Source organism: Ursus arctos, unplaced genomic scaffold (assembly GCF_023065955.2).
Source record: "Ursus arctos isolate Adak ecotype North America unplaced genomic scaffold, UrsArc2.0 scaffold_23, whole genome shotgun sequence".
NCBI classification, from domain to species: domain Eukaryota; kingdom Metazoa; phylum Chordata; class Mammalia; order Carnivora; family Ursidae; genus Ursus; species Ursus arctos.
In genome coordinates, this window is record NW_026622908.1 from 22,834,395 (window position 1) to 22,978,573 (window position 144,179).

General features: G+C 43.7%; 1 protein-coding gene across 2 annotated transcripts; it reads left to right on the top strand.

Annotated features, from left to right (window-relative positions):
• Positions 1-2,493: 2,493 nt before the first annotated feature.
• Positions 2,494-111,046, top strand: TRIM44 (tripartite motif containing 44). Of its 2 annotated transcripts, XM_026512108.4 has the most exons (6): positions 2,494-3,420; positions 23,085-23,162; positions 45,513-45,752; positions 57,668-57,687; positions 92,051-92,079; positions 106,537-111,046. In XM_026512108.4, exons 1-6 carry the CDS (start codon positions 2,752-2,754, stop codon positions 106,614-106,616), a joined length of 1,116 nt encoding a protein of 371 aa, XP_026367893.2. In that variant the 5' UTR covers positions 2,494-2,751; the 3' UTR covers positions 106,617-111,046. The 2 variants fall into 2 exon arrangements, with proteins under 2 accessions (XP_026367893.2, XP_026367894.2); XM_026512109.4 differs by lacking the exon at positions 92,051-92,079 and having other exon boundaries at positions 2,497-3,420.
• Positions 111,047-144,179: the final 33,133 nt, after the last annotated feature.

Below are 144,179 nucleotides of genomic sequence, written 5' to 3' on the forward strand. Positions count from 1 at the left end.
GTGACTATAGCCCCAGGTAACATCTTCACTGAGATCTCTTAAAAGATCATGAGTTAGACCACCTACCTAAGCCACTCCCATATTTCCGGCTCACAGAAATTTTGTGAGATAATAAATGTTTATTGTTTTAAGCTGCTACTTTTTGAGGTAATTTTCTATGCAATAATAGGTTAAAATAACAACGTTTCTATCTCTGGCTGCCCCAAAGATTTCTGGCGAATCATACCATTCTGATTTCTGTGCAGAGAGGTACATAAGGTCTGTCTGAGTCTGCCACACCTCATTGCCAGAACTTTATGAAGTCACTTTTTAACAGTTCCATCAACTTCTGCCTCTAATATCCTCCTACTGTAGAGGGTTCAAATAAAGATTGTGAAATGTTAGATACTGAACGGCACAGTATGGTCTTTTCACTTTCTCTCAGATAAAATTAAGAACAAACAACACCAACAATCTAACAACAAAAAAGACATTCATCCCTCCCCACCAAACACCCTGGACACAAAAATGTTAAGACATTAAAAAATTGTTTTCATTTAAAAAATATTTTCTAAATGTGATAACGTTATATTTGTATAGGCTGTTATTTCCTTTTAAGCCTGGGGTGGTGGAAATAACCAAGCAAGAAACACTATTCACTGGGTATATTAATGTTGATATTTGAGTTGACATTTGTTGAATTTTTTTTCCAGAATGGTGCATCAATCCCTGTTTCAAATGCAGACATAGAAATCATTTCCAAAGAGATGAACTGGAGAAAATAGAAATGTATACGGAATTGGAACAAAACAAACCTTCTGATTCTACCCCCACTCCCCGCCCAACAGCCCAACATTCTATAGAATTGTTCTGAGGTTAAAAAAACAAAAGATTTCAAAAACATAAATCTTTGACAAAAGCTGCACACCGATTAAGCATACATTATATATGTGGAGACATTGAAAATTAGTTTAAATGATTTTTATCCCACCCCACGCTCTGGCATTTTTGCAAAAATCATATGGAAATTCTAGCTCAAAATTACTAAAGGGAAATCAATAGAAAACAAACACTACTCCATTCCCCTCCATTCTGCTCAACCATACCTCAGCCTCTCCCTGGGCTAGATCAAAATGCCCCTTTCCTCTCCTAAATACAAAACAAAAACTCCTAAATACAAAAACAAAAGATAAGGGGTGGATGTAGGGGTTGCTTATACACCAGCAGCCAGCCAAACATGACTAATGTGGTAAAAATATGTTTAAGGGTGCCTGGCTGGCTCAGGGGTGGAGCCTGCAACTCTTGATCTCCAGGTGGTGAGTCCAAACCCCACGCTGGGTGTAGGGATTACTTAAATAAATATAACTTTTAAAAAATGTTTAAAACTTCCTTCAAAGGGTCATTATATGCACTAAATATAATCTGTGCCAATAATAATAGTTAAAATCTAGTGAATACTTTCAGAAGACAGGCACCTTTACATTTCATCCACAAAGGAGCCCCATCAGGTAGATATTACCATTATTTCCATTTTACATATCTTTTTAAAAAGTGGAAAACGGAATGATCGATCAATGTCTCCACAGTCACAAAGCCAATTAAGTCGTTGTACCAGGATTTGGGAGCTCTCAACAGTGGATTTTCCAAAACCAGCTTTTAAAATGCCACAAAAAGATCTGGTCTGATTGTTGGCACTTCAGTATTGGTTAATAAATAACAGTCCCTTTCATTTCTCTCGGTACCCAATCTGGATCTAGGTGGTCCTTACATAAAGGAAAATGCCCATTGGAAATCTCACTGGACAAATCCTCTCTCCCCACCTACTTCACCCGACATCTCACAGGAACCCAAGGCAAGCTCTCAGAAAAAGGCATAGAGGTTGCCACCCTAGAGATTCCAAGCCCCTGAAGAAGCTGGAATGTAAATAGACTTTGCAAACAGAAAAAAATGTAGTATTGCTTTGGATCGAAAATGTCTGTTTGCAGAGCCTGACTCTGAAATTCCCTAAGCCTGGGAGAACAAACACAACCCTTTCCGTGGCCCTCTGAAAATCCCAAGCGATCAGGTTCAGTCTGGTAAAAAAACATTCAGTCCTGGCACCTTGCAGAACACCTGGCGGTGGGGACTGGGACGGGCGGCGACAAACTGGAAAGACAGAGACTGAAATGCACACGTACACCTGCCTAGCAGCCTTGAAAAGTCAAGTTGACACCTCCAGGACCGTGGGAGGCGGAGCCCGACTCCCGCCTCGGGAGCGAGTGGGAGACCTCCTCCATCCTCCCCCTCCTTCCGGGGCTGCCGAGTGCCCCCTTCCCCTCCCCACTCCCCCCCGGGGAACGCGGAAAAGGGCCCTTGTCACTTTAAATGACTCAGGAAGTGAAAGGAGGCCGCTGACAGGGAAAGGGAAAGCGGAACCGGGGCGGCGGGGCAAGCGGCTCGGCGATCTCGCCCGGGGCAGCGCGAAGCAGGGCGGCGCGCGTCGCGGGGGCCGACGGGGGCGCGGGGCCGCCGCGCCGGAAGTGCCCGCGCCGCCGGAGGAAGCGCAGCGGGCGCCGAGCGGTCGAGCCGGCGGGAAGGCCCCTCGCTCCTCGGCCCGGCAGGGGCTGGTGGGAGCAGGCGGCAGCGGCGCCGCGGCCCCAAGCCTGCCCCGAGACCTGGCGCGGCCAGTGCCCGGGACGGCACCCGGGCGGGGAGGAGGTCGGGAGGAGGCCGCGCGGAGGCCCAGCGGCGAGCTCCGAGACCCAGCGGCCTGGGCCGCGTCACCGCAGCCACATGGCCTCCGGAGTGGGCGCGGCCTTCGAGGAGCTGCCGCACGACGGCACGTGTGACGAGTGCGAGCCCGACGAGGCTCCGGGGGCCGAGGAAGTGTGCCGAGAGTGCGCCTTCTGCTACTGCCACCGCCACGCCGAGGCGCACAGGCAGAAGTTTCCCGGCCACCACCTGGCCCAGTATGTCCACGGCGCCGCCCAGGCCTGGACCTCCGGAACCCCGGCGCAGGGCGACGTCAAGGAAGAAGCCGAGGCCAAGGTGGAGAATGAGCGGGACCTAGAGAGCGAGGTGGGGGAGGAGAGCGAGTCCGAGGAAGACAGTGAATCCGAAGAAGAGAGCGAGACGGAGGAAGAGAGTGAGGATGAGAGCGATGAAGAGAGTGAAGAGGACAGTGAGGAAGAAATGGAGGATGAGCAAGAGAGTGAAGCAGAGGAAGACAACCAAGAAGGAGAATCTGAGGCTGAGGGAGAAACGGAGGCAGAAAGTGAATTTGACCCAGAAATAGAAATGGAAGCAGAGAGAGTGGCCAAGAGGAAGTGTCCGGACCATGGGCTCGATTTGAGCACCTATTGTCAGGAAGATAAGCAGCTCATCTGTGTCCTGTGCCCTGTCATTGGGACTCACCAGGGCCACCAGCTCTCCACCCTAGACGAAGCCTTCGAAGAACTAAGAGTAAGTATTGTGTATGCAGAGCATAGGCATAGAGGTCAGGACGCCTGTGTTTCAACTCAGGTGGCCTAGTTGTGGCCACAATCTCTTTCACCATGACCTTAAGAAGTTAGTCTGCTCAACTTATTGAGGGCAGTGCTTATAAACTCTTTGGTTGAACTCCTTTGAGAATCAGTTGAAAGTTCTGGACTCTGACCCGAGGGAAATACGTATACACACAAAGCCTAGTGTACGATAACTGGAAAATTGCAAACCTCTGGTCTTTGGGTCACAGTTAAAGCATTCCTTGGGAGTTTTGACCCCATGTAAGCCAATTCCCACAGCATCACCATTGTTGAGATTGGTGCCTTGCCTTGGTAAGGCAGTCTCTTTGCCTACTTGAGAATATGGGAAACCGTGCTTCAGCGAGGTGAACCCAAGCAGATGGTTCCTCTGTAGTGCAGAGCCCCCCTGAAGTGGTGGTTTCCGTATTAAGGTCATATGTGCCCCCAGTTTCTTTTAGGCTCTTCATGTGTGATAATTGTTTGGGAAGGAGGACGAGAGGTTAGAGACAAACTTGGAATGGGAGTTCCTGTGTCCTCCGTCTTTAGCAGGAGGGCAGGACCTTTATCTATCTTGGACCTTGCTGATTCCCTAGAACAGTGTTCGGAAAGTCATAGACATTAATGAATATTTTTTGAAAGACCGAATTTGTAAATGATTTGCCTTTTATTTATATTGTGGATGTTTTTAGTCAGAGAAATTGCTGGAGTTAACCAGGGAGGAAAGTTTGAGCAGAATGACCAGTTCATTAGTGAATGTTGTCATATTATGACGACTTTTGTTTCCCTAAGCAACTTTGCAATTCCTGGCACTGGGATAACAAATACTTTGTTACTGAAAATCTCCTGTGTTGAGATTTTCCCTTTATTTAATTGTAAAATGCACAAAGTGTATAAAACCATATGCACAGTCTAACCAAAACTTATAAGGCAAATTCTGATGTAACCTCTACCCAGATTAAGACATAGAATATTAATAGCAATATTGAAGACCTGTACCCTTTCCAATTATAACCAGTTCCCTTCCACATCGGTAACCATTTTCTGGACTTCTGTGGTGATATTTCTGTGTTTATCTTTATACTTTTACCACATATGTATGCATTCCTAAACTTACTTAAGCTTGACACAGTTGATGTCATATTGTGCATTCTTTTGGGTTTTGCTTCATTTTTTCAGCCTTGTGTTTGTGAAATTCATCCAGTGGGTAGCTGTGGTTTGTTCATTTTCATTGTTGTGTGGAATTCCATTTTATGACTATGCCACAAGTTACCTATTCTATCGGTGATGAACATTTGATTTCCAGATTCTGAGGTTTCTGCCTATTATAAACAATGTTGGTGTAGACATTCTTGTTCATGTCTCCTGGTGAACATCTACATATATTTAAATGGAATGTAAACTTGGGAGTGAGATTGTTGGGACACAGACTGCACATATCTTAAATAGCACCACATGTTGCCAACTATTTTCCAAAGTGGTTGTACCAGTTTGCATTGCCATGAAGAGTGTATGAGAGTTCCTGTTGTTCTGTTTCATCACCAGCACTTGCTATTAGAGAATTTAAAATTTTTGTCTATTTTGTAGATATGTATGGTTTCTTCTTGTGGTTTAAATTTGCATCCCTCTAGTTACTGAGGACTTTGTGTATTTTTTGTATCTCTTCTTTTGTGAAGTGCCCCATTCAGGGTTTTTTGTTCATTTTTCTATTAGGTTGTCTGTCTTTTTCGCATTAATTTATAGAAGTTTATTCCGACTTCTTTTTTGTTTCTATGGGTTGCAAATATCTTCTAGTCTGTTTTTTTAAATTGTGCCTGGAGTAGAAGCTCTTCATTTTAACGTAGTAGAATTTATCAATAATTGCTTTTATTGTTAGTGCTTTTATTGTCTTGTTCCACTTAGTATTGATTTTCCCATAGTGGAAGTGGGGGCTCAATTTCTTTTTTTCCTCATGTAGGTAGCCAGTTGCTCTAGCAGCATTTATTGAAAAGCCTGTCTTTCCTACATGGATCTGCTGTGCCACCTGTCCATATGCCTTTGAATGTGTTTCTTGGGTCTTCTATTCTGTACCATTGATCTGTTAGTGTATCTCTGTGTGAAAAACATGTTTTCTTAGTTACCATAGCTTCGTAATGTGTCTTTCTTAATATCTGGTAGAGCAAGTCCTTCCACTTTGTTCTTTTAGAAGAGTGTCTCAGCCAGTCTTGGCCTTTTATGTTTCTTAGAAGCATACTATAAAGTTGTATTAAGAAAGCCTGCAGAACGTTTTTTGTATTGTATTCGGTTTATAAACCAATATATAGAGAATTAATACCATTCCAAGATAACGTTTCATATATTTAGGTCTAAATTGCCTCATGATGAAGTTTTCCTGAAAGATCTTGTATATCATTTTGAAATTTATTCCTGGGTACTTAAAATCTTATAGTATCGTAAAAAAAAGATTAAAAATTTTTGTTTTTTAATGTTTGTATATAGGAATATGGTTAACCTTTATATATTTATTTTTGTGTTAAGATGTCTGCTAAATTCTCATAAATATTCTAATCATTAACGTCTACATACATGACCATATTATCTGCAGAGAGGGACAGTTTTTCTTTCCAATCCTTATATGTGTTGTTTTTTTTCTTGCCTTACTACTTTAGATAGGACCTCTAATGTTGAATAGAAGTGATAGTGGGTATTCTGGCCTTGTTTTAATTGATAAATAATTTATAACATTTTACACATACGTGTGATAGTAGTTTGTTTTTTTTCACAGACATATTTCATCAGATTAGGAAAATTCCCTTTTAATCCTAGCTTAAGAGTTTTTCTTAATATTGAGTGGCTACTGAATTTTGTCAAGTGGTTTTCCTGCATCTATTGGAGTGTTCATTTGATTTTACTCTTTTACTAGGTTAATTTGGTGAATTATGTTAATTGATTTTTTAAATTTAAAAATCAGTATTATGTTCACATGTCTCAAAAGTCTCTAGTTCACCTTTGTCCTTTTCACCTGGTTTCTTCCCCAAAAACTATTGGTAACCACTTTTATTAGTTTCTTGCTCATCTTTCAAATATTTCTTCTTATATTTGTGCACAAAAACACAGGGGTGTGCATATATATGGTCTTATTTCCATCCCTTCATGTCATTATATTTTACAATTAAAGCAGCTTTGCATTTCTGGGATAAATGCAACTTGGTCATAGTGAAGTATCTTCATGTTTTTAAATTTGGTTTATTGATAATTTATGTAGGATGTTTTTCCATTTATATTTACGGGAGAAATTACCTTTAAATTTTCTTCTTTGTACTGCCCTTATGATCTTTTCCTATCAAGGTTATGTTGGCTTCATAGTAGCAGTCACAGTGTATTGCTTCTCACATAGTTTCTCTGTTTTAATGCTCGGGAAGTGTTTGTATAAGATTGGTATGTTTCTTCCTAGAATGATTGGTAGAACTGACCATGGAAGCTGTCTGGACCTAAAAAGAGAAAGAGAGAGAATTTTGTTATTTTGTTTTCTATGGTATTTTTGATTATGAATTCAGTTTCTTTAATGGTTATAGGTCTGTTCAAGTTATCTATTTTTCCTTAGGTCAGTTTTGGTAAGTTACATTTTCCCAGAAGTTTGTCCATTTTGTTTAACTTTTCAAATGTACTAGCATAAATTTGTGAATCATATGCTCTTACTATCTTTCTTCATACTATTGCTGTCCTCTTTATTCCTGTAAGAACAGTAAGTATGTTAGTCATAATCTCTCTTTGATAATTCAGTATGTGAAGACTGTAGATCTCCTCTGCTGTTGTTTTTGATTGTATTTATCATGTTTCTTTATTTCCTTTTGTGTTACATTTGCACAACTCTTCATTGCCTTTGAAAAATTATTTGTGGGGATTTCCCAAGCCTTGGCATGAAGCTGTATTCTTCGAAAGAGGATAGCATTTGCTTGTGCTAAGGCCTGAGAGTACAATTTGTTTAGAACCCCCTTAAGTTAAACGAATTGCTTGAGATTCTTGGACCAAATTTTCAGAAGGTACCTGCCCAGGTTTACAACTTGTTAAAGACTTCATTTTCATCCAGTCCTACAGTTCCCCACCTCCTTCTGTTCAGCTCCAAGGCAACACTCCCACAGTCCCCTTCAGAGGGTGCGATAGTGGCAAGTTTAGTTTGTCTTTACTCAAGATTTTACTCTAGCTGGAGTGAGAGCATCCCAAGTCTATGTGGAAAGGGTCTCTTTTAAATGTCTCACTCTGGGGGCACCTGTCTGGTTCATTTGGTAGAGCGTCTGACTTTTGATCTTAAGGTTGTGAGTTTGAGCTGTACATTGGGTGTAGACATTACTTAAAAAACAAACAAATTAAAAAAAAAAGTCTCACTCTGAGCATCCCATCAGCTTTGCTTTCTCTTACCTTCTTTTCTACCTCACTTTGCACCCCCTATCAAATGCACTGCAGTTTCTCCAATCTCCAGTTTCTTGCAGATCAATAAATGTTCTCAGACCAAGAGCTGCTTCCTGTACTCTTCTTTTTTTTAAAAAATATTTTATTTACTTATTTTAAGAAAGAGTGTGCACAAGGGAGAGAGCACAAGCAGTGGGAGCAGCAGAGGGACAGGGAGAAGCAGACTCCCCACTGAGCAGGGAGTCTAATGTGGGGCTTGATCTCAGGACCCTGAGATCATGACCTGAGCTGCAGGTAGCCACTCAACCCACTGAGCCACCCAGGCACCCCTCCCATACTCTTCTTATGTTAACATTGGAACAGTATTGCTAACTAACCTGTGGACATTATTAGAATTTCACCAGTTTTTCCTCTAATGACTTTTGTATCAGGATCCTGTGGTCACTTACATTTTTTTTGGCTTTTGATGACCTTGGTAGTTTGGAGGAGTCAGGTGTTGTGTAGGATTTCTCTTAGTTTGGATTTGTCTGATGTTTTTCTCATGGTGAAACTGGAATTAATGGTGTTTGGGGCGATATAAATTCTCTTTTTTTGCTTTGCTTTTTTTAATTTAGCTGTATGTCTTGGAAATCACTCCACAGATATGACTATTTATTTATTTATCTATCTTTTTTTAACAGCTACAAATACTCCATTGTATGTCATTTGTTAAATTCCTAATTTATGATACTGTGTTTTTCAACTCTAGAATGCTTATTTGGTTATTTTTTAAAGCTCTATTTCTTTGAATCTTTTGGGGTCTGAATTTAAGTCACATTTTCATATTCTTCTCATGTCTCATAATTTTTCATCCAATACTAGACATTGTGTTTAAAAGAACTGTAGACACTGGGGTAGAATTTTCTTTTCTCTCCCTCAGAAAGGGTGTGCCATTTACTCTATTAGGCAGCTAGCATGAGGGGCTGATTATTTTGATCCAGTAAAGATTTGAGCTTGATCAGAGCTTCATTGCTGCTTTAATTAGTTTCATTTCACTCTGGTTCCAAATGTTTTGAGGCCAGTGTACATTTGCTTATTGGAAGAGAGTAAGGCTCTTGGAATATTAAAAGTAGCACAGCATGATGATGGTGAGGGAACAGGGTCTCTGTTACACTGCATTCATTCAGCAAGTATTTATGGAGTATTGGTCAAGGGCAGGAGCTTCTAAGCATTGGGGATATAGCAGCAGAATGGAAAAAGTCCCTAATTCTATTGGAGTTTACATTGTATTAGAAGGAAACAGAGAAAAACAAATTAGCAAATAAACATGTAGTAAGTGTTATGAAGAAAAAATGAAACAAGCAGGATTAAAGAGGGACAAAGTATCCCAGCTCTGCCACTTGCTTTTTGACATTGGGCAAGCTATGTAACAGTTTGGCCTTATTTCCATATCTCTAAAATGGGTATAAAGTTATGAAATAAAACAGGATTTTCATGTGAATAAAATGGTTTAGTTCATGAGAAGATACTTTAACAATGTTAAACACATTGTAAGTTCTCAGTAAATGATAGCTGCTGTTTTTATTATTAATATGAGGAGTCTGGTTAAACATACATGTTTTGATAGCTTCGTGCCTAACCAGGCTGTGAGTGGCTGGTATTGGTGGAGGAAGGCCAAATTCTTGCCAAGGGTTGCTGACACTTAACTGTAAAGCAAACTTCAGAAGGCAGAGAACCAAGGTGACTGTATGGCAAGAGGGACCTGAAGCCGAGGCCAAAAGAACTAAGGTGAACACTTTGAAGGGACAAGATTAACACTTAGTCCTTGGAGCGACTTTGAAAGTCCTGCCTCTCCTCCTCTGCTGTACTTATTTCCTCTTCACTCCAGAGGATTCTGTCTCCAAAGGATTTTGTGGGTCCAAATTTGAATTGAACGTGTGTTCCCGCTGTATCATAGAAATATAGTTACACAGCCCAAATTATGATGTAACCAGATATGCAGGTTTCTCTTACCATAATTTCTGGCTCTGAAAATGGGTCATTGGGTCTGACAAAGGAACTTGATCTGGCTTATGAACTTATTCATATGAAAATTCTTATATTGTCAAGGGGATTTGCATTCATAGCTATGTTAATTAATCATTTTTGTTGAACAATAAAAGTGCAATTAGATGTTCTCAGAACTCTAGACCAGTAGCTTAAAAAATTGAACATAACCTACAGTAGGGGAAGTGTATTTTACATTGTTACCTTGTTTACACACACACAAATACACTTTTAAATAACTCACATTGAATACTGTATGCCTTACCAGATATGATGTTTACTGTTTTTCTGTTCTGTTCTGTTCAAAAAAAATGTGGATTCTCACACTAAATTGATTATATTGCACTTTAGTGGGTGTGTCCTGTGATTTGAAAAGTACGTGTCTAGCACACTGTGGAGTTCTTAACATGGCTTTATTATGGACAGATCCAAAGGGTTTGAAGCCACACCCCTTGCGCTCAAGTGTGCCCTTAAGATGGGTATTTGGGGAGAAGAATGTTTGATTTAAGTGACATTGGGAACAACTGCAGAGAAGAGCTGGTGAGGGAGCACTAATAGCAGGATGGTTAGAAGGATATAGGCATATGCTCAGAACAGCTGTGGCTCTAGGGGGGCTGGAGATGGAGGTATGTCAGTGCTGTCTCCCATAATGGTCCATGACTCTGGCTCTTTAGTCAGCTCATAAGAAGCAGCTCTGGTAGGGAGGCAGGAAGGTTGAAGATCTGCCAAACACGTACCTATTTATATTATTCTTAATTATCCGAAAGGTTTGAGTTATCTTTTAATAAAACCGTGAGGCACTGGCTACAGAATATTTCAGTGTCTTATTTATTTGTTTAGAATAAGACAAACGAAGACTAAGGTAAAGGGAATGACTTCCTGTCAGTTGGAGCAGCCCCACATGGTTCTATGGAAAATTTATGAGAGAGGCCTGCAGTTCTGGGATTGCGCATCTGCGTCTCCCCTTCAAAGTGTACTTACTTAACCTGTAATAAGTCTTGGAGTTCATACAGTGAAGAGGACGGAAAGGGCCCTATCTTTCATGGAGTTTACCCTCTAGCTGGGGAGAAAGAGAGGTAATTTGGGATGATAGTATGTACTATGAAATCAGCAAGTTACAGTAGTGAAGGAGTGAGTGGCATGATAGCACAGGGTTACATTTTGATGAGGTAGTCATGGAAAGCATCTCTGAGCATATGACATTTGGGCAGAGAACTGAATTTATGAGATCTAGCAAAGATCTAGGAAAACCCTTCTTTTGTGTTACCAATTGAATACTACTCGTGCAAAATTCAGTGATTCGTAGCAGAGATGATTGCTTTGGTTCCTACAACTTTTCATAAAGGGATAGTTGGCTCTTGGAGTGAGAAGAAGAATTTAATTCTAGTAGTTGTAATGTTCTGTTAGCACAGGTGAAAATACTACCCTGTAGAGGGAGTATGAGCTTGTGGGGAGGGCCTGGAGGGCTTCTGCAGGGTTAAACTCAGGGGAAAAGCTGTCTCATTGTGTCCTGTTAAAGCACAGACTCTTTGTATAATCTTCATTATTAAAATAATAAAATTAAGAAAAAGCCTGGGAGAAGAGTGGTTAAGGTAGAAAGAATAGTGAATGCAAAGGTTTTAAGGTAGAGGTGAACTCGGGATATTGGAAGGACAACCAAAAGGTCATTATGAAGTAGAAGGGAGTGAAAGAAGAGTAGGAGGTGAGTTCCTCAAAGTAAACAGTGTATATCTCATCCTAGTGCTACATTTCTGAATCATCTGTGGAGGGTGATTCTTTAAAAAATACCTGTGATTGGCCCCATCCCTGCCAGTAAATCCAAATCTCCGGGATTTGTCAGGTATTTTGTAGGATGTCCTTTTGTTGGGATTCATCTTGTGTTCCTAGCATGATTAGACTGGAGTTAGTGGTTTTGGAGAGGAAGACCACAGAGTTAAGGGTGCATGCTAACAATATGACTTACCTTGGTTGGTGTCTGGGAGCCAGAATGGATTAATAGCTGGCACTTATTATATACTACTTATGTGCTAGGCACTGTTCTAAGCTCTTTATACATATTAATTTGATCCTCATAACAATCCTGGAGGTCCATTTTATTTATTGATTCTATTTATTTGAGAGAGAGAGTACGTGCGCAAGCACGAGCAGGAGTGGCAAAGGGAGAGCGAGAGAGGATCTCAAGCAGACTCTGCACTGAGTGCAGAGCCAATGCAGGGCTCAGTTTTACTATCATGACTTGAGCCGAAACCAAGAGTTGGACGCTTAACCAACTGCGCCACTAAGGTGCCCTGGGGTACATTTTATTATTATCTCTATTTTACAGAGGAAGGAAACTGAGGCATAGGGAGAAATGTCCAAGCTTTTCCTTCTCTCTCTCCCAGGAATCCAGTGTCGCTTTTTTCTCTTTCCTGACCTCTCGATCAGAATAGAATGGGTTAATGGGCATTATATGCTGTTCAATTATTGCTTTTCAGGGTAAGGTTGCTGATGCAGTAGTCTTATTATTCTTCAACCCCTCTGAGAATAAAGAACTGTGTGCCTGTGACACCAGCTTTTCTTGACTGCAGCCCATAATAAGGATGTCCTGTCTATTCACTGGTGTACCCACCCATGTCTTCCTCTCCCAAGACTGAGAAGCCAGAGGTGGGTCTGTGTCAGTGCTCAGTGTGTCTTCTGCTTGAACTTACAGTTCATTCTGAGATGACCAGCTCAGTTTCATATTCCTGTTCCAGTTGGTTCTTTTAATATCCAGAGCCACAGTCTAAACTTGTGTGGCAGGAAGGAGCACAGATGCTCATGGACCTCTCAGAAGAGGGGGCAAAGATGAGAATGGGGTAGGAAACACAGATCTCTGGCCCTGGTGGACTTAAATCCTTTGTATATGTGTTTTGTTTTTGTTTTGGGAGTTTGTTTTGTATGTGTATTTGTGTGTTTATCAGTGTCACAGGGATCAAGCCAACATGGCATCAGTGAAACAAATATTAATATTGATGTCCTTTTCAGATGTCCAAAATGAATGAAGAATTAAAAAACCAAAATCCTTCAAATATGCTAAAGGCTCAATCCATAATGTAGGCCAGATAACCATATTCTCGTTGAACATTTAATTATATAATAAATTCACTTCAGATGTGTTTAGCTACTTTTTGATCAGGTAGCAAACTAATCTGCTTTTAACTTCAATAGAGTATTAGAGAAAACATTCATTTTAATGTGTACAAGCTATAGCATATAGTTAGCATTGAAGACTGGTATTTTAAGCGATCTTATTTATCTGAATAATTTTTGAGCATTTATGGTGTGCTGTATGATGAATATTGAGAATAAAGAAAAGTTTTTAACATTAGGAAGCTTATAGTTTAATAGGAAAGATAGTCTTTTCAGGTGCTTATTTGTGTGTAAATAGAGGAGAGGTACAAACAGTATGCTATGGGGGCTCAGAGAAAAGAGAAATTAATTTCAGCTGAAAACATGGAATCAGGAAAGATTTCTTGGCAGGAATGGTATTCAAGATGGACAGGATGGATAGGATTTTACTAGGTAAATACAGACTAGACTATTAGGTAGCTCTCCTGTGTTCCCATAGCAACAGGCTATACACATCACTGTAGCATTAATTACAGTATACTCTATCAATGTTATTTCTTTCCATGTCCTATGTGGGTTATAAACTCTTCTAGGGCTACTACTATAAGTTATTTATCTTTGTGTTCCCAGTACCTAGCACAGTGCCTGTTGAGTAGTAGATGTACATGGAATATTCGGTGAATATATGATATGAAATATCTCATCTAGTTCTAGTTCTAGGGTGTTGATGAACTGAAAGAGACAGTATTGCATAATGATTTAGTGTTTCAGTGTTTACATTAGTTCAGCTGCATCTAATGTAATGAAATAATTTGGAAAAATCCAAAATAATAACAACTCAAGAGAGATATTTATTTCTCTCTGTGTAAACGAAGTGTGGACGTAAGCAGTCTAGGCTGGTGTGGAGGAACTGTGGTGTTATTAGGAATCTAGGCTCTTTCTAGCTCCGCTCTGCCACCCTGGGGTGGGGTTCTTGCCGTGGACCAAGCTGACTGCTGGAGTTGAGCTAGCACATGCAGGTTCCAGGGTAGCAGGCACAGGAAAGTGAGGAAGGGCACACCCCTCCAGAAGCTGCACACGTTGCTGTTTATGTTTCATTGGCTAGAATTCAATCCTGTGGCCTTTTCTAGTTGCAATGGAGGCTAGGAAACAGTCTTTTCTTCAGGCTACAGTGTAGTGTGTCAGCTAAAAACTGGGGTCTGTTACTAAGGAAAAATGGGAGAATGATTATGAAAGACCAAGTAGTCTTGGATTAGTAGGCTTTGCAATCTATGAATTTGCATATTTATTAGCTGCATCATGTTGGATAATTCACTCAGCCTCTCTGCGTCTTGGTTTCCTCATCTGTCACATCGGTATAATAATTGCTTCTCTTTATTGAGTTATAGTGAGGAACAAAGATCATACATGTAAAGAGCTTAACATAGTGCTTGGAAGATAATAAGCCCTCAGCCATTGGTGGCTCATTCTTATTACCATTATAAAGCCATCTAAGGTTCTATTCTGAGTTCAATTCCAAACCAGTTAGTCTGGCAGCTGCAGAAGTTCTGGACATCAAGTTTTTTTGGGTGAAAAGTGTTCAGCCCCCTCTCCTTCTGCTCCTTCTGCCTGCTTTATTCTGGTGGATAGATAGGCTGGTGAAAAACTTGTCTTCGAGAAGAGGCTCCTGTATGTTTCAGTGTCCTGCTGGTGCTTTATGCACTAGCTAACCAAAACACAGCTGGTAGGTCTAATTTTAGGTTCACAAGTCTTACTGGTTGTCCTCTTTAAATTCTGTTTTACATTCTGAACTGTGGGAAATTTTTATAGAAGCAGAGGGGAGGCAGGGGCAATACACTTTCTTTTCTGGTTAGGAAATAGCCTCCATTTTCTTTCCAGTAGGCAGTCATGGGAGAGATATTATAGGCACCCCTCTGTTCTCCTGTCTGTCCTTTGGGTCGATGTGAACCTGGTGGGGTGTAACCTGTGTTGAGTTGTAGACTCTGACTTCGTGTGCCTGAAGAATGAAAATACTAATCTTCAGCAGAGGTTATAAAACTAAGACAGTCCAGAAACTCTTTCTGCTGTTGAATTTTGAGGCTCTTTCCAGAGATGAGAATACAGTAATAATAGTTATTGAGTGATTTTAGGTGAGGTGCTTTTCATTCATTGTTTCAGTTGATCTCAGTACAACTCCCACAATAAGCGATGTTACTATGATTCTCATTTTACGGATGAGGAAACTGATACTCAAAGAGGTTGAGCTTTGTGGAAGGTCACCTAGCTAGTAAGTAGAAGGACTAGGGTTTGAACCCAGGTCGATGCCACAGTACATGTTCTTTCTACCACCCCATGTTGCCTCTGCTCCCCCATTTTAATTATTCCCACATACATCTAAACTTTAAAGTTGTGCCAACACAGTCTTCTAATGTCTACCTTCTGTATGAAAGTGTTTAATAGGTACTTTCTGGATATTCTAAAACTGTTCTCTCTTCTACCTGAAGCTTTCTTCCTAGGTATTTTACAAAGTATTTTGATTAATAACAGATTGTTTTGTCATTTTTTTCCTGTTCATCCCTTCTTTATCTCAGTACTTGGTACTTAGTAGTCCCTCAATAATAACAACAACAATGATAACTAAAACTTATTGAGAACTTAGTATGTGCCAGGTTCTGTACTATAAGCTTCCTACATATTATCTCATCTAATTTTTACCACAATTCTTTGAGGTGGAGTATTTATTAAGATATTTTTATATTGTGTTTGAAGTTAGTAGCATGATGATTTTTTCCTTTGATCTATTCATTCAATCAGAGTATTTGGGTAGGGAATTTAACAGTGAGTAATTCTAAGTCCCTTTTCTCATGGAGCTTATAAGGTGTGAGCAAAACAGACATAAGGAAGTTCAACAGTAAATTATATTTCAAATGACGATAAGATAAATACTAGGAATAACAAACTAGGGGAAGGAGGAGGAGAGCGACTGGGATGGGGGAAAGAGGGGGAGGCTATTTAAGGATGTGAGGAAGGAGTTGTTTGAGGTGGTGACTTGGGTAGAGTTAGAGCCAGTGATGGGAAGATCTGGGGTCATAGTGGCCCAGGTGGAGGGAAGAGCATGTGAAGAGGCTCTGAGGTGAAGTAAGCTTGCTGGGGGATAAAAAGGATGGCTGGAGAATAACTGAGTAAGGGTAGGGGATGAGGGAGTAGTAGTTGACGTCAGATTACCAAGTAGGTCGTGATGAGGACTTTGGATTTTATTCTGAGGAGCCATAGACTATTTAAGCAAGGGAGTGAGTGATGTGACTTCCATTCTTAGAACTTCACTGTGGTGTCTGTGTGGAGATGGATGGTAGGGTAGCAAGAACGCGAACAGTGCTGTTGCTTGGCCAGAGGAGTAGGACAGATGGTGAAGAGTAGTTGGAGGGGGCACGTGTTTTAGAGTTAGCTTTAGAAAGACCTGGTGATGGGTTTCTCAGAACCAAAAATGATTTTGGTAGTTGCCTGACGTAGGAGTGGACTTGGAGCTGGAAAATCAAGTAGTGTCGGTAAAGAATTTTTGTACACGGCATGGTGATAAAAAAAATTCAGTTTCATTTCGTTTTGACAAGGCCTTAGCTTTCTGATTTGGTTCCTTAGGAGGACTTGTTGTATATTCTATCTTTTGGTCCTTTTCCACTGTTTTCCCCCAAAAAAACCTTTTTGTAAAAATAACAGAAAATTGGGTTGATCTTTTTTTTTTTTTTGTAAAGCATGTTACCAACACAAGGAAATAAACCAAAACAACCAGCCAGTATTCTTTCTGAACTCAGCGTCTTCTGATTTTTTTGTAATACAGAATTCAATATCTAGGAGCCAGTTTAGGATGTTTAAGTGATTAACATTTACAGTTCTAAAGACAAATTACTGTTCTTTTGGTGCCCAGCTGGTTATTGGCATTAGACTAGACTCCCATAAAACTACAGAGATTCTTCTTGTCAAGAGACAAAAGTCAGGAGATACTTCTTCTGATGCCGCTTTCACCTACCATAATCCACCTTTGTTTCTGCCCCTCACACATTTTCAGAGGACGTTTACATGAAATTGAGCTCTATTACTTTTTTGTTTGGGGGGTAAATGGGTGGACATGTGTTTATGAGGTGTCCTCATCCCCTTTGAAGAGAGACATCCCAGGTTTTTGGTGTTCACATACAAGGACCCTTAGAGGTAGAAAACCTTCAGTGTTGCTTCCAGGGATAACAACTTCAGATGTCTTCAGGGACCAGAAAGGTAACGTAAATTCGAGAAGCAAATGCGAGAATCAAACCGGGGTAATAACCATGGCAGACTGGAGAGAGCTTCCCTGGTGTAAAGCAGATAGCTGCGGCTTAGCTTCAGCCAACTGCCGCCATGTGGGAATGAGAGCCCAGTACAATCAGATCTTTCAGATTTTCAAAAGAAGCTAGAAATCTTTATTGTTAGGTCGTATCTCCTGATTTTTAAATGCTGGCAACTAATTTAAAATTCCCAGTGTGCTGTGTGGGATAACACTGTAAAAGTCCCCCCAAAAAATGTTCTGTTGGCTGCAGGCTACACATTTGTAGATTCCGATTTGGTCCATTTTCTTTCTTCACAGATTAAGAAATAGAAATCCAAAGATATAAAATGACTTTTCTAGGCTCACGTAGGTAGTGGCAGAAGTAGGAATAGAACATGGGTCTTTTTTCTTTGTGTGAGGTTGTCTTAACATGGAAAGTTAAACTTTTTTGGTACTCTGAGGAAAGCTAATGTCTCTTTCCCTAGAAAAGTGCATGTACATTCCAAATTTTGTGTACAGTTTTAGGGGTTTTAAACTCCCGAAATCTGTACATAAACACCAGGTGAAGAACCCTCTCGTACCTGCTGGTTCATATGTTTGCGGTGTAAAGGGAACAGCGCCCCAGTATTTATTTTAGCAACCCATGTAGAGAGGCACTGAAGAAGCCGTAGGTCTGTCCTCCCGTCCTCAGTCCCATCTTTACGTATTCTAAATCTTAATTAGACAGTAGGCCTACCGTTAGCTAGTCTAAGACCCTTCCTACTACTGTCTGTAATACCAGTTCCTCCAATCGTTTCTTTCAGGTCTTTTACATACACATATAGCACTCATGGAGAGTAATCGGTTTTTTTTTTTTAATGATATTTATAGTATGTATCCTTTTGCAGATTTTTTAAAAAAATCATTATGTCTTGCCTTTATCCAGGCGTATAACAGATCTACCTCATTTTTATTTGCTATATTATATTCCACGTTCTGTTAATTCCAAAGCTTATTTAGCCCCCTACTGTTGATGGATGTTTAGAGTGTTTCCAGTTTGTTCAGTACTACAAACAGTGCTACCATAAATATTTCTGTGCAAGTCTCCTTGACACATGAGCTAGGTTTTCTTATGGGGATAAAGAGAGAAGTGGACTGGAGGGGTATGTGATTTCAAAGTAGCTTCATCATTTTTATATCCGCAACATATGAAAGTTTCTCCAAAGCCCCTCATCACTTGATATCGGATCAGAACTTTTTTTTCAATATGATGGATAGGAAATACCTTAATTGCTAGTAAATCTGAGCATCTTCTACATCTTTTCGTATGTATGTTAGCCATTCTGCATTTCTATTATGTTCATAGCCTTTGGATTTCTTTTGGGCTTATTTGACTTTTTCTTACTTGTAAGAATCCCTTTTGTATTTTCTTATGTATTGTTGACACCAACCTCTTCTGTTGTATATATTATAAATCTTTTTCATTTGTATCAGTCTGATCCTGGTTTTGCTGCTGACTGACTAGCTTTGTGATTTGGGGGGCATCGTTTCACTTCCACAGAACCATTTTTGACCATTGTAAAATGAGAATACACCACCTCTTAGTTACTGTGTAATTGTGAAATGCCAATGACAGAGTGTATGAGCCCTGTGGTTTTTATTTTTATTTTTTTTTAAGATTTATTTATTTGTTTATTAGACAGAGAGAGAGACAGCCAGCGAGAGAGGGAACACAAGCAGGGGGAGCAGGAGAGGAAGAAGCAGGCTCATAGTGGAGGAGCCTGATGTGGGGCTCGATCCCGGAACGCAAGGATCACGCCCTGAGCCGAAGGCAGACGCTTAACGACTGCGCCACCCAGGCGCCCCACGATTTTTAGGTTCCTCATTTGATTTCCACAAGCCATTTTCTCAGCTGTAAAGTGTGAATACACTAGTTTTCAGGTTTATCGTGAAATGCCAGTGAAAGAGCATATAAAAGTGCCTTGGAGAATAAAGAACAAGTTCAAGTGTAAGGCATTTTGTCCTTCCTTTGGCTTTGTTGTGACTCATCCTTAGGAGGTGGCTTTTGTAAAGCCTGCTGCATCTTCACAGAGTCATCAGACTCCGAGAGGTGGGTGTCACAACATACCACTTGTTTCTTTTTATTCTGCACTCTTTCAGGGCAGGAAAGAGGTGTGTAAACAAGATATGTTCACATTGCACTCCTGTGTTCTTCGAAGGTATTGGGTGGGATCTAGGTGGAGAGGAGTGATATCAGGAGACTCTTACTTCGCCACCTGTAGTGCTGGCTGCAAGGGCTGACACAGTAGACTCTGGACATTTTTGGAACCAAATGTCTATAAGGTTAGAATTAGCCTGTGCTTTGTTACTGTCGTGGTCTACCTCTCAATTAGAGCACAGGTTTCAGAGGCAATTGCTGTATTCCACCACAATAGGGAAGTATGAGGGTAGAATTTCCGATCCTGGTTACCTTTTGACTGATGACTGCCCTTTGCAAACAGATAATTCACTAAAACTTAACCACCCTTTGCTCTGGGGACATTCAGATACCACCTTAGACCCAGATAACCCTGTGCACCTCCCCTATGCTGCATGCTTTAGAGGGCCCTTCCTTTAGAGGACCATGCCCATCCCCTTCTTGACTACTCTCCGAGTACCCAGGACCCAAGAATTACCTGACAAAATGTCTTGAACCTGCCTTTGAGGCCTGCAGAGCCTCTTTCTGAGTCTGTCCTCCCAAAGGTGGATCAAGCCATTAGACTCTACCCCTGATGTGTGTGTTACTAGGTCCCAGATGTGGCCAAGGGTGACTGCTTAGTACACGCAGAGCTTGGGTGTACTAGCTTGAACCTCTGTATACAAGGCTTCTTGCGGTGCAGAAAGTGTGTGGGGAAAGAAAGGAGGTGAACCTGGGGCCAGAGTCTTCCACTTCTACTTCTGCTTCAGCCCTGCAGCCGTTGGAGGCAGGTCTGCCCAGTGGAGCCTCTCTGACCATCTGCTTATTTGATGGGAAAAAAAAAAAAAAAAGCCATTGAGGAATGTTTTCTTCACCACCCATTTAGAAACTGAGTATAGCTGACTCAATATAGACCCCAGTGAATCTTTGGGAATAATTCTTAAAGCAGGGGGAGGGATTGGAATGGGTGAATATCCTGAAGGGAGAATATCAGTGCATCTTCCTCTGTCTCTCCCCTGGGTAGGCAGTGCTGCTGATGCTTGGTGAAAAGGAGGAAGGATTCTGCTGACACACTGTATTTTTATGAAAGAAGGCTAAGGGTTCCCTTATCTCTCCACACAAGGCACATCTGCCTGCAAACGTGCTGTCTGCTTCTGAGGGATGCCGTCGTCGTTCTGTTTCTTTTCTGAATGTTTTAAGGCACAGTTTTGGTGCATTCCTTTCTGTTCTCTAGAGCCAGGGGGGAAGTCATAATGTATCAGGGCTCTTGCTGAAGAGCTTAAAATGGGCGCTGGCAGCTGGGATGTGGGGGAAGAGAGCTTTCCAGGGACAAGTGACCTGCTTGTTCAGCCAATGAGAAGCAGGTTACAGGAATGATATCACCAGACAGGCTTTATTGTCTGATCATCTCATAAAAGCAGGATTGTATCTGGCAACTTAACCCTTTTTTAGGTACTTCAGGTCTCACCCACTGTCTGGTATGTGACCTCCGGATTCTTTTTCCCAGCTGTCTGCTGTGAGATCACAGAGATTAAAGATTTAAATTGGTGATGAAATTTGGAGAGTTGTAAACCATCATTTTAAAACTACAAATTATTAAAATTTAGAACCCCAGCTAGAATGAGAATGTCAACTATGCTGTGTTTGGAGAGCATATCTAAATCAGATATCCATCTAGTCATGTTACACCAGGCTTTTGCTGGATAGACTTGGGAGAGAATGGGAGTTAGAGGGAAAGCAAGACTGAGCCTTTGGTCTATTTTAATCTACGTAAAAGGGTCTTAGTAAGAATTTCCTGTTTTAGAGGAATTGGAGTTGATTCTGCAAATTTGGAAAATATTACTGATTCTGAGACCAATTTTGAGTAACAGATATTTGTGGTGTTTTTTACATTGTAGCTCCTGATTATCCCTTCCCCCATAAAAAAATGGCAGTCGTTTGCTTCTTCGTGCTTCCTTTTCATCACTGGTAAGATGCAGGTGATGATCCTACCTGATCCCACACAGGAGTTGAGATAAGAAAATAAACTAATTTATGTGATTTTTGGAGTATGCTACACACATGTATTAAAATTAGGTCATTCACGTCTTCTGCATTTTCATTCATTTGTTCAGCAGACTTTTTCAAACCCTTCTTGATGCTGGGCACAGATACAGAGATAGAAGCTGTAGTTCTTACCCTTAAGGAGTTTAAAACATTGTGAGGCAGACAGACAATAATAAAAATGTCTCATGACTCTGTTGCATTTACCATGTTCCAGGCCCTTTTCTGAGCATCTTAACATATATTAGTTCATTTAATTTTGCTATAACACTGTGAAGTAAGTGCTGTCATTAGCTTCATATTACGGATAAAGAAATAGAAGCATAGAGAGGCTAAGTGACTTGCCTAAAGTCACACAGTTAGTGGTAGAGTCGGGACTTGAATCCAGGCTGCGTGGCTCTAGAGTTTATTCTCTAAATCTCTGTTGACCGGTACAGTAGTTTACTAGCTATGTATAGCTTTGGAGGACTTGAAATGTGGTTTGTCTAAATTGAATTGGACTGTATATGTGAAATACACATTAGATTTCAAAGACTCGGCATGGAAAAATGTATCTAATATCTCATGTTGAAATCACATGTTGCAGTGATAATATTTTGGATATACTGAGTTAAGTAAAATCTATTAGAATTAATTTCACTTTATTTTTGTCGCTACTAGAAAACTTAAAATCACATATGTGGCTTGCATTTGTGGCTTACATTTGTCTTGGACTGTGCTACTCTAAATTGTTATAATGCAGGGGCACCTGGGTAGCTCAGTTGGTTAAGCATCTGCCTTTGGCTCAGGTCATGATCCCAGGGTCCTTGGATCGAGCCCTGCATCAGGCTCCCTGCTCAGTGGGGAGTCTGCTTCTCCCTCTCCCTTGGCTGCTCCCCCTGCTTGTGCTCTCCCTCTCTCTGTCTGTCAAATAAATAAATAAAATCTTGAAAAAAAAAAACGTAAATTGTTATAATGCAGTAATAATAATAGGAGACATTTGTTGAATACTTACTATGTGCCATATACTAGGCAATACCTTGACACTGTTCCAGTTAAGCCTCAAAATAACCCTGTTTTTAATCCACGTTTTATAGAAGGGACAGGAGGTTTTGAGAAAGTCAGTAATTTACCCTAGGTTAGTCCACTAGTTAATGACAGACCCCAAATTTGAAACCTTGTATGTCTGACTCAAAAACCTGTACTCAACCAGTACACTGTAATACCATTTCCAGTTAAATCTTGGGGCATTTTCTTTGTTTTTATTTCTGTAAGAATATTTAGTACCGCATACTTCTGTATTTGGTATGTAGAAGTTCAAAATGAAAATCACTAGGTCATAAAATGGACATCCTAGATGAAAATCTCTTTTCAGAGCTCAGTGCTCAGTGAACACTGGCACAGCTGAACCCTAAGGTGAAGCGTTGAGGCAGCCTGTAAATTGCATTCAGTTTTCATTCCAGTAGTTCTCTCAGGTCACTGGGCAATTTATGTCCTCCCCTCTTTGTCCAATAGAGAGAGGAAGAGGGACAGTGCAGCTTTCCTTGGTCATTTAGTTCTCTTGGCTAATAAGAAGAAAAAATTGCTTTCCATTTCATTGTCCCATGAAATGCTGTTTGTGTTTGAGAGAGCAACAAAATGCTGTCTAATGACCCCTGACTTTTCTTTCTTTTAGAGCAAAGACTCAGGCGGACTGAAGGCGGCTATGATAGAGTTGGTGGAGAGGTTGAAGTTCAAGAGCTCAGATCCTAAAGTAAGTGTTGTTGGAATTGATTGGGTATTGTGTTTTGTTCTCCTTGAGCTAAGTACGAGGATGTTAACGATCATCTATCTGAACATCGCATCGAGATCTAATTAAGCCTGCCTATCGGAAGCAGTGGTTTAATATGCCTAGAGATAAGTCATCTGTTTTTTCCCTTCTCTGTTTTATGACTTACAACATATAATCATTAATTGTTTTCCCCGAACTGCAGACAAGTGCATTTTTCATCTTCCTTTAACGGGCCTTTGAGACTACTGTCCTCTGTGTCCATTAAACTCAGTCAAAGGCATCCAAGGTACTGATCATCTTAATGCTGGGGACTGGAGCAGGCTCCGGACCCACCCAGCTGGTGTTCAGCACTAGTGTCTTCTCTCTCTCTGACTTACAGGAATCAGCTGCCTCTGTGAATGCTTTTGTCCTCATGACCTGGAGTGTGGTCTGGGAAATGGTTTCAGCTTCCCAGCTTTCTTTGCAATATATTGGGAGCTATAAGATTGATATTCTGGGAGACTCCATACCAGGGTAGGGGTAGACTGGGAACTGAACATGCCGGAGGGAATATGACTAACACAGCCTCCCTTCTCCTACCCAGAGACTTACTGTGGCATTACTGGGTATTGGTCCCAGCTGGCTCTGCCTGAGAGTCAAAGCCTCTCACAATCAAATAGGGAAAGGAGCACAATTTTGTTTGACTTTTTGTTTCCCCACTCCTTTTTTTTTAAATTTAAAGTTCTTTATATGCGGAACAGGCTAGCATTTCTTGACTACCCACTGAGAGAGCCAGAACACTGAGCTAGGAGCCTTACGTATCTTTTTTAAAAATTGTGGTAAAATATACATAATGAAATTTACCACTTTAACCTTTTTTAAGTGTATAGTTCAGTGGCATTAAGTATTCGCATTGTTGTCCACCATCACCACCACTATCATCCATCTCCAGAACTTCTTCAGTCATTCCACACCAAAACTCTCTCTGCCCATTAAATACTAACTTCTTTTTCCCCCTCTGCTCTTACATACTTGTGATTTTAGAAACAACCGGGTAGAGTAGATTATTATTCCCATTTTATTGATAAGGACACTGAGGCTTAGAGAGGTAGGGCCATTTGCCCTGAATCTAGTATAATTTAGAGCTGGGATTCAAATGGACTCCACTGGGTGTGCACTTTCTTTTATGTCATGTTACAGACTAAGCACTGTGGTTCATCTCCTTTCTATCATCTAATCACCTTGTGCCCCTATTTTCTAAAACACTATCGAGGCAGAGCCACAGACAATGACAGGCTTTTCAAAAGGTGGTTGCAGTCTCCAATCTACAAAAGAACTTTCTCTTCATACAGCATTGAAAATATTGGGGCATTGGTAATATCTCTTGTCTTCTGGTGTAGTTAGGGCTCCAGATATAGAGGGTATCTTGATAGAAAAAAAATTGGTGTAACCTTTATCAATTTTCTTAACTCTTAGTAGAAAGACCCCTGGTATAAGTAGTTTTCCTTTAGTGTAGATGAACTAACTAATTATAAAGGATTACTGAAAGCTTTTTTTTTTACCGAGTTTTTCTGATTTCTGGGGCAACAGCTATCCTGAAGGAGACAACTGTATTTTCTGTTTCTGCCACACCCACATGCTTGTAGGCAGTGAAGAGCAAGAGGATGTATACAGATTACACTGAGTGGCTTCTGTGCATGGTGATAATACAGGTAAAGTGCTTCGGGGTCCTTTATGAGTGCATAGAGTGCTTCTAATAGGAAACTTGCCAGCGGTGAAAAAATTGAGCGGTCCCATGAGAGCAGCTCGTGGAAGCCTCAGGATTTTCCCATGGTGCATCATGAGCTGAAGGATATTTCTTAGGACCAGACTTGATCTTGGATATGTGCATACACACTCACCTCTTTTATCTTCTCTTTATCTTGTCCTGGATTATTTCCACCAATGTCCTTTATTTTCAGGCCCCATTCTGGTCTGCCATATGCATATACTCTATATACCTGGAGCCAGCGTGAAGAAGGACCAATGTAATTGCAGAATGACTGCCAGATCACAAATGGGGGGGTGGAAAATGGGACACTATATACATAATTTTTGCAACAAGTAGTTGTCTTCCAAGAGAAGTTTTTAGTCTGTTCTGCTTTCCCTCAGAACTCTACCATCCCTTTTTTAAGTTGGCCTATTTAAGAAGGGCAGAATCTCTCAGGCTTTATGACCTGTCATTTCCTGGCCCAGGAGCTTTTCATAGAAGCACTGATTTGAGTCATGGAGCACTGGGCACTATCTCTGCCTCACTTCCTCTAGAATTCCCTAAAGCATCACAAAACTTCATTAGTCCAGACACTGAAATCTACTGGGGATTGAGTTAATTTTTACCTCTGAGTTTTGTCAGAGAGGAGTGGAAGATGAGTAGATTAACCATTTTTTTAAATTATAAAATAATATATGCTTATAGATTAAAAAATACAGATATCCATAAAGGAAAAGTCAAATGAATTTCCCCCAAGCTAACCACTATTAACAATTTGGTATGTAACCTTCTAGACATTTTTCCTTGCGGAAATATATTTCTAAGATATTTTACAAGAATTATACTGCACCTATGGTTTTATTACACAGAATATTTTGTACATTCTTCTGTATCAATAACATAGACTTAATTTTTCTTAATAGAAGCCTCATTTTGTCCAAAATATTTGTCAGATGCCCTTTTTTCTTCCAGACCAGTTGTTCTTAACCGTCAATGTTCATAAAAATCACCTGGAGGACTTATAAACTACAGAGAGCTGGGCCCACCCCCACAGCTGCTGATTCAGTGGGTCAGGGGTGACTAGAGGCTATGCTGACCTTAGTGATTTTCCTTCTCTCATTTTGATTTTTTTTTCCATTCCTTTCAGCAGATGGCCAGAAGAGCCCTTGTAAATAAGTCTAAGTGATTTCAACTTCAAAAAAGTGAGATCCATAAAAATACAGGCTTATAAAGCAAACAAATTGAGCTGAGGTAGCAGAGGAGCGGGGGAGAGGAAAGGGAGGTGGCTGAGGCTGCCTGAGAGGACAGGGTTCCTGTAAAGCGCCATGTCCAGCAGAGAAACAGCAAGGCCGAGAGACGGAGAGGAGTTCTGGTAAGGATTTACAGGGATGATCAAGGCTCATGTCATGTGACAAGAGTGGCTTGAGTTCTAAGAGCAGAGGAACAGCGGGAGACACCAAATCCCAGCCACTAGGGGTGAGCCTGAGGACGGGAATCAGAGCCAGTGGTGGCTGGGAAATAAGGTACAGAACCAGATTAAGTTGGGTGCACGCAGGTTGCTATGGTGAGCCCTAATTTGAAGGACGCATATCTCCAGGGATCTAGAACTTTGTATATAATGGAGAGAGTATTTTTTAATAACAAACACTCTTTAGTTTGTTAGTTGAAAGTAGGCATCCCAGTGTGTTTGAGATGATCTAGTTCACAAACATATTTTTTTCAGTCATACTTTTTAGAAACATTTATTGCACAAAGTGCGATTTTTGTCTGTAGATTTCTTATATTTGTGCTAGACTTTAGGGAAATTAAAAGATGTAGTTAATCAGGGATGTGTATGTGCATGTCTGTGTCCATACCTGGATTTTTAAGAAATTGAAGGTATTCTGAGTTCTTTGCAACTCTCCTGTGAAGTGACTATGCAGTTATCTTTCATAGTATACCCAGAGGAAACTGAAGTTCAGAAAACACATTGATTCCCTTCCCTTCCTTCCCCCTGCCCAGGCTCTCAGAAAGCATTGAACCAAAAACGTAACATGCTAAACTCAATCCAACTAACATCTTATTATGCAGTTAATAACAGCCACTCTCTCTATTAGTATTGATTGATTTTCTTTCCATCTAACATGCACTGTTCCTTGTTTCCTGTGGCTGGTGTGTTTGAAACAGTTAAAAACACAGCTTTGTATCATGAAATCATGAAATCATACTAATCTTACAAGAAGTTATTCTCAAGAAAAGTGCCTTGAACTCAAGCCAAGTGGCTCACATTATTCTCTCAGGTTGGAGTGGGATTAAATATGGGACCTAGCCATATTAACACTGCCTAAAACATATCAGGTTTTTTTTCTGTGTTCAATCTCTTAAGGCGTTCTTACTAAAGTTTAAAACCAGAGAATTGTCTAGCAACATGAAATTAAATAGATCTGAGAATTGTTTTATTTTTATTTAGCATTTACATAGCATTTTATAATTGCAAGAGAACTTAACAGTCCATTTTAGTAGCTGATATCATTGACATGGAACATAGCCCAGTCCTTCACTCTCCTTTGCTAATCAGACTCTTGTTAAAATGATAGGTTTTGGGGCACCTGGGTGGCTCAGTCGGTTAAGCGTCTACCTTTGGTTTAGGGCATGACCCAGGGTCCTGGGATCAAGCCCTGTGTCAGGCTTCCCACTCACTCAGAGGGAGTCAGCTTCTCCCTCTGCCCCTCCCCCTGCTTGTGTTCTCTTTCTCTCCCTCTCTCTCAAATAAAATAAGGAAAACCTTAAATTAAAAAAAAAAAGACTCATTAAAAAAACGAGGGGTTTTGCATGTACAAAGAGTGATGGATATAAGCAAAACCTACTTGAATTCTTGTTGTTAGGGTCCTGTTATTTACCAGGGTCAATCCAGGCCTCATGCTAGTCCTTGCCCTGCCCCAAGACAGAAGCATTTGCTGGGGCAGTATTTATGCAGCCAACTGAAACAGAGAATTGAGCTGCCTCAGTTATCAAGTTGATTCATTCAAAAGTGTTCCTCTGGTCGGAAAGTTATTAGAATTATTGACCTAATTCTACACTTTCCATAAAAAAAAGAAGTTGTAGTAGTAATCTTGAAGGGCATGCATAGTGTTTTATCTCTGTACCCTCAAGCCCTAGCCTGGTAGGCGCTAGGTGATGTGATAGTAATAGATACGCATGGTAATAGATATGCGTTATCTATTACAATAACGCCATGAAAAGAAATATTATTTGTCCTGTTTTATGGAGGAACAATCCAAGGTTTAGGGGGGCTAAAGAGCTTGCTCGGAAGTGACAGGACTAAGACCTCACATTTGTCGTACTCCATGTTCTTCCCCTGCAAACAATTGTTGAACCCACAGATAAGTAAATATAAAGGTGTGTGCTGTCCTCCTTAGCAGTATGCCTCTTCAACTGACAGATTTTCCCTCACATTCCCCTTCTACCTGCCTTTACTGGATACTGCAGTCCACAACCCCAGGGTCCAGGACTGGAGAATGGCCTTTTCCAACAGAAAATATGGGGAGATGGAGAGGAGCTGTGACAGCCCAGAGCATTTAGCACTGGCTAAATGAAGAATGAGGCTGGTGCTTCAGTAGTTCCCTGTGAGTGATGGAGGCCACCGAATGGGAAAATACCTGTGTTGTCTCAGGCCCAAGCTAGGCTCTGAGGTGCAGAATCCACTGAGGAGCAAATGCGGCCCCTTTTTATCCTCTGTAGACACTTGGGTGGTAGAAAGAGGAGAAACAAGCTCTTTGCCCTCCTTCACCATCCCCCTGCCTTTATCAAAACAAAATGAAACAACTTCCCCTTTTCCCTGTCCCCCCAATTATAAAAGTAATACATGTAGAAAATTGTGGAAAAAACAGACAAGTATATAGAAGGAAAAAATTGTGGAAAAATTGTGGAAAAAACAGACAAGTATATAAAAGGAAAAAAATCTGCTACTTGCAGTCATTTGTAAACTTTGAGTACCTCTTTTTTCAATTTAATTTAATCTTATTTAAATTCAATTAATTAACATATGGTGTATTAGTAGTTTCAGAGGTAGAGTTCAGTGATTCATCAGTTGTGTATAGCACCCAGTGCTCATTGCATCACGTGCCCTCCTTAATGCCCATCACCCAGTTACCCCATCCCCCCACCCACCTCCCCTCCAGCAATCCTCAGTTGGTTTCCTATAATTAAGAGTCTCTTATGGTTTGTCTCCCTCTCTGATTTTGTCTTTTATTTTTCCCTCCCTTCCCTTATGATCCTCTGTTTTGTTTCTTAAATTCCACATATGAGTGAGATCATATGATAATTGTCTTTCTCTGACTTATTTCACTTAGCATAATACCTTCCAGTTCCATCCACATGGTTACCTCTTTTTTTAAATGCAGATTCTTGAGCCTCACCCAGAACATCTAATTTGGTGGTTCTGAGACTGCTTTTTTAATATACAGCCTGGATGATTCTGATGCACATGGTCAGTACATCACACTTTAAGACACACCTGTGAGAAAACTGGTTAATATCATGGTGCTTTGCCTTTCAAATAGAGAATTAGTATTTTCTCTCTAGATAACTATTACTCTATGTGTGTATAAGTATATATACAATTAGGTAACTATGTATTTTTGTGCGTATAGACATGCATACATATTTTGTATCCTCCTTTTTTCACCAGACATCATCCCTTATAAACATTTTTATCATTTGAATCCACTGTCTTTGAACTGCAGCTTGGAAAACTAAAATCCTGAAGGCCAGTCTGCCGTTATTGCCCAATGGAAGTCTTACCCAGTATGGCATATCTGTTTTCTTCCTAATAGTGTAAGCACGCTCTGTGAAGTTTGTTTGTTTGTTTGTTTCCCCAGACATGCCAGTCACAGTCTAAGATAATTCAGGCACAGTGGAAATTTAGTTAATGCAAAGTCAGACACACGGTCATGCAGTCAGCCCCAAGCTGTCCCTTTGATGGCATCTCCCCACAACCTCCCCCCCCCCCCCCAGGGTGTCTCCCAGGCTGGGACTAAACGAATACATGGAAGGCTCAGTGGGAAGTCTGAGGCCATCTCGCATTCCCTGCTTTACAGCAGAGGAAACTGAGGTGCGGGGGAGAGGAAGCGCTCCTGCCCGAGGTCACCCAGGCAGTAATAGCAGAGCCGGAGCAGGCTGATGGTTTTTAGGACTACGGTTCTGCAGTTTTCTCAATAAAGAGAAGTTTTCCATTTGGCAGGGATGTGGAAAAATTGCAAGTGGTACAGTCACTTTGGAAAACAGTCTGGCAGTTCCTCAGAAGGTTAAACATAGAGTTGCCATATGACCCAGCAATTCCATTCTTGGGTACATCCCTGAGAAATGAAAACACGTCCACACCAAAACTGCACCCCAGTGTTCATAGCAGCATTCTCCATACCACCCAGACTATGGAAGCAGCCCGGCAGATGACCGGGTGAGTAAATCTGGTGTATCCAGACAGCGGGACACTGGCAGCAAGGAAGTGCAGTGCTGGTACGTGCTGCAGTAAGGCTGACCCTCGAACACGGCGCTCAGTGGGAGAGGCCATTCCCCGAAGACCACGTACTAAGTGATTCCATTTGTGTGACATGTCCAGAATAGGGCAGATGTCTACAGCTGGGAAAGAGACTCGTTTCCCGGGGCTGAGGGAGATGGAGAAGTGGGGTGGGGCTGACTACTAAGGGCCATGGCGTTTCATTTTGGTGTGATGAAAATAAAATGTTCGAACTGATCATGGGATGATTGTACAACTCTGTGAATATACTAAAGACCACTGAATTGTATACCTTAAATGGGCGAATTGTATGATATGGGAATTATATCTCAATAAAGTCGTGAGAGACGGTAAGAGATTTCTGTCTGAATCACTTTTGTTAGCCCTTCACTTAAAGTTCCTCAGAAGGTTAGACTTAGAGTGGCCATATGACCCAGTAATTCCATTCATCAGTGAATAGTCTTTGTTTCTCCTTTCTTCTAGGCGGGGATGGGGGGCAGAAACCCGATGTTAGCCTGTCAGGGAGAGGCAGTATTCTACAGTTATTAACGGTGCGGGCGCAGGATCCGACTGCACCTGGTCAGATTACCTCCAGTGTTGACCACCAGTTCTACCTCAGGCAGATCCTGTGCCTAATCTCTTCATGTCTCAGGTTTTTCTTTTTTTTCAGCTCTGAAGGAGGGGATAATCATACATACTTCATAGGCTTGTTAGGAAGATTAAATGAGATAATCCATTTAAAGTGCTTAGTACAGCATCCTGTCCAGGGTGGCTGCTGCTAGCTTTCTCCCAGTCCTCGGATCCACCCCTGCTTCCAGCAGAAGGCCAGCAGTCTGTGGGAGCAGCAGTCCCACCCCCACAGTTCAGGAGGCCTTCAGATCCTTGCAGAGAAAAAAGAAGCCACATGTTTACAACTAACTAGATTCTATACTTTGATCAATTAACACTTCCCAGGATTAGTGACACTTTAAAGGGCCACTGCTACCTCTTTTGAGTGATAATAGCATTCAGATAAATTGAGTTAAATCTCCAGGGTTGGAGCCCCTTGGTCTCGTTGCCTGGCTGGGTGGCTGACTCTGGGCCTTGCCTGGCTGCCTTGCCTGGGGTTAGTTCAGTGTTGCTCCATTGCCCATTCAAGTTGAGGCAAATCTCTCTGCCTTGGGAGTGTGCAGCTGTGTGTCTATATATTCCCAATAGAAACAAGAAATCAATGCATAGAAGCAATTATGTTTATTGTTATGGAGCAAACTCTCTAGTTAGCAAAGCTGCCTGGTGCCCAATTAAAAGAAAAATAAAATAAGAGTCACAAAAGAAATTAAGTGTCACATTTAAGAGACACATTAGGAGATACGTCCTCACTTTAAACAACACTGAGATTCTTGTTTTCTTCCTACTTCCCCTTCCTGCTTCTCCTGCAGCTTTCCCCTTTGGCCGTCCTCTTTCTATTGGGGCACCAGAGCTCTTAATTGAAGTACTGTACAGATCAGCTCTAGGCATTTTGAAACTGGGGTAGGCATGGTTTCTGAGCTGCCTGTTGGGCTGGAGCATTGTTAGAAAGCAAAGGGAATGAGCTTTAAATGGCTTAATAAAATTAACACATTGTGATGTCCTTCTCCCCATGCTCTAGCTCCTGTCTGCACTGACAGGAGACTTGATAATATACTCTCTGCCAAAGCTTGAAGGGCTTATTACGTGACCAACATGGAGAGGGGAGTGGAGCTGTCAGGAGTCCCCCAAAGCAGCCACACTTCATGTTGCCAGTGCAGGATTGTATTTGACATTTAATTTAGGAGCCTGGGTGCCTAGATATAAAACTTTACTGTAATAATAGTATAAAAACCACCCAGACTTTTATTTAAGGGCCTCCTTCTCTCCTGTCTCCCTTCTTCCCCTTTTCCTGTTAGTCCAGCCTCTCATTCAGCTAGGAAATAAAACTCAGGTCTGCTCAAGGAAAAAGATGTTTTCTTTGATAACTTAAGGCTAAAGTTACAGAGTGCAACTCTCAGTCTACCTCAGGTCTGTATGTAGATGCTTGTGTGTATATATAAAAGGCAAAATTTGAGAATCACATCTCTCCTGACGGCGTTCAGCCGAAGGACAAAATCCATCTGTAGCTGTAGAGGATGTCCGTTCAACCCAATGATTTAGTTGACGACTATGCTTTGTTGAATGGCTTCTGTCTACTTCTGTGGCCAGTGAAATAGTGTCTTTGATGGCTCCTTAATTCCTAACTCAACCTGATTAGCTAGACATTATAATCCCCATTTTACAGATCAAGAAGCAAAGATTTAAGAGGTTTAACGACTTGTCTAAGGCTAATGATGCCAATAAATTGCCTTTCTATGATCGCTGTATAGAATTGTCAGTAGTTGTAGGAGGTTACTAACTTTTACCTATGGAAGATGGGTTGGGATAGTAATACCAATAGAGAGTTTGTTCAGACTTTCAGGGAAAAAAAACTATTGAGTATGACATGCTTTCTTTTACGTCTTTGGCAGAAGAGCACAGATGTTGGAGTCAGATGACCTGAGTCCTCTGGCACTTATTACCTGTCCCTCTTGATTTGTCTGAGCCTTTAGTGTCATCCGTAAGCTAGGACTAATCATATTACACTTTTATTACTGAGTACCCTGAGAATGGAAACCTCTGAGGAGGAGATGAGAAATAATGGAGGATCGGGCGCCTGGATGGCTCAATCGGTTAAGCGTCTGCCTTCAGCTCAGGTTATGATCCTGGGATGGAGTCCCATGTTGGGCTCCCTGTTCAGTGAAGAGCGGGCTTCTCCTTCTGCCCCTAACCCCACTCATGCTCTCTCTCTCTCTCTCAAAAAATAAAATCTTAAAAAGGAAAGAAGGGAGGGAGGGAGGGAGGGAGGGAGGGAGGGAGGGAGGGAGGGAGGGAGATGGTTAGCATGGCCTTGGGGGCCCAAAAAGTATTTTAGCAGTGGTAGTTAGTTAACAAGCCCTGTGGTTCTTAGGTAAGCAGATTGTTAGCTGCTCCAGGGGTGTAATAGGTTTTTAGTCTGCAGAGGAGAAACAATATGATAGAAGCAGGTTGTGAGGTTGAGTATACCTACAGACTGTGTGTGGGAACTGAGAGGCAGAATGTAACCTATCCTTCCTGCACTCTGTGCTTTGCCTCAATATCATTGAAGTAGACTGTATCTGATCATATAAAACTAGAAAGGGCAAACATTTCTCCTGGACAGCCTGTGGCCATTTACTAAAACTGAGGCAAGGAGCCTCTGATTGACATCCTTAGTCTTCATGCCTAGGGTGTATGAGAAAGACCTTCCTGTGTTCCTTTGGGAAATTAGAATCTGCACTCCCAAGGTTATAGACTCTTTCTCTAAGAAGACTAATTGGGGACTCTTTATCTGTGAAAGCTCAGTGGGTCCCGTATGAAAAGCACACAATAAATGTTCGTGGTTACTGTTATCTGGACCAGCAGAATAGTTCTGATGATGTTCCTATGTGCCCAGAGAATAGTAAATTCTTTTTATGTATTATTTTGTGTAAACTTCACAAAAATATCTGTGAGAATGATATTATTACCTCTATTTTACAAATAAAACTTTCATCTTTCAGAAGCATTGAGTTAGCAGAGTCTGTACTCACACCTCTTTCTCTACCACAGCAGACTCCATGAGCTTTACCATTTTGACAGCTGTAGCAAAGAAGACCGAGACCTCCATCTCAGTGCCCTTTCCTCAGTGTTCCCGGTGGTACGCAGTTGTTTGGTTCTGATAGCACACAAATGACTGTGGCTTTGCAGGGAAAGTGTTTGGATAGAGAAGTGGAATGAAGGTGGAGGGGTGAGTCTTGTTTTAAAATTGCTTTTATCTTTAGCAGATAATATAGGCGTGCTTTGTATATTCAAGTCTAAGAGGCTTAAAAATAGTATAATTTCTGTTTAGTTGCCCCTGAAACTTTCAGTGTCAATTTCCACCTCCCACTTCCTGCAGGGTAATTTCTGAAGCAGAAACTGTCTTTCTAGCTTATGCACAGGTTAAGATGGAAGAAAGACAAGAAAACAAGGTGAAATAGAAGTTCTCACTCTTATTCCTGTTATAGGTCCTGGGTGTCTCTGGGGATTCCTTCTTCCACTTTCACATTTCTACAGGAGGGTCACCCAGAATTATTTTTCTGTTCACTCAGGAAGAATGGTGCTCAGAAGTTTGTGATTGCTTTCTTTATTGCCACCCTGGGGTCAGGCAAGGAGAGAAACATCTAAAGAGCAAGCAATTGTATCAATTCAAAGGGAGCCTAGCATTCCTGTTGAACTTTTCTCTGGTGCATCCAGTTCAGTGCCACGACACTGGGTTCCACATCAAGTTGTCATGGCAATAGAGTCATAGCAGCTGACAGCATGAACAGGCAGCCCTGGGAGGAGGGATGCTTGGCAGTGATGCCACAGCCACAGTGGCTGCATCTCCATCTCTCGCAGTAAGGGCTGGTCCATAGTCTGCTGTGACCACGTCTCTCAGCTGGCTGGGGGTGCACAGTTGCTGTCTGCTTCATAGCTGATTAGCAGATTCAATTCAAGTGTTTGTTAGGATCTTTCCAATACAAAGCGTTTAGGAAACATAGTCCTGAGCCTCCAGTGCTGTGTGTGTGTGTGCACATGTGCATGTGTGCATATATTCCTATTTGTATTTGGGGGAGGGAAAACCATGAAGGGAGGCGATTCAGAAGAAGCATTCTACGGGTGCACATTCATGAAGCTGTTAAAGAACAAGAGTACTTGCCTAAGTACCAAGGACCAAAATTTATAGTCTCAGGAAGAAGCACTCTGGCAGAAATAGAGGCAGGCTGGAGTATTCTGACTGAAATACGGGGCTCCTACCTGAGTTGAAGGTACAAGCCAAACCGAAGATTGTATAAGACAAAGCTAAGGTCTAAACACCAAGGAGGAGATGGGCGGGGGGGGGGGGTCACCCGGAATCTCTTTGGGACTTGGGGTTTTATTCAGCAAGTTAGAGGTGCAAGTGAGAGTGGGAGTGGGCTAAAAGGCCCTGGGGCAAGGGGGCAGGTGGAGCAAAAATGGAGCATTTGGGTCTAGAGATTGAGTAGAGATATTAGTGGAGAGTAGTAGAATGGAATGCAAAGAAGGGCGTTTTCATAGATAAAAGGGCAGACTTCTTCAGCCAGTGTGGTGGAGAGGCAGATGTGGGATGGCTTCTGACATTTTATGTATTGACCACCATTTTGTGCAAGAGCCCAGCAAAGTGTCATCGTTTCTCCTCCAGATATTAAGTCAAGAGACCTGTTCCTGGTGGAGAAAAGAAAACTTAGCTCCAGAATTCAGAGCCTGGGTGATTTCCCAAACCGTGGTGGTGTTAAGGGGAAGGCAGGGACTAGGGCAAGGTCTGAAGGGAAGATATGAAAGAATAAGACTGTGGTTAAAGGGAAGCTTGTGTAGTCAAACTGTGTGGGTGCAGATTCCAGCTTTGCCACTTACTCTGTGTATGAATTTGGGCAGGTTTCTTACCCCCTCTGAACCTCAGTCTCTTCATTTGTAAAATTGATAGAATAATAATTGTCATCACTTGGTATCGTTGCGATGATTAATTGACATAACACACGTGAAATGATTGCAGTAGTACCTACTGTCTGGGCACTCAGGAAAGGCAGCAATGATAACAATGAGGAGGAGGGAGAGGACTCAGTTTGAGGCTTAATGGTTCAAGTAATAGAAAAGTATCCAGGCAGAGACACACATGAAAAGGAATTGTGAGTCTAAAGGCCTGGAGAGAAAATCCAGGTGTAGGAGCCATTTCTGTGGAGGGAGGAATTGAATTGCAAAAGTGGGATGAAATTACTAAGGTGGAAGGTGTGGAGAGGAAGTGGTTTGGGCCCCAGAGGACATCTGACAATGTCTGGAGGTGAGGGGTGATGCTACTATCACCTCCTGGGTAGAGGCCAGGGGTGTTGCTGCATATTTTACAAGGTACAGGACATTTCCCCTACACAAAAAGCTATCAGCTCTAAGTATCAATAGTGCTAAGGTTGAAAAAACCCCGGTTAGAGGAGTTTTTTCAATCAGAGTCACCTGGAGAGAGTGTGTAAAATTGTAGGAATGGAGCTGATAGAAAGCCAGGGAAGTCCAGGGTCACAGAAACCCTGGAAGGAAATTAAAGACTGAGGGGCATCAGTAGTGCTAAATGCTACAGACAGGTCAGTAATGAGGTTAAATAGGGTTGGTGACTAGTAGACTCTTTACTGGTGTTTATGACAGCAGGTTTTATATGACCTTCTAAATAAGCTTGGTCATGAAAGGTAGGAGAGAGGGTAATTGTGTGATAGGGCAGCATTGTCAAAGGAAAAAGGTTATTGTATTCTCTTTACACTTATTTTGTGTCACCTTTAGAATTTCTAAGGCAGATTTCTAGTCCCCCAAAACCCTTCTTGTTTTGGCAACGGTTGTGATTAGAGACAAATCCTGATTGGTGAAATATTGCTCCAAGAATGCAAAATGTATGCAGTTGTATCGAAATAAAAGGAAAACTGGCTCCTCATTTTTAGTAGTGCAAGAGCTTGAGGCCCTGAGAGATTGAGTGATCTGCCCTAAGTCACATAGCTAGTTGGTTCCAAAAGATAGGACTGACTAACACTCAGGGCCTCTGACTTCTCATCCTGAGGGCTCTCCTCTGTGCCGAGTTGCTTTCCAGTGGTCTAATTAATGCTGGTTCTCAGGGGCTCAGTTTCCTTTTCGGTAGCAGGGTGCTCTGTGGAGTGGTTGTCAGAGCACTGACCCGGAACAGGGCTGACCTGAGGTGAATCTTTGCTCCATAGCTTACCTGCTGCATTACACTGGCCAGGTAACTTAATCACTGTGGGCTTCAGTTTCCCTAACATTAAATGAAAATATCATTGCTACCTGAGAGTTAGATGAGAAACACATATGTAATAGCCCCTGGCACACTGCCTACACATGGTAGCTCTTTATGTTTTCATTATCATTATTCATAAGGCCCTGTCGTTGTCATGGATTAAAAGACAAGAGAACACCCACTGATGGAATCAGGCCAAAGCTAGGCATGCCTTCTCTTTTCACCCAGCATTGCTCCTAACTCCATCTCCCACCTTATTATATGAGCTGTATCATGAGGGTTAGTGCTACTATGGTTATATAAGGTCCTGAAGCAGATGTCCCTCTAGCATACTGTAAGGATGTCCATTTCTCATTGATGAGCCTGAAATTTCTCTAAAGTAAGTGGCTTCACACTTTGGTCAGTCATTGGATCACCTAATTAGATCTTTTTTTAGAGTTTTTCAAGACACTAAATCTGCTCTTCTGAGGAGCCTCAGGATGACTGAAGCTCCTATAGAAGGACCTTCAAATGACAGGAGCAGCCTGTGCTAAGTGCTTGGCTGTTATGGAAGCCATTATTTTGATGCGCTTAAGTTGAAAAGGGCTTTAAAAAAAAACTTTGGTTTATTATAGAAAAGGGAAGTCAGATTAGGAAGGAAGGGTCTAGTATTAACTAGAAAGGCAAAGAATGAAAATGTTGGCATGCTTGAGATGAAGGTTCAGGTCGAAGAACTGTCCTGCCTGGCCTTTTGGATGCTCATTCCACTGCCACATGCCCCCCGCCTTCTCTAGGCTCCATTTCAGTGGCTATTTAGTTTTCTTTTTTAATTGTATTAACTTTTTTAATAGGCTTTTTAAGAGCTTTTTATATTAAAAGTTGAGCAAAAAATACTGAGTTCCCATATACCTCCTGCCTCCACACACTTAGCCTCTTCCACTATCAACATCTCACACCAAAGAAGTAGATAAATTTGTTACAATCAATGAACCTGTATTGACTCATCATTATCACCGAAGCCCATAGTTTACATTAGGGTTCACTTTTGGTATTTTATATTCTGTGGATTTGGACAACTGTATAATATGTTATCTACCATGATAGTATCATACAGAGTATTTTCACTGTGCTAAAAAGTCCTCTGTGTTCACATAATTCATCTTTGTTTCCTCCTAGACTTCTGACATCTAGTGATCTTTTTGCTGTCTCCATAGCCTTTCCAGAGTGTCGTATAGTTGGAATCATACAATGTGTAGCCTTTTCACATTAAATTCTTTAATTTAGTAAGATGTGTTTAAGGTTCCTTCATGTCTTTTCATGGCTTGGTAGCTCATTTCTTTTTAGTGTTGAGTAATATTTCATTGTGTCCATGTATCACAGTTTATTCATCTGTTCACCTAACTTTAAGACTTGCTTTCAGGTTTTGGCAGTTATGAATAAAGCCGCTGTAATACCCATGTGCAGGTTTTTGTTTGGATACAAGTTTTAAGCTCCTTTGGGTAAATACCAAGGAGCATAATTCTGGATCATATGGTAAAAAAGTATGTTTAGTTTTATAAGAAATTACCTAACTATCTTCTAAAAGTGGCGGTGCCATTTGGCATTCTCATCAGCAATGAATGAGAATTCCTTGTGCTCTACATCCTTGTCAGCATTTGGTGTTGTCAGTGTTTGGAATTTGGCCATTCCAGCAAGTGTGTAGTGGTACTTCATTGTTGTTTTAATTTGCATTTCCCTAATGACATATGATGTTGAGCATCCTTCCTGTGCTTATTTGCCATCTGTATATCTTCTTTGGTGAGATGTCTGTTCAGGTTGTTGGCCCATTTTTTAATTGGATTCTTTGTTTTATTATATTTTAAGAGTTCTTTGTATATTTTGATAACAGTGCTTTATGAGATGTATCTTTTGCAAATATATCTGTGGCTAAGTCTGTGGCTTATCTTCTCGTTCTTTTAACAGTGCCTTTCATAGAGAAGTTTTTAATTTTAATGAAATCTAGTTTATTAAGTATTTCTTTCATGGATAGTGCCTTTGGAATTGTATTTAAAAAGTCATCACCATACCCAAGGTCATCTGGATTTTCTCCTGTGTTATCTTTTAGGAGTTTCATAGTTTTGCAGTTTACATTTAGGTCTGTGATCCATTTTGAGTTAACTTTGGTGAGCAGTGGAAGTTCTATGGCTAGATTAATTTTTTTGCACATAGGTGTCCAGTTGTAGCACTATTTGTTAAAAAGACTCTTTCTATTGTATTGCCTGTGCTCCTTTGTTCAAGATCAGTTGACTGCATTTATGTGGGTCTATTTCTAGGCTCTGTATTCTGTCCTATTGATATATTTGTTTGTTCTTTCCTCAGTTCCACACTGTCTTGATTACTGTAGCTTTATAGTAAGTCTTAAAGTCAGGTAGTGTCCTCCACCTTTGTTCTTCTCCTTTGATATTATGTTGACTATTCTGCATCTTTTGCCTCTCCATGTAAACTCGAGAAGCATTTTATCAATATCCACAAAATTACTTGCCGGGATTTTTATTGGAGTTGTATTGTACGTATGGATCAAGTTGAGAGAACTGACATCTGACAATATTTAGCATTCCTATTCATGAACATGGAATATCTTTGTATTTACTTAGTTCTCCTTTGATTTCTTTCATCAGAATTTTGTAGTTTCCCTCATAAATATTTTCTTAGGTTTATGCCTAAGTATTTCACTTTGGGGGTGCTAACGTAAATGGTATTGTGTTTTTATATTCAAATTCCACTTGTTCATTGCTGGTAAATAGGAAAGTGATTGACATTTGTATATGAACTCTGTATCTGGCAACCTTACTACAATGGCTTATTAGTTCCAGGAGGGGTTTTTTTTGTCAATTATTTCAGATTTTCTACATAGACAGCCATGTTATTTGTGAACAAAGACAGCTTTATTTCTACCTTCCCAGTTTGTAAACCTTTTATTTCCTTTTTTGCCTTATTGCACTAGCTAGGAGTTGCAGTATGGTGTTGGAGAGAATTTGTAAGAGGAGACATCCTTGCCTTGTTCCTGATCTTAGCAGGAACACTATAGATTTTCATTATTATTATTTTTAAAGATTTTTATTTTTAAGCAATCTCTGCACCCAACGTGGGGCTCGAACTCACAACTCCAAGATGAGGAGTCATATGCCTCATCAGCTGGGCCAGCCAGGCACCCGTATAGTTTTTCATTATTAAGTGTGATGTTAGCTGTAGATTGTTTGTAGATATTTTTCATGAAGTTAAGAAAGTTTCCCTCTAATCCTGGTTTTTGAGAGCTTTTATCATAAATGGATCTTAGAGTTTATCAAATGATTCTTCTGCATCTATTGATATGATGATGTGATTTTTCTTCTTTAGCCTGTTGACAGGATAGGTTATATGCACTGATTTTCAAATGTTGAATCAGCCTTGAATACCTGGGATAAATCCTGCTTGGTCATGGTGTATAATTTTTTTTTATATTTGTTGGATTCAATTAGTTATTATCACTCAGAGGTAAGCACTCTCCAACATTTTGGTGTATTTCTTACAGTCTTTTATAATAGAAATATTAATAACAGCAACAGTAAACATTATTGCTTCTTTGGGTGGATACAGAGGTAGAGACCCCATGGTGCTGTATTTACACAATGGGGTAATGAAAGGAGGTAAAGAGGATATACATGATTGCTTTTGGGAGTTGAGATGAAGATGAGAAAATTGGTTTAAGGAAGCAATTAAGTGCTCACTTTAGTAACCTTTTCTCTTCTCAACACCCCCATTGTAAAATCCAAGCAATTGAGGCTTCTAACCAGGTTGTCAGGAAAATATTTGACAGCACTCAGAATGTTAGTAATGGAATGTAGTTCATAGCTCGTGTCTGCTGTGTTTCTAGGTTGCTGGATAATTTTCCAAGTCTTAGGAATGACCATTGCTTTTATTCACAAATAGTGTCTTTTCTTCTCATACATGAAAGATACTGAAAAAGGACTTTGTCCTCCTTGTTGATGAAGCTCTTGCCTCACCTGCCCTCACTGGAGCCTGATAGAGATTTGGAAACTACTGTCATGGGGCAAAATGACAGAATAAATACTAGAGGCTGTACAGAAGCCTTAACTTTGAGATTCCCAACCTGAAAGTTTCCATGGACACTGTCATGCTGAGAAGGCACTGTGCTGGGGGGAGTGAAGACAGCTTGTAGCATCTGAAAAAAATTGCATTTCCTGCTTTTTTATTTTTTTATTTTTCTATTTGAGAATAGTGACCATTTAGAAGAGGAAAAGGGGAGTAAAAGTGGACTTCTTGACCTTTTGGGGAGGTATTTAGAGTCTTCACAAACTATTTCATATAGTTCACCTTTTTAAGGTCATTTCTGGAGTAGGCTCCTTTAAACTTACTTGCAGGGAATTTGGCTAGTAGAACCAAGTATTTCTGAACTCTTCAATGAGTGTAGACTCAGATGCTTTTCTTTTGTGTAGCTTACTGCTCCTGACCCTGTTCCATCTTTCTCAGTTCATGTCAACAACACTTTTCTGGAACAAATCTTTCTAAAGTTATGATGCTTTCTAGCTAGTATGCTTTTTTTTTTTTTTTTTTTTTTTTAATAATCTGCCTATAATAGAAAACTAAATAAAACCTTGGTTTCCTACAAGCCAGCTAGCTAGGAGTTAATGGATTGCAACCTATGTCAAGCATATTGAATGGTGGTGTTTTTAAGTACAAGCTCTTAATTCAAGGTTTTATGTGTTTAATTATGTATGTGTAAAGTGCCAGTCTGTACGCCTCTTGGGTGCAGCCCAGCTTGGAAATATTAACTACAAGAGCATATAGAAAGTAGCATGGGATGAAACTTAACTCTTCAGATATGCATCCTTTATCCCAAGATTTACTTGGGGGGGAAAACATCTCGTGGGGATAATAACAGAGCTGCCTATTGACCAAGGAAATATCTCAATTAAGAAGAAAGAAGTTTGAAGAACCTGAAGCAGGCAGAGCAGGCAGAAGGGCATCAGAACAGGCAATATATTGTAGCACGAAGTATGCTGGACTGGACCAAAGGAAAGCTGATTTCTAAGCTTGGACTTTATTACTGCACATGTGTTGTGTGTGTGTGTGTGTGTGTGTGTGTGTGTGTGACCTATAAAATGAGGAGGCTGGACTCAGCTCTAACGAGAACAGTCAGATCTTCACTAGTTAGTTAGGACTATTCACAAATAAGCCGCCCAGTTTTTCAAATTACAATGCTATGTTTAAGTAATTTTAGTAAAATTCTATGTTTAAGTAATAACATAGATTTTCACCCTAATGCAACAATAACAAAGATATATCAACTGGCTTGTTAGCCTAGGGCTTTAAAGTTTCAACAGCTTAGGGGCCGGTTGACCAAAGGGAGGAAACTCCTATTAGGGTTTCATTTGTGTAGAGGACCCAGGTACCGCAGGGGAGATTCTGCTGGAGACCACTACTGGTGCCCTAGAAATCACTTCGAGGAGGAGGGGGAGATTTTTCTTTTAACCAGAGTAGTTCTACTTTCGGTTCTGTTATGTTTTAGGGTTCTATATTAAAATTTTGTTTAAGGTAAGTGAAGTTCTGTGGCTTTAAAAAAGCTTAACAATGCCAGTTTCATTGTTCTGTGATACACCCAGCCTTCTCTTCTCTGCACATGAAGAATTTTCTTTTTATTAACACTATATGTAATACAGTGAGGAGTATGAGACTGTCACTCTCACCTTTGAGGTGAGGTAGGATAAAGGCTGAAGAAATTCTAAGAAACCAATGCAGAAATGATGTCAGTGGCTCTCAGGTAGCAGGGGCTGATGGAAAGGGTCTGCTGCTTTTGGAGAACTGTGCAGTTTGTAGCAGAATGGAGTTCTGATGGCAAGGAGGTGAAATGAAACTTGAAAGGGAATTTTGAAAGCCTTTTCACTCCTGTCATTGGTAGGGGTCCTTTCTCCACAGTACCCAGCCTACTGTATTGCCAGGTCCCCCAGGGAGTCTTTCCTTTGGCCTCTGAATTTGAATGGATACTATGACCCAGAAATTTGTTCTTAGCATTTTGAACTAGGTTGTGGAATACCTGTTTGTTGATTAGTAGAGAACTGGGGGGGGGGGGGGGGTGAAAATGATAAAGGTTTTATAGAGTAGATTACTCTGCCTTCGGTTCTTATTTGTGGCCTGATCTGTACAAAATAAAGGTTGAGAAACCTATGTAAAACCATGGAAAATAGAGAATTTGATTGTTTTTTGTTTTAAGCCCCATGATTTAGTCACCTAGTGCAGTCAGGCCACACCTTTCCTGACTGATGTCTGCTTCTGAGCTGAACCACAAGTGTATGTGAGGGCTAGTAAAATAAGTTGTGAGTCAGTTTTTATTGTGTTCTCCATTTTTAGTCACTTGTAACTGTTAAAGAGATTTTCTCAGGCATTCAGAAAAGTTTATCTCTTGGCTAAAACTTCCTAGGTTTAATCTCTAAGAGGTCTTAGGTCTTTATAAGACCTAATTTATTTCAAGGTTCGAGATCCATTCATAAAAGGTCATCATAAAGCATAACAGCCTTGAAATAAACACACTAAAAATAAAAAGGAATTACATAAATAAACACAAATCACAGTTCTCAATCTGATACAGAATTTGCAGGGACATTAATAACATTTAACACTCCCCCTCCCCTTCTCTTTCACACCAGGGAGAGTACCTGCAGAGAGTATAATGAATTCCTGAGGGCTTATGTCACTTAGTCACTTGATGTGTGAACAGAGCCGTGTCCTACAGGCCTTATTTTGTATGGACGTTCTTACGGCAGTGTTACAAAAGCTGCTGAAAGTATCAAGCCTCTTTCAGTTTTTAAGAGACTAATAAAAATGGACCCATCTTCCCCTCTTCTTTAGACTTTCTCTTCCTCAGTCTCCTTTTTAGGTTTTCCCACTTTGGCTTTCCTTCTCGGGGACTGTTCTAGTGAATAAAACACCAGACTGGGAGCAGGAAGATCGGTGTCCCCTGCATCTTCTGCAGGTGTCCTGCAGCTGTGGCTGTTCCCTTATCTGTCAAAGAAAGGGATTCACCTAGGTGACAGCTACTTTCTCCTTCAGCTCTAAAATTCTTGTTTGGCCTTTCTCCTCTGTCCACTGCTCTCTGTTTTCCCTTTACCATACCATTGTTATTCACTGTGCAGAATTGTTTGAAAATATCCCTAAAATGCACATAGTTGTGAGGAAGCATCAGTAAGTGTAGTTACTGGTAAGATACAGAATTTAGAAGTTCTTATTTTGGTAGTTTCTCACTTTGTTTCCCTTATGCCCCAGCCAAATATAGCCTGCAGGCATATTTTATTTGATCTGCCAGTGGTTGCTACAAAATATGTCAATAATATATTTTTACTCATCAGAGAATAAACAGGCTTGGCATGGTCTAATTAATTGGTGAAGGTATAAAGAAATGCCTACTTTCCCACATTGTTGTGGGAATGTAATTAGTATATCTTTTTTGGAGGGTAGTTTGGCTGTATTAGTCCATATTTTTGGAGTATATAATAAATTGACTCAGTGACTCCAAAAGTCTCTAAAAAAACTCATATGCAAATATTAAGAGATATATCCAAGGATGTTCATTACTGTGTTGTTTGTAATAGCAAAAATTTGGAAATATCCTGTATTTCCATTAAGAGGGGAAATATTTAATGGGTATGTTTATCTTTATATATATAAATATTCATATTTGTATATATCCACATCATACACACATTAAAAATAATATAATGAATGAAGTAGATCTGTATGTACTAACGTATTTTAAATAGAAAAGCAAGACCCAGAACCAAATGTTCACTATGACCCATTTATATAAAAACAACATAATTGTCTGTATACATATATGTGTGTAACTAGATAGAAAAATGGCTGGAAGGTAAATACCAAACTGTTAGTAGTAATTACCCTCCAAACAGAAAAATGGTATCCAGATGGAGAGAGAAGAGGAATTTCATTTTTTACGATTTACACTCACCTATTGTTAAAAAGTAATCAGGTATTGCTGGTGTAAAAATGAACAAAAGGAAGAGCAAAAAGGGAAGGATGAGGAATTACTTCCTAAAGACTAAAAAAGGCAAAAGGATTACTAAGAAATTCATCAACAATATTATGGGAACATTGTTTAGACAATATTCCCAAAATTTCAGGACCACATAGGAACCATGGTTGGTTTATATTTTGGCCAGGGCTGCAAAGCACTTACAGTAGCAGCTCTATCCTTCCATTCTTTGTATGTCCAACTTATTATTTTTACTTGTCTGTGTTCTGCAGGTAACCCGGGACCAGATGAAGGTGTTTATACAGCAGGAATTTAAGAAAGTTCAGAAAGTGATTGCTGATGAGGAGCAAAAGGCCCTTCATCTAGTGGACATCCAGGAAGCAATGGCCACCGCTCATGTGACTGAGATACTGGCAGACATCCAGTCCCACATGGACAGGTTGATGACTCAGATGGCCCAAGCCAAGGAACAACTTGATACCTCTAATGAATCAGCTGAGCCAAAGGCAGAGGTAAAGGAGAATGCCTACAATTATTAGTAGCTGGAGAAATAGGAGGAAATTGACTGCTGTGTACATTAGCTCTGGAAATTCTCTTTTGTGGTCCCTAAACATGAATGAGTTGAAAGCTTAGAGTATAGGTATTTATTTATTTATTTATTTTATTATTATTATTTTTTAAGATTTTATTTATTTATTTGATGGAGAGAGAGACAGCCAACGAGAGAGGGAACACAAGCAGGGGGAGTGGGAGAGGAAGAAGCAGGCTCCCACCAGAGCAGGGAGCCCGATGTGGGGCTTGATCCCAGAACACCGGGATCACTCCCTGAGCCGAAGGCAGACGCTTAATGACTGAGCCACCCAAGCGCCCCAGGGTATGGGTATTTAGACTGGTGTGTAAACCAGTGTGGAAGTATTGGCTTCGAGGGCCTGCACCCAGCAGTTGGGCCTGGCAGAATATTCGTCTACCATGACTTAAAGGAGTATGGTCAGTAGGACAAACACTAATCACAGCTAAGGAGGGAAGCCAGAAATCAGAGCCAGAGAAGAAGGTAATTGACAGATTCCAAGTTGTGAAATGAGCCTATAAATAAAGTCATCATAGGGATGAGAACAGGGTGAATGAGAATGTCAGGAAGTGGAGCATAAAGCAGGCCAGAATGAAAGGTTTTGGACTGATACTGTGAGTAGTGAAAAGGTGCCTCAGCCTGGCTTTTAGATGGAGCCAACTGCATAAATTGGGGGCATAACTCTTAGATTAAAGGAGGCATGTGTGGCACTGGAAGGATCAAAAAGGGTGTGAATGAATGACACAAGGTAAATGTTGAATCACTAAAAATGGGAGTCTTTGTATTCATTGTTATTTCATAACAGGAAAAAAGGTCTTAAGCATTTTACCAAACAACATATTCAGGCATTTAGAATATAATTCTAAAATAAAATTTAAGATAGCCATTTAAAAAAATATTCTAGAACTTATATTTCAGCCACTGGGGAAAGGCTTTTGTTCATAAGGTTTCATAGTGTTGTGTTGAAAATTCTGGTCAAGCTTATGCCAGAAGGATAGGCCTCTCTAGAAGAAAACCTAGGGGAGTCCTATGGACTCTCCAGGCCTGCTACCGACTCACTAAGCTTACTACTTAGCTAGCAGTCTTGCCTTGGCCCAGGAGAGCCTGGACACAGAATAACTGAGCAGATGGAAGAGCCAGGTTATCATTCAGGAGGCAGGTATTGTCCGAGCCATCCTGACAGAAAATGTCAGAGACCATTGGACAGTTATCTGCTTCACTCATCCAAGGTTCTTGATTAATTTTCATCAGTGTGTGAAAAGAATAGAATAAGTCTTGTTCTTTTCATTGTATCCTCTGCAGAATTAAAGTATGTGCCTAAATAAGTTTCTAGATAGGCAAGAGAGCACTTTATATTCATCATTTCATTTAACCCCTATATCAGCATTCATTATCTCTGTTTTACAGATGGGATATTGAGATGCAGAGAACTGCAGAGATGCTGAAGCAGCGTCACTTAGTTAGTAGAAAACGGAGCCAGGATTCAGACTGAAGTCTGTCCTATCCCAATGCCTGTGTGTTTTCCCTACTGTGTGCTGTATGCCAAGTGTCTCATTTGTATATGTGGGGAAAATGAAGAGAATCAGTGCCCTAGAGAGCTTTGCATTCCTAAGACCTTTTTTTTTTTTTTTTAAAGATTTTTCATTTATTTATCTTTGTGAGAAAGAGAGCACGAGAGAGCATGAATGAGGGGAGGAGCAGAGGGAGAAGCAGGGAGCCTGATGCAGGACCTGATCCCAGGACCCTGGGATCATGATCTGAGCCCAAGGCAGACACTTAACTGACTGAGCCACCCAGGTGCTCTCCTGAGACTTTTTATAGTGTGGAGGTGGTCACTTTGTGTCTTAAACAAAAAATTCAACCAGAGTTGACTTAAGGGATCCCACAGATCGAAACCCCACATTTATTCTGTGTGTTGATTGGGTTATTTTTCAAAAATAAAGATTTATTTTTGAGAGATAACCTCCTCCCTTTTATTTTCATTTCAAGTAATGATTTGAGTCCCTCCCCATTATTAACTGTCCTTTAACCACTTCAGCTGCTCAGCTGCGCTATGCTTGTTAACTCTGATGGAATTACTCCTGGGGATGCAAAAATAACAAGCCCTAAGGACCAGGCTGTGGACAAAATAAGCTATTAAAAACAAAAAGTAGCATTCAGCTGGCTAGAGCTTTTACAAAGAGCTGTTCTCATCTAATAGCCTCTCGTTCCAGCTAATCTGGTAACTTATTGATCAGAGCAGATCTCCAGTACTTCTCTTTCACTCAGCAGAGAAATTCTTTTCTTCCTTTTGCAGGTTATAGATTATTTTTAATCACCTGCATTTCAGTTTTGGCCAAAAGGTTCTTCCCCCCAACATTTTATTATGAAAATTTTTGAACATACAGCAAAATTGAAAAGATTTTACAGATTACACCCATATACTTCCACCTAGATTCTACCATTAACATTTTAATATACTTGAATCATGATTTATACATAGCCATCTTTCCAGCCTTCCAGTCTTCAATGCATCTTATTTTTTGATGCATTTAAAATCAGACTGCGGCTTCTGATTCTGAACAAGATGGAGTAAACATATTTCACTTTATTACTTCTAATCACAGCAAAAATTCCTGGATAAAATATTTGTTTGTTTGTTTTTAAAATATTTTCTTTATTTGAGAGAGAGGAAGAGCATGAGCAGGAGGAGGGGCAGAAGGAGAGGGAGAAGCAGACTCCCAACTGACCTGGAAGCCTGACGCAGGGTTCGATCCCAGGACCCTGATCGTTACCTGAGCTGAAGTCAGATGCTTAACCAGGGTGCCACCCAGGTGCCCCTGGACAAAATATTTAAATCACTTACTAGAAGACTCTCAAAAGTGAGAAAAGATGGTCCCGATCAGGGATCTTGGGATTTGAGGAACTACATGGCAATGAGTTCCCTGGGATTTTTCTTGCTTCCTATATATCCTGGCCTGGGTTCCTTGCAAACTGGAAACCATAATGAACACAGGCGGAAAGAAAATCTCCAAGAAAAGCCTGCTGTCTGTAGCCAAAGGACTAGGAAAAGGACAGTTCAGCTATAGAGAAACCTTTTGACCAATTCTGCCTATTCTGGAGACACACACCATGAATAAAGCTGTACCCCTTCCCAGCCCAGTTGGCACTGCAGTAGTGGAGCCAGTGGGGTGGAAACCTATTTTTTTGTCCTCTCCTGCAGTAATGAGTTATTATTCCTTTCCCCTGGAGCCTTTAGGTAAAAATCTGACTACTGCCATCACCCCTGACCCTCTCAGTAGTCAGTGGTGCCTATCTCCCCTGGAGCCTATAGGTAAAGCTCTTACTTCTACCCCTGCCCTGCAGTATCAGGAAGGAAATAGTATCCCTCCCCTTTGGAGACTGTAGATGGAGCTCTAACTCCTCCCTCCCACTCCTACATTAACTAGGCAATATACCTCCCCAACTGGGTCAGTGGGTAGAACCTTATCTTCCACTCTTATCCTATAGTAATGGATTGGTACCCCTCCTCCTCCCCAGCCAGCACTGTGGAGATGATAGCATGGAGTTTTGTCATCTGAGGGGGGGCAGATCAGAAGAGCACTGCAGAATCTTTTAAACTAAATTGATATTTGAACCACAGTCCACAAACCTGATCCAGGACATATGTTCTGTTTCTTTCTTCTTCTTCTTCTTTTTTTTTTAATCATAATTTGTATTTTTATTTTCATTTTATTTTATTTATTTTAAATTGACGTATAGCCGACACACAGTGTTCCATTAATGTAATAGAACATGTGTTCTGAATTTAAATAGGCTGACTTCCTGCTAGAATAGAAGATTTAAATAGGAACCAGATTCTTAAATACTCAAAATGTTTAGGATACAGTCCCAAATCAGTCATTATACCAAGAACCAATAAATCTCAACTCTAATGAGAAAAGACAATCTAACAAGAAAAGATGCCACCACCAAGATGACACAGAGTATAGAATTACCAGACAAGGATTTTAAAGCTACTGTTTTGAAAATGACTTAGTGAGCAATAACAAACTCTGGCAACAAATGAAAAATAAAAAGTCTCAGCAAAGAAATAGAAGATATAAAGAAGGACCCAATGAAAATTTTAGAACTGAAAAATACAATAACCGACATAAAAGATTTACTGGATTGGCTCAGTGGCATATTGGAGATAAGAGAAGAAAGAATTGGTGAATTTGTAGATACAGATCCAATCTGAACAACCAAGAAAAAAAGATTGAAAACTAATTAAAACTGAGTCTTAGGGACCTGTGGGACAATAAAGAAAGATCTAACGTACATGTCACCCATGTCCAGTAGGGGAAGAAAAGGATTGCTGTGCTGAAAAAATTGAAGAAATAATGGCTCAAAACTTCTAAAATTTGGTTGAAAGAAATAAACCTAGAGATTTAAGAAGTTGAGTGAACCCAAGCAAGATAAATTCTAAGAAATCCATACCTAGACACATCAAAATCAAAGTATGAAAAGGAAGGACAAAGAAAAAAATCTTGAAAGCAAAGTAGCCAGAGAAAAATGACACAATTAGCTATGGGGACAATAATTAGAATGAATATAGTATATATAAGATATTTGCTCTATATCTATTGAAATTATTATGTGGGTTTTTTTTCCATTATTTTATTGTAATGGCTGATTATATTGGTTAATTTTACAATACTAAATCAACCTTGCATTCTTGAGATAAACTCCCACTTCATCATTATATATAATCTGGTTCAATTCATTAATTTTTTATATTTTTAAAAAAGATTTATTTATTTGAGAGAGAGCAGAGAGACAGAGCACAAGGTGGGGGACAGGGAGAGGGAGAGGAAGAAGCAGACTCCCTGATGAGCAGGGTGCCCACTCCATCCCAGGACTCTGGGATCATGACCTGAGCCGAAGGTAGGTGCTTAACTGACTGAGCCACCCAGGTGCCCCTCGATTCCTTAAGTTTTTAAAAAGATTTTTGGGTCTGTGTTCAATGAGGGATATTCATCTGTAGTTTGATATTTTTATAACATCATTGTCAGGCTTTGGTATTAGGGTTAGCTGGCTCGGAAAATAAGCTGAGAAGTATTCCCTCCTTATCTGTTTTCTGAAAGTTTATATACAATTGGTGTTGTTTCTCCTTTAAATATTTGGTAGTACTTATCAACAAAATCGTCTGCCCTGAAGTTTCTTTATGTGAAGGTTTTTGGTAACCAATTTAATTTCTTTAGAGCTATTCAAATTTTGTTTGATCTTATGTTTATTTAAATTTTAATTTGTGTTGTATTTAAATTGTGTTATTTGTTTAAATTTGTGTTGTAATTTTCAAAGAATTTGTTTTCATTTAAGTTATACTTTTTAGTGTAAAGTTGTTCACACTGTTTTGTTGTGATTTTTAAACTGTAGCATCTGGAATGATAACCCATCTTTCATTTCTGATACTGAAAATTTGTGATTTTCTCCCTTTTTTCCTTGACAGTCTAATTACTATTTTATTATTTTTGTTATTCTTAAAGAACTTCTTGATTTGCTAATGTTATTCTTTGTTTTCCATTTTGCTTATATGTGCTCTTATTTCCTTTTTTCTGCTTATTTTGAGTTTACTTGTTCTTTTTTTCTAGTTTGTAGATCATTGATTTTACTACTTTTTTTATGTCTGCTTTCAAAGCCATACTTTTCTCTCTAAGCACTGCTTTAGTTGAATCCTGAACTTTGGTGATGTTTTATTTTCACTGTCATTTTCAGTTTGAAATATTATTCATTTGCTTTGTGATTTTTTTCTCTTTACTCATTGATTATTTATAAGTGTCTTGTTTAGTTTCCAAATATTAGGGGTTTTCCTACATGTCATACTGTTATTCATTTCTAATTTTTTCCATTGTGATCAGAGAACATGTTTTGAATGGTTTCAAGCCATAACATTTATTGAGATTTGTTTTATGGCCCAGCATATGGTCTATCTTGGTGAATGTGTATGTGCAGCTATTTTATAGTTTGAGGTGTTAGTGTTCTATTAAATATCAATTAGGTATTCAAATAACTTATGTTTTTAGTGATTTTTGTGTCTAGTTCTATCAACTGCTGAGAGGGGTTAAATTTCTAAGGATGATTAAGGAATTATTTATCTCTCCCTTTAATTCTGTCAACTTCAGATATCTTAAAAGTCTCTTAAAGCAAATATGTACTTATGATTGTTATGTCTTCCTGATGAACTGACCCTTTTATCATTATGAAAGTCCCTCTTTTTCTCTGATAATACTATTTGTCTTCATGTCTATTGTATCTAACGTTAGTAGAGCCAATCTAGTCTTATGCTTACTGTTCTCATGGTACGTCCCCCTCAATTTGTTTTTGGTCTATCTATTGTTAAAGTGTGTGTCTCCTAGGCAACATATGGCTGGGTTCTTATAATCTTTTATCCATTCTGATAATCTCTGCCTTTTAATTGAAGTGTGTAGTCCATTAACATTTAATGTTATTATTAATATGGTTAAATTGAGGTCAGCCATTTTATGATTTGTTTTCTGTTTGTCCCTCTATTTCTACTCCTCTTGTCTTTTCCTGCCTTCTTTTAGACTTTTGAAACAGCTATTTGAATTCCATTTTAATATATTTTTTGGCCTTTTAGCTCTATTGCTTTGTTCTTATTTTGTAATGGTGTCTATGTGGATCATAATATATATATATGTAATATATAATATACATATAGATCCTTAAATTTTCTGTCTACTTAAAATTAATATAGTACCACTCCACATAAAATGTAGGTACCTTGAGTGGCACCTGGGTGGCTCAGTCAATTAAGCATCTGCCTTCCGCTCAGGTCATGATGCTGGAGTCCTGGGGTCAAGTCCCACCTTGGGCTCCCTGCTCGGTGGGGAATCTGCTTCTCCCTCTGCCCTTTACCCTACTTGTGCCTCTCCTCTTTCTCTCTCTCTCAAATAAATAAATAAAATCTTTTAAAAAAATATAGATACCTCGAAACTATATAGGCCAATTAATACTCTTTTTATGCCCTTTATATTATAGTTGTCAAGTAGAAAACCTGCATATGTTATAAACACTGCAAGACAGTTATAATTTTAGACAATCATATGCTTCTAAAGAAGTTAAGGAAAGTATAATCATAATTTTATATCTGTGCGTGTATATATATAGTTTTTAAGCAAGTTTGTGATAATAGTTGCGTAACTGTAAATTTAAAATCATGGAATATACACTTAAGACAGGTAATTTTATGATATTATAAATTATACCCCAGTAAAGCTGTTAAAAACAAAAAATTGTAAATAGTCCACCTGCTCAAGTGCTATTTGCCTTTGATTTATGAAAGTCATTTTAAAACTAGTCCATTAACACAATGTGTTTGTTTTAAGAGATCTTCAGTACAGATGAATTTGATTAGGCCAAGTAGAATCACAGAGCTTCTGGTTGAAGAAGTCCAGAGATTACAAGGTTTCCTGGTGACATTTCATTTTAAAAATGTGTTTCTAATAAATCTTTGTGGGTCCTCTTACAGAATATAGCGTACAGGAGGAGTCTCAGTACCGTTCCCACAGTGAACGGTTCCACGTTCTGGCATAATGAGATGTGGTCTTTCCCGTCTTCAAATAACTAAATAAAGTTATTTCCTTCTTACTCATTATGGAATATTAAAAACTTATAGACAGAGCAGAAAGTAAACACACTAAATTGATGGTTATCATTGGGGTATTTTTTCCTTTTTTTTTCCCTGTTTTGTGTATGTGTTTTGTTTTTTCCCCAACTTTATTGAGATAAAATAGACTATATGTTAAGTTTAAGGTGTACAGTGTGGTGATTTTGATATACATATATACTGCAAAATGATTACCATAGTAAGGTTAGTTAATATCTTCAGCCCCTCGTGCTATTTTTTTCTTAACACTATATTTTAAATCTTCCTCCTGTTACCATAAATTCTTCATAAACATTATGTTTGAGTCCTGAATCAATGATACAAACTTAACGTTTATGTAATTTTAAGTTATTTCCAACTTCCTTGCTGCCATTTAGTACATTACGGTGCATGCTTTTGTTTATAAATCATAAGTAATTACTTAGTCAAAGAGACTTTTTTAGGCTCTCGTACATATTTGTAAACTGTAACAGAACAGTTACATTAGTGTACATTTTTATCACCCGTTTCGACAGTCTCTCATTTTTTTGCCTGAATTTTATAAACTTCTTTGCCAAAGTCAAACACTAAAAAATGGTGTCTTTATTTTTATTTGCATGTCATGATTACTTCCATCTTTGTCCAGTTTTGAGAGAAGAGAACTGAACTACGTGAGAGTATTTTAGAAAAAGTTCAAATGAGGAAATCATTAAAAATGCTACATGCATACCCTAAACATTTATTTTAAACTTGAAATATATATCTGTATATTTCTTTGATTTTTGACTCAAGGCCTTTGAGAATACAGGTTTGCCACTTGGAGGGAATGTTATGTTTCTGGCATAAACCACATCCATACTGCACTGTTTGTAAGGTCCAATTTCAGGATAACATTCCAAGCAAGCTGAATGTGGAATCCTAGACTTTTGTACTTTATTTTTTCTAATATTTTGCATGTGTCTCATCTACATCAAAGTTGACAGTTTTAAGTAACTCCTCTTTATTGAATCCTTTGGAAGCATCCAGCTTAGTTATCATGGAAGCAGTGGTTCCCTTTTGCATTCACTTTTTGTTATTTAATAAAATATGTTGTCATAATTACAAGTTCAACTGATTTAAACAGCCTTAGGAACAAAATTATTTGATTCTTGGTGAACAGACATTTCCACTGGTGGAAGTAGAAACAAGGTGGTAAGGTACTAGAATGTAGCCTACCAGCCGAGAGCATTGAGGATATTTGATGGAGGGATTTGGGAGCATTGCTTAACCTGACAAGTCATTTAAATAGAAGCTGGTGTTTAGCAAACTTTCAGTTCTAATATTCTCTGAAACCAAGATTCACTTGTAATGGGGGGTAGAAATTAATCTTAGATCCTACTTTTATCTTGCCTTCCCTCCTTTCCATTTTTGAATAATTATTATGTGGCTTGTGCTGTGTAAGGTGTTGCGAATAAAGAGATTAACAATACACAGCTTCTCTTCTCAAGGAGTTGAAATCCAAAGAGGGAGACACTGTATGGTGTCATCATTTGGTTTTCTGCTGTAAGTACCAGCCCAAGAGTTTGAGCCATACAAATGTGGAGGACAGAATAGGATTACTCCACTCAGTCTGTCAGTGGGAAAAAATGTCCAAGTGAGGCTTGATCTTCAGGAATGGATAGGAATTAGCTTAGGCTTTCAGAATAGGAGGGAATAGCATGCACATCTTTTACAAGGAAGATAGCAATCTTCTGAGTGTCTGCTGACCTCTTCAGAATTGCCATATGTACGTGTGTGTGTTCATTCATGTATTCATTCAACAGTTGAAACTCTTACCCTGGTCTTCCCCCATGCTCTGTGGTAGTGATTATTGCTTCTGAACAGCCACCTGTCTGTAAGCTGCAGAAATGGGTGTCTTGTGTCCCATCTTCTCTGTCCTTCCTCACTCTCCCTAGTGATGTTAAAGTACAATAATGAGCACCATTTATCAAACACTTACAATGTACCAGACATTTGCTTAGTGTTTTACATATTTTCTCATTTATTTTAATCTGTACAGCCACCCTGCAAGGTAAGAATCAGGAGCTCCATGTGTCAATCAGGAAACGGAACCTTGGAAAAGTTAAGGCAAATTGCCAAAAGCTTTATTGTTAGAGTTGATGAATGTAAATTTGAAGCCATGTTTCTCTAAGTCAGAAAGTCCATCTCTTAACCACTGTGGCAAGATCCACAGTCATGAGGACTCACTCTAAATCATGGGATAAAGTTTGGATACTTTTTTTCCGTAAGATTCTCCTAGACAATTATGTTTGAACATCCAAAGATAATTGAAAACTTGTGTTGAGGTTTAATTAAGTCACTGATAGTTGTGTAACTCAAATTTAAATTGTGTGAATTTTTTCTTAGGATATTATAGTTCCCATAAGACATGTCAGTCGGTCAAAATGCAAAGAAAGCTCCCACATCCCTATACCCTTCTTCTACTACTCACCCCGCTTCTCTCATTAGAGTGTGGATGGTTAGTGCCCTGACCAGTATTGCAAAGCCTCAGCAGTCTGCTAAATGCCCTCCAGATCCAACCTCCAGTGTATAATCTGACTTAAATCACCTTTCTGGCTACAACTGTCCCTTTAGGCTTGTGCCCTGGCAATCTCCCTTTACCTCAGTTTTTCTACCAACCCTCGCACCCCACACCACTGCCACCTCCGCCACAACCCTGTCCGAGACACAAACACATCCCCATTCTCTAGTATCATCAAACTCAAAATTCCTTTAACATACATTTTTTTAAATTGCTGTGCATTTGCTCTTGCTAATCCAGTGCCTTCCTACCCATCTTCTGTTGCCAACCTGGGAAAATTCTGCTTATCCCTCAAGTTCCAATATAAATGTCACCTTCTCTGTGAAGCCCTCCCTTCCTCCTTCTCCAGAATAGGCCCTGTTTATCACTTTCCTTCTGACTCTTGAACATTCTGTTTATGTCTTTGGTAGAGCCCTTAACATAATTCATTTTCTATCCCTTTCTGAGTTTCCCCTGCTCCTGAATGGGAGTTCCTAAGTTAGGTCATTATCTTTTACCCTTAGTGTTCACCTGTAGTAGCTTGTCATACTGAATTGTTACTGGTAGTGATAATTACCTTTATTAAGTGTATCCTGTGTTTTAGGCACTGTGCTTGATGTTTATACATAGTAATTCATTTAATCCTCCTATTCATCCTATGATACAGGGACAGTTATTATCCCCATTTTATGAAGTAGGAAATTAAAGTTAAATGAGGCAAAATAACGTGACCAGGGTAACACAGCAAGTGAGTGATGGAGTCAAGATTTGAACCTAGAGTGTCTGACTCCAGAGTTCATTCTTTATACCGATAGGAACGATCAAATTGATTAAGTACTCTGGGGAGTTATCAACAACTAGGAAATACATTGTCCAAAGGAGTGAGGTCCCTTGGAAAAGGCTTGAAAGTCATTTGAAAAATTTTGTGTGATCACTAGAAGAGAGTCAAAGGACTCTGCTCTGATCACTGGTAAAGTTGGGTTCAGAGCTTGCAGCACCTGGACAGATAACCCTCACACATTGTTTTTGTGGACAATGAATGAGCAAAAGTGAAAAGCCAGTGTTGGACTGATGGATGTTGTAGATCATCAAATGCCAGAGCTCCCCTTTTATAAAGGAGAAGACCAAGGTTCAGATTAATTAATTAACTTGCCCAAGGGCACATAGCTAATAAATAACAGAACTTGGACTAGAATCCCAATTTTCTGAGTCCCAGTTCAGTGGCCTTTTTACCCTATATAGTGTGCCCTATATTAGAGTTGCTATGTTCATGTTTGGAGAGAAAAATGCTAGACCAAGGCAGAAATGAGTCTTTGAAGGAAACAGCGTGATGCTTTTGGAGCTGGTCAGCTTTTGCCCAAGACCTGCCGCTATTTTGGGCTCTCGGTTTGCTCAGAACTAAATACTGCCAGCCGTACAAATAAAAAGGCAAGGCTATTATTTAGGCCTCCTAGGTCTGTGCATTCACTTACCTGCTTGCAAGGGCAAATTATCAGTTGATCTCTGCTGGGCAGTTGGAGCAAAGGATTATATTAGCCCTTGTCTTAGCCCTTGGACATCTGCTGGTTTGTCTCCGTTAAAGTAAATGCACAAGCCTTGCTTTCAGGTTGCGAGAGGAGAGGGAAAAGAAAGAAATCTAAATCTGTCTCTACCGGTGCTGATTTCTAATGCTGTTTCTTTCTGTTTCTTTCAGGGTGACGAGGAAGGACCCAGGTAAGATCACATTATTGCCGCTTGTCTGTTCTCAGAATTGAAGTAGAGTGACATTTGTGGCCTTTTAATGCCCCATGAAATATGGACAGCCAAAGAACAGCACAGAAGAGGGATCAACATCTTAAGCCAGGGCTTCGAAAATCTTATTTTGTAAGACTCCCGTCTCCCTCCCCATCTGTGCCATTTCCTGCCTGTAACCTTCAGATAAAGGTAGACTTTAAAGTATGTAATGACAGTAACTTCCGAATACCTTGTTAAGAAGAGTAGGCACTATATTTGAATGGTAATTAGGCTATCAGGTGGACTGCCTAGATAAACTTTTGCATTGTTCTTTCTTGATTGGAATTGGATTGCTTTTTTTAATGGGCTTTAGATCCAATATTCTTTGTTTCTGACATATAACATCTTTGCGTCTGACTGGAGACACTGATACCGTGAATCCTAGGTCATAGGTATTATGTTTCCTAACTTGGTTTAGGAAAAAAAAAAAAAAGATGCTCCTTTCTGCTTCTGTATCACTACATTTGAAATTTGAAAGTGTATTTCATTATTGCCTCAGCCGTGCAGTAAACCTGGAGTTTGGTTTCCTTACCTTTGCTGTCATGCTGCTCAGTGAGAACAGGCTCTAGGAAGTGCTGCAGCTTTGCCATCCACACAGTCAAGGGTACTGGTACAAAGTAAAATAAAATGTCCAGGTGGGTCCCCTGTGTCACATAGGATCCAGGACTGTTCAGGCTAGGATGTGTCGGAGTGATCATTTAGGCCGCTGCTATTCAAGCTTTAGTTTTAGCAGAAGTGTCCCCCCTTTTTTTCTTCATACAGTTTTATGTAGAACCCCAATATACAAAGAGGTTTTCTGTGGTTAAAGTTGGGGGCCACATCCATTGGTGAACCTTCTCTCTTCAATACAATAGACCCTGAGGGGCTTCTGCAGAAACCTAGGGTTCCAAAGAACTCAATTTGAAAATCACTTATCTAGTTCAAATTTCTCATTGAAAGAAGGTACATGAACTGTTCAAGGTTACCTTACTGGAACCAAAATTCAGTCCTTCTTTGATTTTATTCATAAACCAACAAATAAAGTTTCTTTTTTCCTTCTCCGTCCCTACACCCTCTGCCCACTTCTTGGTGCCAAACATTATCCCACATCTGCATCTCCTGATGCTCTGTCCCTTGGGAACTGTGGTTCTCAGCCTAGATCTAGCTCCTTGTCTACTGTGGCTAAAGCCACAGGTATCCTGCTTTAGAACTAGAGAGCTTCAGGGAATTTCTTCAAACTCATCTTTCAGCTATTCTCAGGTTCAGGCTCGCTCTGAGTTGCAGTTCATTTCTTTCCTCCCTCTCTCCTTCCCTCCACTCCCTCCCTTTCTTTTCTTCTGACCTACTATGTGGCAGGCACTGTGCTATACACTGGGTATACAGTAATAACTAAGACATGGTTCACGTCCTTGAGGGAGAAACCAGCATATCACCGGGCCCTTACACTGTGGGACAAGTCCTATGACTAAGGGAAGTTTAAGCTGCTTTACGAAGGCTCCTAAGTCAGTCTTGGAGGATAAGGGAAGGCTTACCAGAAAAGTTCATATATAAACAGGGCTCTAAAAGATGAGAAGGCAGGCAAAGGAGGAGCAGGGGGCAGCGTTGTTCTAGGTAGAGGGAACAACTTGTGCAAAAGCTCTAGACAAGAGAAGAGTGGAGGAAAGAAAGCAGAATCCAGATCCTTTAGGGTCTTACAGGCCTTCTAAGGTGTTTGAGCTCTGTCTTGCCGGCAATGGGAAAGCGTGAAAGAATTGTGAATGGGAATTAACCTGAATAGATTTGCATTTTTTTTTTTTAAAGATTTTATTTATTTATTCGACAGAGATAGAGACAGCCAGCGAGAGAGGGAACACAAGCAGGGGGAGTGGGAGAGGAAGAAGCAGGCTCATAGCAGAAGAGCCTGATGTGGGGCTCGATCCCCGATCGCCGGGATCACGCCATGAGCCGAAGGCAGACGCTCAACCGCTGTGCCACCCAGGCGCCCCAGATTTGCATTTTTTTAAAAGATTTATTTATTTATTTATTTGACAGAGAGAGAGAGCCAGCGAGAGAAGGAACACAAGCAGGGGGAGTGGGAGAGGAAGAAGTAGGCTCCTAGCGGAGGAGCCTGATGTGGGGCTAGATCCCAGAACGCCAGGATCACGCCCTGAGCTGAAGGCAGACACTTAACGACTGAGCCACCCAGGCGCCCCAGATTTGCATTTTTGAAGTCTCCCCTGCCTGCCTGAATTGGAAGTGGATTAACACTAGAGCATAGGAGACTAGTTAGACTGAAGTAGTGATGATGGGAGCCTAAATCTACATCTTTTCTAGTTATTGACCAGGTTTTCACCATTTTGCACAGACCTTTGGTTTTGACAGACTCTAAATTACCTCCTTGGCACTCCATCTCTCCTACTGTCTAGACTAGCTCTAGCTTCGTAAAATCCAGGCCAAGCAGAGCCCTAGACCTTCTTCCCCAGAAAGAGCGTTCAGACAAGACCAATATAATGAAAGCACCTTAGCAGATGTAATGTGGCTCGGACGAGCCTGATTAGGGTGAACACACTAATTTGTCTTCATGGTTACATGTCAGAGTCACGTTGAGTAGAATACAGGGACCTTAGGAAGAGATTAACTCACTTCAAAGATACTATTTAGAGTAAGATACTGGCTTTAGAGTTTAATTGCAGATACCCTCATGTCATTTTGACAGGATAGTCGTGAAGCGTAGAGTTTCATTACCAGCAACCAAGATGTCAAGTTGTCTCCTTCGAGCTAGGCTGTCCAATCTATTGGACTGGGACTTGACAGAACTCTCTTTTGGGACATTGAACCCTTTGATACAATGAAGATCATGTTCTGATTTGACAGAAAGAAGAAAACGAAGTCAAATTTTCTTTTTAAACTTTAAATTTATATGTGTTGGTCCCATTCCATTTGTGTTGAACTACCATTTGGCTCAGTTAATTCCAATTAACACTTCAGGGCGGATTGCCTTTGATCTGAAATTCTCTCATTTATGATACACGTTTTACCATCTCAATAAGCCAGGCAGAGTTTTGTTCCAGAGGCTTCTGTATTGCTGACAGTATTGAATGAGAGTTTGATGTGTAAGGGAGATAGCAGGGAAGTGTGGGTGTGCCTGCCGGGGATGGAAGAGAACGAATCGGGAGACTCTGCGTCCAGGTCTCTTGGATTATTACCCCTGTGTCTCCCTTGCTGGCATTCTGTCCATTTAGCCACTTGTCCGCCATCTGCACAGAAGTCCAGGGAGACTGGGTTCCGGCCACTCCACAAGAACAAAGGGAAATCCCTGTGCTATGGATCCATAATTGTCTGTACTAGAGCTTGTGTCCTCCCTTCCTACCAGCCTCCCTGCCACCTTTCCTCTTTTTGGTTCTGACTCCCCAAGCCATTTGACATGGAACGTCCCAATATTGTGCTGTTGGTCATGTCTATTCCTGGCCCTGAATTTTACTGTGTAGTTGTCCTACTGATTAATAACAATAATCATAGCTATCATTTACTGAGGGTTTACTGTGTACAGTATTTTATATCTATTCTCATGTAAAGCTTGTAGTTATGATGTAGTTATTATCCTACTTGTAAAATGAGGAAATTAATGCTCAGAAAGATTAACTTGCCCTAGATCACAGAGGTAGGATTTGAAGTAGCAGAGGTAGGATTTGAATCTACTCTGGCTTCAGGGTTCATGCCCGTCACTGCTGTTTGGACAGTCTGCCCTTATCTGTCCTCATCCACCAGTGCATTTCTCTCTGTGACCCTGAAGGAGAGCCAGGAGGATTCACGCATACTCCTCAGAGGATCGCTTTGCTCTTACTCCTCTAACCTGGGAGGTCTTACTTGCTTTGACATTGAATTGCTAGGGCCTCTGTTTTCTCAAGCTACCTCTCCTCTCCTTAGCGTCTGTCATTTTAAAGGGATATTTCTTCATCTTACCCTCACACAGTGCCCTTTCAGAGTCAGCAGCAAACGGAGTACTTTCAGATGCCCTGGGGAGTGGACAGCCAAGCCTTCCTTTGACCCTGCAGAATTCCCTGCCTGTTGCCCCTGTGTTTGGTGGTTTACTCTTCAAATGCATGCTACAGTTACATAGATGGCAAGGATTCTTGGAGGGCATGGATGAACAGAAATCCTAATGTGTAGAACATGGATATTAACCCCCATGGAGTCATCTTTTAAGAGGGTGTCTTTGAAGCCCAGAGTGATTTTTTTTTTCAAGCAATAAAAAAAAAAGCAATTTACACTTTTGGCAGCAATTTTCTGTCTTCTCTGTGCTATTATAGGAGATCTTGTGTTCACTCCCTCACAGATTGGCTCCTCAACTCCTCCCGGAGCCTGCTGAGAAATAAGATATATTCGAGGAGAGGGGGTGGCAGTAAGATCTGCTGCCTTGAAGCTGTTGTAGTGGGAGGAAGTCAGAGAGGAAAGGACCCTGAAACTCCTGTGCTCAGAGGAAAAAGGAGCAAGATCAATATTAAATCTTGATTTGCTATTGAGATTTTCTGTGCTTTTTTTTAACTTAGAGGAAAATGGCTTTTTAATAGTAACAACCATATTTGGGACTTCTGTAGAATTTTTATCATCAGAGCTGGCTCTTATTCAGGCAGAAAGCTCCTGCTGAGATCAGTGTGAATCTGACCCATGCTGAGTCTGTGATCAAACAGGCAGCGAGTTCTGAAGGAGTAGGAGCTCAAGGAGAGTCAGCAGACCTACCTTCTATTCTTGGTCTGCCTGAGACTGACTATGTGACCTTGGGCTAGTCATTCAACCTCGTTGTGTCTTTGTAGGCTGTTTTTATTTCCCTGTAAACACTAGCCTATCTTTCCCCTGCTCTCCACCCAGTTTTTTGGGCTAACGTTGTGTGAAGGAGTAGTCTCATATCACATATGGAGTGGAAGGAATCTGCTTATAGATTCTGTAATTTAGTAGATTTTTTTAAAAAATCTTCCCAATTTTGTTTTTTAAAAAATTTTCTTGGGGCTATATATTAGGTACCCCCCCCCCAAATAATAACCATGTGTTCTTAGATATGACATTTGTCTTCTTGACAACTTAGTTTGGAAACATAAAAAGGAACTAAGTCAATGATACACTTAGGTTTCTTTTGTCCTCTGATTGCAAATTCCTGGTTTGGTTTTTGCATTGTCTTCATTTCAGAAGACCTAGCTGGAAGCCAAGGAACATGGCTCCGATACTTGTGGCATGGACTGGAGATGTCAGGGCTGTTTATTATACAGAAGTGGGATTCCAACATCTAAGTTGGCCTTCAGCATAGAGAATCTCTTGAGCACACTTCCCTCTTTCAGAACCTGGGCTGACTTTGTTTTCCCCTGCTGATGTCAGCTGTTTATCCTCTCCTCATCCAGACGAAGGATAAAGCTATGTTATGCATGATGCTGCCTGTCTATAATCAAAGCAAGGCTCCTTTGCTAAAGTAATTGCTTTTCAGAAATTTACCTGTGAGAGTCACTTTCTTTTTATTCTGTGCATATTAGTATAGAACCAGAGAACCCATTCACAGCTGGAAAATTCAGCCAGGGTGCCTCTAGCTTACTTCCATCTGTCTCACACTAGGAATGCTGGCTAGGAACAGCCTGTATTCTAACATACATCTGCCTGCCTTTTCTGGCTTCATAATGCTAAAAAAGAAAAGAAAAGGGAAACAAAAGAATGAAAGAAAGAAAGGAAAGGCCTGGTAGAAGGGGCCTGAATATCACTTTGCATGCTATGGTTTTCCTTGAAACATTTGTATATATTATCTCATTTATTTCTCATATCAGTCCTATTTGGTGGTTAACGCATTACCTAGAGTTGCAGAGAAGTTATGTATACGTGAGGTGGCACAGCTAAAAAGTGGTAGAACTAGTGTTCAGACTCATGGCGTCTGACTCAGGCATGTGGACTCTTAACCATAACAGTGCTCTGTACTGAGTACGTCGGCTGTAGAGTAGGGTACTACTAATGCAGAGTAGAGAATCGGAAGAGAGCATCTGTGCTGGGCCCTGACGAGTGCGGAGGCGGAGGCTTTTCCAGTTAGAAAGGGTAGGATGGGCACCCAAGCAGAGAGACCAGCGTGCCTGAAAGCTCAGAGGAAAAACGCATGTGCCGTGTGGGGAACGGTGAGCCACCGCGTGCCTGGGCTGTGGCAGGAAAGGAGACTGAAAGATGGCTGAGTCCGCTTTGTGAAGGGTCTCACGTGCTATGATGATGTGCCAAGAGTTTTGTACTACCCCTTTGTCCTTTCTTGAGAAGAAGTGGACAGAATCCTGAATCTTACAGGTTTTTTTTTCCTGTAGTCACATCTCATGATTTGTTGCGGGTAAATTGTTTGCTTTGCGCCTCAGTTTCCCCATCAAAATAGCACATCCTGTTATCCTTAAAGGATGAGTATGCTATGAAGCATTGAAAGTGTTCTCCTTTTGGGTTTCTTCTTTTAAATGGAAAAACAAGCAACTGAGCTAAAGTAGCTAAAGAGGGAAATTGTTTGTGTGATTTGTATCTTATACCCCTATTTTGACAGCTCCTGCCTTCCTCAAACTTAAAATCAGGTTTGGCAAGTAGTTATCTTGTTCCTTCCAAATTAATAGAGAAAAGAAATACTAAAGCCTCAACATTTTCCAAATAGATTTAAGGCCAAAGGTATTTTTTAAAGGCTAGTTTAAGAATTAAATCGATGTTACATTTGTCCCTGAATTAGATCTGGTGCTGAAGAGTCTGGCTGGAGCCTAGTTCTCTTTTTCCTTGTTTGTCTTCATAGCCATTCTGGACGAGCTCTAAACAATCAGTTTTAGGAAGTCACAAAACTCCAGTCTGTGTTTTGAGAATAACTAAATCTGATGTCATATGCCCTCTCAACTGTGGCAGCCGCAGCGAAATTGTTGTTACTGGTGTCTTTTTCATTTTAGGAGAAACCTTCTAGTCTCTAGCATCTTCTCACTTCCTCCCAGTGAGAGGCAGGCAAGAGGTCAATAATTCCATTTTCCCAACAGCTTCCAAGATCCTTCCCCTTTTTTGTACCTCCGTGTGGCTGAACTGCATTCACCTCTATACACAGAAACCCTCAGCAGGCATCTGTAACAGATGCTGGGGGCAGAAGCTGGTGTGTGTCTGTGTTTTGGTTTGTTGTTAGGTTTTTTTCTTTTCTCTTTTAAAGATGATATAAAGTTTCGAGTCAATGAATGTAGGTTTCTTTAAAACTAGAACTCCAGGAAAGTAGCTTCAGAACGTTAAGAGAGATGGCCAAAGGCTGAGATAAAACTCGGGTAGCCTAAATGCTGAGGTCTTTGCCAAGGACCAGTATTCATGTATGTGTCTGTGCTTCTTTGGACCTAGGACCTAACTATGAGTGGTTTTACGTTCATAAAAGAAATACTTCCTTATCCACAGGCAGGAGTTTCAGGGAAGAAAAGCACTTTCTTATATAAATGCCTCATCCCCCTCCTCCTTGGCACCACTACCAATTGTTCCCCGTAGGTTGCGGTGTGGTTGTAAAATGGAAAAGCATTTTGTTTCCTTGGTGAGTACATGTCTCCTTCCCCTCTGGTTCCATCAATTCTATTTAAAGGAAAGTGAGATTGAGCACGAGGAACACAGCCCAGAGAAGGAGGAGCTGTGAGAGTTGCAGTAAAGGTCGGGAGAGAAGCATTTCTCAGCTGTCCCTGGCTGCTCGACGCTTCTTGGTCTAGAGGCAACGGGGCAGCGTGGTGGTGCACCCCACCTGCACAGGGACTGCCCCTCAGACAAGGCCCACTGAAAGCTGACCGCGGTGCCAGCTTTGCCCTGACTGTTGCAGCTGTCCAGGGGCTAACGGCTGCCTGGACACGGTAGTGATACCTGCATATGTGCTGAACGTTATAAATAGGACCTAGACCCACATATACTATTCAGAGCTTCAGAACAACTCTGTGAGCTATAGTCATTCTGTTCTTCTTTTTACAGATGAGGAAATTGATATCATAAGAGGTTATATGATTAAGCCATGGTCACACAGTCAGAAAGTGAGTCCATCAGAATTAGAACCCAGATCTCTCAGGCTTAAAATTCTGTGCTTTCAACCACCGCACTATACTGCCTTTCTCAGGAGATGCAAGATTTCGTGTCCTCCAACGTCTTGGCTGGGAATAAGTGACAAGCCAACAGGGATTTGGCATTTTTATCAGGAAATTTTTTCATTTTCTTTGTTGAATGGCAACAAGCAGTTTGCCTGAGACAGAAGTTGAGATGGAGCTTGCCAGGAAAATGCCTAAGGTGGAAAGAACAAGAACTTCTCTCCCCAGACAGGTAAACATGAGTTTACTCCCTGGCTTTTGTGGAGCCAGCAACTGCCATCGCCTCTTCTAAAAGAGCCACTGTTCACCCAGTGGCAGGTGCAGGCCAACTGTTGTCATGGCAACGGCAGGAGAGGCGAGCATGTTTAATTCCAGAACTGATAATTAACTGGGGGGTGGAATGGGGGCAGGGAGAGAAATGGGGGGATAATTGTTTCAGGAGGGAAAACTTAGCAATTACCAGCAAGCTGCATAGATGAAAAGGCCAGGCACAGATGCTGCAGCCCAGCATGCCCCTAGAATTCAGCACTCATCCCCTCTGGTTAGGAATTTTTGATAAACTGAAATGAAGGGTCAAGTCCCCAGCCAACCAAGACTCTTTAAGGAACCAGATGAGGAAGGAAGAATGTTACATAGAAGTGCAAGGGGTCAGAGGAATGACTTCCCTAAATGGTATCACCCAGCCAGAAGCAATCCAGAAATGCTGTCTAAACTTTGCGGGAAGAGTTCGCGTTTGAGAAGAAAACAGGGCCTACGAAGCATATGTGTTTTGAGTTTCTACTTCCGTGGATGGAGTGAGGGAGACTGGCTTATTAGAGAGTAAAGGAAGACTTGTAGAGATGATGCACTTGTTGAGGTACTTGATCATGGTGGCTGTTAGTCTATAAGCCCTCGAAGATTGTAATATTGAAAGTAAGCTAAGCATTCCACATGGATTATCCATATCGTTGAATCCTTACAGCGGCCTAGCGCGAAGGTGTTTATTATTCTCACGTCAAGACTTTGATATAGTCAGTACCTTGCCGAAGGTCACAGAGCTAGTAAGTCACTGTGCTGAATTCTATTGTCCTATTGATTTGTATTTATAAAAGAAAACCTATATTACTCTATAGGGAAGTCATGGTTCCAGTCTAGAATAAAATCAGACTTAAGTAGATATAAACAATTTACAGTAAAAAGAAAATAATATTTTTTCTAGTGGAGGTAAGGTAAGCTGCAACATAAAAATTATTGAATGAGATATATTGGAGAATATCCTGTCGTGCTTCTGAGATCTAACACACTCCTAGCTCATAGATTAACCCTATGTCTCCAGTGCTGATCAGGTGAATAAGTATGAATTATGGTTCCTTCCTAACTTGTTCTGTGGCTCAGGGTGGGTTAAGGCTTGGAAGAAGAGGTAACTTGGGGACATTACATGCAAATAGGCCTGCTTAGAGCTCCTCTAATGAAAAATAATTTTTAAAGTTTATTTATTTTGTTTAAGTAATCTCCACATGCAACGTGGGGCTCAAACTCACAACCCAAGATCAAGAGTTGCATGCTGTTCCGACTGAGCCAGCCAGGCACTCCTAATGGTGTATTTTAACCAAACTTCTATGCTTGTGTATTTTTCTTTGGGAAGAAATGTCATAGTGTATAGCAAGACTTTACTGTATTCCTCTGTGTGTGTGTGTGTGTGTGTGTGTGTGTGTGTGTGTGTGTGTGTGAGAGAGAGAGAGAGAGAGATGGGGGTGGGTGGAGAGGGAAAGAGAGGGTCAGGGAAAGAGAGAGATTTTTACTTTAAAATGGTAAGCCTCAGGGTTGCTTGGCTGGCTCAGTCAGTAGAGCATGTGACTCTTGATCTCAGGGTTGTGAGTTCCAGCCCCACGTTGGGTGTAGAGATTAAATAACAACTACAACAACAAAAGTGAGGAGTCTCTGTGGGAAGAGCAACATAGCGTTTATCCAGCAGTGTCTACAGAGCACCTTCTTTGTTCCATGTATGGTCTTTGGTGCTAAGAATACAGTTTTCTTCTTCTTCTTTTTTTTAAAGATTTTATTTATTCATTTGATAGCACAAGCAGGGGGAGTGGCTGGCAGAGGGAGAGGGAGAAGCAGGCTCCCCACTTAGCAGGGAGCCCAATCTGAGGCTCCATCCCAGGTCCCTGGGATCATGACCTGAGCCAAAGGTGGACGCTTAACCGACTGAGCCACCCAGCTGCCCCTAGGAATAGTTTTCAACAAAACATTCAAGGTCCATGTCCTCAAAGAGGTTATATCCTAGAGTCTCAAATAAGGACTGAGAAATGTAAGTGGTATATAATTTAAAAACAGAGTTTAAAGAAACCCATTGGTTTCTCTCTTAAAACCAATTATAGGAAATAAAACTTGCCCAGTTCTTCTGGCTGGGAGGAAAATATACAGAAGATAGAATAAAAGAGAAGTATAGATTGATAATCACTACTTAAAGCTATGAGCTTCCCCTCAATTTTCCAGAGGTTTAACAAACTCTAATAAGTTGATGTTGCCTTTGCAAGTGAAACAATTAATATCAGAATTTGGGAGTTCGACTGACACAATAATTATGCTGGAAAATGTAATTTTGCCTGCATAATAGAGGTGGGATTATTTCAAGGAGACCTCATTAATGTGCTGTTCATCAACAAAGAGCAGTGTAACCTTTCTCTTATTAGATTAGTACGGGGTCATGATGCAAAAGGCTTTGGAATAATCCTGTCTTTTGTTCTAAGAAAATAAATTAAGCACTGTCTAGAAGGCTGGATATGGAAATTGAAATCATTGAAGACAGAAAAACAGTGTGGCCACTCATACTGAAATCAACATAACCTTCTTTCCTTTCTGCAAGTTTCATCCCTTTATCCATTTATGTAACAGATTTTACCAAGTGTCTGCCATGTACCAGGCAGCGCTAGCTGTTGGAGCTATAGTAGAAGTCAAAACCAAAAACAGTCCTTGTTTACACCTAGTGATTGGTCTCTCCTCCACATTTCAGGGGCATGCATCTGTTCTGTCTACTCAACTCTCCGCAAGCTTAAAGAGTCAGCAACCTACTTAAAAAAAAATGCATGTCATATGCGGTTATAAATGGAAATCCCCCAATGTGAGGCTTCCTAGGTGTATTGGATGGAAATTAGTTATTTGAATCGTTGAGTTACCCTTCTAAACGAGGGTTCCATTGTCCAATAAGTGTGGCACATGCTGCTGGCTGTCTCCCCTCTTAGACTTCTTCCCCAAGTACCGTGGTATAATAAAGAGTTTGAGAAGCCTCGTAATAATGAGTCCTATCTCTTTGTTTAGCCCAGCATCCCCAAACTTATTGATTGTAAGGCTCTTTTAACTCCTGTCACATAAATATCCTCTAGCAGCAGTGTTCCTCAACTGGAGGAATGTAGCTTATTCTCTACTATATGTTGAGACCTGATGCTAAGAATTTGCCACCCAGAAAGAGGGTATAAGAGACAGAAGGCAATATATTAGGAGCCCACACCTCTCAGCTGAAATCTCCCCCTTATTGTACTTCAAATAACTGGGACTTTTGAACTGTTATTACTGATGTAATTTATTTCTAGTACAACTGGAAGTGTAGTTATCAGGGGTACAAATAATTGAAGCTGATAAACATTCCTGGGGAAAAGAAGCCTAGAAAGGGCCATTGGGATATATTTTTAAATTGACATGAAAAAAACAACTTGGATGTCCATAATTTCATTAACAGTAGTATATCCATCATAAATAAGTTTTTTGTTCTTTTCATCTTAATGTAACTCCTTTAACTTTTTAACAAAAAAAGTTGTACCAATTAATACCAAGCACCCAGTGCATTGCCTAGTACAGAGTAGACCCTTATCGATTGAATGAAGGAATAAATGAATGAATCAATGACAAGAAGCATTACTAAATACAAAACAATGCAGAGCAAGGTCATTTTTGGTTTGTACACTGACACAGACAGTGTATAAAGTAGGCCTGTCTTTTTGTCACATTATAGTGCCTCTTACATCCAGTAGCAATCATGTGCTTATCACAGGTTTGGAGAAGCTAACTTACGTAAGAGTATTTTGCCGACTGTTAAATGCTGCATCCAAGGGTAGTGGTGGGTTTTTCCACTAATGATTATGAAAGTGCTCAGCATTCTATTCCAGAAATTTCCTTTATATGAACAAACACTAATGCCAAATGGATTAGACACCAGGATCACAGTATTTTTATTTAAAGGCCAAGAGAGGGGCACCTGGGTGGCTCAGTTGGTTAAGCGTCCAACTCAGGTCATGATCTCAGGGTCCTGAGATTGAGCCCCGTGTTGAGCTCTGTGCTTAGCATAGAGTGCTTGGGATTCTTTCTCCCTCTCCCTCTGTCCCTCCCACTCTTCGCTCTCTCTCTCTCAAAATAAATAAATAAATCTTTAAAGAAAAATAAAGGCCAAGAGAGATAGGCAATGAGACCAAGATGTCAGGCCTTTACTAGAACTCTCTGTCCCTCAATTTCCTCATCAGTCATCTAGGGCAGTGACGCCCACTCTGTCTGTATTAAGGAGCAAGTAAGATAATATATGTGAATGGTAGTATGTAAGAAATGCAAATAAGAAATGGAAATGATGCTTTGTGCCCTTCAAAAGTATAAAGCTATAAACAAGTGAAACAATTGGATGATACAAAGTTTTTATAATGGTATTTGTTAAGAACATAATTGTATTCCAACTTGAGGCTCATACATTCATTTAAATAAACACCAAAAAAATTGTTTTAAGATGAATGAATAAACATTTATCAAAAGTAATGAAGGAAACAAGAAGATTGACCTTGATTTAGCACCCTTACAACTTACAAGGTGTGCACAGACATCTCATGTGCTTATTCTAATAAGACTGAGAGATGGTTTTGCTATCCTCCTATTATTACATAATCAGCAGATTAGATGAGAATAAGTGATTTGTCCAGGGTCTCCCAGCTAGAACTAGAAGTGGTGAGAGCCCCATTTGAAGTAAGGCCTTCTTGTTTACATTCTGTGCCTTTACTCTCACAGCTACTTTGGTTCAAAACATAATTCTTGTTCTCTCCTCCCTCTCCAGTGTGCTTCTGCCCTTGACTTCACTTTCTCAGTAAATGGTATCATCATGTCTTAATATCACTATTCGATATCTCTCTTTTCTTCACACTCCATGTCCAGTTAATCAGCAAATCCTGTCAGATTTGCCCCCAAATATACCTCAAATCAAAGGACTTCTCACTGCCACCACCCCACCATTCTGGTCCAATCATATACTTTCTCCCTGAGAATGTTCCTGCTTTCTCCCGTCACCACCCTTATTCACTCTCCCTCCTTCCCCCACTGCATTCTTCACATAGACCCTAGAATGATCTTTTAGGATACAAAGATCATGTAATTTGTACATTCAGAATGCTCTAGTATGAGTTCTGTCATGTCTGGAATTTGCTTCAGAGTAACCTGAGGGAAAGGGAGCTTGTAAAGTCGTAGAAGATATGGCTCCCACTTGCCTCTCCCTCCCCACATGCCTGCCGCTCACCCCATTGCTCACTTCAGCTACACTGCATTCTTGCTCTTCTTTAAACAGGCGTGGTGTTCCTTCTGACTTCACGGCCTCTGTGCTTGTGTTCCTTCCGCCCACATGTTCATCCCCAGATCACCACACATTGCTCGCTCTCTCACCTGATGTAGGCCTCTGCCAAAATATTACCTCTTTAGATCTCCATTCCTTACCCTGCTTTTATTTTTTGCATTCACTTGTTACTACATGAAAATATGTTATGTATTTAATATAGTATTTTCTTTCTTCCCCACTAGAAAATAAGTGTCATGAGGGTAAAAAAGCTTGCCTTTTTCACCACTATAGTCTCAGTGCCTAGAACATCATAGGCACACAGTTCATTTTTTGAATGAATAACTAGCCCCGCAAAATCCATTTTCTGAGTTGTGGAGGGAACCCTGGTTTGGAATAGGAAACCGTTAGACTCACTTGAGAGCATTCTGAGTTTGTCACCTCGTCGGGTCATTTACCTTCAGCTGTTATTTGTGGGTCTGCTGTTGTTGCCCACAAAACTCTACAGAATGAGGATGACAAGGTCATAGGATTCAGAGTGGGAGGAACGGGTGGAGATGAAATGAGCAAACATATATGCAACCTTTGAAAAAACGTGGAAGAGAAAGCCTGGATGTGACTTTCAGAGCCTGAGCCACTCAGGGCCAGCACTGGTAGGGAACTTACATGAAGCTTTTTCTTCGGTGCTGCTCTGGAACTCGATCCCCGTAAGGCTTGCCAGGGACTATTCTGGCAACGTTAACCTCCTTAAGCCTAGGCCCTTTCATTCATCCTCAAACCCTGGCCTAAAGGACACCTTGCCTAAGCCATAGGGTTCCCAGATGACTATCAAAATAATGCTTATGCATCATACTTTTTGCTTAGAACCAGCTAATATTAAAGTATCTGGGGCGGCTCACTTACACAGGGCTACCTTAATGATAGGAAAGTCTTCTCTTGATTATATTTAGTCTTGTTTTAGTTCTCTGAACATGCCCATGTTTAAATAAATGAGTAGCACTGTCATTTCTCCAACCAGATCTGACCTTAACGCTGTTTGGAATGGGCAAGCCTCATCCTCTGCAGTTACAAATTGATTTAAAGGAACTCACCCTCCTGTCTTAAACACTGTGTGTCGACACCGCAGGCAATTAGGACTCCTTTCAGAGACTCCTGCTCTGCTGTCTTTCCGCCCCTGGCCACTCAGCCTTTATGTGGTCTTAGTAGTTCCAACATCCTTCTCCCCATACCTCATCGAAGGGGCCGTCTTGCTTACCCTCTGACCCACGTAAGCACTCGTCATTCTGACCCATTTCTTTCTCAATAGAAGCTGACCGGTAAGGCAGTGAAATTTCTGGTTGCTGTGAGTTGTGTTGACAGTTGTAGCGTGAATCCTGCAGCAATGAAGGTCCTTACCAAATAAGTAAAATCTAGTTGTTCACACAAAAGGAAGACGGGGGATGGTTTGTTGGTGAAGAGGAAGGACTGGGCTATACTAAGAGCCTCACCTGCTGCTGCCAGCACCTTCAGATGGAGGGGAAGCAGTATAGAGAGGGGGAGGAACTGTCACCTGCCTCTGGAGCAGGTTCTGGAGCCAGCGTGATGGCTGAGACCGACCGTAGTACCCAGAGGGGTTTCAGTGGAGGAGGCGGGCTCTCTGAAGTGTGGAGCTGAGGGATTCATGCCTTCCTGCTTCCACTGTAGGTCCTTCCGTTCTTTCTGAACTGAATCACATTACAAATGTTGTATCTGTGTCAAAATAATAGTAACGTTATAATAGAAACCACTTACTGAATACTTCCTAAGCGCCTAGTAAGCACTAAGCACTTTGCATGTACGTGAACATTGCCCTGAGCCTTCAGGCTTTGTGTTAGTGGGAATCTTTCAGGTGCATAAGAGAGGTAAGAAGTTAGTAAAGGAGACATTCTTAGAAGAATGCTCAGGGAAGTAAAGAGCACAGGGAAGAGTCAGCCGCCTTACAGGCCCCACGGACACACCACCATTCTGGACCTAGTGCCATGCTAGGCTGGTGTCCCAGGTGCGTCTTCAGAGCGGCTTCTCTGGCCGTCCCTCTAGCATTCTGCTGTTACGGAGACGCAGCTGTCTGCTTTTTAACCTGTACCACTCCTGCCTTTCCTTCAAGATCCACCTCCATCCCCTCTTCTTCCATGAATCCTTCTTCGATCCTCTCTCTGGTTTTTATGGTTCATCTCTGGACTTACCACTTTCTTCTCTGTCCTGTAATCAGGTGCGTGCTCTGTCACACCAACAGCCTCTGAGCGCCGGAATGGCAACATCTGCGCTTGATTTCTCTCTCTCAGTAACGCGTAGCAGGACTGTTACGCTATTTGCTAATGACATACATGAGCGATATTTTGCCATGTTCCAGACTTGGAAAATGACTACTGACCAGGACTTATGAGCCCTTGGCCATTCCTTAGATAATAATGATCGTGTCCGTAACAGCTGACACTGATGGAAGGCTTACTGTGGGCCCAGCACTGTCCTAAGGGTGTTATGTCATGATTTCATTTAATTCTTAGAATAGCCCCTTAAGGGTAGAGGCTGTTACCATCCCTGCTTTCCAGATGAGGAAAATTAAATAAGGAAAGATTGAATAATGTGCCCATGGTCACACAGCCAGCAAATGGGAGAGAGCTAGGGTTTGAACCAGAGCCATCTGGATAGCCACCTCTCTCTACTGTCTTCTCATATCACCATTGTAGGCTTGCACTGAAATAAATACATTAGTAAATAAACAAACATTTTAAATATTTAGTAAATAAATATGAAGTAAATGAAATTTCTCCCATGGACATCTGCTCTAATAAGGGGCTTTAACCTAGTTATTCAAGTTTCTTGGTTGTTTTCACTTAAAGCTGCACACTTGCCCTGTCTGCTGTGTTCGGGCGTTCTGAGAAGGGCAGGGATGTGGCAGGGAGGGCTTTGGAGGGAGTAAACTCTGCTCTCAGGGCTGTGGCAGCAGAGCCCCTGGAGAGATTTGGGCAGTGCTCTTTGCCTGTCCTTGGCCAGTAACAGGCTGCAGAGGTGCGGGCGTGACCGCGGCCGCCCATCCGGCTTCAGACTCGTGTGCGCGTGCATGAGGAGATTGGAGGACAGCGGCCCGTCTGAGCCAGCCTCCGTGCAAGCTGCTGTCTGGAAAAGCAGGGGCGACGTCAGATGTATCATCACAAGATACTCCCCAAGATAAACAGACTTTTTTTTTCTGACTCCTGCTTTTCCAGCTGAGGCCTGGCTGTTTCCTCTTTCTTCTTTTAAAACAATCTTTCTTGAAGGCGTTTCTCTTCTTTCCTGCCTTTGAGTGATAGGGCTGACATCTGGGAAGAAGGCAGTGATCTCCTCCTTCAAAGGGTACATCTCCATCAGACCTGAAAGTTGTTTAAAATAAGATGCTGCCGCTGGAGCTCGGAGTCAAGGTGTGGAGTGCACAAGCCAGACTTCTGGCTCCCGGGGGACTGGAAATAAGAACAGTGAGCTCTTGCCCTGAATCAACTATCATCAGTCAGTAAACAAGTCTTTCCTGAGCCTTACCCAGGTGATTAGGCTTGTGATAGGATGCCGGTTGCTTACAACCAAGAGGAAATGGTGGGGGATAGTCAAGACTGTAATATATGAAGAAATAATACAAGTGAGATAATACATCATTAAAAACCACATGTGTGTTTCAGACTCACACAATTTTAAGAGTTCTCGGAATGAGTGTGATGCACTATTTAAAGAATGTGGGATCAGATGTTCTGGATCTGAATTCCAGCTTATCACCCAGTGGTTTTAGAACCTTAGTCCTACTGTTTAAACTTCCTAGGCCTTGGTTTTCTCATCTGCAAGATGGAGATGCTGGAGTGTCTAGAGTAAGGTTACTGTGAGGATTAATGAGATGATGTATTTACTCAGTTAACAAAAAAGGTGTGTGGAGTACCTTCTTTGTGCAAGGCAGTACTGTAAGTGCATGGGGTATGCACATGCCCCTGAAATCTCAGTGGCTACAACAACGACAGACATTTCTTTCTCTCCCTTAACGACATGTCCACTGTGGAGCAGCTTTAGCTCTGCTCCCTTCTCCTCCGTTCTAAGACCAAGGCTAAGGAGCAGCTCCTATGTGGAACATGCCAGCAAAGGGAAAAGAGCAATGGCAAAACCGTGCACCCAACCCCAGTAGAGCAGGGGATGGCTGTTGGGGCAGTGTGGGAAGGGATTTCAGATGGAGAGGACAGTCTTGGCCCCAACATCATTGCAGTAGTTCAGGTGAAAGATCTTGAAGTTCTAGGCCTGGATAAGAACAGGAACAGTGGGGAGAAGAGAATAGGTGGGGGCCCAGGGGCTAGGCCAGGGAGATGGAGAGGATGGAGTGAATGGATGTATTTGAGGAGTAAAGAGAGAGCTGGAGCTAAATAGGGAGCCCTGGCTTCCACGCCCAGTGAGGCCACTACTTCCCTATGTACACTCAGACAAGTCATTGAGCCTTGAGAAAGGCCCGAGTCTGATGTGGCCCCTTAGGTTCCTTCCAGCTCTATCTGTCTATGGCTGTAAGACTCCAAGGTCTTTGTCTTAGGAGACCACAGACTGGGGGGAGCCATGCTGTTGGGAGGAAAGGTTGGTTTGGAGAGGAAGATGTGGTAATTCCATTTTGCATTTGTCTCAGCCCACCGGATTATGTGCCTTTCCACTGTGCCTCTGCTCATAGCCTTCATATTCTCCAGGGCTTTTTGTGAATCCAAAATAGGAGAGAGAATTTGTTTTTCATCTCCAAAGTGGGATCCGTGGACACACAGGGCCTTGAGGTCATGGAACTTAAGTGGTAGCCTTGTGTAGTGTTTCTCCAGCATCTTTGGTATGCTGGCAACTTTATATGCTTCTTCCAGCATATTTCACGTTATGATAACATCTTCACAGTGTCAGCCTGGGAGTCTGCTCAGGGAGAAAACTTATTTCCCCCCACCTCCATATATCCTCAGAATGAGGAATTTCTGACAACTTTTCCTCTCAAGGGCACCCTTCTGCCTCTCTTAGCCTTTACTTGCTCCTTCCCTTGGGAAGAGGGGTAACTTGTCTGATTGGTGAGAGTCTGGCTCTTCTTATCCGTTGTGCAGGGTTAATGTGTTAACAGTCACTGCCCTGAAAAGACAATACAGCCATATCTTTCTTCTCTTTTGCATCTCTTGGATCACTTGGTTCAGGCAGGATGGGCTGTCCTTGCTCGGCTGCTCTCCTTTGCAATAAGCAGATTAGAAAGGAATTGCCTCTGATGGACCCAGATAGGTCTTTGTTCCAACTTCTCTGTCAGTGACTAGATGAGTAAGTTAAGTCACTCCTTCCCTGGGATTCAGATAATGTTGATAGAGTGGCGGGAGTGGCAGGAGGCACCTCGAGTAGCCTCAGACACTGTCCTTCTCAGCATGATGTTTTTTTAAATGAGTCTCCATTAACAAAAGTAGCACCTTGATGACAATTTAGCTCCTTAAGTCTTTGCTCTCCTTGTTTGGAATGAGAATATGGTGAATAAGTGACACCGAACCCTTCCACAGAACACTTCTGGCACCACGTTGCAGTTGTTCGTGGCTTTCTAGCCCCCTTCCTTGGCTTTTCCAGGGGGAGAGTGCAGGTGTGGAAGACGAGACTGTTCTTCACTGTGCATCATAGGAAGTAGTTTATTTACGAAGCTGAGTTCCCATCAACCAGTGTCTGTTTGACCTGGAAGCTGTGTTTCTAGGAAACGTAGTCCAGCTCTGTATCTGGCGTTCTAACCACTTCAGCCCGAATGCTGGGTACGTGCTTTTTTTCATGTGGTCATTTCAGTTAAATGGCTACTTTGACTTTTCAGTATTGACTTTATTGTGTAGGCTAAGCTCACCGAAGATGAGAGTCGTACCTAATGAGTTTGAGGTTTTTAACCTCTTTCCGATCTCCAGCACCAGCCAGTGTTTACAAATATATCTTTTAACTGGCAGACATTTAAGTCCTGACATGATATTGGCACTCTGTTTTTAAGTATAGGCTTTTTAAAGTTTCAGGCTTACTCAGTTGAAATGGTTAAACCAATTTGTGTGCATAGTTGTGACTTCAGTTGATTTGTTACAGAAAAAGTTTAAATCTTGATTACTGTCTCCAGGAATCCTCCCAGGAGACACAGCTGGTGGGCCCTGGTTTACTCCGCCTGCACGTGTGCTAGACACGGTGGGAGGCACAGTAGAAATAAAGGATGAGCCACAGACCTGCTCTCAAGGCACTTGCAGTCCAGTTGAGAAATGGAACTCATGAGCAGAGAATTACACTGTACCAGTATGAGAACCATGTGGGGGTTTGTGTTAAGTGCTATGGGAGGCAGAGTAAAAAGTAACTAGTTCTTCCTAGCAAATTGGGAAGATGTCACGGATGATAACCCATTCAAACAGCAACCTGTTCAGAGCTTTGCAGCTGAAAGTAGATTGGGGGAGGGTGGAGAATGGACATCAGAATAGTAAGGCCTGTTCATTACAAGGGGATTTTGAGCCACGGTTTGTTCCCAAGGGGAAACTGTGTGCTCTGTGTGCTATATCACTAGTTAAGTCCTTGGTTGGCATTGCGCTTTATTCTGTAAGAAGAGAGCTTTGCCAACATGCATTCTTACGGTTCAAAAAAGAACATGAACATAATAGAAATAAATTTGACATATCTTGAGGCCATATTTGGGGGCCTGTTCAACTTGGAAGTTTCATTTGGTCATTTGTTTATTCATTCATTCATTCTCTCCCTCTCTGCAATCTGAAAGAAAGAGATTTAGTTTCTTTTTAACAGCCTCCTAGTCTTTCAGCAGTTCTGTGTTGTAAGTGCAGCTTCCTATTAGAAATTGCTGGTAAGGAGCAGAAACTCACCCAAACTAGTTCAGATCCATGGCGGGGCGTAGAAAGGGCATTTCACAGAACCCGATTCAAGGAAGTATTTCTGTGCCTGGCGGGGACAGGATGGGAACTGGTTAAGACTCCCAGGCTCCATTCTTTGTCTCTCTGTCCGTCCTGCTTCTCTTTGCCCATGGCAGAGCAGCCTCCTGTGTTTACTTCTGTCCCTCGGCTTCCCTTGTCATTCCGGTACGCCCTGGCACCGCTTCGGGTCCAGCTGTTTAGCAGTTTCCTGATGCAGGATTCAAGATTCCCTCGGCACAGTCTCCAGAGAAGACCCAGCTAATTCACATCTAGTAACTAGCTGCCTTTGAGTTAGGTGGTCGCACCTCATGCGGACAGCTCCAGTAGCAAAGGGGATGTGGGGCTGGAGGAGGAGGCCTGTGGTTTGCCGGGCTTCTCCTCCCCAAGGTGGGGGCAGGGCAGCAGAGTAAACTGGGAAAGGTAAGCAAAATTGAATGAAATTCTGCTCTGCTACCCTAGAGGCAAACTGGTACATAATCCAAGATGATAATTTAGTCTTTCTTAACAGTTTTCGATAATTAGACAAGGCACCCCTAAGTGCCTACATCTAGTGTCCATCGCAGATAAGTTCCATTTCTTATACAGCTAACGTTTCACAGATAAACAGAATAGTGATCACTCAGCCAACATGTGGCTCCTAATAGTACTCTGTTTCTCATTTGCTTGACCTCTTACAGGCCAGAGTATAAGAGAAAAACTGAATTTGAAATCTCAAGAGCTACTTCCATGTCTCGCTAATTTGGTGACTATGACCAGTTTCAACTTCTTAGAACCTGTTCCCTGATTCACAGAATGGGGTTGATTTGTTCCTCACCAGCCTCCGTGGGTGATTTGCGAGGAGCACGTGATAAATGCGCATTGAATAATTTTGTGAATAGTAAAGCACTATTCGGATGAGTTCAGTTATTAATAAATTATGTTAGAGACGGTAACAATGATACAGTTTTTTTGTTTGGCATTTAACATGAGGTGCTAAGGAATAGACCCTCTGGCCTCTGCTTACCTAAGGCAGGTCATGGCTTTAGGCAGGATCCATAAACAGCAGGTTTCTGGCTGTCCACCTTTACATCTCAGGGCTGCCAGCAAGCACTTGGAGTTCCTTGGATGAAAGGTGTAATGAAAGGTACTAGGTGCATGAGCCTCCATCAGTGTGCATATATCATCATGGCTCCTGGTCATGACAGAGGACCCTTTGTTTTGTTCATTTTGGAGGTGGTAATGTTTTAATCATTATAGTGGTATTACATGGGCTGTTATCTAGGATGCTGCTTTTAATTAGATGGTGATGGTGAGAAAGAAACATGGATCACAAATTATTTCCATTTTGCAAACAAGTGAAAAAAAACTGAATAATTTGTTGGAGGTCACTCAACTAATAAGTTCAAGAGCTAGGATTCAATCCAGTTGTGCCTGACTCAAATTCCCACATTTTTCCACTATGCGTCATTGCCACCAGATCTTAAGAGCTCAGTTTAGTCCAATGATTTCTAATGGCGGATCTCAAATCCCAAGAGGATCTATGAAGATAGAAATAAAAGTCTATGGACTATTTTCACTATTTCAAAAATTGTAGCGGGAAATCTTCCATGTAACTATGACAGGGCAGAGCTGTGTTAGCTGTTTAGCTGTTTCCCCTCCTTCTGACCTAATTTGTCAGTTACTGATTATTTAATTCATATAAGAAAACTAATTCAATATTCAAAAATGCTATTTGTTAGACAAAGAGTTTCCAATTCTGAAGCCCCTGGAGGGCATTTAGGGGTCATTAGTGGTTAAAAGATTGTGAAATGTAGTCTGATCCAAAGACTGTAATCTGATGGGTCATGAGCCAAATCTAGCCTAAGAAGTGTTTTGTTTGGCTCATAAAATATTTTTTTAATTTATGAGTTACTGACCAGCACTTAAAAATTGGACAATTCCACATCAAAAAATAGATATTTTTAGCTTCTTTTGAAAATTCAAATGTTTTGACAATACTAGATCCATATTTTCCCATGACATTGGCCAGCCGGCTCCTTAGACAGGGCAAGCTCTTTCCAATTGACTAGTCTTCACCTGGCCTAGGTTATTCATTTCATTTGTTCACATTATCTACCAGATCCCTAGAAGCATTTGAGTCTGTGATGTCTGGGCTAGTCCATTCTCCTCATTTTGTTGCTTGGTTTTAAAGTTAAACCCATTCCCTAGTTGTAATCACTCACATCTTTTGTATCCTGTACTGTTTTGTGTCTTGGTCTTCCTGTGTTGTTCTTTTAAGGTCTTTCATGCCAGCTTGTCTGTTGGGCTCTACTGATTCTTTAACAGGACCCACATGCTCATCATCAGTTCGGCAAACACTATGGGCATAGTTTGGGGGTTGGGAATGCAAAGAAGAGTAAGATGGAAACCCTACCCTGAGGAGGACCACAGCCAGCCTTGTTTCTTTTTAATTCATGAAAGTGGCTGTCACCTTGATAAGTACCAAGTGCATGTTCAGGGCCTACTTACTAGAGCATTGTGATTAACAGAGTGGGGTTTGATGTTAGAAGGACTTAGGTCAGAGCACTGACCCACCCTTTATTGCCCACTTAAGCAATTTATGTAAACTCTCCAGCTTTAGTTTTCTGGCCTATTAAATGGGATAATCCTGATGCCTGTGGGATGAAATGCAGGTTGAATGACCTGATGCTCATAAGGGGTTAGGCATGGTGCTTAACATTTAATAACTGCCAGTGTGTGCTGAGTCTGATTACTAGGGCTAGACATGCAGTTGGCACTCAATTAATGCTTCTTGAATTAACAAAAGAGTGGGCAGAATAAATTCAGTGTGAAGAATTAAATGTGTTTAAATAGGCAAATAGCTGTCGAGGATGATGTCACCAAAAGTGTCTGGCAGGCCTGGAGACCACAGATTTTTGATGGCTTTGAATGTTCTGGTTTTAGTGAGCCTAGAGGAAGCACATGTTGTGTAGGAATCAGCACCCAAAGTTCTTTAAAATGGATTTATAAGCTTACCTCTGTGGAATAGCATCAACCCCCAGTTTAATATAAGTTGATACAAAGTTGAGAAGAGAGGAATAAATCTCTGCTAATCTTGCAAAGTAGACTTGGGCTTAGTGTTTTGAGAATGTACTCAGGACTTCAAAATTGGCCTGTAGGCTAAGACTCCCTGAAACAGCAGGTAGACGTTATCTCTGTGAACAATCATCACGGTTGCTAAGGTGACTGCCCAAATGGGAAAAAGCATTAGACCACTTTCCCAGAGCTACTGGACTGCTTCCTCTTTTTTACAGCCTTAAGGGGCAGGTTGAGGGGAACTGACTTATTTACTGTGTGCTATCACTGTCTCATTAAATTGTTACACCGAGCCTCTGAAACACTTGGCTATACAGATGACAAAATTGAAGTTCAGAGAGATTAAGGGACATCTTCCATTTCTCGTACATCTTGTAAGCGGCAGGACAGGACTATGGTTCTTTCCATAACTGCACAGAGCCTCTCAACAGCCAACCTCACCATCTCGAAGTATTGATTGTGGCCACCAAACCCATCCTCATTCCCAGTCCCTAAAGGAAGCTCAGGTAAAGGCAAAGTAGATTTACTAAGCCGCTCGTTTTCTTCTTACTCCTATTCAGCACATGTTTATTCAGCACCCACGTTATGCCCGGCACAGCTCCTGTTGCTGAGGATACAGGGCGAACTAGACAGAGGAGTTGCAGTCCCTTCTCTAGGAAGATTTAACTCTAGTGGAAAGAGACCAAAAAAATGAAAAGCACTAGTAAACCACTAAATACGCAAAATAATTTCAGATATCATTGTTAGGAAATGAAATAAGGTCCCTTTTTAAAAGGGACTGGGGAGAAGAAACAACTGTAGATAAGGTGTTCAAAGAAGAGCTGAGGAGGCCACTTTGGAGCTGAAACTTGACTGAACGAAGGAGCCAGTCAAGCAACAATGGGTACAGGGAGCATTGCAGGCAAAGGGAACAGGACGTTCAGACGAGATGCTGGACTAGAGGCTGGCTTCTGGTGAAGACCACTTCACCTCTTAGACTTTTTTTTTAACGTGCTTAACAGTAGAGCTGTGTTTCTGATTTATAATCTAAATGACAGTATTGTTTGATACGATTCTTTTTCTGTTTTTTTTTGGCAGTGGGCTAATAATCTTACTTTAAGAAGGCTGTGATCTATACAAGTCACGGACCTAAGTTGGCTTCATAGGAAGAGGGTGGACACAGGGGTTTACATCTGTTTCCTGGCAGAAAACCCCATACCTTAGGCTCTGCCTGGGCAGTGGCACACTGCATTCGAGGCTGGTAAGGGCCCAGAAATGGCAGGATCAGTAGGAGGTCTCCAGAAGGCCCAGTCACACAGACAGAACTCAGACACCTGGGAAGGGAGCCACTGGATGATGTGAACATTTGTTTTGGTGCCAGTTGAGATTATTCCCAATATGTTTTTGGTTATCACAAGGTGTAAATTCTAAAACAACAAAGAAGGAAATAAAATTATTATTTTTTTTTAGAAAATACACGGCTTAAAATAATTTAGGGAGTAGAAGTGGGGGGGGGGGTGCCATGAACTCAAACAAGGTTCAAGTGGAATAACTTTTAAAACATTAAAAATCACTGCCTAGACCAATGCTTCCCTAACCTAGACACCCTGAACATAGTAATAGGAATTAGAAAGCTATTTGCCGTGTTTCAGAAATATGAATGGATAATAAGGCTAGACAGGCTATCATTTACTCCGTGCCTTTCAGGTCACTCTTTCATTGGTTTATTCAGTATTGCAGCAAACCCTTAATGAGTTATCCACTGTGTGCCAGGTATAACGCGAAGTGCTAGGAAATTTTTTAAATGACTAAAATAAGAATCCTTGCTGTTGAGACATTTTAACCATCTGGAGAGCAAAGAGACCTGTAAATGGATCATTACAAAGCAGGGTAACATGTACCGATAGAGGTGTTTATGGAGTGTTTGGAGAAGTCCACACAGTGGGGCAAGTGCTAGGGATAGGGTTTTGGAAAGCTTCCTAGAGCAGATCTTACTAAATCCGAGTTTAAAGGACATATATAAATTAGCCAGATGGGTCCAAGGGAATGAAATTCTTGGCAGAGGAGTGATCGTATACTTACATGTAAGGCTTTTAATTCTCCAGAGTACTGATGCATTCTATCAGAATTGTGTTCAGCTTTGAGGAAAACTCTGGTATCAGTAGCTTAAGCAAATGGAAGTTTATTTGTTTCACGTATTAAGTTGGGAGGGAGGTGACTGCTGGCTTTGGTTCAGTGCCTAACGATGTCAGTACTGCCACGTGTCTCTGAAACTCCCTGAGCTTGTTGCCTTATGATTGAAAAGGGGCTTCAGCTTTGGGTATCATATATCTGTGTTCAAGCATGGAAAAGGAATAGAAAAAGGGCCACATCTGTGAATCAGAAAAGTAAACGTACCCCCAAGGAGCACCCCCACCCAAACCAGAAGACTTACCCTTCTGTGTCATGGGCTTGGACCAGGCTACATGCCCCCGATCCCGCACTGCAGCACAGGCTTTGTGTGCGGATACTTAACCCTCCCACCCTCCAGAGTAGAAACCCAACAAGGGAAGCAAGTTAGCAAGCCCTGAATCAACCCAACAGTGGTATCTGCCAAAGACATTTCATTTTACTTACTCCTTATGATAAGCTTATAAGTAGGAAGAGCAAGTATTATTGGCTCCACTTTGCAGAAGAAACTGAGATCCTGCAGTCACAGAGCTGTACCTTTATGTAGCAATAACAACACAAAAAATGAAAGCAAATATTGATTGCGTGCTTAGTACAACCCAGACCATGCTAAGCACTTTACATTGTTCTCTTACTTCCTCCTCTTATAGTCCCGAGAGGGAGGCTGTCCTTATTTGATAGGTGAGCGGTCTGAGGTGTAAGGAGATGTTGCCCTAACTCACACGGGATCACAAAGCTAGCATAGCACAGAGCCAGGACTCTGACCTCAGTTCTCCAAAATGCCAGCCCAACGCTCTTCTCACCTCTTATACCTTTAAACTCTCAGAACTTTCTCCCTGGGGATCTGGAAAGTGTGCCATCTCACTGTCATGGGAGCCCTTGAAGCCACCCCATGCCCCTGTTACTCTTGTTAATTTATTTGACCCACTCCTGTTTCTTCATTATTGCTTTTATGAACAGAGAATCCAGCAACACATTATTTCAAATGTCCTGCCATTATGAATGCATTTCCTTTCATTGTAATAGCACCAACCATAATGAGTACATTTTGTATCCGTGCAGATGTCACTGGTGTTTTTGATGCTCCATTCTAATTTATGTTAGAAAATGAATAAAGTATTGCCCAGGCTCCCATTACTGCCGAGGAAATGAGGGACACCCTGTGTGTATGCATATGTTTTTGCATTCATGCGGCAGAAAGAACGTTTTGGTCAGAATGAATTGTGTGCCTGAAATGAGTCTGGCCCTTTCCTGGAAGGACACACTGGAGGTAATTTGCCGTGCATGTCAGCAAACCTGTGCAAGCAGGTTTCTTTATGAATGCGTGTTTGGGCCTGCTGAAGGGACACAAATTATAGTCTGATTTTGTTAGAAAGGGAAGATGAACAGCTTAGCTGATGGAGGGATCCAGGTCCTGGGGTACCCCAGAATCTTCTTGCCTTCGTATACACAGCCTGCAAGGTTGCTGTTGTGCTTGGTGCCGACAAATCACCCCACCAGTGAGCCACACGCTGTCACAGCCTTTTTGACATTGAGGGTGGCTAGTGAGACAGGGCCACTGGGGAACAGAAGGTGCTCTGTTTGGGGCTAGTTGCATGAACTGATCTTTACATTGAGAGTCTGTCCGTGAGGTAGGGGGGTGATTGTAGGCATGGAATTTGAAATGCCAGATTGTGGTAGAATGTGGCTCCTTTGTGGAGAGAGCCTGAGTTACTCAGCGATCCAAGAAATGGTTTTCCCTGTGTTTGAAACAGTATGTGGGCCATAAGTCTCTAGACCCTGAGCCTGTTTGTCTGTCGGGGATACTTGGGGTGGTATCATTTTAGATACGTCTATGCCAAACATATCCTTTCCAAGGCTCAGGATTGCGGTGGCGAAAGGGTACCTGGAAGATAGCCTGTGAGACCCATTCTTAGGAATCTTCATTTATCGGTTCTGGGAACTAAAAAGGAGGTAGCACGGTGGTTTGCAGAATAGAAGAGTAGCCCAAATGTCTATAAAATCCTATATTTTTATATCACCTATTCCAGCTAAATCTTTTAAATATGAAGGAGTTGGCCCTTAATAAAAATTGTCTACTCAGTTTAGGACTACTAACTTAGTATACATACAGATATGCAATATGCACATAGATGAGGGGGTCTGGAAATGTTTTAGAAAGGGCCAGACCCTTTCTAAAATTTGGCTTGGGAGAGAGCAAAACTTTTCTTTATATCTAAGTTATCTTAAATCTCACCAGCTGCTTCTTGTCAAAAAATCTACCAGAATCTAGACTGGAATTCCAGTATTTGTCCTTTTCTGTTTCATGGGGAATGCTTTCCCCTCTGAGGCTCTCTGTAGCCTTAATTTTTGCACAGTGCATCACCTGGCTCTTCTGTCAATACCTGAAAGACAGATTTGAAAGAACTAGTTTTTCCAAATCTACCTAGAAATCTAAGCCCAGATAAGACCAATGCAATAACCATAAAGAAGTTATTGTTCTTTGCTTCCTTGAGGCCAAAAAACTAACACTTGTCCTATACTGAAAGGTCTACTATTTTATAGGAGATTCTGTAGGACCAAATATACTGTTAAAACACAAATGTATCTAGCTCTTAGTTGAATTTCTGAGTCCCATGTTCTCCATTATTGCAAACTCAAATGCCAGTAATGCCTGCTGCAGCCTCTAAATGGGAACAGCAAGAGGCGAACACTTCCAGAGCTCTGCGCGTCTGGGCAGTCTGCGCCATTGTTCACCATTTGCTCAGGAGCAGCCTTGGGAAGCACATTTTACTTTGGCCCCGGGGCAGGGTTATTCTCTGAAAGGAGTGCAGAGACGAGGGTGCAGCTAGAGCCACATCTCGCAGCGGGGGCTTCAGGTTTCCACGGACAGATCACAGAAGAAGATGCAGTTTACCACTGGAGCCGTTTGGAGTCAGAAGTGTAGGAGACTGCAACCCAAGAACCTCTGGGTCTCCACGCCACTGTTGGGCTTAGAGTGAGGAGCTGGGGTGAGAACACAGTAGCCGCCCGGTGCTCCTTCGGGTCGGTCACTGCTACCTGCTTGGTTAAGCTGGCAGGCAAGCCTGGGAGCCCGCCGGCACTGCTGTCCCGAGGAGCTGCCCATCTGAAGAGAGTCCCTCTAGCAAATGTGCCTTCAGGGGACTATAGAACCAGCGGCAAAGCCATTTGCATTCATTCATCCTACACGTGCCTTTTGCCTCCTAAAATGTTCAAGGTTCCTGCCATATGTAGATATGTTTCTGGTCTCTAAATAGCTGTGCTTATAGTCCACTCTGAGATGATTGAGCAGCAAGGGAGAGAACCAGGCCCAGGGAGAATATGGCTCTCTCATTCCTGAACCGAGTTGTTTGTGCTCCCATGGCCATTCTTTTGTTATGGTTGTCCTTGGCCATGAAACAAATGCAAGATCTTTACGCTTTTCCTGAACAATAAATGGTACCAACTGAATGAGAACAAGTTGATGCCAAATCTATGTATTTTCTGATCGCTTATCTGAAATAAAGCAGAAATTACTCTAATAGCCATCATTTATGTGGACCTTGTGCCAGGTATAGTGTTAAGGACTTTACTAAGGTATCTTATTTAGTGTTCACAACCGCTCTCTGACATAGGGCTTATTGGACCCATTTTACATGAGGATTTAAAACTTAGAGGGGAAAGTGACATTCCCAACGTGACAGTATCTACTTGTTTCAGAACCCAGTCCTTCCCTTTCACATGGTCATCGACAACTGAAAGACTAAAGAAAGAGTCCCTTGAAAAGACTCCGCTAGCCCACTTAAGATAGCTTGTTCCATCTTCCTTGAATCCAGTGCACAGGAAAGGCCATGGTGCTGTCCACGCCAGCCACACTACTGCCTGGTGCACCGAGGCTAAGAACTGCCAGCAGGCGGCTCAGCACCATGCACACCCGGCAAGGGGCCCATCGCAGCCCAGCAGTGGCTTTGCTGGGAAGAACAGTGGCTTTGCTGTGGGGCAAACCTGGGCTCCAGATGTGATCAGGTCACCAAACTCTCTGAGCCTCAGTTTCCACATCTGTAAAGCAGGGAGTCATAAGGCCGTCTTCACAGAGATGCGGTCCACATGGGATGAGAAATTGTTTATTACTACCTAATATAATGCATGCTTACTAGATAATTTTTAAAAATACATAGTTGCTTAAAATGTCATTTTACTCTGTGTTAACAAAAGGTTTCCCAGGCACCCTGAAGTGTTTTGGCCCCAGCAGGAGCAGGATTGAAAGACACAGTGTTCTGCAGTTTCCCCAAAGGCAGGTTCACTCCTTAGAACCAGTTCTGCTTTTTATGGTCTGTTTTTCCCTCCAAGGTAGGAGGTGGACCGATGCCTACCCTTCTGCCCTCCCTATCCTATAGCTCTTCCCCAAGAATTCTCTCACCTCCCTTTTGTGATTTCCTTAAGTGCTTTTAATGGCTGCTTGACACTAGAAAGATATTCCCAGCAGGCACTCAATTTGTAATTGCCGCTTGTTGCTTGATGTGAACTTGTGGCTGACCTCTGGGAAAGCAGTGGGGACTGGGGGAGGGAGCTAGGCTGTGCTCCAGCAAAGCAAGGCGCTAGGTCCCCGAGCAGCTGGCAGGCAGCCGGAGGAGTGGCTCCAAACATTTCCCTCACACCTTTGGCCACCTCTGTCCTGCGTGTCTGGAAGTGTAATCGGTAGAGGATTGTGGTGTGGGTAAAGCCCACCATTCTTAGCACCAACCGAAAACCAGAACAGAAGCACAGATAATGAGCACAGGCTGCGAGAGGTACGTTTCAGCAGAGTCTGCGTGTTATCACGGAGAGGAGGCGTGCAGCGTCCTTAGGGTCATCCTGTATGCCCCAGAGCCAACCAGCCAGCATTTCGTGGCCTGCCACCTGGGGGTCTAGGCGGCCTCCCACTTTTTTTTTTAAACCTTCTAAATAGGACTGTCTTCACCAAGGGGAAGGTGATTGAGAAATGGAGGCAAACTGCAGATCTTATGTCTTCGTTTCACTAGTACACACACAGCTGCTAAGGAGGGTTGTAAGTGTTCAGTCACAAGACACACCCTCGAGCAACAGCTCTCAGTCTAGAGGAGGAAAAGCCAAGTATCATACAGGGTTAATCCCACCACAAGAGACATGTGTAGCTGGTGACCAATGCCAGGGAAATGGGTTTCATGCTTCGTGCCTAGTCATGTGCGACTGACTTCTTGAACCTTATGGGCTGTGCCCTAAACCACACAGCCAGGACTTTACAAAGAGGCTCCAGTGCCCACCACTGTTCACAGCCTCCATCCTGATCTCTTAGTCCTGCTCCCCTTGCACTCCACTTCCTGGCCTGCCTGGACCTTCCCAAGTTTGGACTGCTTGATGAATTATCCTGTTCACGGACATGGCTCACTGCTTAAGGCTGCCACTCCGCTTCTCACGCCAGCTCTGACTCCTGCTGTGCCTCTATGGCAGTTGTTCATGCGTATGTCCCTAATGCGGCTTCTAGCTCGGCTGGTCTCACCGGGCCTCCGGATTCTACACTCGTGCCGCTCTCCCAGGAGCAGTAGCACCGCCAAGTTCCCCTTAGCCCGACAAGCAGTCCCGGGCTCTGCGGGTCTGAGAGGGGAATGCGGATAGTCTCTGTAGGCCGGAGGGGTCAGCACAATGTGCGTGGAGGACGTACATGTGAAGGCCGGTTCTGATTTGGGTAGGGCAAAGGAGAGGGCGTTGCTATTCCAGGCTGGAGCAAGAGAGGTCCTTGTTATGACTTGTGAACAGCTGTTAAAGCCGTCAGTGTGAAGGAGGAGTTTAGAACTGGAGCTGCCCCAGAGATTTAAGGATTATCTGTGGATTTCAATGCCATTACTGTTCTTTACTGGAGGGGAGGGGAGGGGGAGTTGGAATGAAAGAGAAAATAAAGCCTGTAGTACAGAGTTATGTCAGATTCATAGAGTCCTACACTCCTCCTCCAGGCAGTTTTTACATTCCTATGGTAGGCCTGATTTGAGCGTCTGCCTTTAACCCCTAGCAAGAGCGCCCTTTACAGCCATGTTGTGACCGTTCGTTCCGGTTAAGATGAATAAGAGCTAAGTGGGTGACCATCTTTTCTTTTACAGAGACCGGTCGTTCCCGCCTTGGTTGCTAGGCCCCTAATCTAACGCCATTTCTAAAGCCTGGTCTTTCCACCCTCTCCAGTGGGCAAGAAGAGGCATAGGGTTAGCCACCAGAATCCGTCCCAGCAGGACTCCAAGCACTGTCAGAAATCAGACTTACATCTGGGGCGCCTGGGTGGCACAGCGGTTAAGCGGTTAAGCGTCTGCTTTCGGCTCAGGGCGTGATCCCGGTGTTATGGGATCGAGCCCCACATCAGGCTCTTCCACTATGAGCCTGCTTCTTCCTCTCCCATTCCCCCTGCTTGTGTTTCCTCTCTCGCTGGCTGTCTCTATCTCTGTCGAATAAATAAATAAAATCTTAAAAAAAAAAAAAAGAAATCAGACTTACATCATAAGAGCCACAACACAATGGCGATTATGTGTGGTAAAGGATGTGTTAACCTTATCATGGCAGACATTTTAAAACATATACGCGTGCCAAATTATGAGAGCGCCTACCTTAAACGCGCACACTGTTATATGCCAGTTATATCTCAGTAAAGTTGGGGGAAAATGAGACGCCAGAGATCAGAGAAGCAGTTTGGGAAGGAAAAGAACCTTCTCTTTCCAGCTGAACATAAAGCAAGCAGTTCCATAGGCTTTGCTGAAACTTCCATATACAGAATTGTCGTTTTTTTAAACTTTTTTTTTTCTTTCTTGTGTGTATTTCAGTCAAGGGCTCTAAAAATAGTTTTTAGAGAGGAGTGACTATTGTCTCACAGCAAATGTTTTTTAATTTAAAAACAACCCCTGAAAGAATTCTCTCATCTTTTCCCCAAAGTGGTTAGCTGGAATGTTTATTTTGCTGTCATTCCCTCCCTCCACCCCTCGGCGCCAGGGCTGAGTGAAGACGGCAGTGGAACGTTTTAATAGCGGGTGGGTGAGTGGGTGGGGAAAGCAAAAGATCTCTACGTTTCTTGTTAAAGTCTCATGCGGGTGTAAAAGAACCATCTGATATGTGTACTATCCTGTATGAGATGGAGTTCTGATTGGGACTCAGAAGCGAGAGCCCGAGCCACCATCTAATCCAGGAAGGAGGAAGGGAGCAGAGCAAGGCAGAGTGGAAGTCTGATGTGTCAGGCACGGTCTTACACGGCGCCTCCTGAGAGAAGCAGTCACTTCAGGAGCATTTACCACGTGCCGTGTGCTTGTACTTTTGTAAGGGACCTGGACTCATTGACCCTGTTTTACAAGTGAGCAAACTGAGGCCCAGTAGAATAAGTTTTGTTCAGGGGGACCCAGTTAGTAAGTGGAAGGACTGAATTCAAACCTTGGTTTCTCTGCGTCCTTCCTGCTCCTCTGTCTGAAAGCCAGGATGGGAAGTCTGACGGCAGGAAGCCATCTAGATTGTAGACCGATGCCTCTCGACTCCGCAGCCTTGGAGGGTGACTGGGCCTTATTCGATATTAAGGAAACATTCCCCTGGTGCCCTTCAGGGTATTTGGATTATCTTGCTCTGGCTAGGCCCTGAAATTGGGCCAGTGGAGAGCAATTGCTTTTCAGGTATCATGAATAAATGTTATGACATCTGATTTATGTTGAGAAGTGAGCCATAATCAAGTTCTCCTGCAGGTGGGTGGGATAGGTGTGAAGTGGTGGGATGATGTCATTTGAGTGTCACAGCAGATCTGACTTCAGAAAAAACCAGAAGGAAGGTAGAATATGTCTTTAATTATCTTTATGTGCTTCCTTCAGCACCCTCTGCTTAGACCCTAATCCTGGCCTGTTATTTTATTTTATTTTGATGATTACTTATTTATTTATTTATTTATTTATTTGACAGAGAGAGAGACAGCCAGCGAGAGAGGGAACACAAGCAGGGGGAGTGGGAATGGAAGAAGCAGGCTCCCAGCGGAGGAGCCTGATGTGGGGCTCGATCCCAGAACGCTGGGATCACGCCGAGCCGAAGGCAGACACTTAACAACTGCGCCACAGGCGCCCCTAATCCTGGCCCTTTAAATAAGATTATCATTTCTCTTTCCCTAGCAAAACTTAACCATCTACCCTGTCCCATCAACTTCTGAGAAGACAGCTGGCTTACCCAGAAACTCATCTGTGCTCAAGTGGTGTATGGGGGCCCCATGACCTACTCTCATCTTGTAATGTCTACTGATTTTTTTACTCTAGGGGCTCAGCCAGAAGTGCAGTACCTCAGACTAAAGGAACAACTTGGATAAGTTCTTCAGGTTTAGTGGTTTATGGGGAGATCTTTTGAACATGACAAAGGCCACAGCTGCCTCTTACCCAATGTCATGTTGGGTATCTGTTTCTTCCGCCAGTGCCTAGGGCAGCCCTTTAATTCAGAGCAGTGGACTTTGTTCAGTCTTGAGATTGGGTGATGATATGCAAAGGGTGGAGACCTGCAGTGTTCCTTACTCTTTTCTTTCTTTGTTTTGGGCTCTCTCCTGTTTGGTGTGTTCATGTGTTTTGGGTCATCTTCTTCTCTTCTGGCCCCGCTGGTGCCCGTCTCTCATCTGACAGAACTGATGTGGAATCCCGGAGAGCCTGTGGTAAGATTGGCTGAATGTAAATTGGATGTGATGTTCATCTCCTTGGCTGTCTGCATCAATAGGGGCAGATTCCTGCAGTCCAGACCTATTGGCTGTATCATGAGCTTTTGGAATAGTGGAGTGGGGGTAGCTTTCTTACCTTCTTCATTTCCTGAGGGGACTCCTAGCAAGAGTGTTTACTGCAAGGGGCAGGGGTAGGACAGAGTAATAAATCGGGAATCAGACCTCCATCTGAATGGTTCCATTTTACAAACTTCGTCGTAGTTACACTCATCTCAGAGAAGGTGAGCTGGCAGAGATGCCGGAGTTATTAGTGAGGCACAAGAAACCTCCTTGTAGTTCACTGTCTCCCTAGTTCCAAGCCCTCTCACTGTCCCTGGCATGGGCCTTAGACTCTTGGACAAGTGAGTCTGACTCTGGCAAGGAAGGAGTCCTTGGCTCTGCTTGGGAGTGCGTCCACTCACTCCAGACCCCAGCATCATACATTGGCACCTCGATACCCTTCCAAGCTGAGTGTCAGACTTGCACTGATGATACATAATCACACTGGAGTAGCCTGATGCCTGCCTGGCCCCCACGTAGGCTTTATATTGAGCTACCGCTGGGTGTTTGTTTTTTCTTGCTTCTCTGAAATATCTGTTTGTGCTGCCGTAGGGAGTGTCACACAGAGCCCAGGCGGAATATTTTTTTTTTATTTTTATTTTTTTTAGGATTTCTTTCTTTTTTTTTTTTTTTAATTTATTCGACAGAGATAGAGACAGCCAACGAGAGGGAACACAAGCAGGGGGAGTGGGAGAGGAAGAAGCAGGCTCCCAGCGGAGGAGCCTGATGTGGGGCTCGATCCCAGAACTCCGGGATCACGCCCTGAGCCGAAGGCAGACGCTTAACCGCTGTGCCACCGCACCCTCCAGGCGGAATATTTTAAACCTAGCCCTGGTTCACATTCTGGCGTGCTGGCAGTGTGGTAGATGTCACATGGAGCCCTGACACCCTTCTCACCTCCTGCTCTCTCCCATCCACATGCCTCCCATCTTCTTAGGAGACACTTCAGACATGACCCATGGAAAGAAGTACGAGAAGCTGCTAGCGAGATACTCTTTCTCTCGGGTGCCCTCTCACACTCTACCTCCAGCTGCTGTGAACGTCTCACGGCTCCCTGAACATGCTGAGCGGGTGCACATCTTCAGGACTTTGTTCAGGCTGTTCCCTCCACCTGGCACGCCCTCCTTCTGGCCCCATAGGCTTCCTGGAAAATTCCAATCCATCTGTCCACACTGAGTGGCAGTCTTTGCTGACTCTGCAGCTGGAATTTACCATCTCTTCCTCCTCATAGAGCATTGGCTGCATTCTTTGCCAGTCGAAGAGCTCCAGCTGAGCCCCCTCTGTAGTGCCCTCCCTGGCATGTAGTAGGGGCTCAGCCATCATGAGGCGAAATAGAAGCAGTCGGCTTTAGGATGGAAGCAATCTAAAAACGGTTGCATTTGGTTGAGTGCCCATTACTTGGTAGTAAAGAAGCTAAACACTTGACCCATCAGCTCATTTGGTATTCCGGTCCACTCTGGGAGGTCCATCCTGGTATTTCCCCTGCCTCAGTGGCCCTCCAGCACACATGCGCCTATCATTCTCTGTCCCAGCATCCTGCCTTACCTTCTCCACAGTTCTTTCCTCTATCTGAAAGTATCTGTTTCCTTGTTTATTAGACGTCTCCTTCCCTAGAAATGAAGCTTCATGAGAATCAGGACCTTGTCAGTCTTGCTCACTACTGTGATGCCAGCACCCAGTATGGCACCTCATATACTGTGGGTGCTCAATAAGCATTTATTCACTGAAAAAGTGAATGAATGAATGACACCCCATGTCACAGACAAGCAGATTGATTGAAGCTTACAGAGGTTCAGTAGCTGTGCCTAAGTCATCCAGCTCAGAAGGGCCTAGATGGGAATCCTGGTGTTATTCCAACGCAGACGATCCTAATAGATTATACTACATCCTTTAGGCATTTTTCCAGGAAGATCTTATGCTCCCAGGAGAAAAGTCTGCTTTTCTGCTGGTCATAGTTACTGCCTTGAAGGCCAGTCTTCCCCCACCTTGCACTTTACCTGCTAAATTCTTTCTCCTGGGCCAGTACAGGTTGTGTGAAATCCTGTGTGACAGCCACCAAAATGCCTCCTAAGTGCCAGGCATGGTGCTAAACACTGGGGATAAAATGGTGAATGAGAAACAGAGTCAGCCTCTCAGGAGCTCAGGTGGCAAAGACATTTACAATATAACCACACCAAGGGGAGCTGAATCCCTGAACCCCGGGAGGCTGCAAGGAAATGCAGGGACCTATCAGACCGCCTTCAGACCGCCTTCATCGTCAGTTCTCCGCAGGCAGATGAGGGGGCATCATCCCAACTGAACTCACATTTTATCTTCTAGTGGCGGGGGAGCAAAGAGCAGCTGAAGCCTTGGAAGAGTTTCTCTGCATCCTAATTAAAAGAGTGAGAGGTGGGTGCCTCTCACCTCAGGACAGATGGGATTGAAGCTGAAACCGATGTCTGACCCAGACACATTCTGTGCTAAGTCTTGGTGGCAGGCCCTTTTGCAGGACTGTGTGCCAGAGCCCGCAAGAACCAGAGCGAGAATCCGAGGGAAACCGCTACCTTGCAGCCAGGTGGCCGCAGGAGTGTCACAGGCAGATCACAGTTGTAAGCGTGGAAGACATCTAGCTATACTTGGTTTGGTTTTGTTTTTTAAAGAGCCTATTGGGATGCCGTATAGCAGGGAGGAAGTTTTCTGGTAATTGGTGTCCAAACTAGAGTTTGAGTCTGCCAAGGCCTTGGACAGGTCTTTAGCGACCCACAGAGGTTCCCACCTCTGCTACTGGCAGTGAGGAATGAGCCAAGCTGACGGGACAAGCGCTCTCCTGCGTGGCCTTCACCACCACCGAGACCCCCTGCCCAGGGGGAAGAACACGGACCACGCCTCGACTGTCGTTCCAGCCCTACCTAGCTGTGGGGCTTTGGGATGTCACTTCACTTCTGTGCTCCTCGTGTTTTTTCGTCTGTAAGATGGAGTGTTCATTCTGTTAGGGTTATTATTAAGAAAACTGAATGTGAAAATGTTGGTGAGGTGACGAGTTCAGAGCCTAGCGAATAATAGTGATAGCACCCATTTAGTGAGTCCTTCCAGGTATCACTGTCTTCATTTTACACATGTGGAAACCTTTGCTTAAAGAGACATCCCTCAGAAACTAATGATGTACTATATGTTAGCTAATCGAACATAATAAATGAATGAATGAATGAATGAATGAATGAATGAATGAAGCACCCCACCCAAGGTCGTATGCTAACGTGTGCTGGACTGGAGTCTTGAAGCCACGTCTCCCATTCTTGGTTGTGCTCTTGCCCCACTGTCACTACCATCACGACAGGTAACCCTGCTCTCCCCCTTGCGCACCCACGCCTCAGGTGGCGTTTCTCCTGGGGGGGGGGAGGCGAGCAGTGATAAGCACCCCTTTACTTCCATCTTGGCCTGGGTGTCTCTCTCCCTCCACGGGGAGGGTGAAGGGCAGATGGTTAAAGTCTTAGAACCCAAGCCTGTCTTAAGCACAGCTCACTGCTGGATTGCGAAGGGCGGGAAGTTGCCAAACGTGCAGCTGTTTTATAAGGAAGCCAGATGAGAACATTTCCTCCAGCAGATGAATTGGTTCTTCAGATTTCCTTGCCTGGGAAGGGCTGGACCTGAGCTTGCTTCTGCTTTGCCCTCAGTGACCCAGCATTCCTTGGACACACCCAGGCTTTGTCAGTAAGGCTTAGTCATTTGTAAGAGCAATCCTGTTTATGATACAGCATTTTCATCCACACCTGGTGCCCCTTGTGGTTATATGTGCCCAGTGATTGCAGTGACAGAAAAGAAATAGAGTCTGGGCTCACCTCATTTTCTAGAAATAAGCTGTCCACGAGATGCCTGGGCAGTATCTCTAAGACCAGCAAGCTGCCCACAGTTAGCCTGGGAAGGCTTGGAAGTTTTCTAGAACAATAATTCCTTAAGGAGTTGTTTCGATAATTCACTTGGTGATTCATTCAAAAAATATTTGGTGAGGTTTCACTGGCACATTATCCAGTACTGGTGATGTGGCAGGGGCCAAAATACTCAAGGACCCTTAGCATCCCAGAATAACTTTAGGTAGTGACAAGTGCCGTGAAGACAATACAGCAGCCTGACCCCACAGTGCAGGGCTGAGGTGGCTGCTCGAGAGGGCTTGGTCAGAGGAAGCCTCTGAGAAGGTGACATTGAAGCTGAGACTTGAATTGTTAAGCAGCCCGCCAATCATTCCAAGCCATGAGGGGAGGGGCTTCTGGAACAGAACAGTATGTGCCAAAGCCTTCATGCAGGAACAAGCTCTGCTTATTTGAGGAGCAGAGAGCAAGCCGGCGTGGCCGGCTGGGGTTAGAGAGGTAGGCAGCGGCCAAATCATGGAGGGATAAGGGGGCCATGAGCTTTCTTCCAAGGCTGTACGAAGCCATTAAAGGATTTTTAAGTGGGGCAGTGGCATAATCTTTTGCACATTTAAGAAGTATTACTCTGAATGCAGCTTGAAAACAAAACAGTAGTGAAGTAAGTGTAGAAGTAGGAAGACCAGTCAGAAGGCAGTGGCAGTCATCCCAGCAAGAGATGGTGGTGGCCATGGAGAAGCGGAGGGGACAGGCAGGGGACAGAACTTGCTGTGGACCTGATGGGATAGGCAGATGGTGCTTCTAATGTTTTGAGCACAATCGTCGGCGCATAGAAAGTACTGAATAAACTATAGGTGTTTACCGCCGATATTAACAAATGGCCTATTACCAGACATCAAGGGAACAGACTCGGGAAGGAATCTTGAGCCCATTCAAATGACAGCATGATGCCCACAGCACCTGTGTGACATCACTGTTAGCTCTTCTCTTCTGTTAATAAATGGCATTCTTCGAGAAAATGGGGCTTGCAGGCTTGACGATGCATTCGGCAACCGAGATGTTGACTTCCAGTTAATCCCACTGCCATCTACTCACTCTATGAGTTTTAGCCCCGCTTAGGCTTGATTTCTTCATCTGTAACTGTAAAATGTATCAAGCACTTTTCTATGTACCAGGTACTACCCCAAGCTCTTCATATATATGGGTGTGCGTGTGTGTGTGTGTGTACGTGTGTACGTGTGCGCCAAGCACTATATATACGCTCATTCCCACTTAATCTTTCCTGCAACTCTTCCAGGTAGGCACTAAATTGTTCTCATTTCCAGGTAGGAACATTGAGCCCACAATCCCACAGCTAGTAAACGGCAAAGCTGGGACTCAAGCCTAGGTGCTTCTAACTCTTAAATCCACATTTATAACCCTCTGCGATGCAAGATAGTCACAGGAGGTCTTGAGAGTTGGTTTGCTTCCAGTTTCCAACTTCCGGACCTCAATTCAAGGTCACCGTAGGACTCAAAACTACTGAGAACTAATCTGAAATACTTAAAAAAAAAAAAAAAAAAAGCACCCATATTCATACAGAGATTAGAGATTAGTGTCAAGTGTGTATTTATTTATTGATCCTTTCTCCCTCTCCCTTTGGTAACCTGTAAGATAAAGCAGCTGAGGCAACAGGAAATTTGAAGTCCAGCATTTTATTAAATCTTATGTTTAAGATTTCTGTGGAAGGAAACTGCTTGAGAGAGATTGGATTTCCATTATTCACTTGCCAAGAAAAAATGAGAAAACTGGGTGGTAGGGGGAGGGGTTTCCTGAAGGTGTAGGGAGCAGGGAAGGTAAGCCATTGGGCTATTTTCTGCTTCTGGTTCCTCCACCCCCTGGAGTTGCCTGGGCTGTAATAGGAGTTTGGGAAAGGTTCCTTTCCAGCCCTCACCGCAGGCGGTTGTCAGGTGACATCCTGCTGTGCTGCAGGAAGGTAGGGAGGTTGAGGAAGGCCCACAGAAAGAGAAGTGTCCCCATGGCATCTCCCTCTTGAAGTTCAACAGGAACTCGAATAATAACATGGACATTATTTCAGAGAGGAGACACACACACACATATCATCCCCACAGACACTTCGCAACTGCCCAGTGTCAGCAAGGATGTGAGGAAAGGGGGCACTCTCATGACTATAAATCAGTATAAAGTGATTTCTCAAGGGCAATTTAATGATAATATATCAAATACCTGTAAAAGTACATCTCCTTTGCTTGTTGGAGAAATATCTGATTCTAGCACTGGGGAGGGAAATCTACGCGATGAGCCCCAGCATTTTGTAGTGCCCCAAGGTAAGGAAGTGCTCCAAACCAACCCCCCACAGGAACCCCACGCTGACGCGGGTGTGTCTGCAGCCATGGGAACCGATGAAGAGAGCTCCCAAAGGCCAAAGCTGAAGGATTTGAGCAACAGTAAATAGAGTACTATTGGGTTATGACCCAAAGTGTAAAAATAAACATCCATGAGTCTACACTGATATAAGTAAACTATTGAATAAATAAAGGAGAAGAGACAGATCTCTTGTTCAGAAGAATTTACAATAATGTATGCAAATATTCTACCCTCCGTGATGGGGGAGAATAGTTCCTCACTCCATAAGTGTGGTTTGCTCAGAGTGACTGCCTTCCAAAACATACGTATAGGCAGCGGGGAAAGAGTAACTCCGGTGAGAAACGTTAACCAGCACAGCCTGGGCCAGGCGATCAAGGTCAGCTTCCGCAGTGCCAGGTCAGACTGATAGTGCGTGTCCTTGCTATGATGTGAGGAGGATGGCAGCGTCCCTCTGTAGTTACCTCTCAAAAGGCCCGGAACCACGGCCTCATCAGGACAAAAACATCAGACAAATCCCAACCAAGGGACACTCTACAAAACTCCTGCCCAGTACTCTTCAGAACCATCAAGGTAATCAAAAATAAGAACCTGAGAAACTGTCACAGCCAAGAAGAGACCAGGGAGACGTGAGGACTAAATGTAGTGTGGTTCTTGGGTGAAATCTGGCCCGGCATGAGAGCATCAGGGGAAAACTAAGGAAATCTGAATAAAATACAGACCTTAGTAAATGCTAGCATACCCATATTGGCTCACTGTAACAAACATACTTTACTAACATAAGACATTAATAGTAGTGGAAACGACATGTTGGAACCTCAGGGCTATCTTTGTAATTTCTCTGTAGATCTAAAGTTGCTGTAAAATTAAAGTTTATGACCTGGGCATTTCCCTTCCTACTCCCTTTGGAAATAATTAAGGATGAACCTAAAGACTCATCCACGTAGATATGTGTCACAGAGGTGTGGGTAATAAGTGAAAAGGTAGAAATAATTTAAATGTCCAGTAGTGGGTACGATAAGTCCATACAATTCAATCATGAATCACAATCTTATAGAAATATATTTCTTGATAAGGAAAGGTATTTATGATTGCTAGTTGAATAGAAAAAGCAGATTCTGAAAGAGCCTGTAAAATACATATTTTTATATATGCATGAGGGGGTATAGATAAATATATTTCAGTGTGTTAATGGTAATTATCACTGATGCATAATGCTGTGGATTTTTCTTTTCATGGAAGCAGTACTTGCTTGTTACAGAAAGTACAGATCAGCAAAAAATAAAATGTGACTTTCTGAATTTAAAAAAAAAGGCTGGAAATGATTCCATTACAAATCCAGCAGCAGCAACAGGAGACTCAGTCCTGAAGAAGGCAGTTCTGGGAGCAGATGGGCGTTGGCAGGCTAGCAAGCCTGCCTGTTACTTCCGTTCAAGTGTCTCCCTATAGAAGTGCACTGCCTGAACAGAGTCTCTGGCGCCCTTCCACGGAAACCGGCCACCACCACTTCGCCCCTGTGTGGTGCAGGTAGGGGAGCCACCTGTAAAAGCAGTAAACAGGTTGCAAGGTGCGTGGAGATCACGCTTGGCAGTGTGGTTCAGTGTGGACCCGAGGCCATGCTGGAGCGCCAGGCCTCTCTCCGAGGCGCCTACATGGGTCTGTAAGGCAGAGGCAGCTGGAGAGCTGAGGGACAAACCCAGGGTCTGTTGCCTTTTCCTTCTGTAGTAATCCTGTCATTACCTAGATTGTTTTGTCTCAAAAAGAATTTGCGTGTACCTTCCATCTCATTATAACAACCCTTGGAGGTAGGTATTACTGTCCCATTTTACAGGTGAAAAAACTGAGCCTTGGAGGACTTAATGGCTGTCACTTATTGACTGGGTAAACGGGGGTGGGGAGGCAAAAGATACAGGCCATGTCATACCCCTTACACAAGTCTGGTTTCTTCTGGGTGGGTTCTGGAGTCTGTATAATCTAGACCCACCATTAGCAGCTGTGTACCGAGAAGTTGTGCACCTTTGCTTGGCCTCACTTTTCTCATCTGTAGAATGCAGATAATAATACCCACCCAAAAGCGCCTCTTGGGGGTTAGTGAGATTGTGCGTATAAATTGCTTAGCATGGTGCACAGAACGTTAAGTCAGCCCTCTGTGAATAATGGTTATTATTGAAGAGAAGGTTCATAGGATAAAGTAGAATGCAATGTGGAGAGAAGGATCCTTCTCCCTGTCTTTCCTGTGATTTGAAAAGGAAGATGCGGGGCACCTGGGTGGCTCAGTCAGTTTAAGCGTTTGCCTTCGGCTCGGGTCGTGATCTCAGGGTCCTGGGATCGAGCCCCACATTGGACTCCTTGCTCAGCCAGGAGCCTGCTTCTCCTTCTGCCTCTGCCCCCTCCCTCTGCTTGTGCCCTCTCTCTCTCTCTCAAAAAAAAAAAAAAAAAAAAGGAAGATGCGGCCAGGCTGGAGCCACCTGAAACTTTTTAAGACCCACGAGGAACTGAGGAATCTTGGGCCTTTTGCTCCCCACAGGCTTTTGCTCTTGGCTCTGTACGAGGTCCTGATCAACCTGATGTTTGGGCCCCGCCAGAGAAAGGAGTGAAAGGACCTGGAACGTTTAGGCCAGCCTTCGGATTGAGTTGGAGGGGAACAGGGGGAAGGACACACAACAAAAGCAAATGAGAGCCCGTGAGTTAGCTCGGCATGTGTGTAAGTCAGAAAGGAGCTTAGCTTTTGTCTGGTTTGGAATCTTCCTAAATTTTACTTGTAATGCAACACATCCTGATTTCCCAGAGTCACCAGCAAAGCCAGGACTAAAACTTTGAAGTCCTTTCATGTTTTTCTCAGTTAACCCAGGATAAAAGGAGGACATTTCACCTTATTTTATATTTAGACCTTACTTAATTCCGTAGGTGGCTGCTACAGATTTAAGTTCTGATTCCTTCCAGCACCATGACCCCCTCACTGGCAGGCTGGGCCGCTGGGGCAGGTGACGGGGGACACAGAAGTGGCAGTTCTGCTCCATCTGGTGGGGGAGTGTCTCTGGGTCGGGGCGGGTGGTCCATCTCCGAGGGCAGACTGACCTCACGCCTCCCGGCACTGGGTGGCCACAGCCTCGGATGGTGAACGGACACTGCCCGTGAGCTCCTTCCAATACCTGCATGGCTTCATTCTTGGAGAATACTGAATCTGTCTTTTCGAATCTAACCTTCTCCCTGTTGATACCTCTTAATTTCTCTATTCTCTTGAGTTGAATAATCCTTTTACAGCAATAATGAATTAATAAATAGCCAAAGACTCAGCAGATAGGAGTGATGCCAAATCAAATTAAGTTGTATTATATTCTCAGGAAAAGAAACTATTAAACTTGCGAGGTCAGAGTGCCTTCCACCTCATTTATTAACGTCCTCTCATAAGCTGCCATCTCTGGGGAGGAAGTGGAAAGGTGAGCTGCCTATCTGTGTGGACTAGCTGAAAAATTGCCAGGCAGGGAAACACACATCCATCGCAGCCGCTTTATCAGCAGGTGTTTGGGCGCTGGATGTGATGGGGGCTGTGGCATACCTCTAACAGCTCCCTCAATTTCTCAAGATTCCTCATGCGACAGTGTGCCAGCTGTGGACCACAAGTGTGACACAGTGTGTCGGCTGGCTGCTGGCTGGGGCTCCCTAGTCCCATCCCGCCCCCTCCCCCCGCAGCTCCCCCCACCCCAGCCCTGGCCAGGGCAGTAGTAAAAGGCACACCACTCTCCTGGTCAGGGTTTAGGAGCTCTCTGTTCCTCAGCTAAACTTTGTGTTCTTATACCCCCAAAATTTACCAAAAATTACATGTCTCCTTGTCCATTTTAAAGTTCACTCCTAAAATTAACACATCAAGTATAGATAGTTGAAAAGGGTGTGATAACTGACATGTAACGTGGTATGAGCTTTACATATGTTTTTGGCAAGCTTTGGCACTGCTTATTAAATGCACAGGCAAGATTCACTGTATAATCTAATTGGCAAAGGTTTTTGTGGTCAAACCATGCAGCCAGATCAGTCTTGCCTTCTGTCAGATCCAAGTCTGATTTCATTTTTTTCAACTCAAATAAACTTATTAGTATATACCTCATGACAACCATCTGACTTCTGAATCTGAATTCTTAGGTCTGTGGACAGACGGGAGCACACAACCATGCCAAGAGTTTATTGATTGGGCAAAACAAATATATCTTGCCCTGTTCTCATAGGACTCCTCTTAGAAGGAAGGCATTTTAAAATTGTCCCCCAGTAAGATTCAGGAGGGGGAGAGGTATGCATTTCTTTTCTGAAAATGCAGTAGAGTGATTGTGAAAGCGGGAGTGGCTGCAGAGAGCACGTATAGATCACGGGCATGTTCTTGGAAAGGTCAGTTTTAAGAAGGAGTGTATATGGAAGTTAAGGGTCTGGATGTGTATTTCCTTAAGATTACACGTGCCCAAATGCCCCCTGGCAAGTCATTATGTACCGCAAGGATATGCGCCAGCTTTAAATCCACTGCTCCTAGATACGACAGCGCTCTCAACCTCCGTCAGTCTGTGACTGAGGCCAGTCAGGTAGGCTTCACTCAGTGTTTGTCCTCACCAGGGTTCGGCAGAGACCTGCCAAGTGGAAGGGTCAGAGCCACTGAACTCAGCCTTTCCTTCTATTCAGTACCTGTATTTCATTTGGTCTGGAGTTGTCCTTAAAAAACAAAACAAAACAAAGCACTCCCCAAGCAAGCAAAGGAGCACTGTTGCTCTCCAGAAACCTAAGGGCGTTCGGGGATAGGAACACATTTGCTCTGGAGGGTAGTGTTTCGGGTGCCAGGACTAGGAATATTGAAGAAAAGTCAGGAGGAGGTGTTGATTCAGGATAAGAAGGACGGTAGGTTATAATGCATGAAGTAAATAGCACTTTCACAGTAAACCTGTAAGACAGATAGAAGTACCATGAAGAGACTGAGATGCAGAGAGGCTGAGTAACTCACCCAAGGTTCCACAGCTCATTAGTGCCAGAGCAGAGATTTGAACCTAGTTCAGCCTTGGTGACCTCAGAGCCATTATATAATACTGCCTCTCTCATTGGTAAATACCTACTACGGAGTGGGCTGCGTTTCTTTCTTTCTTTTCTTTCTTCCTTCCTTTTCTTTCTTTTCTCTCTCTTTAATGAAGTTTTTAAATTTTAATTCCAGTATAGTTAACAGGAATGGGCTGTCTTTCTAACACCCTTAGTTCATTCTCTAAACAGCAACAGTGACCTCAACGACAACACAGTAGAAAGAATTTCAATAACATCTTGAGTACTGATCCAATTATAAATCTAAATGTGGCCGGTAGCTGTTTCAGAGGAGGATGGCAAGTAGCTGAGGTAGAAGGCTGTGTTACTTCCCTTGGAGAAAGTAAAGACTTTTATGGACTATTTAAGATAAAATCTTATGAACACAGACCAGCTTATATACAAAGTGAAGAAGCATTCAGGAGATGCTATCTCATACTAATTGTGTTGTGTAACCCTCCAGGAGAGACCACACACAGGGTGAGCAAAGTTCTGGGTTATCCATTCACTTAAGATCCTTTTTCTTCTTCATTATTGTGAAAAACAGTTTGCTAGTTAATTATGAAAGCGAATATGCTGTATTTGAACATGCTAATTGTGGGAAAAAATTCTCTCCCTCCCCATTTCTCTTTCTCTCTTCCTTCCTCTCTCCTTCCCTCTCTCTCCCCCTTCCCCCTCCCCTCTCCCTCCTCCCCCCCCCCTTACTAGGCTGTAAAGTCTGTGGGGGCAGTTACTATGTCTATCATTCATTGTTGTGCCTACATCATGCCTAGCACCTAGTAGACAGTCAGTAAATGTTTAGCAAATGAAAGAATCAGATACGCCAGAATCCCAAGATCTCAAACTTTTGAACTGTGAGATGAACTATATCAGACTCAAGAACAGATCTCTTTGAGGGTCATGAGAAAAGATTTTATCAGTCAGGACTTCTGATCTTTTCCCCAAGCCAACTCTACAAGTCTGAGAGTAAAGAACCTGGCAACTAGGAAAGCACTTAATTTATTCTCAATTTTGTTAAACGCAGTTTGGGGGGAAGGGTTGTTGACCTTTTTGAGAATATGATGAAAATTGTGGCCTTTCTCAAACAAAGGAACACACAGACAAAATTTTGTGTACAATTTAAGTAGGTTCATGAACTCTTTAAACTATGCATCTCAAGAATGCTAAGAAGTGAACGGCAGCTTAAGGAAAGGGCACAGTCATCATGCTGGACCTCTCGTATTTGAAGGAAAATTGACAAGAGAACAATAAGAGCTTGCTTTGGATATAATACCAAAGGGGAGAATATGGCGCCAGTTCCAACTGTGCCTTGACTCTAGTGAGACACTTTTATAAAAGACCCTTTGTTCCTTTTGGGACAGATGCCACCAAACACTGCTTTTTTAATGACAGTCCACTGTCCAGTCCTTCCCAGCATGCACCCTTCATTGTGTGATTGGACAGCAGGCAGGAAGAGGGAATGGAAGTAGGGCAGAGTGTTGGATCATGAAGGTTGCTGAGTGGGTTCTTTGGGCTCCTAGAGTACACCGGCATTCATTTCAGGCTCCGTGTCTTGGAATGTTCTCACCCTTAGCAGAAGTATTGCAAGTCTGCTGCCTGAGATATTTTCCCTTAAAGTCTCTCCCAAATGGATGCAAGAAAGCAGAATTTATATAGACATAGATAGTCCCTTGTGAGATCAAAAATTTCTAGGTCATAGCTGGGAGCTGATGCACCCCAGGCCTTCCCTCTTCTCCAGGTCCTGTCCCTACCAGAGGAAGGAGATTTTTCCTCCCTTCCAAACACCCTCACTTGATTATGTCAGACTTGATCCAGCCAGAACTCATCCTTGAGTTTTAAGGACACAGACCTTACTGGTGACTGAGAATTTTCTATCTCAGCTTTACTCTCTTCATCTGCGAAGTGGGAATAACACCACCAGTCCCTGTGTCCTGGGATCGTGGTGAGGAGTGGTAGAAAGACTGGGTGAGGAGCACCTAGCTCAGTGTCCCTGACACACAGTTAGCACTTGATCAAGTTGGCTCTTACTCTTTTAAGGACAGTGGCCTCTAGAAGTGAACGAGAAACTGGGCAAGTTCGGTACGTTTGACCTTTTCAGTGTGCTCGCTTCTGCCCGTCCCTGTTTGGGCCTGCCTTTTCCCCACCCCAGTCCCTGGATCAGCAGTGCTCTCTCCTAGGACCAAGCCAGGGAGGCTCTAACCTTAGGCACCCGAGGTCCTGGCAGTGCCTCTGGGACTCAGCTCACGTTTTGGCCACTGAAGTATTACTGACATTTTGGACACCCTGGTCTGGGCAGTAGTGACTGACTATTCCTTTCAGCTCCCTCATTCCCTCTCTTCCTGTTGTTTTGATATCTCACTCCCATTTTGAAAACAACGATTTATTGAACACTTCTCTACTAGTAACACTAATACTTCTCTACTAATCCTAGTGCTGGAGCTAATAAACAGTGTTGATCCTTTTTTACTCTCTAGCTGGAGGTAGAGGGGAGAGTAAATAGCAAACAATGTATAGGATGTGACAAGGACAATTAATGAAATAAAATGGAGAGTAACCAGGGAATCCTACTTAGATAGAAGACCTTCTCTAAAGAGGTGACATTTGAACCCTGTGGCTGTCCTGGGCAGGAATTGAAATCTTGGCTTGATTCCAAGTGAGAACCTCTGTTGGGAGTGCCAAGCCGTAGCTTCTCCTGTTTTTCTCTCCTAACAGTAGAGAGTTCAAGGCTAAGGGGAAGTCAAACTCCTGATTTTTACCAGCTCTTTATTTTGTCAAGTAAGCTTAAAAACTTTATGACCCCCGCCTGTGCTTCTATGGATACTCACTTACCACGTACCAGGCATTGTACGTTTGACATGTGTCCTCTGATTTAATTCTCTGATAACCCAAGGAAGTAGATCTTATTGTCAAAGTTATCCCTGTAGTCAAATAAAGAAACCAGAACTTAGAGAAGCTAAGTCCCTTGCCCGTGGCCAGCAGTGGTAGGGTTAGGACCGGGATCCGGGTAGGTCTGAGAACAGAGCCTGTGTCTTCAGCCAGAAGACTAAGCTGCCCCCTTCTTGTGATGTCTTAACTCACCTGGTTCTCCTTTCCTCTGCAGCGGTGCCAGTGAAGAAGAGGACACATGAAGCCTCGCCCTCCCCCGTGGAAACTCATCCCTCCCCCCCTGTGTGTATGTGACGGCGTGTATGTAGCGGCTTCTGCGTTCTGTGAAAGCTGCCCAGCAACAAACGTACTTCCACCGGATCCATGCCCAGATCCACAGCAGGCACATATCTCTCCAAGGGATGACCGATCTTATTGTGACTGACTGTGCTTTTCGTTCTCTTGTTGTGGTAGGTCAAGAAAAAGTGCCCCTATGATCAACCAGGAACAGTTAATTAAGAAGCATCCTTCAGGTAGTCCCTCAATGGCTGCTTTGAACTTACTCAGGAAAGCCAGCCCCCGTGAGATTGTATACCCAAAGAGCATCACTTTATCTGGAAGGATCTGGAATAATCTTGAAGGGCAGTCAGAATTGTCTCCCTACCTGCTACTAAAACCCCACTTTATTTATATTGAAGCATGAAATAGTGGGGGGCACAGTAGGGCCTTGTAGATAGTCTCTAAAAGTCCAGTTATACATTTGTGAAAATGTGGCTCCATGAAGTAAGATGGGTGGCGTGAAGACGGGGTTGGAGAAGGAGTTAAAAGTTCGAAATACAGGGATATTTTTAGTACATGAGGTTATCCAGCACTTCAGATCCATAATTCAGTGCTGTGGAAATGAAAAAAATGATTGAAGAGGTAGAAAGGAAATGACTTTAAAAAAAAAAAAGGACCAAAGAGATCTGATTAAAAGTTGAAATCAGTATTTCTGAACTCAAATTGCCTGAGTTTCCAAAATAGTCACTAAAGGATCTGACGGAACCTGAATTATTTGGGTGAATTCTGCCGGTTTTCTGGGTCTTGTCACAACATGAAGGCTGGGATGTGTATCACCAAGTGAGAATTTTCAGTGTAGGTTTTTGTCACCCCCGCTCCAGCCCCCTTGGCCTCATTTGGCTTAAATGCAGCGTAGGGAGAGTTCTCGTCACTCTGGTGTGCTGAATCAAGCCCCATCTCCCAACAGGTATACCGTCCTTTCCCTCCAGCTGGAACCCTTCTTCCCATGGCACCCCGACACAGGCCTTCAGCCCCACCCCCACACTCAGGCTCTCCCCTCTCAAGTACCATGAGCAGAGATGCACCACGGTTTGGCTTCCAGCCTTTCCCCCTTGCCAAGTCACATTTCCTTACAACCAAGTTTTCTCCTCCCAGGTAAGCAGCTATTACCAGCGAACACCAACCTGCCAGTTAAAGAGCCTGCATTTTCTGAAACATCAGTTTTACTGAAATGGTTTGTAGTCGAGGGATGACCTTATTTTTAGATAAAACAGCTACATTATGAAATAGAGTATTCATACACACAGTTAAGATAAAATGGGACACTTCACAGGGAATTCTTATTTGCAAGTGGGGTACATGTTCCCTGTCCTCTGCCTTTAGTGGTATTTTGGTGTTCACTTCCGAGAAGTACAATCGCTACTGTATCCAGGCAGCTGACCAGGGCCTAGACCCTTAGTCGCCCGCACAGGGAGAAGCCCCTCTCCTGCTGCCCGCCTGCCTGCGACCTTTGTACCCATCTCAGAGCGTTAGGGCCAGCGGATGTGTGCGTGTGTGCAGGATGGTTCTGAGGCAGAAACAGTACTTTAGGAACCCTGTCTATGTCATTGTTCAGTACTGTGCGTGCTATAAAATTCTTTGAGGCCAGGAAGCTACCAGGTGTATATGCTTCTGGGTTAAGATTATCTTAGCTCTCTAAATATGTTAGGATGTTAGGACTGAGAGTGCTTTGGGCTATTTAAAAAAAAAAAAAAAAGTATTTTTCTCTCAAACTGGTGGCCAACAAATGGCTCAGACTGTTTCTCGGTGCTTTACCTATCTGCCTGCAAAGACTGGAGAATTTGGCATACCACTAGTTACAACCCCCAACCATATCCCACAGAACTATCCATAAAGAAGGACCAGGGGCCACTCTTATAAGAGTTTAAAAGCCAGAAGATGAAGAAGACTTTAGGATCTGGATGCTTGTGTTTGTCTTTCCCCAATAATTATTGTTTAATCTCCAAATAGCAGCCTTATCTTCACAATGGACAGACCATTGGCTCCTCCCTTCCTGATTGTATGTTATTACTTAAAATCAGTATTTGGGAAACCCAGGCATTTATGCAGTGGATATGAACAGAAATCTAAAAATACATGCCAGCTTGTCTCAATATATTATCATATCTCTGTGATCCTCAAGGAAAGCACTTTTGCTTTTACTTAAGATTTCAGATTTGCTTTATGGGCTCCTGCTGTCTCCAGCACCTGATAAAACTTTAACCAGGGAAGCATTAAACACGGCACAGCAGCTTCTGCCCCGGCTCCTGAGTCCCCGCCAGCAGCATTTAGCGGTGTAAGAACCGGGGTGCTTCCTGCCGTGGCACCAGCTTCCCCCAGAGCTGGAGCGCGCTGCTCGGCCCTAAGCGCCAGCAGGATGCGGCTTCCCTCCTGCCAGGTCAGTAAAAGTAAGAGAGCTCGGAAGCTCACCAGCTGCAGGCTCCAGGTTTGCAGAAGTCCCCGGGGAGAAGTCATCAAGGGCGGCAGGTAATGAATGTCTCCAGAATGAATTGGGTCCTCACAGCAATCCCTGGCTGCTTTCCAAATCTGGGTTCTCTGGAGGCTGAGAGTGGGTTTGTCCTTTGATTTGGTGTCAAGAAATGCAGGGCAATTCCAAGAAGTTCTCTTAGGAGTCTCAGCTCTGACAGCCCAGGAGGGGAAATGACCTGTATTGAGGACCAGCTGTGAGCTGGGCCCTGTATTTGGCCCCCATTTGTTAGATGATAGAACAGATGTGAAGTAATAGAGCCCCTTGCCTTGAGTGACACAGCTAGGAAATGCTGGAGCTCTCCCTCACTTCGTGGTGGTCCGTGGTACATCTACAGTCCGGAGGGAGGAAAAGGCTTCCGGTTCCCCCACTGCAGTCTGACTATCCCACCTTATGGATTCGTTTTCAAAGTTACATTTCATGGCTACCGTTTGGGCTCAGAAATGGCATCAAGGTGGCCTCCCTCTTCCACCTTAGCAGGTATATGAAGTATACATTGCTAACTTGAGCTTGCCCCCAGGAGCTGGGGCAGCCTTTCCTTTTTGGTGCCATTCCCCATAAATAGTGTTTCTAGGCCTTCAAGAGTATAGAAGTTCTCAGAAATAGTAAAAGCAGAGGGTGTTCTGCTCTCTAAGTTTATCCAAAAATGTCTGGTGCTGCAATCCTACAGAACAGGAAATCTTCAGATTTGAGCCCAGCCAGTGCTGTGCTCTGAGAGGCTGTGTTAACTCCGAGTCCAGTGAATCTGGACTTTCCTGCTGACAGCTGATGTGTGTATGTGCGCACACGATATGCACGCATATGTGTATACACACACACGCATGCAGTTTAAGAACTAAGGGGAATTCAGAGCAGCTGCTCGTTGCCATTACCCCTGCAGAGGTTTCTGCCAGCCCTGATCACAAGCGTCCCCAGATAGTCGGAGCCTCGGTGCTTGCTTACAGGGTGCTTACGAGAGCAGCCCCTTGGCGAAGGTTGTCAGCTCCTAAGCCACCGTGGCAGCCCTGAGGGGACTTGCCCAGGCCTGCTCCAGTGTGTCTAAGGGTTTGGGAACTTTGGATGACCCGGGGGTCTGCCCACTCAGGTCAGGCCTGAAGGCACAGCTGCTGAGTTTATGACTTGTGGTCGTGGCAGGGCATAGGAAATCCCCTCGCCCACCTAGAAAATATTCCCTTGCCAATACCCAAATTCCATACTCACACAATGGCCGCTCAGTACATGCTTTGTAATAAGAACATCGGTTGCATGTTTACTCTGTGCCTAGCACATCTGAAATTTTCTATTTAAAACACAAATCTCATTATGAATGACCTCGGCCCAGCCTTAGGAGAGAAAGAAGGCCCATAGGGGAGAGTTGAGATCTCGTTACTGTTGCCTCTACCCAGCAGCATTCTGAAGACCCCACCCCAGCCCATTCCGAGACCCAGAGGCCCAGGGGACCTGCCTGGTAGAACAGTAGCGTTGGGAACTGAGAACACACCCGAAACAGCAGAGCAAGTGCCAGAGCAGGAAAAGGAAAACGAATTAAGACACTTGTGGGCATGCTGGTGCACAAAATGCCACAGAGCCCATGCTGGGCTTGATGTGACCTTGAGGGGACAGTAGATTGACATTAATGGGAGTCAAATCTGACCAGTCTTTGTACAGTGACAGGCCACACTGCATGGGGGTGGGGGGGACAGCCGACGAACCCATTGTCCTCTGCCTGTTTTCCCGTGCACAGTCACATTCCCTCCTTAGTCACCTTCCCCTTTCACCCTTCATATTAAACAAGGGAACACTCGATCTTTCAAGGGAATTACACATTTGAGTTAATGTTTCAGTATATCATTTTCATACTGTAAATTATTTTGTAAGAGAGATTTACCGCTATCCCAGGATGTTTGGACTCCGCACCCCTGTGCATTTGGAAATCAATAAACTATTACTGGAAATGCCATTTGTCTCTGAGAGTTGTGAACACAGGACCCTGCTAGGCGTAAGTATTCATGATGACCTCCGCTCTTAGCTGTGGTAATGCTGGGGATGATGGTGCTTGGTTATTAGATGCAGGACGCTCGCTTACTCCTGACGTCTCTGAGCGACTTAGGAGATCTCTGGGAGGGGCACGCGAGCACATGTAATGTCATCGTTATTTAGAGAGATGTTTTCTCCTCAAAGTAAAACAGTCTCTGCCTAGGTTAAGATTTCTGAGAAAAGTTAGATTATAACCTAAAGAATACTTGATCCTGAATGATGTTTTCAAATAACATTAAAGCTTTACCATTTGGATTAACCAGATTTTAATTTTTATTGTATTTTCTAGAAATAAAAACTCTTTGTAGGGCAAATTACAGGTAGGCCAACAAAATCATCTTGGTGGAACGTTAGAGCTACCCATTTGCGATGATTGACACAGAGGTAGAATCGAGCTGTCAATGAAGCAGTTCCGGTCCAATTTGTCCCAAGAGGACCAGAGGCTGCACTGAAACCAACAGTCCTATACACGGAGGGAAAATGCAAAAACCCAAAGATAGTAGATGGATGCGTGAGCCAGAAGGCGCCAAGTCCTGCCTTAAGGCCTTGAAATTCACTACTTAAAACCCACCCTGACCTTCCCTCCACCCAGCAGGTATGTCTGGAGGAGCCGCGGTTTAGGAACACTGCTCTAAATTTCCTTCGAACAAATCTGTCTCCATCAGACCTCGTTAGTTAGCCGGGGACTGTGTGAACTTCGGAGAAATTCTCCAAGATGAGCTGAGCCTGCCACTGAAGGTCAGCCAGTGAGCCACACGGATAGAGCCCGGACAGCAGACTCTCTGTCTCCTGGAGCAATCATCAGGCCCTCCTTCCTCCCTCCCCAGTGTGGCTGAGGCCACTTCTGCCTGGGGGCGGGGGTGGGGGGGTGCCAAGCCCTGGGGCACTCAGAGTCTCAGTGTTTTAACAAACCACAATGTGTTTGGAGGTTTTCTTCCCTATTGCCTGGTGCCAGTATCTCAAGGCCACATCCCATTGCCCCAGGCCTTTCACATTTTATTGTCTTCCCCTCAGAGCTACAACTCCCTATTTTGTTTCATTGATCTTCTCCTGGTCCAACTTACAGGTGGCCCCATTTCCTTTATACTCCTAAAAGGGAGAAATTGCAGTCTGTCTGGAATATCTCCTGGTCGGTACCTACACCCAGCACAAAGCCAGGCTGCCCGTTTTAATCAGAGAAGAAAAGGTCACAGGAAAAGGCAAAAAACCAAAAGATAGCTCCAAGTCAGCAACTGGCTGCGCTGGGTACGTATCTGTACTTAAATACTGCCGTCTCCAGGGTTAAATCCTTTGTTAATTCTAGCTACCATTTAGGGAGTTCTTTCTCTGGGCCAGGCGCTGGCCTAGTTGCTTTTCACATTATCTCACTGAATTCTCGGAGCACTGATATTACCGTCTCCCATTTTACTGCACAGGAACAGATTTAGAGAGTTAACTACTCTGCCCAAGGTCACATCCTCAGAAACGGGAAGCCAGGATTTAAATCTGGCTCTTAACAGGCCTTGCAACCCCTGCTCTTGATCTCTCCTTCCCAGCGGCATGGGGTCCACCTTGGATTGGTGACTAAACATACACAGCATGGCCCTGGGGCAGAGGACTCGCCCTTTGTGTTAGGCCTTGCTTGGTACGACCTACAAAGTACAGGGTATAGTAAGGATGGCAGGGAAATCCTCTTCTGACCTGCGACTGTACTGTCGGAGGGAGAGAACTACAAGATTTTCTGTGTCTCCTTTATTCCAAGGCCATAAATAATGAAATCACCAGGAGAGGCAAAACCATGGCTTCTGCCATAGTCTTCGAATCCCCAAAGTCACCAACTCTGACATGGAGTCTGTCATTTAAGTAAACATCGTGAAGACGGCTGCCATAGCCTGACATGGGGCTAGCTTCATATTCTTGGAAAGGGACTGCAGAAGGAGCTTGTCTATGTTATAGTCCACTTCCTGGGGGTCACCATCATAGGCACAGCCCACAGTGCACCATTGGCCTCACAAACCTCACACCAGTTCGGGGACTCAGCAGCAACTCAGTTACCTGTGGCTCGGCCACCTGTGAGCTTCCCCTCGCCTTATTTCCATAACAGGAAACCAAACAAGGGCATGGAATATGAGTAATTGAGACCGAAACTGGAAAAATCTGGCCCCTCTGCTAGACCCATTCGAAAGTGAGCATATCAGGCTCTGCCCGGTTGAAATAAATACCATGAAGCAAATACATAAGAGAAAGTCCATACATCTCCCCATCAAGCCCCTTCTCAGAAACTATTCCTACATCACACATAATTCTACATGTTTGAGGATTTCCAAGCCTACAGCAGATGAAACGTAAGAGTGAGGAAGACTTCTAGAGAAAACTCAGGTCAAGAAGGAAAAAGAGCAATAGGACAAAAAATTTTATGTATACCGAAGAGCTCCAAAAGCACTGTCTTTAGGGAAGCGATTCGTGCCAAAAACAACTCCGCACACAGCTCACCACCTAAAGGGGATTGTTGCATTATTGGACAGTTTAACCATATTCAAAATGATGACCCTGTGGGTCACACCTGAAGAAACGATGCTCAGAAGGCAAGAATTTGCATATCAAACATTTTAGAAGTGTTTCTATCACAAACGGTAGAAAACAACACAAAACAAATACCTTTTAGGGGTGAAAAGCAATAAACCTCTGACCATCCAGAGCCTGTAGCTAAACAAAACGAAACAAAAGCATCCCCCTACCTGAGGTTTTATTGTTCCTTGAGCCTCTTCTGTTTAGAGAGATTTTCTCATAGCTTTACAAGTGACTTTCATGCTACAGTGCTTTGCATATAATGGCATGAACAATGGAAGTGCCAAGCTTCCAATGTGATGAATAAAACCAATAACCAGAGTACAGGTCAGATTCTCTTACAACAAATACTGCTACTATAAAAATCACTTAAGCATCCCTGTTATCTCTAAGGCCCTGTCAATTGCCCATTTATTTCAAGCAATAGTCATTACAACAAAATTGGGAGTATAATAAAAAGAAACTGGACCCTCACCACAAGTTAGGTGTAACACAATTTAACCTGTAATAACAGATTCTCCCTTGTATTTCTCCAGTTCTTTGCTGCAGGAAGAATAACCCTTGTGTAGACCTGATGCCAGCCTTGGAAGCTGGTGTTTAGTAGTCGTTGCTAGGAGAAGAAAACTCAGAAGCAAAGGACACACAGAGTTGTGTGGCAAGCCCTCTCTAGGGAATTCGGTCTCCGGGGCCACTTTTGACCTTAATCCATGCTGGAGCCATCAACCACAGAGTCGCTTGCTTCTAATAGTGATGTAATGCATATATTAAGCCCTGGAATGAAGACATGAATCATTTCCCACGGATCATTGAGCACTTTGTGGCAACCTGGCCCTGCTCTGATGACCCTAAGATAAAGAAATCCAGAAGCATGCGACTGGAACCATCCTCTCTCCCATGATGCACTGCTGTCAACACTGCATAATTGTAAAAGCACACACCACATTGATTATATATAGAAATGGTCTAAGTTAGCTGCATTCCGTTTGGTACACAGGCAAGAATTTTTCCATGCCTATCCATCTTTTGCTGGTGGCAATGATGAGTTTTGTCATTTGCTACACTTTTCCCCCTTCCTTCCTTCCTTCCTTCCTTCCTTCCTTCCTTCCTTCCTTCCTCCCTCCCTCCCTTCCTTTCTTCCTCCCTCACTCCCTCCCTCCCTCCCTCCCTTCCTCTTTTTGTCACCCTCTTCCTTTTACTTATTTATGGCTACATTGCACCCAACATTTTGTAACACCCTTACCACAGATGGGATTAAATCGCATTTCACTTCTGAATAGTAAAATCAGCAATAGGATGAGCAGCGGGGAGGAAAATTGTCCACCTTTTCCCAACGTTATAATGCCTGGCTTGGACCCCAGATTCATCTCATACTCTGAAGAAGTTCATAAACTCTGGGCACCGCTCAGCTTGAGGAGCGGGCAGTATCCCCTCATACGCCATTACAGAATGTGGAAGTTACGCCATTACAGAATGTGTTCAGCTCTGCTTGCTTTCTCCCCCAAGCCAGAGCGTAGTTAAACATTTACACCTCCCAGGCCAGGAGACCAGGTTAAGAAGAGCTTGGATACTTCACTTGGCTCTTGAAAACATCGAGTCCAAGTGTGGTTCTCTGGCTTGAAGGCGGCTGTTTGCTGCCTGACCATTTTTATGAGGACATCCAGAGATTGCAGGTATAATTAGGAAATAATTTTTCTCTATTTGGTTTCTCCCCACATATTTGGCCTTCTGGGGCCTTTTGGACTCAGTTGGATGGCTATATCCTGGTATCAAACTCAGACTATTCCAAATGGAAAGAACCATGACAGAGGAGCAAGGTTGCTCTTTGGCTTGGCAGTGGGGGGGGGACACATCAGTGGGGTGGTTGTAGGGGGAGGGCATGATAAACCACTAGTTAAGAATAAAAACGGGCATTTTCTCAGCACTTAAACCAATTTCCCATTTGCTAATAGGTGGGTTCTGATCTATTTTCCCTAGAAAATACTGGCCTGTCTGATCAAACAAGGGCGTTCCTTCCGAGATCATACCTTGCGCACTTATAACCAAACTATACTTGCCTGTTACTTTACTCAAAACTAGGTTTCCTGTTAAGCCCCCTTCCCCACCTCTGGCATAAGGACAAGACATGGAGAGGAAAAATTAGGTCACCTGGGGTCCGCTGTTGCATATGGCTTAGTGGTGTAAAGAAGCCGCAATTTCTAGAAGTGTCTGTCTTTTGCCATTTCTGGGATGGTGACAAAATCCATCTGGAGTGTTTATGCTCCTCTTGATAGCCAAGCCATAAGCTTGCTTTTATATTGTGCTATGAGGTCAGCCGCTGCCCTCAGAAAAGACAATTTCACGATGACTTACTTCCTAACAATCACAGGAACAGCCTCATGAGGACATGCAGACCGCTGCATTCCTTCGGGCCTGGCGCGTTGTCAAATGGCAAGCTTAGCAGAGCAAACGAGAGCCCTGGCCTGGCTCACAAGGCTGTCAGAAGTGACCCAGAGTTCAGGCTCCCCTGCCTTTTATCCTCCCACCCTCCTTCCTCTCCGCCACCACCTCCTCTCCTTCCGGTCTCTCCATCTGGAAACCATGAGCCTCGTGGATTCCAGACGCAAATTCTCAGATTTCAGATGTTTGGGAAATTTCTCTGCGTGGGTCATTCTTCAAGGGTAAGCGAATTCAATTTGGGAGGGAAAACAGCTGAGACCCTTCCACAGAAAACAAATAAGGTGTGGTGCGTATCCATCCTCTCTGCCGACTCGGCTCCAAACTCACAACAATGTCTAAATTCAGAAAAAGTATTGAGATCCCTCCTCCACCTCCGGGAGAGAATAGAATGAAAAAAACAAAATCTCCACTTATAAAGTCATACTTTTCTCCCTTGTGAGGTTTAAACACAATTGCCATCAGCTAATACGACATAATTGATTTTGTGTGTGTTATTGGGGAAGGGAAGGGTCTCTGGAGGGTAGACCTACCAGGGAAGGAATGAAGTGAAAGCTAAAATGTAGCCAAAATTGTTAGGGAGATATTGTTAACATTACAAACCACTTAACCCCAGTGTCGAATCTCCAGGAAAAAGCCATGTGTGGTCTTGGGGAAATGAAATGAGCTTGCTCTTGAGACTGGGTCTTAGAAGCAGACGAACTTGGTTCTGGTTCTAGCTCTGCCTTTAACCAACTGCGAGTGGTTAAATGAACAGCTGGATCTTCAGGGCTCAGTACAGCACCTGAACGTGGTAAGTAGCGGCTTGTGATTACTATTTATCGTGATGGCCATGGCGCAGCAAAATGGGGTCATCTCAGAAGATGGAGCCTGCCCCAGGTTGCCCCACACTGGCTTCTCTGCTCAGCCACTTCGTAGCCCTCGCTACCACACCCACCCAATTACACTTGCAAAGCAGTTATATGCATTTATTTGTTCATACAGTTACTGACTCTAACTTTTCGAAGTGTGTATTGTTTGTTCCCTGCCGCATTACTGATGCTGACAAAATTGCCTCCTGCAAAATAGTTGTTTGAGAAATACTTGTGGACTCGTGACTCACATCATGATAGCATTCATTTCCAGAGTCATTCCAGAGATTACATCTTGACGCAGGAAACTGGGAGCCGCCCTTAGCTACATCTACGACCACAGGAAACAGGCTTCCTCGAAGAATCCCCAACTCTCCTTCCTTCTTCCTTCTTCCTCTCCATGACTCTGTGTGTGTATGCACATGTGTGTGTGTGTGTGCACGTATGTGCACGTGCTGGGGCTATGCCAGGAGAACTGCACTCATACACAGACTCGATGGAGAGCAGCGATTCCCCAAATGGTTTGGGAAATATTCGTGTATCCCCAAAATTCATACGTTGACATTCTCACCTCCAGGGTGACCGTACTAGGAGGGAGTATTTGTGGAATAATCAGGTCATAAAGGTGGAGCCCTTATGAATGGGATCAGTTCCCTTAGAAAAGGGACCCCAGGGAGCAGGCTCCCTTGCCCCTTCCTCCACGCGAGGACGCTGTGTAAAATCAGCAGGCTGCCCCCAGGAGGAGGCCCTCACCAGGACCTGACTGTGTTCTCGGACTTCCAGCCTCCAGAACTGTGAGGAATCAAGCTTTGTTGATAAATCATCCGGTTTACGGTGTTTGGTTTTAGCAGCCCGAGCAGAGGGAGACCACAAAGGCACATGAGCCGTGAAACAATGCGCTGTAGTCGAGTAACTTGGGAAGTGGACCAGGAGGCCACGCAAAGTTGAACTGGTTTCTTCCCCGTGGGACTTCTCAGACCTTTTAATAATCAGGGAACGTCCAGAAGGGGACAGGGTGTGGTTTTCTGGTGTTCCTGTAACAATGATAGAAAACACAGATTTAGAGAGGTGTCCCAAAGACCTCATTTTACTGGTGAAAAAACTGAGGATGGAAGAGAGTAGAGACTTGCCTAAGGTCATATGGCTGCTGGGGGACCTGAGTTCATATCCAGATCTGGCCACTATCTCTCAGGAGAGAAAGTCTGTTTCGTGACTCAAGAGCCCACATTAGAACATTCTGGGAGACACCCTAGGCTTCCTTCTTTGATACTAAAGGGAAGCATGCTTTCCACGGGCTGGCGTGTCTCGTCTTAGAGCTTGCACAGACATGAGCGTTTACCACAAGTAAATGTTCTTGTGAGAGCGGCACCATCTGGAATGTGGGGTGCAGCCCTGGCAAGCTGTGGTTCTCTCTCTCTCTCTGGCTCTGGCTCTCTTCGTCCACCCCTACCCCCACCCCCACATCCTGAGGAGACTGTTGTGATGAATGAAGACGGCCCTGGCCTCCCTGCCTAAGACGTCTGGCCCCACAGTGCCCCGGGCCCAGGGTGAAGGAGCTCAGGATGCCTTGTCCTTGACAGGCCTCTTCATTCCAGCTGAACAGTCACATCCATTTTCTGAGGCGTAAGTTCGCTGAAAATTGGGAGTTTGTGCTGGCCTCTAACAGACTTGAGCATGGGCCATTTTTGGATGCCTTCTCTGGCACTTAGCATCAGGTCAGTGGCAGCAGCATGGCGCTGGGATGTGCCCGAGAGAGGGAGCCTGTATAATACCAGAGGGAAATGTGGGTATTTATAGACATACCCACTGGAGGCCACGCCCCCCACCTGCATACTACACTCAGAAGCAAAAAGCCCTGACCCCCTTTTTAGAAAAGACCATTGAGCGACCATCTGTTCTCATTCCAACATCCCCTTTTGGGGCTTCCCACCCCCACCCACTTCCAAATGGCTTGCAATGTATTTCTTCCAACTCCACACAATTGTCTCCCTGAAAGGAATTCTTAGAAGTGCGGTTTTCCATGTCACTACAACTTTAGTGAGATTTCTACACACACCGCCCCCCAACAGAATGGCCGTGCATCAGTTGCAGTGTGAGTGTGTATCAACAGGCTGGTGATTTAGTCGTGACCCTCTTCTCTTCCCTCTACAGAAAGTGTGCGTGGCACCCTCCATGCGGTTGCGGGCTGTCTTGGACAGAGTTCATGCCCGTCCGAGGGAAGAGGAGACGCAGGTGGTATTTTCTTAGGAGATTAGTAGATCCCCTGGACTGTAACAAGAGCATTTAGCAATGGCAAGGAAAAAATATCCCCACTTGCCGGGACAGCTGTCTTCCCTCCGCCTCCTCTTTCTCAGCCCTTTCCTTAGCCCACTCTGACCCTTTCTTTCCCAGGGACAAAGGCACATCTTCCAGAGGAGCTCATGGACACAAGCATGCCTGGAAGAAGCCAACCCCCGAGTGGTCCCCGGTTCTCCTCGTGACATTTCATACTTACAGAGGGACTCTGTTGCTAGGAATGCACAACACCTATGGCCTTGAACTGGATTTACCCACCATCCCGTTTCTTGTCCTCTCAGCCTGACACAGCAGAACAACGAGACAGACAGTTAATTTAATGGAGGGGAAAACCACGGCAACCAGCTGTTTGGCCGAGGTTAAAGAGAACAACTACAAAACTGATTGAATTATGCATCTGAAAAAGAGGTTTTGTAGACACAGCTGGAGTGAAATCCTCCTGTGACCTTGAGCTTAAGGTCCTTGTATCAACACCAAAGTCAAAGATTTGTCAATGAAGACTCAAGATGGCGATACTTCCACTGATGAGCTTCCCATTGGCTTCTTTTCATGGACAAGTTCACTATGCCTTTTGCTCAAGCTTTCTCTTCCTGAAATGGAGATGGGTTCTCTTTTGAGTGAAATAATGGATCAGAAAGCCTGGGCCTCACATGTATTAAGTCACTTTATTTATTTTTTTATTTTTTAAAGATTTATTTATTTATTTTAGACAAAGAGCGAGCACAAGCAGGAGGGGCAGAGGGAGAAAGAGAATCCCAAGCAGACTCCACTCTGAGTGCAGAGCCCAATGTGGGGCTCCATCCCAGGACCCTGAGATCACGACCTGAGCCAAAACCAAGAGTCAGATGCTTAACCGACTGTACCACCCAGGTGCCCCTAGGTCACTTTAAATGAGTAACTTACATGCCCTGTGTCTCCATTTCCCCATCTCTAAAATGAGGATGATGATAATACAACCTGCCATACTGAGTTGATGAGATAATCAAATAAGATAATGCATGAAAAGCGCTTAATATGTAGTGAGCCCTCAAGAAATAAAATAGTTACGATCAATATTAGCATTATTATAACAAATCAGTTGATGAAGTATAAAAAGATTTTTGGAAGGAAATTTGGTGGTATCCAATCCCATTTCTAGAAATCTCTCTAGCAAAGAAATATGACATATATATAAAGCTTTTTGCATAAGAATGTTCACGTAGCATTGTTTCTAATGGCAAAAATGTGGTAGTGGCCTAAGTGTCCATCAATTGGATAATAGCTAAGAATCTCAGAGTCCATCCGTGTAGAGAAACACTCTACCGAAAATTGAGGGTGGGTTTCTCACTGCCCACTCAATGCAGCCAACAGTGCTTTTGAAAATCACCAAGTCCTCCGTGTTTAGATTGGCAATCACAGCTTTCCTTCCTGCAATCACAGAACATTCTCGGGATGCTAATGAGATGATGATTTTGTTTTACTGGGAAGAGTGGATTTGCATCACTCAAGCCAAACTGAAGAGGCACAAGCTCTGAAGAGGAAGGGATTGAGGGGCTTGGCGGAAAGATACACTTATGCCCAGTGCAACCCCGTCTTCTTCCTGTGACCTTCAAGTCATGGGACCACAAGGGTGGACCAGATGAGTGAAGGCCCTGACTCCTGACCATTGGAAACCCTCCTTGGAGCTTTCTGCCGTGAGAGGAGGAAGGAAGAAGACTTCATCTGCTCAAGCATGTTAAAGCAGGGAAAGTGGAAGGACTCTCCCCATCCCTCGTGGCTCCCTACCCCCACCCCGTGGCTTATCCCCTGGGGTTTACCAGTTCACTGCAGCCCAGACCACGAGGTTGGTAGTTGACCTGGCACCTCAGCCACTTTGCCACTCTCCAACCTCTGTGCGTCCGAAATGGGCTCCGCACTCCGGCTCTGATTTCTACCAGCCAGGAACGCTAATCAAGATTCTCTTCCTCAAAACGAGAGCTGTGCTCGCTTCATCTGAGATTCTTGCTTTGTTTGGGTTTCTTCTGTCCCTCCCCGGGCTGCTCTCTGCTTCTTTTACCCTGAACTCCATTTTCCCTGCAGAGGCAGGCCCCATTTTATTTTGGTTTCATGAAAGAACAGGAAAGAGGTCAGACCACAGGAAGGAAAAGCATTGTCATTCTAGGCAGAGTCCACCTGCCATCATGGTGGTCCCATTACATATATGGTTGAGCACTCCGCTTAGACTCTGACCCTTCAGAGTCCTCCCTCCCTCCTTGCTTTGGAGAGGCAGAATGAAAAAGCTGGAGAGAAAGCTTCTGCCCCACTGGAAGTTACAATATGCAACCAACAATGAGTTTGAAAGCGTCGTGAAGAACAGTGCTACATTTTACGTGCTGTTAGCGATGAAGGGTGAGCTGGTGGGACAGATTCAAGCTCTAAACTGCCCCAAAGGGAGATTATGATCCCTGGTTGCCCCTCAAGAACTGTTGTTCTCCATTGTAAGCCAAGTTCGACCTTTCTTCTTGCCCCCATTTTGGCACACATTTTGATGAAGAGTGACACCTAAAAATAAATTAAGGCAACACTGAATCCTTGGAATTTCGGCTCTCCTGCCCTGTAGCTAATGTCCCCATTAATAGGAGCCAGAGATCGCATTTGCCCATGCAGTGCCAGATGAGGCCAGCAGGGGTCTGACATTAGTTGCTTTTAACCCACAATGATTGACTCTGTACGGTGATGGCTAGATGAAGGAACTTCAAGTGAGAAGCTAACAGCCTTGGTTTGAGAGAGCCGAACCCTTAAGTATAAATAGAGCAGCCATTTCTGTAGGAAGACTATAAACAGTTCATCCCACAGGGCATTGATTTTTCCTTATCCACAATGAAGTGCCTGATTTAATCCGGTTTTCATGTTTACCCGAAAAACACATTCATAAAGGGACCTACTTTAATCGAGGAACCTGGACCATCCAGATTTCTGTCTGAAACAATCCACAAATGGCTGTTGAAGTCCCTAAAGAAGATGTGGTGAGGCCCAACATTGTTGTTAACAAAAAAAGGATCTAAAAAAGCAAATTAAATGCCTCCAATTTGTAGATACCGTTGTAAAGAAAAACATGAATTTAGTCTTTCTGGGTCGTTTTGAAGTTCGGTATTTTAAACAATGAGTTTTTACAATTTCCTTGAATACATTTTTATTGTGGATGACTAGTTGTGATGATTATTAGTTACAATAATTATGAAATACCTAAGGACAGGATTGTGCTTTTCAGTTTTCAAAGCCTTTTCACACATTACCTCATCTGGTCCTTTATTAGAAGAAAGAAATTAGTAGTCTCATTTTATAGCCAATGAAATTGAGGCTTAGAAAGGGGAAGAGAGTTGCCTGAGATCACATAGCTAGTAGTAGCAGAACTGGCAATTTTTCATGCCAATGCATCAAAGTCCACATACATTAAAGGACTTTTACATGTGCAAACATTTATATAATGCAACCCCATTATGAATGGTACTTTTTTCAGCAATTAACCTAATTTTACTTATTAGCATCTATTTATATCTTGTTGCTATGCTGGAAAGTAATAATACTGTAATTTCCTTACATTACGGAGTGCATGCTTTTCGTTAAGCTGCACGTTCCCTCCCTTCGCATAGCCCTATTCTGTGTTCTGCTCTTTGATGAGATGGCGGGAAGTGGCAAGAATCCAATCCTGCGGTATTCACAAATCGTCCCCTTTTTCAACTGGCCACCTCTCCCACACAGAGAAGAGCAAACTGTGTGTTAACCGTCGCTACCAAGGGTTAGCACTTGTCTCCTAAGACCCCTTGAGGACAAACACAGGGAGCCTGGCTTGGCCACACTCACGCAGCCACGCAGGGCTGGAGCTGACGTCTATCCCCAGGTAGCCTGGCCCACCACGTTCACAGTCACTAGGGGCACCAACCACAGGACACCCCCAGATGGCACAAAACGGGAGCAGGAAGGACTCTAAACTGTCCCCGCGAGGAGCCCAGGTGCTTGTGTGGACTAAAGGAAAAGGGATAGGCTGTTATGCCCTGGAGAAGAAAGGAGGAAACAAAGTCACGAACTACGGAATTTAAAGCACTTTTTAGACAACGTTATGATTTTGATACCAACCACTCTGAGCGGCTCGGGTTCTCTCAGAGTCTCGCTTCGTTTTCTCCTCTCCCTTTTATTTCGAGGTTTAGTGACCCAGACACCATCAAGGAAAGAGACCTTGAGCCCTGCGATCTGCTACCTCCCTTGCCGCCTGAGACTCTACTCTGCGCATGCGTCCTGCAAACTGTCACGGAACAGGGCATTTCGGGGCCTGCGCTGGCCTGGTTCCCAGCCCTGCAGCTGCCGCCGCCCCTCCTGGGACAGAAGCGGCCCCGCCTCCCAGCTCGGGGCCGGCCTGATTGGCCTAAGGGAAGTCCCGCCCCCTCTGTCGGTGAGTGCTTCCAGATGAGCATGTGACCCGCAGGGGCTTCTGGGGATTTCCCCATACACAGAAGAAAGGCGCAAGGGGCTGTCGCTTTCTTTCTGCAAATGCTGTGTGGCTCCGAGCCACCCAGACCTAAGGGTGCAAAGTGGAAGGCGAGGTGGCTTGGGACTCGCTATAACGTGCCCACAAAGGGCTCTGACATAAACCTCTAAGCCTCTCAGCGGCCCTGCAAAGGAAGCCTGGGGAAGGCCTTTCTGCAAATGAGGAAACCCAGGCCGAGGGAGGTGCCTTAAAATCTGTTAAGGAGAGCTAGAGTACAACCCAGCCCAGCTCCATCTGCCCCCCAAAACCTGGGCACCCTTCATCACCCCAGTCTGTCCCTTGTCCAGAGCGGAGGAAGTGAGAGCAGACCCTCAGCGCAGGTCAAACCAGAGAACTCACACACCCCAGGTGCACCTGCTCCCCACCTTCTTCGAGCAACTCGCTCTGCTCAGAATGCCCGTGGCAGCCCTCTCCCGCCAAGGAAAGCCTTTCCGTCCTTCCGAAGCGCACCTCTAGGTTAACTTCCGGATCTACCTGTGAAGCGCACCTCATCTCCTCCCGCCCATGCCAAGCTCTCCCCGCCACTGAACGCCTCACATCTTCATCCGTGCCCAAGGTTTGGCAATTCCTCAAGTTTGTGTCATGCTTGGGGTTTTGACTTAACCAACATTTAACTCTTGCCGTCGACCATCAGGTTCTCTTGAGACCTGTTTCTGGCTTATGTATACATCTCCCTATTTTCAGGAATGACGGCTGGTGTGTGTGTGGGGGGGTGTTCCTCCCTGCAGGGACCTGCCCTTTCTGTTTCTTTGTTCCCCGGTGCTCTGTGAGCCCACGAGGCTCTTCCCCTGCCCTGTGTAGCCATTGTCCACCCTCTAGAGCCTCGCTCAGGCCATTGTCCCTCACTGAAGTGCTCTCCCTTTCTTCCTTTCTACCCAGTAGTACGTTAATTTGTGGCTTTTGTCTCCTTTAATGACCTGGGGACTCAGTGAGGGAAAGATCCTAGCCGATCTCATCTTTATATCCTCACACCACCCAGCACAGGACCTGACACATAGGAGACATTCAATGAATGAATTTTGACAAATTTATTTGTGAATGACTTCTGCTCAGGGATGAGAAGATTGCAGGCACACTTGTATTAACAGGACCAAGGAAAAAACTTTTCTTTGAACTGGATCTCCCAAGGAGGTAGTATTTTACAGTCGAAGTGGTCTCATACTTTTTAAAGCTGTTTAAATGACTGTCAGTCTCTCTCTTGTTGTTTGTTTGTTTTTTTAAGATTTGTTTATTTATTTGAGAGAGAGGGAGTGTGCAAGTGTGGGACGGGCAGAAGGAGGGAGAGAATTTAAGAGGACCCCCTGCTGAGGGCAAAGCTCAGTCGCAAGACACAGTAGATCAGGCCCCAAGCTGAAACCAAGAGTCTGATGCTCAACCCAATGAGCCACCCAGGCGCCCCCTCTCATGTATTTTAAATAACACTTCAGTTTTGGCTCTTGCCCTTAGGCAGTTTGGCAAAACCTAGCTTGTAACACTGATAAATTAAACCCAGGGAGTGCACATGTCTGTGGTAACCCCCCCCCACACACACATATTCCTAAAGGCTCAGACAAGTCTGGAAAGATAGGAGTACAGGGTGGGGGAGGGTAACTTAACTCCACAGACACCTCCAAGACCTTGTCGCACTTAATAGCCTTGACCTTCTCTCCTGACCAGATGTTAGTAACGAGGAAATACCAGATGCTGAAGTTTGGCTCACTCTCCCTGCCTCACCACCAGCAACCAATGGGAGAAAGTTGAGAATGCTCAAAGGGCACAGGAAGATTGAACAAAGCTCTCACCCACGGTCTTCCCTCCCCTGCCAGCTTTGAGTTATAATGATAAGAAATGAATCAATGTTTTAAGAAAGGCCTCTTGGAGAGACAGTGTCGCCTAATGGTTAAAAAGCACAGCCACTGGGGGCAAACAGACCCGAGGTCAAACGCAAACTGGATCACTTTCAATGGAAGGTCATCTTCCTTCAGCCACGAGGGTGGAGCCCTTGTGAATGGGACTAGTGCCCTCTTAAAGGAGACCCCACTTCTCTCCCCAGCCCCTTCTGTCGTATGAGGATACAGGGAGAAGTCTGTGACCCAGAAGACGGCCCTCATCCAACCACGCTGGCATCCTGATCTTGGACTTCAGCCTCCAGGTCTGTTAGCAATGAACTTCTGCTGTTATAGGCTTCCCAACCTATGGCTTTTTTTTTTTTTTTTTTTATAACAGAGCAAAGAGACTAAGGTGGGCTCTGAGCACATTGCTGAGCCCTTCAAAGCTCTGGTTTCCTCATCTGGAAGAGCGACCGCACAAGGGTTTGGACTAGAGTTATAAACATATGCTCCATAAACCGGAGCCCATAGCATCTCACAGGCTCTGGCCCTCTCTCTCCTGGAACCTCATTTTGCAGACAAGGTGGGTAGGGGGCTACCTTCTCTGCTGTCTCCTGCCACGCTCTCAGACAGAGAAATAACACAGAGAACTTGTCCCTATATTTGAGGCTCTTTCACTTTCCTCCTCCAAAGGGTCCCTGCCTGTCATGCTGCTCATACCCCCGGGGGCTCTCTCTGTCCTACTCAGGGCACAGTGGAGGCGCGGGTTGGCTCGTGGCCTTCAGAGACAGATTGTGAGGATTTGAATTCTGGCTCCATCTGCAATGTCCCACATTCCAGGAAACCTCTCCGTCCCAGGCAATGCAGGACGTTTGGTCATCCATTCTCCACTGCTGAATAGGCTGTGGTCCTGGCTAACATTCTCTTGCTGCACCTTGGGGATTTGAACAATTCTGCACTCATCCTTGGTGTTGGAAGGAAAGGAGTGAGTGCGTGGAGTGTCCTGTTCCAAAGATTCACTCTGTGTTCGGGGTCTGCCTCATCCCCTAAGTCCACCAAAGGGCTCACCCCCAGGAGGCTCAGGCCCCATCTCAGACGGAGCTGCCCTCAACGGGCTACGAAGAGCCTCATCTCAAGTTCCTCTCTTCCCTTCTGGCGGGAGGGAGCTTAGACATGCCCACACTGGGGCAGACGCTCTGCGGACACCCCCGCCTGTGTTTCTGAGTCCTCCTTTACATCGGCACTCTCCACAAGCGAGAGTGAACCCAAGGACAAAGGAGGCCACTGGCGCTGAAGGAAATGAGAAAAAGTCTTCCTGGGAGATCAGGTGTAGGCTGGAGGTGAGGGGAAGGTGAACAGAAATGGGGCAGCTGCTTCTCTCTAATGAGAGTGGAGCGGTTGCTTCCTCATGAGCGCCTCAACAGCACTAATGAACCTGGAAATCAATCCTTGTTGCGGTGCGGGGGGGGGGGTTGGAGCGGGTCAGCCAGCAGCCCAGGCTTTATGACTCAAGCCCCTGCAGGGAACCTTCCAGTCCCCTTCCCGGTCGACATTAAGGTAAGAGGAGTGGCCACCACGTGGCTGGCCGTGCCAAGTTACTTCTCTCTGGGTGGCCCTCCGTGTTTATTGCTCGGCTTTACAGGTTGCTGGTTGGTTACAATTTTGAAACAGCTCTTCAAGGTAGACAGAACAAGACCTCCATTTTCCAGATGAAAAAAAAAAACAACGTAGGCCTAGAAAGTCAAAGGGTTTTCACTACGTCTCACAGCTACTGTGCAGGAGGTAATAAAGAGCAGTGGTCTTCAAACATTTCTGTCTCAGGGCCCCAACAGAAAAATGTTCTGAGCAATACCCCCAATAGATGTGCATAAAACTCATTTATAAAATATGGCCATGGCTATTGTGTTAATATATCAAGTGTTCTATAAAACCTGAAGATAAACATTAAGGATGAACGAGATCAGACTTAGCAACAGAAGGTCAAATATTTGCTTCTTTCATCCCAGATCATCGTGTACCATCAGCAAGCGACATGGGCCCTTTGGAGACACAAACCCATGTGCCTTCTGGAGCCAAGCAGACAACGTAAATAAGTGGAGTGGCCTGAGTGGAAGGCAACCCATGGTGCAGTCAGGTAAGGAATGGCCACTGGTTTGCAGCCTCAGTGTTGGGGTGATAGGGAGTGGTGAGGACTGTGGCCAAGTGAGAGCAAATGTCCCCTTTAAAGAAGGCAGCTGTCACTCAGCTTCAGTTGATCGTGGCCACGTGAGAATATGGGCTCAGGGTTTCCAATCTTCCACTTCTTAGTAGAAGTCAGAAATTCAGGGTTTTATGTGAAATTATACAATTTTAAGATGTTGGCCACTGATTTCATTTTTTTCACACAATTTTCGTGGTCCGAATGGGTCAAAATCACCTTGCAGGCCCCTGACAGGCAACCATTGGAATAAAAGAAGGAACTTGGCCTTTGTATCCAGTCTTGCTTTTTGAATCCTATTTCTACCTCTAACAGGTAATGTAACCTCTCTGTGCTTCTGTTTTGGAGCCAGGAAAATGAAAATAATAATACTCTCCTTTGGGGTTATGCAGTGTGTGAAGCATTGAGGACCGTGCGTGGCACATTACAGAGGCTCTATTAGTAATACCTGTAGTCAGCGGGGGCCCAGCGAGCACTCAGCCCTGCTCCCTGCCACCCCAGTTTTCCTGCCACTGCGAAAAAAGCTAAAACAGAGCACCCCCATCCCTGGCCCCTAAATTCCAGTCCACACTTTGCAAAATTCATTCTCCTGCCAGAAAGGCCACGCTTTCCACCCTGGTCTCATGGTTCACAAGAAGAATCCAGAAGCGAAAGAAGGAGCAGGCTCTCTCCCAAGTGGACTGCTGCGGGCGGGGGCTCAGGAGCCAGAAGCAAGCATGGGAATGGGGGTCAGGTGGTCTGAGTGCTCGTCCTGGCTTAAGCCCACTGCACCTGTGCCAGGGGAACCTCACTGAGCCTCACCCTGACCCTGACTGTGCCATCTTTCTCGGCAGGACCCTGGCCATTACACATACATAGCACGTGTGGTTTTAACCTTGGAGCTTTGGATGCGGAAGGCACTCAGTGTTGCTGGAATTAATTTGAAATCATAAGCTTTTCTGCTTCACCCTCAGGCTGCCAGAAAATCCAATTATCCAGATCCCTCGTTCCCTGAGTGCCCTGTCCATTGAAATCCAGACACATCGATGGGTGATTCATTCATTCACAAATGTTCGTCGCACAACTCTCATGCACTGGGCCCTGAACCAGATTCTGAAGATCCGGTGAGATAGGGCAAGCAGTGTCCTTGTCTTTTTAGAACTTATAGTCCCATGAAATTATTGGGAAATGTTCCCTGAGGGACAGCCTCTGACTGGCCAGAGCTCCCTGTGGGTCCGAGGGCCCCAGGGCACTCCCACGGGACTCTGGGAACTTGTGGTTAATGTGTGCAGCCCGCAGCACGAGTTGCTGACCCGACTCCTATTCAGAACGTGTAGCCCGCTTCTAGCCGGGGAAGCCGTGGAGAACAGCCCTGGTTAATAAGACAAACATAAGTCATCAGGACGGCGCTCCCAAGGAAGGCTTTGATTTCCTTACAAAGAGAAAGAGACTCTGTGGGTATAAACCTTTGCTCCCTTTCTGCCCGCTCCCTTTTACCTGCCTAGAGCAAAGATGGGCTGCTTGGAGGCACAGTGACTGCCTCGGGCCTGAGATGGCAAGCCAGCCCTCTAAGAGTGGCAAAGCGGGGAGACCACAGAGATCACTGAGCTGCCGCATGGGTCCTGGACGGCTTAGCTCTGGTTTTGCACCAGACCAGCCCCATACGTTTAAACCGTAGGTAGGCAGGTAGTGTTACATATATTCAAGGGAATCCATATCTGGAGGAAATTCTCAAGATGGTCTGATCCAATTCCTTCCCTTACATATAGAAAGTGAGGCAGAGTGAGGGAAGGAACTTGCCCCGAATCCCACAGCCCAGCCGGACCAGAACTCCTGTCTCCCAGCCAGTCCCAGGCCACACTTACAAGCTCCTACCGCTTGTGCAAAGATTTGTGAGCTTTACGTGTGTGTTTCCACTGTTTGCCTAGTTCACAGGCCCTTTGGAAACAGACCTCATGTCTGTGGTCCTGCTTGGCCCCCTAAAAAAAAACACAAAAAAACCCCCAAAACTGACATGTAGATTCACGAGCAATAATACATGCTTCTTACATGAGCCACTGAGCTGTTGGGGGGGGGTTGTTACGCAGCAAGAGCTAACTACTACATACCATTTACTGTAGGACAAATCTATGCTGAGAGCTTCACATGAACATGCCAGTGTGTACAACAGGCCCACGAAGTGGATATTGTCAGGGAGAGAGAGATGAACCAACTTTTTTTGTGTGAATTCAACAACTGTTTTAGTGGCCTCAAGATATAGCTACCTCCCCTTCAGGAAATCAAACCCTAACCTCCAGCAGGACAGGATCTGAGGCACCTTCTTTCTTCTGCTCCTGTAGATGCACTGGATGGAGAGCATCTGTTTGAATCCTCATGGCAAACACGCAGGAGAGATGTCTCTTCTCTTATTGACGAGGAAGCTAAGGCCCAGAGGTATGAAGTACTCACAGACATAAAGGGCGCAGGACCTGAACCCAGGTCAGGGTGCTTCCAAACCCTGTGATAGTCCCAGTGCTGACCAGAGGGGGTAAATCTTGCAAGCTCAACACATTTCATCCCACATTGAATTTCCCAAGTCGCTGCACTTTGAACTTCCCTGCCAGTTAGAGTCTCATTAATTCAGCCATCTTTATTGATTATCTCCCAGGTGCCAAAAATTGTGCTTTGCCCAGTGGCTTCCAGAGAATGATGAGTGAACAACGATAATGATATAATTTAAGTGGAGAGAAAGCAAGTCCTACGGGGTGTCAGACTCTTTCTCAAATTGAGTTACTCTTTCACTATTGAATAAATTGTAATTTGAAAAGCTGGTAAAAGTGCCTTCTTTCAGTGAGCCAAGCCAATCAATATATGCCATTTAAAATTCTCCTTTCTGCTTTTCTCCCTTTCAGGCGGACTGGAGAAAATGGAAGCATTTGAGGCCTGAGATGACTGGGCTGAACTTCTTAATGGAGTGATTTTTTTTTTTTTTAAGTGATTTGTTTCTGAAGAATAGGCAGTCCAGGGCAAGCTAAGTGGACTGCTTTCCTGGAGAGCGTGGAAGACAGGGCTTGCCTGATGTCCGTCCACTGGTTATGGGGGAAGGGAGGGAAACAGCTCCTACAGGAGTCTGCTTGAAGAGGCGGCCACTCCAACAGGCCCCACGACCCCATCCCTGACAGCCATTACAGGTATTGATCAACCACAGAGCAGATTTCTAGAATAGTACGTACCTGTTATAGGACACACACATTCACATGCAACACTTGGACTCTCTGGCTCCACGATCTTAAGGGGGTTATTTCTGGGTGGTGGGAATGGGAGTGGCTTTTCTTCCTTCCTGCTCCTCTGGGGTGCCTCGTTTTCCCTCTGTAGACTTGTATCACTTACGATCGACAGGTGTCATTAGGACCCCCCAACACACCCCCTTCCCTCTGTCTCCACATTCCCTCCACGCTCTTTCCCTCGTCATTCCCTTTTCACCCTTGATCTTAGCCAAAAGGCCGAGAAGCGACATCATTCCCTTTTTAAAGTGATGATTTAAAAAAAAAAAATAAGTTCTCCTGCCACATCTCCTCTCCCCCTTAGAGGGGTGAGGAAAAATCCTCCCTCTGTGGCCCCCTCCCTTTTCTCCCTTCCCTTCTGCCCCCCTCACAGCTTCACTGAGAAAGCTTGGGCTGGTGTCCGGAGCATGAAAGGAGTCTCCCCTGTCCTCACCCTGCGCCTGCCAGCCCGATGCCCCTAGATGTTTCCCTTGGGAAGGAACAGCCTGTGGACGCAAGCAGGGATACAAGGGCAGGAACCAGGTGGCCCAGGACAGTAAGGCCCGACTTCCGGTTCCTGAGCTCCAGGAACAGGGAGCCCAAGTCGGGCGGCCAGGACCACGGATCCAGAGTATGACCTTCGAAGCAGAGATTCAGAAACTTGCCCGTGGAGAGACTACTGCCTTCCTACCCCCAGGTGCGTAATGAGGCCCAGATGAAACAGGGAATGCGGAGGTGTTCCGGAAGGCCGGAAGTCCTACAGCACGACTCACCATCTTAATTTCCCTGCCATCTGTCTTCTCCCAGCTTCCCCCACGCCTGCCCTCGTGGAGGCCTTCACCGGCGGGTCGGTCTCTGATCTTTGGTCTCCCGTCTTCCCTCCTTCCACACCTCAGTCCCGACTGTACGCTAACACCCAGGGATCCTTCTAAAACCCACCCTTCGGCTCGGTGCCTTCCTCTACAAAAACTCCAGTGAGGCTCCTTGACCAGGACAGACCCCCAAATCCTTAGTCTGGGGGTGGCAGGCAGAACCCTACTGTGACACTCATCGGTTCTCCTGTGAGTGCCGCGAAGCTTGTGGGCCTGGTGAGCTGCCATTCCCATAATTAGGAAAGAGCAGAAAGGGATTATGCAGGTGGGACTAACAGAGTCACATGAGCCCCTCACGAGCAGCCCGTTTTCTCCAGCCGCTCATAGAAGAGGAGGGTTCCACAGGCGGCAAGGGAGCAGGACCTTTGGTCCACAGCCACAAGGGACTGAATTCAGCCAGCAGCCTGATGGAGCTTAGACGCTGATTTTTTTCCCCAGAGCCTCGGGAGGAGAGCCCTGCTTGGCCCAAACCATGAGTTTGGCCTTGTGAGACCCTAAACAGAGACCCCAGATGAGCCTTCCTGGACCTCTGACCCACAGACCTATGATGTAGTAGACGGGTATCATTTCAGTCTGCTAAATGTTTAGTAATTTGGTATGCAGGGTCTTCGGTGAAACAGCTTTACAAAAATACCGTAGCCCAGGGGGCTTCGATAACAGAAATTTATTTCTCATTGTTCTGGAAGCTGAGAAGTCCAAGATCAGGGTGCCAGCATAGTCGTGTCCTGATGGGGGACCCTTCTCATGGTTTGTAAATGGTCTCCTTCTTGCTGTGTGGTCACAGGGTGGAGAGAGAGATCGTCTCCTTGGAGTCTCTTTTTACGGTGCACCGATCCCGTTCATGAGGGCTCCCAAAGGCCTCATTCCCAAATGCCATCACCCTGGGTATTAGGCTTCAACATATGAACTGGGGAGGAGATATAAACATTCAGTCCATAACGTGCAGCAGAAGAAAATTAATACCTTTGATATTTTGAGGCCTTAAGGGCCCTTATCCAGCCTTCTTCTCCAATCCACCTCTCAAACATAAGCTGTGAGTGATTGTGGGATTTGAATCTGGACTCGGATCACTTGCTGCCAAGTTAACATGGTATCTCTTTCTTCCGTGTCCTCGTCTATATATTTAGGACATTTACAGAACCTTCCTCATGAGATTGTTGGGGGGATTAAATCTGATAATCCAGCAAAGTGCTTAGTACAATGTCCAGCAAAAAAAGCAAATGCTGCATAAATTATTTTTTCTTTGTATTGTGATTACATTTTCTGCAGATATTCCCTGTAAGTCAGATGGGTTTATTAACCTCAGAAAAGACACTTTTCTTGGCTTACATCATGCCTCCTTCCCTTTCTCTACCCCTCAGATACGCATCCTGCAGGTGTTGCTCAAATTCCTCCCTCCTCCGTGAAGACTTCCCTGACCACCTCTAGCTCATGGTGGTCTAGACTTTATACTAACTTCTAGAGTACCAGAGGCTGGTGCGAATTCTTAGCCCATCTCATACCTAATCACTTTAAATGATTTTTTTTTAATTATAAAAGAAATGCCTGTTTGTTAGAGATAAGTGGGGGAAATCCACAAAAGTTCAAGCAGGAAATAACCCACCTGCTACCACTGTTATAATATTTCCTCCCAGACTTCCTGTTTCGGTTGTTTGTGTAGAGATAAACATGTATGTATACAGTTGCCTTTCTGAGAATAAATCTCTGCCCTAGTCGACCCAGGTCATCCATCTGCCTGAGAAGCGATTAGGATTTGTTCACAGAAGGAATTCAAAGGGAAAATACAATGTGACGTTCAGCTTTAATCAAGCAAAATAGGATCATGCTGGAAACCAGGACCTTAAGAAATGTTTTAGCCAAGGTTCCTCTACTAGTTTTCTATGGTGGCCACAGCACATTACCACACACGTAGTGGCTTAAAACAGCACACATGCAATCTCCCACACATTCATTCTGGATGCTGGAAGTGTAAAGTGAGTCTTAGGGGGCACAGAGCTGTTGTTAGGGTTCCTTCTGGAGACCCTGGGGGAGGTGATCATTTCCTCTTCCAGCTTCTGGAATAGCCTGCATTCCTTGGCTCACGGCTGCATGTCTCTCATCTCGGCTTCCCTCCTGACATCACCATCTCCTGGCTCTGACGCTCCTGCCTCCCCCTCGTAGGGATCCCTGTGATCACACTGGGCTCACCTGGATCATCCCAGATGAGCTCCCCATTGTAAGATGCTTAACTTAATCATATTTGCAAAATCCATTTTACTAGGGAAGGTAACACATTCACAGGTTCTGGGGATTAAGGACATAGACGTCTTCGGGGAGCCACTGCTCTGCCACAGTATGCTAGAAAACAGAGCCTGGGGTGAGGATTACGTGCGGACCGTTGTACTGCGCTGTAGAAACCTAGGGCAGCAAGATGAGGGCAGAGGGAAGCAAAGCTGCAGATTGCAAAACAATGCAAGATGGTGACGACTGAGCTGCCCCTGCCTCGGGATGAGCTGAGGAGAGCACGTGGTCAGCAGGTGCCTTGTTCAGCCGTGTGGAAGTCTCCAGACACGTTGTATGGAGCAGCTAGCTGTCCCTGGGAGTAGTCGGGTGAAAAGAGGGATGAAACTGTATCTGTAAGTTTCCCTCCCGTCTCTTATTTCCCATTGATCGAAGTCTGTTCCATGTGGAGTTAATCCAGCACATCTCTGAGCGGCAGCGTTTGGGCCCCTTTGCGAGTGCTTTGGGAGGCCAGATGCTCTGCCCTTCGCTGTGATGTGGTATCCGAGTCTGGAAGTGCTGGGAAGAACCAGAGGCTTGGTTCTGCACGGGATCAGCCTCAGGAAGCCCACAGAGGCGCGATGGCCAACACCGAGCTGGGGGCCCAGGCTGCAGAGGAAGCCGGCAGAACCTGATAAAGCAGGTGAAGTCCTGAGGATCTGAGGTAGTCCGTAAGGCCCTGAAATCCCTCGGGTCCATCACACACTCCCATGACCTCCTCTTCCATAGGATGTGAGGTGTGCAGTTGTATTTTGAGAATCAGACGTCCTCATTCCTCTGTGACAGGGCCGGTAAAATTCTAGTCACAGAGTCCCTTCATGGTCAAGGCCAGTCGAAATTTCCAGTAATACTGAACGCAAGATTAACAGAACGAGTGGCGCTCCCACTGTGCTTGTCCCAAGGCCATGGTGACGCTCACCACCCCCATCCTCTACCCCCTGTCCAAGGCCTCTCCCACCCTCGGCCTGCACCTCTGCATGCCTACATTACTGGAGCGTGGGGCCCTGGCCCTGGTTAAGTGGGAGGAGATCATTTGACACTAAAGTGTTACTATCTTCTCTCCAGGGTGACCCCCTGGTGTTGCAACTCCAATCTGGAAACTGGCTCTGCATTGTGTCAAAAAATAAATGAGGAGATCCCTTTCGTGTAGGATGAGGTAGCCAAAGGTAAGAGCCCTCAGCGTCGGGCCCTGTTTTCTTTCGCAGCTCAGTCGTTAACAACCATTTCAATCACGGTTCCCTGGTGCTTAGTGTCACGGAACCAAAACAGCTCTGCAAACAGGAATAATCAGGAGCGACGCAGTGGGGTCGAGGGGAGTTCAGGGCACCTGTGAAGAGCCATGGGTGTTGTGGAGGGCGCCGAAGGCTGGGAAGCTGAGCGGGGAGCAGTTATTAAAATAAAATTCATTTCACCGTAGCTACCATTTCCCGAGCACCTGTGTGCCGGGAGCGCTCCGAGGCCCTCTTTTCAAAGAGTCGATAGGAAAAACTGCATCAAAATAAGCATAGGATCGAAGATAAAAATTGTCTGCACTCCAGTCACCTAATTAAATCAATATTTTTATTTTTTCCCTACACACATATAGGGCTTCCTGTTCATTATCACATCATAGAGACAACTTAGGATCTTAATTTCCACAATTTCACTTTAATTTGTACCATACATGATATTTCTATTTTGCGAAAATCACAGTTTATCTCTTTCTCCCGACTTTCTCTCCCCACCCCCAATCCTGTAACCAGTATGAACAGCCTGGAAGTGTCTCTGATGTCTTTCTCTGTGTGCGTTGAAAACGGTCAGAGCGACACTAACAGCAGAGATTCACTTACCGCTGGTTCCGGGGGAGGCGCTGTCTGTACTGCGTCGCGCCCACACCTGCCGCAGGTGCTCAGACCCTCCTGGCGGCCACATGACCCAAGGCCCACCCCCCCCCCCCCGGGATCCTCCACAGTTAACACAGATGCAAAATATTAAAAAAATATAGGGGCGCCTGGGTGGCATGGGGCGCCTGGGTGGCACAGCGGTTAAGCGTCTGCCTTCGGCTCAGGGCGTGATCCCGGCGTTGTGGGATCGAGCCCCACATCGGGTTCCTCCGCTATGAGCCTGCTTCTTCCTCTCCCACTCCCCCTGCTTGTGTTCCCTCTCTCGCTGGCTGTCTCTGTCTCTGTCAAATAAATAAATAAAAAATCTTTAAAAAAGAAAAAATATAAACAAACACGTAGACGTAAACCAAGGAAGCCTCTTTGGCTCCCTGAAAGAAGATCCAGAGAAAACGTGCAGCAGTTTTTCACTGCAGTACCTTATCAAGCACGGTACGTCACTGCCACCCTCCCCAGGTCGATAGATCCAGCTCTAACTCATGTTTTAGGAGCAACACGATGCCCCGTTGTATGAATGTACCATCATTTATTGGCCCTTACTGATAGGCATTTATGTTGTTTTCTTTTTTTCTTTTTTCTTTTTGGCCAGTACAAACGATATAGCAATAAATAACCCAGAATATAAATCCTTAAGTACCAGTGCTTTTATTTCTCCCAGATAGAGTCTATGGACGTTCGTGCCGAATCTGGAATCCTCCATATGAAATGACAGGCCCAGCCATGAGCTGAATCGAAGCATCAGACTCTTGAAATATTGTGAGCTCCCCCGAGATCGGGGAGAGCAGAGAGACCATTTATGTGGCCAAGGGGATGATAGCCAAAGAAGACACACAGCCCAGGGGGCCCTTGGCTGGGCCAAGTGGAGGCCAGTCGGGGTCCGGGCTCCACACTTACCCTAGGCAATTGGCAATTTCCTCGGACATCGCCAGGGCATGCAAAGCTAGAGCAGTCCTGCTGCCCTGAGTACCAAGGTATCCATTTGCTAGTCCCAGAGTGCTCATGCCAAAGAAAGACGGGAGAAAAAACAATGAAACCACACCTCTCTCCGTTCTGCTTCCCTGGGACCCCTGGTGGTGCACTGGGGGACCCACCTTCACCTCTGCACCTGAGACTCCTGCTTTATGTTGTGTCGCTGGGTGGGGTTACGTCGTGGTGGGAAAAAGTGGAAGAAAATATAACAGATAAATGAGAGGGGTGACAAATAGCAATTAGAGAGAATAGATGTTCTTGACCTGCCTTGGGGAAGCAGAAAACATTTAAACAAAATTTACAGTGGTCTGATATTTAGAAAAACAGATGTATATATTCAAGTGTCTTCAGTAAGGAAAGATCAATAAAGAAAGATTTGTAGGAAAGCATCTTCAAATAACAATACTATTTAAAAACAATACCATTTAAAAAGTCACTTAGAGTTTTTTTTTTCTTGCATAACAAAAAGCCCAGAGGTAGGCGGCTCCTGGGTCAGCAGCTTGGCAACACCAGGTCCATTGTCTCCGTGCAGTTTCTGGGTCAAAGGGAAGATACATTCATAATTTTGCTCAATGTCCCCAAATTCCCCTGGATAGGGATCATACCATTTAAAATAGAACTTGTATCATAGATGGAAGATAAATATTCTTAACAGGTAAAGAGCTTCTAAACACAACAAAACCACCATCAACGCTGCAGAAAAATGGGCAGGGTATATGAATGGTTTGCAGAAGGGAACGCAAATGACCCTTAAATACATGGCAAGAGGCTCAACTTTCCCAGAATATGAAAAGTGAAAGTTAAAACTCTACTGAGATAGGATTTACTTCCTATCAGCTTGGCAAAAATCCAAAGTCTGACCACATGTTCCATTAATAAAATTCTCAGAAACAGGTTCTCATAAGTTGCTGAAATGCAAAAGGATACAAAAACCCATGGAGGGGAATTTGGGCCATCTAGAAAAATTACAAATTCACCTACCTTTTGACATAGCAATTCTCCTTCTAGGGATCTAGCTCAAAAAATAAACTGCTAAAAACATAAAATGAGATCGCACAAGGATATGCACTGCCAATAATTGTAATAGTAAAAGAATGGAAACAGTCCAGAAGTCCGTCACTGGCCACTGGTTGAAACGCTAGGGTGCAGTCATACAATGGAGTGATATAAAACCAGAGAAATAAATAAGAAGGACCTCTATATACTTATGTGAAATAGTTTCCAGACTATATTGTTAGGAAAAGGTCAGAACAGTATTTATGGTATGCTATCTTTCATTTAGGAAAGAGGGGTATATGAATATAGAAGCATACTTGCTGGGGCGCCTGGGTGGCACAGCGGTTAAGCGTCTGCCTTCGGCTCAGGGCATGATCCCGGCGTTATGGGATCAAGCCCCACATCAGGCTCTTCTGCTGTGAGCCTGCTTCTTCCTCTCCCACTCCCCCTGCTTGTGTTCCCTCTCTCGCTGGCTGTCTCTATCTCTGTCGAATAAATAAATAAAATCTTTTAAAAAAAGAAAAAGAAACATACTTGCTTATCTTATCAATAGGTAATAACGGGAGGCCCCTGGGTGGTTCAGTCAGTTAGGCAACTGACTCTTGATTTTGGCTCAGGTCATGATTTCAGGGTCATGACATTGAGCCCCAAGTTGGGCTCCACGCTGAGCATGGAATCTGCCTAAGATTCTCTCTCTCCCTCTCCCTCTGCCCCTCCCCATCCCTCACGTGCGCACACACTCTCTCTTTTAAAAAAAAAGTAATAATGGAAGCATAAATCAAAAACCAATAAGAATGGGGATCTATAAGGAGAGAGAAGGAAGAGGATAGAAGGGCAGGGATGGAACCTAGACTGAACTACATGTAATTTGTTGTATAATTTTGACTTTAGAGCCATGTAAATATTCTAATTCAAATGTAAAATTAAATAAAGATGAAAAGAAGATTTATAACAGTTGAGGAAATGGAAACAATATTTGTGTATTAGGTTGGTGGTTTAGCCACCTGAAGAAGAGTTATTGAAAATGACTCTAGAAAACCAGATTTTGTCAGTATATCCTTTCTAAAAAAGATTTTATTTATTTATTTTATTTTTTATTTTTCATTTTTTTAAAGATTATGTTTATTTATTTGTCAGAGAGAACACAAGCAAGGGGTGCAGCTGGCAGAGGGAAAAGGAGAAGCAGGCTCCCCGATGAACAAGGAGTCCAATGTGGGACTCAATCCTAGGACTCTGGGATCGTGACCCAAGCCGAAGGCAGATGCTTAACCGACTGAGCCACCCAGGTGTCCCTTATTTATTTATTTTTATTTTAGAGAGAGCACACAAGTACAGAGAGGGGCAGGGGGAGAGGGAGAATCTCAAGCAGACTCCATGCTGAATGCAGAGCCTGACACAGGGCTCAATCTCACAACCCTGAGCTCATGACCTGAGCCAAAATCAAGAGTCAGACGTTCAACCAATGCACCCCCCAGGCGCCCCGGCAGTATATCCTTAATGGGATATATCCGAAGGACTAAAAAGAACCGTAAGGAATCTTAAAACTGTATTCAGTGGTATATCAATCAGGATAGACTAGATTATTTCTATTGTGATAACAAATAAACCCAAATCTTGGTGCCTTTCAACCACTAAAGTTTCTTTTTTCCCACACTACATGTTTATTGCATGTTAGCTACAGCTCTGACGTATGTCCTCTTCCCTCCATGACCCAAGGGGGAGAACAGCATCTGTCTGGAATGTTTGCCAGTCATTGAGGCAGAAGGAAAAGATACTCAGGCTCATAAAACCTCTTCCTGGAAGTGACCATCACTCTTATTCCATCTTTTATTGGCCAGAGAAAGTCATATAATCCGAGTTCGAAACCTCAAGGATGTATGTTCCTCTCTCAGCAAGAAATACTGAAGAGATGGGCACCAAATGGGAGTGAAGATTAATACAGTCTGACAGAGAGAGTGATGTGATTAGTATTTTTTATGTTGAAACTACCACATTCATACTGTAGGATCAGCAAGTAAGTACTTTTATGAATGTCACTGCAAACCAAGATTTTCAGTGTAAAAGACATCAGACACAAGTATAAGCCCAAATGAGACCCTGTAATCTTCCATTTTAATTGGAAATATCAATATGAACTCATAATTTGTTTCTAAAAGAGAGAGAAATTCTGCTGTCCAAGGAAAAGTTTTTGAAGCAATGGCAACTCTGTGGTAATGACTATATTTAATACCTCAATTGTGATCTGAATACTATTTCCTTCTAAAAGAAACCAGGGTATGCCTAACCTAGTCTATGTGTACCCCAGACCTACTCAGTCTCGCTTGCCCCCAGTCCTCCAAGCCTCGGTCATTTGCCCTGCTTCCCGGCCAGAGCATTCCTGTGTAGGCTCCCACTGCTTCTGTGATTGCAAAGACATGCTCACTGTTGTTACTACATCCACAGGGTGAGGAGAACCCTTTGCAGCACTGGCTGGGAGACAGACAATGACGGGTCTATGCACTACCTGAGTAGGACCCACAGAAGTTATGGCTTCCCCATCAGCTGTTTGGAGGGACCAGTTAGCACTACCTGCATGTCTCAGGGTATATATAGAACTATTTGGCACAAATACCATTTGGCAGTAAGAAGGAAACACTAGATAGATACATTGTTTGCCTTTCTTTCTTCCTGGTGGATTGCTCAGAATCACAGCAGTTTCTGGTGATGTCCAGTGACGCCGAGCAACCATCACGTTGGTTGGTTGGTTGGTTGGTTGGTTGGTTGGTTGGTTGGTTTTGGTTTTGGTTTTTGCAAAGCTCCACCCAGCTCAGTAAATTCCCCTTTGTGATTACTCTCCCTCCTTTCTGGCCTCTCCCCCATTTTTCCATCTCTCTTGCTTTCCTGGAACTGCTCACCCCAATAAACTGTTAGAGCATAAATGTCTGTACCACCTTTAATTTTCTAGCAAAATTAGGTGAAGAGAGTTGTTACTAGAAGTGACCCTTAAGAAACAGACTCTCAGGATGGGATTTTGGTGTTGGCTCGTCCGCCCGACTGAATGCAGTTAAGTCTCCCATTGCTTTTAGTTAGTGGAACCCCTGATAAGTGGTGATATCACAATTACTAAAGCTGTCACCTGCGGTTAATTGTTATGAGGTGAGGTTTTCAATTATCAGGTGGCTGCTGCACTTGATTAATAAAGGGGTGATAATAATTATAAAGACTGGCATAAGTAACTGCTTTTGGGGGCATTGGAGACTTTGACAAAAGAAACTAATCAGCTCAGGACTCGTTCAGGTAGTTCATTGCTACTTTATGGCACCCGGTGAAAGCCAGAGGGCCTGTGTGGCAGCTTCAGAGTGTTCGTCTCTACCCCGAAGGGCAGACAATGCATAACCATCAGATCTGGGTCTGATTATAAAGGTGTGGAACTACACAGGACACTAAATGTGCAGCCACAATCAATTTCCTATGTCAAAGTCAGAGCCAGGTAGAAGAATGGGGTTCAGGACCAGGCACCGGGGGTTTGGGGTAAGGACATTGGGCGGATGAGCTTGAGAGTCTTGAATCTCAGCATTGCTCAGAATCACTCTGGCTGGAAAAAGCAGCCCCATCCCCTTTATCAGAGGAGAAGAGCCTCCCCTTTTCTGTATACCAGAATAATCCATGACCTTACTTAAAGTAAGTGCCTCACAGAATGAAGCCTGGTTTTCTTAAGATCCTCTTCTACTCATCTTATTGTTCATAGGCTGATAACCAGGGTCAGATCTCTGCACAGCCTGAATGGGGAAGTACAGTCCCCCCTCCGGGAGAAAATCACCTACAGCCAAAATAAATTCTAGGCACTGGCTGAGTTGCACCAGCAGGGATCAGGAAACATGTGTGCAGGTGGGTCTTTAGAATATTACACTGGCAGAAGAGGCAGAATATGGGGCTAATGGTATGAAGTCACACACCTACCACTTGGGACCCAAGTTTCGGCAAGGGTATTTGGAGCCAGTCTAGTTATCTAAAATGGCTCCTTGAAACTTGGACATGACAATGGCTTACAGTAAATGAGGTAATCATGTCAGAACTTCTTTGGCAGAACATTAAAAAAGACAAAACATTCAGGAAAATATTAATGGTAGAACAGACGTATTAAGTAAGACCTGAAGATCCTTCACCTGGCTGTGTGCTCCTGGAGGACCGCGCCGTGCTTCCCTTACTAAGGCAATAGAGATTTCACCTGGGAGAGGGGCACTGGCGCCTTTGAAAGCCAGTTGACAATGGGAGAGATTACTGTGGAACTAGGCTCTCTGCTTCCAAAGGAACACTGGGATTCTGGAATGACAAAAACCACATGGCAGCACTTACCACCGGGCAAGAGGCATTATTACTATAGTTGCCAGGAAGGCCAGAGTGGCCTTTGGTGTCCTTGACCTACAGGGATTTGAGACATTGGCTAGCAGACCGTGGTGTTCCTAGTAGTGAGGCTGATGAACATGAGTGTTTCTCAATTTTTATAATGAAAAGGTGCTGAGCACTGGCCAGCAGAAGGCTGACGGCAGCAGCCAGATGGATCCTGTGATGCCATTTCAAGTATGTATAGTAGATAGTTCTCTGGTCTTTCCCCAAAGAGACCCGTTGCCTTTTACCAGGATAACTGTACACTGGGAGGAAATCTAAGGACCCACCCCCCCTTTTTTTTTTAAGATTTTATTTATTTATTTGACAGAGAGAGAGACAGCCAGCGAGAGAGGGAACACAAGCAGGGGGAATAGGAGAGGAAGAAGCAGGCTCCCAGCAGAGGAGCCTGATGCGGGGCTCAATCCCAGAATGCCGGGATCACTCCCTGAGCCGAAGAGAGATGCTTAAGGACTGAGCTACCCAGGCGCCCCTAAGGACCCACCCCTTGTTTATGTCTCTAGTTCCCAGTGAAAACTCTGCCTGGAATGCATAAGTGCAATGAATATCCTTAACAGATTCCCCACACTGGTTCCCTGGCTGGTAGGGTAAGCGTCCTTTTGGTAGGAAGGGCCATACGGAAACCCTCCTCTGTTCCAGCCAACACAGTAAATTGAAGCACTATGGCATTTTGAAAGAGATTACAGACCAGTGCTACAGTGGAAGACTGCAAGGATACGGGATAGCAGCTCTCATCACTGCTCTGTTTAATTCCCATTCCCAGCCTTTGCAAAGCCCAGACTGGTCTTGGAGCATGGTGGGGGGTTCCCGTGACCCTGATCAGGTGGCAGCCCCGACCACGGCACAGCTGCTCTGCCAGGTGCGGCACCGCCGACACTCGAGGCGGGGCAGCTGATGTGGCGAGTTCGTTCGTTCTTTATCCCTAATAACACAGAGGTCAAAAACAATACACCGCGAGGAAAGCAGCAGACCTTCTTTATTGTTGCTCTGCTGAGAGATGTGTTGGTGTGAAAGCAGGCGGTGCCGGTCTGGACCACCTGCTCATGTCGCTTACTCGTGCTGTCTGGATTCGGTTGGGCCAAATCCTGAACGTATCGTTTTTATCATTCAGTGGATGCCGGCTGTAGCCACCCAAACTCATGACTCATTGGGCTGATAATACTCAGATCTTAGTGAACATCCGTGGTTACATAATCCCTCTGCGTCCCGTGGTCAGGCATTTCGTCTCTGATAGAGCCCAGAACCAAGGCAAGGCCTGGCTGCAGAACCCCAGGGCCTATGCTGCCTCTCTCTTACTGAGTCTCTTAGAAACCTCACAGCATCATTATCTCCCATAAATACCTCTCGTGCCCTCAGATCTGCTGGGTCCCCCAGCCAACGGGGCAGGGAAGCTTGTCTGCCCATGCTGGAGAGTTCTCTTCGGCTCTGAGCTCCACTTGAGACTGGTGTCCCTCCGAGTCACCCAACAGGACTTGGACCTGGCTCTAGAAGCATTAGAATAATGATGACTCTAGCCAGGAATGGACTACGGCCATGTTACAGCCCCATTTAGAGGGGAGTCCCCAGAAACAGTGGTGAAGGAAATTCTCCCGGCAGGCAGAACTACCAGCAGTATTTTGGCTTACTGTGTGGAAATATCGACTCCTTGTCAGTAGCAAAGGTCTCAGCTTATTGGTCAGGGGTCAGGGTTCAGGGGCCTGGAAGGAAAAAGACTACAGTCCTTATATTACCTCCAGAGTCCCAGAGTTCCCTCGGCTGGCCTGTGAGCTGACATTTTGCCATGCCATCCCACCATATTTTATCAGGCGGGCTTTGGTGATGAGGTACATGGAAGAACA

Bases quoted from the DNA above. Each gene is read 5' to 3' on its own strand.
- TRIM44 (XM_026512108.4), top strand. From the start codon at position 2,752: ATGGCCTCCGGAGTGGGCGCGGCCTTCGAGGAGCTGCCGCACGACGGC. The intron at 45,753-57,667 runs GTAAAGGAGAAT...TGTTTCTTTCAG, and splicing joins CAGCTGAGCCAAAGGCAGAG to GGTGACGAGGAAGGACCCAG. The intron at 92,080-106,536 runs GTAAGATTGGCT...TTTCCTCTGCAG, and splicing joins GGAATCCCGGAGAGCCTGTG to CGGTGCCAGTGAAGAAGAGG.